We start from the raw sequence: 123,026 nt of genomic DNA on the forward strand, positions 1-123,026 counted from the left end.
CGGAGCGGCAGCGGCACGCTCGAGGTAGAATCGATTAGGTACTCGATGAGTTACAACGTTACCCCCGCGGCACGCCTCGCCGCTCCACCGCCACGCCACCGCCACGCCACCCTATCCCCCACCCGTCCTCGTTTAACAAAGGGAGAGAAATCACCCCATCATCAGGTTTATTTAATACAACGGTGGCTCATGAAGACCGACGGTGAATGCGGAGGTGGGTGGGTGGGTAGGGGGTGGCGGTGGGGCGGGTGGGGCGGGTGTACGGCAAAGCCGGCAACCTGTTGAGTCCGACAATATCGCGTTTTTACTAATGCCCCTCTCACCAGAGGCACGGCTGCGGCTAGGAGGGTGAGAGCCGAAACGGGGGACGGGGTGGCTACATTTTTAGCGGATGGGTTAGCTCTCATCCTCCTCCTCCTCCTACTCCTCCTCCGCGGCCGCGTTACCTTTGAGCGAGCGGTTGACGAGCAGTTTACCGCTTCGGCAACGGGGCCGAGGGACAGTCGGCGAAAGGGAGAGGAGGATGATTATTGGGGCATTTTTTTTTTTTAACCCCATTTCCGTCGACTTTATTCGGCCGCGCAATTACTTCCCGACGTTATCGTCGCGGTTGTTCGCGCCGACCGAAAATCACGTGGATAGAGAAATCAATTTTTAGCGTAGGAAAAAGCGATACCTCCGGCGTTCGATGACCGTCCGGCGAACGTCTTCCGTACACCGAATATGCCGTATTTTTAAGGGTTGAAATCGGAATGACCAACATTCGGGTCAGAGAGCCCTATAAACTAATCGGGTAATCAGTTTTTCGTGACATCAATTCCTGCGGGGCTCAATTAAAATCGCACGACGGCAAATTGTGGCGTTTATGAAAAATTATACGTTTAACCCGCGGGGTGGGTCGCACCACCGCGGGCGCATAGTTTTACCGGGCTTTTTATTATTTCATCTCCTCCTTGATTTTTTTCACTCTCTAAACGATGTCCGCTCCACGGCGTCGGAAGATGGAAATGGGGGTTTGGGGGCACATTCAACGGACGGGTTTTTCATCCCCGCAAACAGTTTAGCGAGGCACGCCGTGGGACAAGCCGGTGAAAGCGGACGAAAGGGGGAGGAAAAAAAAGAGAGAGAACCGTGTATTATTTAATTTCGACGGGCGCTCGGTTGTTATACGCTCGAAATCTCGGCTTATTCGTGTTCCGTCCACCCTTATTCCCCCCCACCCCCGCCCCGCACCCTCCGCACCCTCCGCACCCCCGGCGAAGCGGACACGACGGCTTAACTCTTTATTTCCAGACGAGAAATAATATATACGAATACACGTCCCGACCGCGCGTACCTCTCGCGGAATAGCTGCGCCCCCGACGTAAACCGCGCGCGACTTTTTAAACAACCCTCTCGCATATTTCCTACTTTGCTCGCTTCGCGATGAAATTCCAGAGTCGCCTATCGCCCCCGATGAAAATATTAACGTGGTGCAAGAGGTGATACAGCGATAAAAGCGGACGACACGCGATATCGAAATCTGTGATGCATCGCGCGCGATGTACGAAAAAAGGGAGGTCCATTTGTCGTGCGGAAGATGAAAAGTGGTCGTACGTTTTATTGTTCTGCGAGTCGCATCGGCGGGACTCGGTGGCCCGTGAAGCTGCAGCGGAATCGAAGAGAGAAGATCATCGTCGTAGATCGGCGGGGATGCAGCAGCGCTCCGTTTCCGTAGGACAAACAAACCACCTCGCATCAACGAGGCGCGCATCTGCCGACGCCACCACGGCCGCTACGTCGATGCGGAGTTTGAGCTTCCCAGGCTCAAGATGCACCTGGTCCTCGAGGATGACGACGAGGAGGAGGAGAATAACAGAGGAGAAAAGAGAGAGAGACGCACGGGGCCTGCGCCTCCTCTGCGATGCAGCGGCAAAGCACTACGTCGTGCTGCACCTCAATAGCCTTTTTCAATGCGAGGATGAATGGCGCCCCTGCAGCGTATCGGAGATTTATCTGCCCCGTCCGTGTCAACGCTTCGCCGTGCGGAATCCCCGCCGGATCCGAGAATCACCGAATCACGTGAATCGGCAATCCTGTCGCGCCAATGGAATTCTCGCTCGATCCTCCGTGAGTCTAATGATCTGCGGTACCTGGTGCAAATCGGGATGGACGATACAAATTTGTAAACGAATGTCAATTTGCGAATCGACCTTACACGTTCTTTGGAAAAAATCTCGACCATCGGTCAGAACCGTCGGAAATCGGAAGAATACGGAAAGGATCAAGTGCGATCCGGTGATGACTCGAAGATCGATTCCAATTGCGATGGCTTTTTATTTCCTTCGATTATAATTGGAATCCGGATCGTCGGGGTGGTTGAAAAACCAATGCAATTATCGGCGCCCGGTTATCCGTCGTTCACCTTCTTTTTTTTTTTTTTCCACCTTATTTACGTAAGTAAGACTTACGACATCCTGCAGCCGAGCCATCGCGAGAACCAGCTGTTGCGATTCGAGTCGAAACATCCTCGCGTATCCATACTTCGTGGCTGCACAAGAATAAACGTGTTCGTATATATATACCTGCAAAGGATACCGAATCGAAGGTGACATGTGGCGAGTGGTTGACTCTGATTTTTCATACATTGATCGAAGACAGAAAGTAAAATGTTCGGATAATTTCGGTGAAAAGAAATCGATATAAATCGAAACGGATCTGCTAGAGGACCGTCTACGAGCGAGGGAGGGATTGAATAAGAAAAAAGATCAGAGGATGGGGAAGGAAGGGGAGGGTGAAAAAAAGCGCAACAACTCTTTTTCTCCTCACCTCTCATCTCCCGGGATAATAAACTCGGAGTAACTTCGTGGCGAGGAAATAACTCAAGAAATAACACCAAACTCAATCTCTTCCTCGCCTTACCACCCGCGCACCGCGTCAACTTCTCGAGGACTCGTAACTTTCTATTACGCGACCTGCCTCACTTCTGTCACCGCCATGTGAGTTATGAACTATATCTCGCTGCGAAGCAAAGGAAAAAAAAAACGAAAGTCGACCTCTGGACTAAAATCCGCCGATGTTCCCTCATCCTCGATACGTTGTTCCGACCACCGCGGTCACCTTTAAGATTACCAATTTTTTTTTTTTACCTCCGCCTCCAAATTTCAAGTTCACCGGGTGCGCGGAGAGAGCCACCGTGAAAATCGGCGAAGAGGTAGCTCTCGAGAATTTTCCACCTCGAAGAAAGCGAAGCCGAAGAACACAAGAACACTCACCTATACAGGTATGCGACTCGAGTCACAGGGGATCCGAGACACGGGGAAAAACCTGCAATGTCACGCACTCGCCGCAACGTGCGGAGGATGCAACTCATTACAACAGCTGCGTTATATACCCGTGCAGGCGCACGGGTATGAGAACTAAGAAAACATCAACTACACGCATCAATGGACAGAATCAACGCCTGATTACTAAAAAAAAAACCCGGGCGGGGGGGGGTTCCGATTTTCGTTCTAATTCGTCGATTTTCAGACTCTCGAGACGATCGCCAACAGGTTTTATTTATTCATCTCCCGTATCTATCGGGCCGCTGGAATTCGGAGGAGATAAGATTGAATAATTTTTTTTTTCTCCCTCTATGTCAAACATTCGTATTAAGAAAAGAGAAAAAAAAAAAAAAAGGAACGAAAAAAAAAAGAGAAAAAGACGTACTCGTATATATACGCCGCGCGAGTCATTATCCTTGAAAATTTTTTCACTGCAGCAATTCCGGCTGCACCGGAGCACTCGGAATAATGCGATGGTCGTTCGGTACATACGTTATCCCTCGAGTGTCGGTGGTTATATATACCTACGAAATTGTGTATACCTATAATACACGTGTGTAGAACAAGACGTGTATAGCTTCGGCTTGTTTAATGATATGGCTAACTTATGTAGTTCGGCTCCTCGTATATACGCGTCGTTATACTCGTTGGTGGTGTACGTTTACGTTTCCAACATAAGTGTAACCTTGGTGGTGAAGAGTCGCTCGCTCGCTCGAGAGAGAGAGAGCGAGAGAAGGAGCAGCGGAGCAGAGGGGGCGGGAAAGGGGGAGCAACGACGAAGAAGGGTCCAACATATGGTCCACGCCAGAGAGCGGGTACGAGAACGCAGGGCTTACGGACCTATGGTAGGACCGTTCAGTCAGTTTCCACTGCACACGCGGTACCTAATCTCGCAATTTATCACAGGATATGGTTTGAGGGCACGAAAAAACTACGGGCGAGTAGTTCCAAGGTTGGTACGATTCCCAGCGAATTTCGATCGCCGACCCTTCGCCACTCGCGCAATCAGGTGAGATTCCGACTTCCGAACCGCGACAAACATCACCAAATATTCTGTTAATTGGATGCCTTTTTGTTTTTTTTTTTTCAGTTTCCTAACCAGATTCGAAGGCGGGGGGAGAGAGAGAATCAGACACAATTTCAATATGGATATTCATTATTTATTAATTAGCTATTATTCTGAAAACGTATGAACATTTGTACATGGATTTTGTATCATGAGGTACTTGTGTATGGCATCGTCGAGATATAATTCATAAATTTCATAATACCAATAAATAGTTATTGTTTCATTCTTAGGTATGATTTCTTCTCTTTTTTTTTTTTGTTTTCTTTTCCATTTCAATATATCAACCATTGTGTACGTTACAGTTACATTTGCCGAGTGGTAGGTATAGGTACTTGTCATATCGCTTTGTTTCGATCGTTTGGATCGATGAACCAATACATTTATTTATGATTTTCCGATCATCACTGTGGTTTCTTATTACCTATATATGTATTCAACTTTGTGAAGCTATAAGATCATCGGTTTTGACGTAGGAAAAATATCTCTGATTTACATTTGATTGGAGTTTTCGGTATAGGTAATGATCGAAAATTCACGGGCTGTTTTTTTTTTTTTTTTTTCTCTTAGTTTTCTTCAATTTCCGAAATGGAAGTTTATAATTGACGGAATATCAGCGAATGTTAGATTTCGGATTTCTATTCAAACGGGTTCCTCAAATTTTTCCATTCTCGCATTTCCAAGGTGGGCACGAATAAGGAAACTAACTAAACGTTATCGACAAACGAATGTCATTTTTTGAATTATGAAAATTCTGGCGATGCTTGTTTCGATAACAATAAATTCATTGTTCTCGTCTGGTAGTCTTTTGTATTTTCTACACAGAATCTTATTACGGAAGCTGTTAAATGCGCAGCTCGTTGATTTGCATTTTCCACCTTCATCTCCACATCTTATAATCTTAATATTTATTTATTCATTTATTTTTATTTTTATTTTTTTATACCCAAAACATTCGTTCACAACGAATTAAAAAACATAAAAATTTAGCTAGGAGACGTACAGTATAGAGTAGACTACACCTAACATCATTTTTCGTTTTATTCATAGTTCATAATAGTTCATATTTCATATTTACTTTTAGTTATCATCATAAACAGATCGTTCAATATTGCTTCGTCATCAGGTAAATTTCACTTAAACCCTAATTCATTGAAATGTAGTGAGACATGTCTTTTGTTTTCCCAATTGTATCTCTAACCATAATTTTTCCTTCTCATTACGACGCAACGTATCTGGAATTTCTGCGCGAAAATTCAAGTTCCATTGACTTTTTATTTCAAATATGTTTATCGTTTATATGTATAATATACAGCCATAACAGCCGCACGCGTATAACAAATTTCATTCTACCGTAGACCTGCATTTTTGCTAGCGGTACTTAACAAAAATGCCCGAGAATTATCGACCTTAGTCAACATATATATCGATATCTATTCGTTTAAACCCTTCGAGAATAATAATAGTCATATCGTATATACGTATATAATGTAACCTATGTATAATAATTGTATATAGGTATAAATACTCAAATGTTCAAGATATGATATTTCCGTGCTGATTTTACGTCACGTGGGATAAAGTGTGGAAATAATTTCATCGACGGAACGAAAACCAACAACAACAACAACAACAATAATAATAATCATCATCATCATCGAACTATCGATTGAGAAAACTGTAGCGTGTAGGAATGTGAGTGAAGAATGTGAGAAACGGAATGAAAAATAATCGAACCGAAAGCGTATATAAGGTGTAAGAAATAAAATATATTTATAAAAACATAATTAAACACGTATAAAATAATACAGGTCGTAATATTATATTCTATCTCAATAGTTTTCCAACGGCCGTATACAGGAACAGAAACCACATTATCGTTATCACTATCGTTATTATCAATTATTTAATTATCATTATCAATAATATAACTACCATTATCATTATTACCATTGTTATCATCGTGATCATTGTTATTATTACTATTACTATTACTATTATTACTAATATTATTTTTATTACTATTATTATTATTATTATTATTATTACTATTATTATTTTTATTATTAGTATTATTATTAGTTATAAAAAATTTCAAGTTCTGCTACCGGTGTGTTTTCACGTCAGGTTTTTGCCGTTCATTTCGTCAATATTCATTAATCTTATGGCACCACTGTACAAACGAGAGTAAAGGATAACTGTGTCTTCTAAAATATAGAATTATGACGTGATATTTTCAATTTACTTGATATTTTGCGTTCCCGATTTTTTGTTTCCTTGGAACAAACGAACCCCGCGATATGAATTTACATATTGAAATGTGATCTGGCAGTACATGTATTTTCAGTGGTGATTTTTCAAATAATGTTCTCAGCAAAGAAGTTATATGATTATATCATTTATTTTTTATTTTTAACTTTTCATTTTTCATTTTTGATCCTACATTCTAAAATGCCCGTACGATGAAGTATAAAAAATGGTAAGGATATTGAAGAGAAAAAAAGTTATCAAGATAATGAAAAACAATACTAAAATTATGAAAAGAGAAGAAATAAGGGAACTTGTTTGGCACAACCAATTATTGTTTGGTACTGTATTCTTGCGAATTAAGTATATATTTATTCTCACTTTCATTCATCCATTTTCGTTTGATTTTTATATACAAGTATATATATACATGTAGATGATGTACTTTACATATTAGTGTGTATATATATATATGTATATATATACTTCTATATATCTGTATAATAATAGTAATAATATGCATATATCCTCATAGACGTAAATATTGTTAATGTTAATACGTATATTCCTTAAACGAATGCCCAAGATTTCTCGCTATATAACGTTACGTATATGTATTCGTTCTCTTCATTATTGTGTATGCGTGAACAGTCAAAAGATTGCTTTGCAAAAATGCCCAGATTTTCTTATTAATTGTGATAAACGCTAATGATATGAGTACAATATGCTTCTTTTCCATTTATTCATTTACTTATGATTTCGATTACCATTCCTCTTCTTATTCTCTTCATTTCTCTCATTTATTTCTATCCTCGTTTCTTTTTTCACTTACATTTAAATAAACTGAGTACAGTAATACTGCTTGATATGTCTAACGTACGCTGGCTATTTTTATATACATGTAATATGTATGTATGTATAAGGTATGCGTTCATTCATTTGATTCGTATGTCTATTACGCTAATAGGTTACTGGCGGACGATCGGAGGAACTAATTATTGTAGGATTTCAGTTTACTTTACTCTCGTATAAACAATGTTATTTTATTTCTTTCTTAATTTTCAACTGCACGGCGGTAAACTCAACATCTTTACAATGCAATCGTCATTTTAATGCTATGGCAAGTGCGTTTGGTACAATTATTTCTCCAATATTATATCAAATTGTACAATGGATCGAAGAAAATTGCGTATATTGTATATATATATATGTATATATAAATATCATTCTGTCCGCCTATTGTTAAAATATTTTGTATTTTTATATAATTATTGCATTGGCTTTTTTTTTCTCTTTATTTCATCATTATCATCATATTCTTTTAGTTTACGGTATTTATTCATTTATTTTCTTTATTCTTGTTAAAATTTATTTATTTAATTAATATTAGTAATCTTTTTTTTTTTGTGGTATTCTTTCATTTATTTTTTTCTTTATAATTCCTGAAACTTTGAGGTAGTCTGTTCTGAGATTTCACGTTAATAAATGGCAACTGCTAGTTCGTATCATTTTGTATAGTGTATGTATAATATGTATGTACTTAAAATATATTTACAACAACATCGTAATGGTGTAGACCTCGTCCTCGTGAAATGAATAGCGGTAGTAGTGGTAGTTCGATAGTAGCAGCAGCGGTAATAGTAGTAGTCGTAATATTAGTAGTAGTTAAAATCATCGCAATGATGAGAAACAAATTTTTCTTTCTATAAATCACAATTAGAGTCGCACGCAAAAATTTGGAACAAACGCGGATTGATATACATAGTCTGATAAATAGATAGATAGATGCAAACACAACAACGAAGCAATGAGACACCACTGGCTCTCGTATAACCACAACACGTTTTTTTTTTTTTTATTCTTACTTTTCAACTTATTCAATTATTAATAAAAATGAGTAACTAATATTCAACAAAATAACTATATTTCGTTTTGGCGAGGTCAGCGTTACCTACATTGCGTGTCAGTATTTTTATACGAATTTTCATATATGCGATTTCCATCGTCCCCCGGGTTCTACGGATGTCAAAATTTCCAACAAGTCGTCGTCGTCGTCGAAAAATCAACTGCAATTTATTCAATCTACAGTCCAGAGTCAATGAGACGTAGCACATCTGGGGACGACGGACGCAAACACCCCCGACGAAATAAAAATTATGACGCAAGATTCGTGACAACTTAGGCTATCTTAGGATTAGAAGAGGAGCCAGTGTGAAAACGACCTGCTGTTCTATGATAATAATTAGTCGCTGTAGTTATTCGGGGAGAGGAAATTGGTCGGATCGGCGGTGTAATGGTTTTTGGGTTGAATTGAAATTCTGGAAAATCATTCCTCGTCCGTGCTGAAGTAATTTTATTTTTGCAAAAACGAACGTCGCCGTCGTCAACGGCGTATCGTCGGCCGATTCGTTATCGTCACGTCATTCTCAAACCGTTCGTACCGTATATGAATATAAACGTATACAATAGCATTCGTTTTCACATTGGGAGAAATATATTTATCAACTTTTTTTTCCTTTTTCTTTAGACGAGTTATTTTTTCGCTATAAAATACGAGTATTACGAGTATTAAGGTCTTCTATAATCAATTTCTAATTAGTTTTAACTTTAAATCAATAATTACAATAATATGCCTATACATTTAACGTATTTTGTACAATTGATAAGCTTCAAGGTTTGATATCGTTTCATTCAATGATCAATTATTTATCGTCACTGCGCTCTGTGCAGCTTAATCGAATTTTTCCATTTTACAATTATATCAAGTCGAGACTCTCTCGTTCTCCTGACTAATTTTTCGAGCGATCAGCGAACAATGTAACAGCGTAATTATATTCAATAGTCAACGTGGGTCGCGGTCCGAGAGACCGAGCGAACGTTATCGGTCGGCTTCGCGTACCGCGACTACCCAGTAAAAATTGAAAATCTTCCCGACGATTCAAGTCGAATGATACCAGCGCAAGTTGACGCGAAAAGTTTCTCTTCCCTTGTCGCGTATTTTCACCCCCTTTTTCTTTTTTCTTTTTTTTTTTGCATTATTTTCTTTTCATCGGATCGACATCGTATCTGGTTTCAAAAAATATAAAATAAACGATAAACTTTACCGGTTTCGATACGAAATCATTGAAAATCGACAAATATACAATACACAACACAACACAGATATAGAAATCCGACGAGGAAAAACGGGCAACGATTAACTCATGTCATTCGATTTGAAGCGACCTTAAGAAAAGAAAAATAGAAAAGAAAAAACAAAAAAAAAAAAAAGGAACTTAACGCGGCGATCATTATTTATCTGAAATAATAAATATCTTTGAGCAAAATCAATATCGTCGTGAGAGCCGTTCCCGGCTCGTCCCTGATTCCGTGTTATTCGGACAACGGCCTCCTCTCCTTATGGCGGATTTTTCGATGCGACGTCGCCACTCATATTTCACGTATCGGTGGAGGATTAATAAATACAAGGGGGGTCGGGGGGGTCGGGGGGGGGGGTCCTCGGGTTACGCATTCAAGTGCTGCTGCGAGCTGTGATGGTTGTGCTGCTGCTGCTGACTGTGGTGATTGTTCTTCTTCTTGTGCGTTTCCAAGTGCTTCATCATGTGATCTTTCCTTATGAATCCTTTGCCGCAGGTATCGCAGGCGTAGGGCTTCTCGCCCGTGTGGAGGCACATGTGCCGCCTAAGATCGGTCTTGTGATTGAACTGTTTCGGGCATATCTCGCACTTGTACGGCTTGTCGCCGGCGTGCTTCTGGAGGTGTTCGGCGTGAAGGTACTCGAGGGGAAATCGCTTACCGCACTGATTGCATTTGAACGGTTTGTCGCCGGAATGGAAGCTTTTGTTGTGCTGCGTCAAGTAGCAGGCCTTGTTGAAGACCTTGTCGCACTCTATGCACTTGTGGAACCCGTCCTGCGAGATGTAGTGCGAACCGGTATTCGTGCTGGTCACCTGATGCTCCTTCGTAATCAACGGTGACTTTTTGTTCTCCTTGGCGACGATCTCCTCCTTCGCGACGAGTATGGGACTCGGTTCCCTCTTCACCTGCGGCACGTTGTTGTTCGTCTCCATGGGCTTCTGTTGTTGGTGGTCGTGATTACGCTGCCGCTCCTGCTGCTGAATATCGAAGGTGGTTATGACGAGGGAGTCGGTCGTCTCGGGTACGACTTCCATGGCGGTGAGCGGCTCGTACCTAGGCGGTGAGTTTCTGTTGTAGGGGTCGTAGTTTGATCCTGGGGAGTCGAAGGACCTGTCTTGAGGAAGTGCTTCCTCCGGACTTAGCCCCCCCACGTTAACGGCCTGCGGTTGATTGTGGCCTATAAAAAACCCGGTTATCCCGAACTGCGTGAAGCTCGGGAGGGACCTTTGGTGGTTACTGAAGGTCCCGAAACCGGGCAGCATCTCGTGGCTCTGCTGCTGCTGCGGCAGTTGCAGTTGCAGTTGCAGTTGTTGATGTTGCTGCTGCTGCTGCTGTGCCCTGGGGTCTCCATTACCAATAGTAGTTAGTTGGCTGGTGATAGACTCCAGTAGACCCGGGATGCTGGTAGTAGTTGTAACGTGGGGGGGCAAGGCGTTTGGGTACGGCTGATGAGGCATCGAAGTACCCCCCATCGGCGGCGAACTCATTGGCGCTCCCATTATTGGCGAGGGCGAACTCATGTGATGCGAGGGATGGGAGCTGGTGCCCATTGGCGAAGGTGAACTCAGGTGCGGGTGGACCCCCATGGGTGACATGGGCGAAGTCATGGGGTGATGGGCCACCATTTGCGACGGCGAACCCATTTGGTGGTGGTGCTGATGATGATGCGGATGATGGGGGTGGTGGTGCCCCCCCATTGGCGACGAGGCTATTGGCGAATTGAGGGGGGGTACCATTGTGGATTGCATGTGGATTGTTGAAGGCGGTTGTTGCTGCTGCTGCTGCTGCTGCTGTATGGTGGTTGCTGCCGCTGAAGATTCGCTGCTGTTGGAATTGCTGCTGGTGTAAAGGTGGGTGGGCGTGTGGAGCAGGCCCCTCGCCGCCTCGCCCGAGGGACCTGCCATCAAGTTTGGGGGACTCCCCGATGAAGATAGTTCCGGTGACCTTGGCGGACCTCTGCCGGGCCCCATTACCGGATCTCTGCCAGGGTGGTGGTGGGCGCTTATCGGCATATTCGCGGGGTCAGGCTGCCCGCTCTGCTTCACCGCGTTTTTGTGGAGCGTTGTGTTGTAGTGACGCTTGAGGTGACCCGAGCTCGTGAACCACTTGTTGCACGCCGTGCAATTGTAAGTCTTTGGTCGGCGCGCCTCGTTGCTTTTCCACGACTGATTCGTTACCGGCGGCGGTTTCGGGGGTTGCTGCAATATACCGGGGATTTGATGGGCCGGCATCTGTTGCGTACTCGTTATTATCGGCGAACCGGGATGCCGCGGCGGTTCCACCGCCATGTGCTGCGCTCGCAGAAATTGGCTCTGATCCGGTATAGGCGAGACGTTCTCCATCGGTCCCATCGGCGGCATCGGTGACACGCCGGGATGATAGTCGTGCGGCTGTGCCGAGGGCCATCCTAACATAGAACTCACCGAGTGCGGTCCGCCTCTTCCCGGGTGCTGCTGCATCGCCTGCTGTTGCTGTTGCTGTTGCTGCTGATGCTGTTGCTGTTGTTGCTGCTGCTGGTGCATTTGCATCTGTATCTCCTGCTGCTGTTGTTGGTGCAGCCTCATCAACTCCTCCTCGTACCGATGCGTCTGCACCTTGTGCGAGTCCAGATCGAGAATCTCCGCCTGTTCCTCAGGCTCTTGTTTGATCTCCTGCTTTATCGCTCTCGAATTGTTGTAATCGTTGTAAACGGTAGTTTGCTGCTGCTGCTGCTGCTGCTGCTGTTGTTGCTGTTGCTGCTGCGAGCTGGGCTGCGGCGGCGACGAGTGCATTTGTTGCTGTTGCTGTTGTTGTTGACTCTGTTGCTGCGACGGACTGCTGCCGATCTGCTGGTACTGCGGCTGTCCCGGATAACCACCGGGCGACGTGGGGTGGTTAGCGCGTACGTGCTCCCCCAGTTGACTCGCGTTTTCGTAAACGGCTCCGCACTTGTCGCACTGCAACGGACTTCTGGGACTCGTGGAACTCACGGAGTTCGCCCTTTCCGGTGGATAATGCTGGGGGTGTTGGTAGGGGTGGTATCTGTAACTACCCTGCGTGTCGGGTTCGTGATTGGGCGAGTATTCTTGCGGTAAGATGTACGCCGGGTCATTTTGCATGAAGTAAGTGGTCTCGCTGAACATCGGCGTTTGGTAATGAGGGAAGCCCTGCGGCGTAGGGGGTTGTTGTTGTTGCGGATGCTGCTGCTGCTGCTGTTGCTGCTGTTGTTGTTGTTGCTGCTGCTGCTGCTGCGGGGGCATCGCCGGTTGTTGGGCATTTTGTTGGGCGGGCGAGGGTCCTTCGGACGGTGGTCTCGACGAGGGTTCGCTGGAATCAGCGGGTGCGCTGATGCTCTCGCGTTTGGAGCTCTGCACGTGGCTGTTGTGGTTACCGGCTTTGCTGTTGTTGTTGTTGCTCTCCTCCTGCTGCGCTTGACTCGCCCATTGGCTGAGCAAGTTCTCTTGATGATACCGAAGATGCACCTCGAGGCTCTTACTGCTCTCGAAGTAGAGGCCACAGTCTTTGCAGTGGTGCTCAGCGCTCGCGCTGCTAGCCACGTACTGTTGCTGCTGCTGCTGCTGCTGCTGCTGATCAACACTTGCCATTTCACTCATAATTGTCTCTATTTCGCTCGCTTGGCGACTCTAACGCGATATCAACACGTGTCCGTATTATAATCGCGTAGTGTTTTCACTCAGCCACATAAACATTTGTCATTATATTTCGGGCCGTATAACAGTCTGTTGTGAAAATTTTCAATTTCAACGTTTTACAATTAACAACCAAACGTTTGACGTTTGGCATGATTGTTGCACACACGCGTTTTTCTAGTCGAAAACTTTTGCATACTTAATTTATTTTACCTCTTCGACATTGGTATTATTATTTCACAGGTTTGGATACGTTGATCGTGATCGATAACTTGAAACTTTTATCGGCTCCGTTGAATTTAAAGCGTTTATTCGATATCGATGTATAGTTCGGCGCCGTTCCAAACGTGTAATAGAACTAAATGAAAAAAACTAAAAATCTACAACGGGTTCTACATTTATCATATGATCCACGACATGCCAAACAACTCTGTTACAATTGTCCAAAGTACGATTATTGACGCGCATCTAGTTTTTTGGTCCGACATCGTTACCGTGATGATTTCCTCTTCGTGGCGATTAATTTTTTCTACCCCGCGTCGCCGAAGGGAACCGCGTGTATTTCTCGATCGTTAGATATCGGCGAACGAGTCGTTGAAATAAATAATTTAACAAATCTCAAATAATAAACAAACAAACAAATAAAAAATAAAAACAAACTTTACGCTCGTATAATTTACATGTTAGCCGATTTTCCGTGGCCCGATACCAACGAACTCGATGACCTCTTATTCTTCTCTCCTCCCAACAAACCGGTGTTGTCTTCAGGTCACAAGCTATCACTCGACACTTTGCCGCGCACTGATCGTCGCCGCATCTCAATTAATCGTAAACTTTTATCATTTTTATATTTACGCCGATATTCATCGTTGGATTCTCGTTACAACGTTTCATGTACGATATTATCAGTGTTCGTTGCTCACCTCGTGATCACTTTTATACCCAAACTCAACAACAAACAACAACAACCGGCGTGGGCGCGCGGGTACCTCCGTATACATGTATCTTCACATATGTATGTACATACACTTTTGTATATACGCGTGTAATATCTACAGCAGCACACGGGGTTTTAGATCGGCATCGAGAAGACACACGAAAAACTTGCGACTTTAGCGTCGGGGTTTCGAGGGCGTTCGGGTGGGGGTTCGGCGTGGGCAGGGGTTTCGGGGGTTGGAGGGGAGGGAGAGGTTTCGAGGTAATAGAAAATTCCTTCGTACTTGTTGATGAACGAATCGTTTGTACGTGTCCGTGAATTTATATACATGGAGACGAGCGTACGTGCGTGCGTGAGTGAGTGTGTGTGTGTGTGTGTTTTTTTTTTTGCTGCGAGAACGTGGGCTACGACGCACTGTTTGTGACCCGCGTCGGACGACCGCCGGTACAATTCTGTCGGTTGGAATTCAGGAGATTCGAGTCCTCGGCTCGCGCCAAGCCAAGGCGCCGCACCCCTACTCCACGTCCGAAGCAACCGGCTGCTCGCAGCTCGAGGTAGCCAACCAAATTTGAGATGTTGAGCGTTCCTTGCCCCCACCTCTCGTTCTTTCCCTCCTTCCCACTCGCTCTCTCCTCTCGCTCGCCTATGGTAGTCCTACCTACATCGCCGCGGCGAGTCCTGCAGGACGAGAACGCTATCTGCCTCTCTTCCTTCTCCCCCCCCCCCCCCCACCCGCTTCTAGACGGCGTCTCTCCCTCCCATCGCCCCTCTCGCCCCCCTCGGCCTCGGACCCTCACTCGAGATCGAGACTCCAAACAACGCACCACCTCGCCGTCCTCGCGATGCTGCCGCCTGCCTACCATCACAACCTTACAGCGGAAAACCTAGCTTCACCCTATCTCGCCCAGTGCCCATCGCCAAAGCGCCGGAGGAGTAGTAGTAGTAGTAGTAGTAGTAGGTACGGCGAGAGAGACGAGCGGGAGAAGAGGTGCCGGAACGTGAGAGACGGGAGGTGCGCATGCCGAGAAAAGATGGAACGACGGAGATAGAACTAGAAGGAGAGAGGAGTTGAAAAAGAAAGAGGAGAGGAAGATGAATCCTTGCCCGTTCTAGTGGAATTTGCGATAGGGAGGTTGGTGTTCCGCCAATCTTGTGATTTTTATCGTCGCTCGTCCCCCACCACCCCCAGCCTGCAACTCGTCCTCCAAATCCGACCTGTAATCCGTGCATTATCCTATACCGCACCACCTTATGCAACGAGCGAAATATCCTGTCCGTTCGAGGAACGACAGTTGACGAAAAAGAACCTCCGCCGTTCTGTCGGCAAGTCTGTCCTGAAGAACCGTTACTTCATTCGCCACGATTTCCTCGTTACGTAACGCGGCAATTACGTCGTTGAGGTATTTAAATTAGGCGCAATTTTCTTCCTTTTTTTTTTTTTTTTTTTTTTTTTTTTCAGCTGAGCCAAAGTACGACGGCCCTAATTCGCAGTTTCTTCTCACTTTTAATAGTGACGGACTCTTCAGTCTCGGCTACTTTCTAGGAGCTTACGGTGTAAAAGCGGCGGGGCCCACCCCTGGATTTTTACTCGACTAATCGCAGATTAGCTCGACGACTTTTATGTACGGGTTGGATTTTATTAGTACCTTTCAGCAGGAAAATCGGGGGTTGGAAATTTCCAGATAAAGAGCTCGTTTTTATCTTTTCATTTTCATTTTCAAAGATATTAATTAACATTTACAATCAAAGATGCAAATCGAGTGCGAACGGTGCGAGTTTGAAAATTATAAAACGATGCTTGAAATCAAAAAAAATTAAAAAAAAAAAACAGTAAAAAAGTTACGTGGAGTGAAGCAATAATTTAATCATATTTCGTATATTCGAACCGCGGTGGAGCTGCGGGGAAATAAAATTAAAAAAAAAAAAAATAACCGAAACATGAAGGATGAAAAGAGAAAAGTGAAGAAAAAGGGGGATGAAAAAGGGTAATATACTCCGATGGTTCGACGTCGTACCGAGGATAAACCTGCGAATAAACGAGGTCCTGCATTTTTTTTAGAAATCCTACGCTGATCCGAAATTACCTGATTCCGTTGGCAATAGGCGTAAGTTTGCTCACGCCTGGTCCACTAACTTTTTATTAGCGAGGCACAGGGCGGAGGGCGAAGGCGAAGGGCGTCTCGGGAAAGGTTCGACGCAGATAGCGGCGTTCAAGTATCCGTAGAAAAGGTGTGAAAAAGCAAGGAAATCTGTGAGAAAAACTGAATGTATTATCATAAGCAAAGTCCTTATAAAACCCCGGCCGCGTTAACCCCCGCGCTCAGGTTAAAGGGCGAATAAAAAATGCGGGTAACCTTGCAGTTCCCCTCCCCCTCCCTCCTCCTTCCTCCCTCCACCTCCTCGTTTTTTTATCACCCATACGTGTATGGAACTATAGGTCCCATACCTTTTTCGAGAAGCAGGCGCCACTATGGATATACACCACCTCCTCCTCGTGCTTTTGCGCATTGTTCTTTTTTGCTGTTCGCGTTGTTCTCTTTTTTTTATCCTTTCCTTCTTCCATGCACTTTGCATACAGAGTGCGTCACCCCCATGAATATGTTTATTATATTGCATCGCAGCCGCCTAATAAAATCTCGCCGTATAAGGTGGAGCGACAAAGATATCCTTCGTATATGTATACACACTTGCACCGGCTCATATTACAGCCAATACTCTGTGTACATACGTCACCGCTTCGTAACTCGTTCCAACTATTATTTTCTACTTTTCTCCGAGTTCCGAAGAAGAATGTTCTTATTCTTATATTCGTAGCGAACAATTTTCATTCAAGTAACGCCGGCTCGACCCGAGACGCTCTGGGCGAACAGGGGGGATCCATCCCTATACGAGGAAGGACGGAAGGTTTTCCTGTAGGTTCGGGAAAGTTGCCCTCGAAGAGGAAGAGTTTTGCCACCAATCAACGTCGGTGGCAAAGTTGAACTCACGTTCGCGACGCCGCGGACGTTATGCGTCGAAGCGATGGTGTAGGACTCGCACTTGGTTTTCCGCTTACCTCGTTGGAAATTATCGAGTTCGCGTCGCCTCGGCGTAAAGGAGAGCGGTGGGCGAATATCGCGGTGCGATCGAATAATAAATAAAGTGACAGTAAAGCTTGTAATGTGGCGATTCGTAGGCAAAAAGTGGCCATAACGTTCGCGAGCTCGGGGCATTGCGGGCGATGTGAGGTATAAGCTGTTCGCCTCAGTTTGGCCGAGTTCCGCCGAGTTTACCGTCATGTTTATGGCATTGCGCTTTCCTTTTAGATTCAATAAAAGCATCGATTGAATATTTGATTCAATTTCACCCCGGCGGACCGGCGGTAGGGCCGAGGGCACACGCGTAACGTACAACTACCCGCGGTCGTTGGTTCCCGACTGAAAACGTGAGCCACGCAGAAAATCTCTTGCCCGATATCCCAAATACGTTCGAGCTTATTCTTCTACCTGCCGCGGATCGCCTCGTATCCCCTGTACCGAACATGTGCCGGCGAAGTTCTAAAAGATCTAAAAAAAAAAAAAAATAAAAAAATAAAACGGAAATCGGAAATCGGAAAAATTGTCGCCTAACATCGCGCGGGTATTTCGAAAAGTATGAGGTATTACGGAAATATGAGAGAGGGTAACGGGCTATTCGAATAATATTTTGTTAGCGCGGGCTGCGGGGACCGCTCAAATGAGAGGGACACGGATAACGGTGGATTGAGGACCACCGCCGAAATGGAAACGCAGCAGCACTAAAAGACTATCGAAAACAATATTCACCCTCCTCTGTCCGTATATTAAACGGGTATCCGCGACGCAGTAGAACAAAAAAAAGACGAATCGAAAAATTTGTCCGCGAATCTCGACTCCGCCGTTCCGAAAATGTTCGACGCGTGTTAATCATGTAGAGCGGATTTGTGTGGGGAGACGAATTAGAAGAGATACCTCAGGTGCGCGAGAATCGCCATGCCGTAGGGTAGTACAGGAATCGTTGGAATCTATAGTACAGGCGAAGACGGAATATTTGGCTCGTGCAGTACGTTGCAAAATTATACCTGAACAACCCGAATCTATACCGCACCACCCCTCGCCGCTATTGAGACAATGCAATTCTAGGAGGTTTGCGTAGCTTTGGGAATTCTTTGCGCCGCCTTTATATATATACATACCTGTACAATGATACATGGTGAGTTTTGGATTGTTTCAGACCTCGGAATGACTATACGCGGATTCGATGCACCTGCACCTGCGGTTGCACAACGTTTTGCGATACACACGAGTCGAACGACAAAAGAAATTCCCCGCTGAGGAGAGCCGCCGTAGTCGAAGTCGCTACTCACTACGCAGAGGTCTTATGAATATATCAACGACCGGCGGGGATTCGATTTTTTTTTCAATCGTGTCGCGATGATTAGCTTCTTTGTAAGCCGATTAATAAACGGATATACGTTTCGTATGTTTGTACGTTATTGGCAATTCTTGTATGCTTCTCCTCTCGGTCCCCCCGTCCCTATACCCAACCCCTCGCGGATAATTAATCTCATTATTCTCGATATTACGGCCGAAAATCTATGCTATACGTGTACTTGGAAATGAGGATGTGTTTCAGAGACCAGCGTAGCGAAATTTTTGAGAATAAAAATTAAAATCGATCCGAACAAAGTGTGGAATATGTGCTCCGTCTCTGAATATTGTTTCCATGGATAATAATTACCATATTAATGTTATCCGATGGCCCTTACTCGGCCCTTACCACGTGCCGGACTTGGAATAACGCTAACTTGGCAAAGGGGAATTTCCTCCGCCCCTGCCTTCGCCTGGCCGTCGAACCGACGAATCTAAAGCAACTCGCCCCCAGCGACTCGAGTTTGAGCCGCAGTTTCCGTTGGATCCGCGCGAAGACCGCAATCCCTTATATTCCTCCCAGATGATGGATAAATTGAACGGCGAACGGGAAACTGCAGGGAATCACACGAAACGGGAAAATTAAACGTTCGTGGAAAACACAGCTGACTCCGTCGGCGCTTTGTTCCAGACTTCCACGGTGCACCGGAGTCACGAGAAACTCTCGGAGATCCTGGACCAGAGATCGGAACTATACCAGCTCATTTAAAAAATGGGCGTTTTTATTTTACGGACGCTGTAACGACTACCGTAAACCCGATCGTTTTCCGAACGTCTTTGGTAATAATTTTTCGTTTTAATTACCGTTAACCGCTTCAAAAAGCAGACAAAGTATCCGATATAGCCTTAGACCATCGGTGGTCCGATTTTAAGCACAAAGAAATCTTCATCTACGAACTAGAATAGTAGAAAATTAGTGTAAAAGTATAGGTATTTCGACACGACTGCACGTAACACACAATTATTCGGGCGACTTTAACGTTCGGTTGATACCACGCCGTTCAATTTACGATCCAACATGTCGGAATTCCGAAGTCCACCTCTTGCGGAGATATCGGTAAAATATTCAGTAATAGCCAAAAGTCCGAGAGAGACGGGGTATGGATCAAGCGGCGAACGGGGGGTGGTGCGAGGACGGGTCCAACGGAAATACGTCCTACGGGATGCTGCGAGTGCTGCGAGGGGCTCTCTGTCAGATTGAATCAGCCTAGGCAACCCACCCTGTCCGCGAAGCTCCCTAGCAACCCCTCCAGCGTTGGTACCGGACTGTGGAACGAGATCGAAGCAAAACTGGACACGCGGAGCTGACGAAACGTATACCATCGGTGTATAGGATAGATACTCGCTGGCGAAGCTGCGGCTTTCGCGCCCCAATTTATTAAGAAAATTCCAAAAAATCCGTCACTTTTCAACGGAATAACTCATCTTTTACGTCGGCTGAATTCGAAATAGACGACAACGAGAAAAAAACATCAAAAAATCTTTGCTATTTGCTGCTGTTCAACGTGGCAAAGATTCTGCAGATCGAGCGTTATTCGGACCTGTCGAAAAATTCTCGCGAATAAACTCGAACGATCGACGTGAGATTCCCGTTCTGCATATTTCTGCAGTAATCTTGTCCAGCTTTTGTAAGAACGTTGGGCAGATTTCATACAGAAACATTCGTTTTGCGCGCAGTCAACGTTCTCGGTTACGGCAGGGAGACGTTGAGCCGACTGCGGAGCGTGTCATTAGAGAGAAAATTATAGCAAAGTCCGGTGCCGCTTGATGTCCTGCGAAATGGGGAAATGCGAAACGCTTACCGCCGGTGCCATCGGAGCGGCGAAATGACGTCGGTAGACCGACGGCGCGGCGGTACGAGGCGAGCGCTCAGGTACGAAGCGAGTCAACGGTACCGCGATCCGAGCAGTCCACGCGGGAAATGAATTGAAATTTTAATCATCTTCCATCCCCCTTTCCCCGAAACCTACCGAAGTCCTCCCTCGACTCGCTCCGTCGCCGTCTCGCTCGCCCTACATTCCCGACAGCTTTCTTCTCGAACGTCGCCAACGACCGGAGTCGCCGGGATCCGGACCACTCTGATTCTGGACACCGCAGACTCCGAAATCTTATTTTCTTCCATCTCGTTAGTTTCCGAATGGTTTTTTATCGAATCGGAGACCAGTGCGAATTTGAACGAATTCGGTGCACACGAAAAATGCACAGGTGAAACAAGGTGACGATACGTAACTTTCGCAGAAAGAGCGGCCATTCCGAATTCGTTTCTCTCATCCGATCGGCGAGGCACCCGCGACAGTCGTTTTATTGAGAAATCGCGATAGGTATACACGAGTGAGATAATGAATAGATATACGAGCCTCTGATCTCCCGGTGCCCGTTGTCGGAGTGAACATAAGAAAGACTGGGGAACGGAGAACGGAGGCTTCGAACGACTCGCCGCTTCGCTCTGCCCGATCCTCCTGCCGCACTGTGTGGTGTGTGTATAACGCAACGTGAAGTATACGTTATAACTCAGGAAACACGGTGTATAGTATACACACATATATACATGTTCACATTCAAACGGTGTGGAAGTATGAAGAGGAAGGAGAGCGCAACTAACGGCGGTGCCTTCGAATAGTACAGTACCGAAAGCGGTGGAGTTGCTGCCAGGGCTTATTGTGTGAAATTAGAGCCCTTCTTATGGTAATTGGACCACCGTAAGATTGCCAGCCACACTGCCGGGCTCCGTCACTCCTCCGGCCGTATCCTCCGCGGCGCGGAGAGAAGAGGAGAGAGAGAGGCCTTTTACGTTTCATTTTACTTACTCTCCACTTTTTATCGCGCCATGCAAAGTCTTTGATAATTCCTCTCGGTGGGCGGACCTCGAATTTTCACGTCCCCGCAGCTCCGTCTCGTTTAATCTCGCGTTCGTTTCTTTTTTCCCCCTCTCCGTCGTACTTTGAAATTTCTCGTTCTCTACGATCGCCGATCAATTTCCATTTTTTCGCCCGCGAGATGGATCGATCGACGAGGTGCCGACAGATCGGGCGCGAGAGGGTTTTCGAATTCCGTACAGGATTCGTCGCGACGTCTACAACTCCGGGTGCAAATGGGAGTAATTTCATTGAAACATAAGGGCAGGCCCTCACCTTTCGCCGGGTACAGAGCGGACAGTCGAGGGGGTGGGTAGTTATTTCTTAATTACGAGAAATGTTCAGCCATCGGTCGAGGATGTGCGCGCTCCCGAGGCCCGAGTTTCGAGTATATTACGGCTACGCCGGTACGTCTCTCTCCGTGTCTGCCGGGCAAATCCCCACGTAGCCTCGCGTCGCGTCGTTACACGGGAGGAGGAGGAGCGAACGAGAGAGAGAGAGATGGGAATAACTCAAACCGCAAAAACCTATAATTTTTGGGGTCCGGGTACACGGTCGGGGAAGATGTTATCTCGAAAAACGAGGAAATATCATTGAAACTATATTGGGTAAATACAGAAATACCGTTTCCCCCCGGCATATCGTGATGGCAGGTTGAATCTCCGAGACCAGTTTACCGGTATTCACATTAATTTTCGATACCGGGATCGATGCCAACGTAAATCAGCTTATAGACAACTATTCGTATATAAAGATCGTTAGGTGGAAATAAATAACCTCTCGGTTTCACCCGCGGTACACCGTCCTCTTCTCTCCGATCGTTTTTTCATTCACTCCTCGCTGCTCAATAATTTTTATGCCTTTTATTTCCTTGTGTTTCTTTTTTTTCTTTCTTTTTTTATTTCTTTTTTTTTCATTTTTTTTTTTTTTTTACCGCGTTTTTTCATTCTCATTATTATTTTCCGCTTCTTCTTAATTGCATTATTACCGCTCCCGAACACAGACCCCCTTTGCTCTTTTACAAAAGCCGCGATTTTATTTATTACAACTAGACTGCATTACCACGAATCCGATACAATCGAAATGCCACCTAGCGCGGAAACAATTTTTCGAATAACTATTATACCTCCTCAAATTTCAGGTATACATATAATACGTACAGTCCGCTACATTATACGGCGTAGCTGGATGGTATAGTTTCAAAATTTTACACCAACTGCCCTTTGTAGTGTCCTGTTGTAATACTTACCTATCGCATAATTGAACTTTACTTGGCCAACAATAAATTTTCCCAACTCGTATAGCGATTGACAATAGGAATAGATTTGTGCGGGTTACAAGTACGTCTGTACCAATGTGGGAGTTCATTGTGCGAAATTTCAGGTAGATTTACCTACAGGTTTAGGTGCGTGTCTAACACGAGCAGTATCGTGGATATTAGGTATATACATTTATCGTCAGTTGTGTTACAACGTTATGGCTGGTTTATTGCAACCATTTAGCAATTAATTGTCTGCATCGGTACATTTGCTAGGTATTAATTGCCGTTTTCCCAGAAGAAAGGCGTTCGGGGAAGCGGCGAAATTCGTTAAAATATTACCGAATTTATAAAAGGCAACGCTGTTTCGATTTCCGCTAGTTCGTCAAAATTTATATCCACATTCTTAATTACAACCTTCCCGCTTCTGCAGTTCGATCCGATGAATCGGCGGATGGAACATGGACTCCTTTTTGATCTACGGCCCAATGATAACCGAACCGCCCATTTTCGAGCGCTAGATCTCGGGGGGGGACGGGGGACGAACGGGGCATCGAAGGGGAAGGATCCTAGGAGCGTTGAATTTTCACGCGGCGATTGCTCAACATCGATGATTTGAATGAGCGTAATCTGCAATAATTCTTCGTATAGTTATAATCACTTATTCGTCGCTACGACGCATGTTGGGAATGTCGGGAAGGGCGGGGAGGTCTGGGGTGATTTTCCGGTGGGCTCACGGTATGTTGGGCCGAGTGTGAGAACGTTTTGGAAAAGCTACGCTGTCGCGCTTACAAGCCACGACACCTCTGTACGCTCCGACGTCGTCGTCGTCTCGACGATACATCGATAACTGTCTTCCTCGAATGATTTATTGCAACTAGGGCATTTTCGATTTTTTTTCCATCTCCCCCTGTTATTCTAGCCCCATGTCTAACATCCCCTCGATAGCGAGTCAAACCAGCGCTTTGAATTTCTTCGTTACTTTCTCCACGTACGGAACGGAGCTCCCCATTCGCAGTTGTAAAATGCGCGACTTTATTATACTCCACAGTCGACGAAAAAGCGCTCAGAGGGAAGGGGGGAAAAAATACAAATAATAAACACGTACAGTGTGGGGATTACGGGGAAAATGAAGGGCAGTTTGTCGGTGATTTAGAAAATTGAGTGAGCAATGATAAAACGCGAGGGGAGGGGGCGGGGGAGTTTAATTATTATGACCAATGGGAAATTTGAATAATTTCGGCGCGGTGTACGAGCGGTAAATTTCGGGTAAATTTCGAGTGACTTCCGCGCAAAAGGGCGCGCGGTATTTTAGGTGAGAGCGGGGGGGAGGGAGATCGCACGGTTTCACCCGGGGGTAAAGTACAAAACTCTTTATAAAACATACGTCAATGACCCGGTTTCCACCGTCGAGCGACTGTACACGGTGTACGCCGGGGGTTGAGCGTCGAGCTAGATCTGGAGTGGGAGATGTTCGCGGGGGTGTTTCGGCATTTTTCCGACTTTAGGGTGAGTTTGCCGCGCCGCAAGTAATATTGGTGCAGGTCACGAAGTCGATTTTTTTTTCACTCTCCTCTTCCTCTCCTTCGCCGAATGAAATTTTTCCAAATTCCGAATATCCTTGTCATTGATACCGTTATCGTTTTTGTTATCGTTGCATCGTTGTTCGAGTGAAACTCGTTTTTTTTTTTCCAGGCGAAGGGCAGCCGGGGGTGTGATAATTTGGATGTGCGTGTTTTTTTAAACGGCGTTTCGGTATCGATAAGGTTGAAAATTAGCCTACAGCCATCGGCGTAGCCGATCGTCCGTTTCGCGGTGAACGTAGAACTCGAACTAAGCCCAGGATAGCCAGATTAGTATCGTATCAACCTTGGTTCCGTGAAAATGAAATACGACGCGTCAGGCTGCGGTGCGAAATCCAGCGAGCTCCCGCTCGCTTATCAGTCGGTCGGCCGTGGGGGAGAAACCAGCGCGGCGCGAGGGTGTAAGAGGTGTACGACGTGGCGGAAAAGCCGCGGAGGGAAAAGGGCGTCGAGTCGAGGGAACGGAGATAGCCGGTGTCCATTTGCAATATCTAATCTCACCGACCGGCGCCTAGAAACCTAGCGGAATCTGGAGCGATGATCGGAGCTCGCCGCGAGTAACGCGTCCGACGTGTACCGCCGCACCCTCTCCGCGTTTTTAAAAGTTGCAATTTCTGTGATGTCCATTTTCGCTACGAAATGTTTCCACGTGGATTCGCGAGGCATCTGCATCGCGTTATCCGCGTCGTTATACGTATAAACCGCCCGTAAAGCTGCAGTGCAGGAAAAAGTTTCGAGATTTTGGAAGCGATATCCTCGCGCCGGGATCATTAATATCAATCATTGTTTTCGTCGAGGAAACAGTTTTTCCCACGCTCTCGGTTACTCTTCCCGAGCCATTTTTCAGACAGGTAGAGATAACGCAGAAACTATTTTTAACGAGCACTTAACTCGAACTCGGTCGATAGCCAAAGGTAACCAAACCTCTTACACCCGCGGACGAAAGAAAGAAGCAGAAGAAGGGAAAAGAAGAAAAAGAAGGAGCGAAGGAAGGCGCGCAATGAAAAAGCGAGCTTTATAGTCGACCGCGCCGCCCCATCAACTCGGAAAATACAATTTGACACTTTCGGGAAAAAATACCGCATTGTGCGCGCTTCGAAAAGTTGCTCGTTATTTTCTAATTTTACTCCCTTATTCTCCGCGTCTTTTATTTCACGAGTAAAGGAGATCTCCTAATTTCGAATCGAATTCTAGAGGCGATAAGATTTTCGGGTAAGGCTATACATTCGTCGCACTTCGAATATGGCGTACATATATTTTAACAGCGACTCCGCAGGTTGTGCAGGTTTTGTTCGGGCGAATTGAACGGGGGCTACGTCGCTGCCTTGGAAGCAAAAACACACCGTTGACGTGCTCTCTGTTCAGATAGGTATACATACGTATACATATATATATCCATACCCACCCACCCACCCGCGGACCTACTCCCGCGTCCGACGATTACGCCTTAAGCGTACACCACCGAACTGGACGTATATGTATACCAACTACACACGTGTACACTTGTGCGAATTAGCACTCGCCGACGTGCGCACCGGCCAAACCGAATACCCAAGTTACACGCGTCGTGCCTACATACGTAGAAATATATAAGCGTTACGTATATTACATTATACCTACCCACGCATACGCGTACTACGTAGGTATCTCGCTGCGAGAGAGAGCGCAGTGCTTTTCGACCATATACGTACGTACAATATACGTACGTACGTACGTACAATGTTATTAATCACACGCAAGGGTAGCAGTGGGGGGAGGGGGGTGGAGGGAAATGGTTGGGGGGGTTGCGTGGGCGGTCGAGGGGAAGCGGTAGGGTGGATTTCGGGAGATCGAGGTGAGTAGGAGGGAAGCTGGGAGTCTCGTGAACTTAATTAATTAAATAATATAATGGCCAGAGAAAGCGGGGAAGCAGCTTTCCTATCGGAAGCGTCCATCAGCGGCAGCAGCCCGGAGGCATTGTTTCGCCCAGGTCTTCGCCGTCCGAACATCACCGCGAACACGAAGTAAGATTTCGTCGCCCAAGGGGCCCAGAGGTCGCGTCGCGCCGTCTACTTCGTAGTCGAGCTACTCGCACGCCGAGGCAACGCAACGCAACGCAACGCGAATTTATTCATAAGCCGGGCGATCGTTGATAGACGATGCAGGTACGCACTGCGGCTGATGCGATTCGACGTACCGATCGACGTCGCAGTAACGTCGAGGCTGACAGAAGCGAAGGGTAAATTTTTGGCTACTGTTCTTCATTAGTATGACGTTTCGGATTATTAAATGATTACTCTGTTCATCGTCGAGATCGCATCTCCGCCCAACGTTCGCCCCCGCAGCATCCGGTGTACGTCAAAGACGGGAACATGTCAATTTTCGTGGCCCACATGCCATAGCCACGAGCTTCCGAAACCCTGTTGTGTTACGTGGCCCGAAAGTCCACTTCTCGCCATCGAGAGAGAGAGAGAGGGAGAGGGAGAGAGAGAGGGTGATGGAGATTGGTCGATCGATTGACCGATCGATCGGTAGGCTTATCATGTCTTGACGGATCTTGAGGTTGAATCCTGTTCGGAAAAGTTGATGGCCGATGGATCGAGTTATCGCCAATTTTTCGATCCGAAAAGCGAAAAATCAAGGATATCTCGATGGGAAAAATTCCTAGCTCAATTTAGTCAACGAATTCGTGTTCTTGGGGTCAAAATACGTTAGAAAAGTGCCCTAGAAACGATTTTCGAAATACTTCATTGTCGGCCAAAAAATCGAAAAAATCCAAAGGGGTACCCCTTGAAATTTTGTCGATTTTGGGTCGAAAAAAAATATTTCATTTTATATGCTATTCTTATGTATTTTGATCTCAGGAATCCGAATTCACAAGTTAAATTGATCTATATATAAAATTGAAAAAGTTATCGCTGATTTTTCACTTTTTGGAGCAGAAAAATGAAGAAATCTCGATGGGAAAAAATCGTAGCCCAATTTGACCGACGGATTCGTGTTTCTGAGGTCAAAATACATAAGAAAAGTGCCCTACAATCGATTTTTAAAATACTTCATTTTTGGCCCAAAAATTGAAAAAATCCAAAGGGGTACCCCTTGAAATTTTGTCGATTTTGGGTCGAAAAAAAATATTTCATTTTATATGCTATTCTTATGTATTTTGATCTCAGGAATCCGAATTCACAAGTTAAATTGATCTATCTATAAATTTGGTTGAGTTATCGCCAATTTTTCACTTTCTGGAGCAAAAAAATTGAGACGTCTCGATGAGAAAAATTCTGAAATTGATAAAAAAAAAAAAAAAACTGCGGTGCAATGCAAGTTCAAATAAGAAAATGAAGAAACGATACATCCGTACTTGTGTTCAAACGAAAAAAAACACACAAAAATAAGTCATACGTTTACATGTAGGCGAAAATAATGGCATTGGAAGTCGGAGGCATTGATACAGCATCAAGACCGAAGCGCCGAGAGAACGGTAGGGAAGGAGAGTAGGGAAGTGGGCGATAAGCGCGGAGGGAATCGGGCGAAAATATTCCGCCGCGCTGTCTGTTCCTGACCTAAGATCCCCGCCAACTTTATACACAATGCTCTTCAAAACTTCGTTGACGCACCGACACAGCCGTACCAAATGAAAACTGATGTTCGTGAATCGCGGGGCCGATCAAAACCCCGCAATAGAATATCATAATACCTGCACGGTACTCGCTGCGCCATTACCTGTAATAACTCCCAATAACTGGTACTTTATCGTTATTTGCGTAGCGTATAGTCTCGTGTACTCGAATAATTCGTGCGACGTACCGATACATGGATACGAGTGCCAGAATATGATCGAGTCTTGGGGGGTGGGGTGGGGTGGGGGGGTCGGAGGATTGGCTAGGGAGCGTTTATCCGCGGATCGAGACTCAGGCGAAGCGTGTAGTCGTCGGTGGATACCGGGGCGCGAAGATAAGGAGTAATTTCTAGTCAAGGGGAGGTCCAGAACTGCCCGTAGCTCATCTCTAGGCGTACGGGTCGGTGTGAGAGGTGAGGCTAGTTGCCGGTCGTTCTGGCGATCTTAGCTTAGCGTGGCTTAGCCAAGCCGGCATGCAAATTAGATGCGGGATCTTATAGTTGGAGATATGGGGGCCAGGAGGTTTCCCATAATTAACGTTGTACGTCACCTCCGCGTATATCTCTACGCTTACGCACCGCGCACACATCCAACTCTCCTGAAATTAAACTGGCCCCGAACTGTACGACTATGTACACGTGCAACGTATCGCACGAGGAGGAGGGACGTCGAAGGACTCTCCCTCGTTCCCGGCGTTATTCCCTCCGTTCTAACTTCCCCCCCCTGCCCCCCCTTCCCCTCCGTCCGACGGGCAGTTAAAAGGGCGCTGGAGCAACTTTCCCGTCCCCCAACCCCCAACCCCCGTCCCCCGGACTCCGCTCCCTCTACCGCAGCCCCTTCCGTCTCTAGGCGCGAATCAATTGAGACCTCGCGGTCTCGCACATAGAGCGAAGGTGCGCCTGGTTTTCCAGGCGTTCTTCGAGTAGGGAAACCGGTGGACGTGTCACCGAGGCGTTCGCTGATATTTCCCGGTACAGAGATTAAACCTCGCGCCCCCTCCTCTCCCACTCTTAACGCGATCCCCATCGTCTAGGGCACACACGCTCACGTACGCACGTAGAATGTAATTAGGATAAATTAGCGTAAAGGGGGAATCGAGCTAAAGCCTTAACGGGTGAGGATAGCGGGACCGGGGGGTGAGGGGGTCGAGGGGGGTGAGGGGGGGGATCGAGCGGGTGGTTTGCTCGGGGTTCGGGGAGTCGACGGGGGATGCAAGTAAACTCGGAGCCTAATGATGCATGCCGGACTGGCCGTTTCTCGCTCGTTTCTAACTAACCAAATAATGACCGGAGGGGGTGCGTAGGGGGAAGGGTGGGGGGGGGGGGGGGGGGTCCGGAGAGCCTCGGTGAAGGCCGAAGGGAGGCAGACCCGAAAGGGGGCGTGAATTTTAGACGCGGAGGACTCGGTCTTGCCGGTCGTCGAAAGGATCAATACCGAGTCCGGAGTGAAACTGATCTTAACGTGCTGAGCTTGCGGCAAACGGGCAATGAGCTTTCGTTCCCGACGGTTGGACACCGCGCTCCGACTCGGAGAGATCGAAAAAAAGGAAAACGACCATCCGTCGAAGGCTCCGATCCGAAGCCGCAGAGATACCGCCAATTTTTCTCCGGAGGATCGACGCCCGATCGATGAATTTGACGTCGCGACGATACACGCGGATCGATAAACGCGAGGCTTCCTGGATCCGCGGATCGAAGGGAATTTCGAGTACGAAGAACTGACCGCTGTATTTTTCAATCCAATTTCTTCTCCGTTGCGAGGTGGCGTTCGCTTGCTGTGGGTTTGCTTCGCCGGAAGATTTCGTTGAATTTTCCCGAGACCGGAGCTGACCGTCGAGCGGAGTTGAGCTTCAACCCCTTTGGTTCACAACGTCCGGCCGACTTGGTCGACACCCCAGCAGCCATCTCTGAAGTCCAATGGCGCCGGAGCGAAGACCTCTGCCGAGGTCCTCGAAATTTCACTCCTCCAAATTCTAGAATTTCGAGACCATCGTTTCAAATTTATCCGTATGCCCTTGGTGCTGCATTTCTCAAACTCTGGGCTTCGCTGCAACGTCATCCCTTTTTTGTTTTTTTTTTAATCTCGTATCCTTTTCGCGCATTTCGAAATTTCCTTCGAAGGTGATGACCTTCTGCAATAGTTGACTCAAAACCTACGTCGATCGACTGATTCTATAGATCAGCTCTTCGGGTAGAAATTTTCGGAGGCGATCGAAGACGAGATCGATCGGCGATAAAGGAGAAAATTCGATCGCTGAGAAACACGACTATACCGCCAGCGCGAAGGAGATATCGGGCGGCCCGTGCGGCTCGGTCCTTTAAAGTATCCACTACGCCAATGTCAAGTCCACCAACCACCCTTAGCAAGAAGGGGATTGGCGTGGGCGTAAAAGCAAGGGAGAGGAGATAGCGGGAGAGAGAGGTCGCGGGAGTAGACCGAGGTAGAGAGAGAGAGAGTAGCCTTGTCCAGGCTCTCCCTCGGGAGAGGTGGTCGGGCCAGGCAGGAGGAGGAGGAGGAGTAGGAGTAGGACTCTACGTCCACGACCGTAGTTCGCTTCTATCTCCTGCACTCCTAACTAACATGTATTTTGCATAAAGCTTACATTACTTGAATTACAATGCCTCGCCTCCCCCGGCTGCACCAAATTCCCTCCCTTGACTCTTCCTCTTCGCCGCACCCTCGCCCGCTCTCCGTACATCCCCCACGAGACGTTATAAAGGCGAAATGCCGCCCCGTAAATTGCTACGAAGTCGTACGAGCGCTCCCGCTGCACGGCTGTCAAACAAAATTTAGCCCCATATTTTTGTGCCGTATAGCGCTATCCTTTCACCTCCGTCGCGGTGAGTTTCTCGACCGTTTTTCGATCACGATTCGCCGCGTCGACACGCGCAACCGATCGTGACGTCGGTTGTCCGCGGGAAACTTGGCAGCGAGATCGCTGTTCAACGCTGACTCGTAATGGGAACGCCGAGAAAACCGACGCGCTCTTCGGAGAGTGAAGAACTTCCAAACTCGAGCGAAACACCATTCGACATTTCGCTGTTAAATTCCTTCGCTCTGATATCCGAGTTCGTCAATCGGTGTTCGAAGTTCCGATATCACGGTAAGGAGAGTCAGCTTCGAGTTGAGGCGGTCGCGTTACCGAGAAGTCGCGAGTCGCGTGGGAAGCACAACGCCGGAGGGGCAGGAGTTCGAGTAACATCCGGAGGCCAGTGTTTGACCTTCTTCCTCACCTTATCGCGGGCGGCCAATCTCCACGTTATTATCAATTCCGTGCGTAATAATGTGCCGAGAGATATTCAGACAACTCGTTTCTCCGGGACGCGCCATGAACCCCTACAGCACCCCGTATATCCCGAGGACTATCTAGATCACAAAAACAAAAAAAAAAAAAAACAGAATGCCCCAAGATCGTCGAGTCATACTCCGACGCTTTCGCTCTACAACGTGTATCACGGTTCCATCCCATACTCACCTACCCATCTCTGAAACACAACCGATCGCAAGTTGAACTCATCTAGCGGTAGACAATTTGGCTTTTCTACTTCGTCTCGAGATTCAATTAGATTTCGACTCAGCGCTATTATAATTCCGCAGCCGATGATATTTCGATATCATAGGGACGGTTGTCGTGCGCGGCATCCTGCAATATTCGAATTTGTCTCCGCAGGATTTAAGTTACACGGTGGACGCGTACGACCGCGGTCAGCGCTGTCCGAGGTATAGCGGCGAGTATGGTATGCGTAGTCGGTGGCAGAGGCTACTTTGTATGTACGCACGCTGACATCTTATCCACCCCGGTTCTCCGTCCAACCTGGGGGTGGGCTACGAGATCAATACTAGCGCCCCCTGGACCAGAGCCACCCCCCCGATCCCCCCCCCCCCCTCCGGTCGCTCGCGCCACGCACCATCCGCGTGTGTGAGCGCCGGACCTCTTAGAATCACCAGCCTTCCCTTCGTCCTCGAACTCCGCTATCCCGCCCCCTAGCCGTTTTCACCCTCGACGCTTTAAAGCGATGTGCCCGTATCAGAGGAGCCCGCGCGCCAACTGGAAACGCGGACTCGCTTTTTCCCGAAAAAAATGTTGCGACAGAGGGGATCGCTTTTATTTTTTTAATCCAGAAGCGAACGAGCAATTTTTGACTCCGAAACGCTCACGAGTGTTCCGAGGACGACGACGGACGTCCGAACCGCCGCGTCGGCCGGCACATACGCGCTGTGGCTAATTTCGTGCGACTCGGGTCTCCGGGTCCCGAAGACAGATGCACGTGGATTTGTTAGGCAATAACGTGGGATAACCGCGGCTCGCGAGATGCTGGGATTTAAGATGCAGGTCATCATCTCGTCTGCCCCTGATGAAACTAAACGACCGGAGGATCGCGGGCATTGTCCTTCGGGACGTCGGAACCAGGTGCCCGTACGGGACCTAAGCCATTAACCGTGAGGATTAATTGTCATGCAAAAACACCGATGCCCATAACCGAGTGATGGGTCCAACTTGGTACGTCGGGGGCTCCGCGTAACGGTCCGGCCTCGGGAATACCCTCGATAGCCGTTGGTCCCGCTCCCCGTCCGTCGGTCCTTCGGATCTGCCTTCGACATATTTTCTCGCCGTCGCGAAACCCGAGATCATGAGTAACGTAAACCGAGGCTAAGTAGCCACTTGCGTAGCTGATTTCCTTGTATAATTTTCGGTGGGACGCGAGCGATGAACGAGAGCGATATTTTGTATTCCCTCGTCGGGTTTCGCCTGATTCCGCACAAATAACCGTGCCGATTATCTCGTCGAGTTTAATCCGAGCTTAATCGCAGAAAAGTCATCATTCTAAAGGGAGGAAATCAGTCAGGTGTTTCTCCCCTTCGCCTCGTACCTTCTGACCGGTACAATTACACGCTCGTCAAATTTAACGACGATATAATGATTGTCCGATTACCATAGTTTCACGTGGGGGGGGGGGGGGGCCCCCCCGGTGAAATTACGACACCCGGGGGACGCTCGGTCGATCCTTCACTTCATTCCTCGCCGAGTACATTTCCTTCAGTTATGAACGATCGACGTCGCATGACCACTCGACGCGTCGGACGAGCGGACGACAGCCCCGGGGTCAGATCAACGCTTAATCCTGATTAATCATTGGCCGCAGGTCAGCGGCGTCATTTTTTAAACAGCTACTAGAACAAGGGTTGAACCGGAACCCCGGTCTATGGGCTGCGACTCGAAGCCACTTGAGGTTACGAGCGTTTCTGCGGTTTCCATCTCGAGTGACCCTCTGCCGAGTGGACGAGGCTTCTCTACTTGTACAACTCCTTGAATCTACATGTAATTTTCTACCGTGAAGCGGGACGACGACAACCGACGGAATTATGTGTCACGGAAATTGACGGATCACAGAGAGTCGGGATCGTTTTATTTAATTGCGAATCTCTGATCTCGTTTCGACTATTTTCAATTTCTCCTTTGGGTATCAGCTCTCGAGTGTGACTAACCTGAGAAGGGTCGAAAAAATTGGAAAAAAAAAAAATATATATATCCCCCGGCAAGATTTACGCGTCCGTTTCACAAGGTGGAACGAAAACTGCCCGGTGATTCTCCGGCACGAGATCGTTGAAGATTTGTGAAAAATTTCTTGCCGTCAAAATTCACCTCGATCTTATCGTGAATCGATTAATCGTCGAGAAAACGGAAAAACTGACGAATAAAATTTTTTGGGGCGATAGAAAAATTTGACCTCGAATTCGCGGGTCGAGGTCAATATTGCGGGACTATTTTCAGGGACGACGTTAACCGATCTTGAGGCGACGGATCGATCGGCAGAGCGACACAACATCTTATTCCACCCTGTATAACAGCTAACGACTTTGGGTCGTGACCTTATCCCCATAAACCTTTTCGGTCATTGATACAGTTGGTTGACCGTGTATCTGCGTTATGTCTTCAAAGAATCCCGACCCAACGTATTTCGTACCGCGGTATATAAGCGACGTCTAGTCCTGAACGAGGAAGTGACTGCCGGGTGCTGTGCCCGATGAAAAAGGGCGTAAGGGAGGAGAAAATAACTCGGTGACAAACGGGAATACATACTTTTATCAACGTTTCGGAACAGGGTTGATTTAGGGTTTCTACAAATTCATCGTCACTCATCGAACCACAGATTTCTGCATATTTTTCTCGGTTCACCCGATTCGTCGAGAAAATTGATCGAAAAAAAACAATCCAGAGAAATTATATCAACGATCGAAAATAATTGCAGCCGTAAAGGTGAAGGGGATAAAGACGCTTTCGCTCCCGGCGCACCTGCGGGTCTTGAGATCGACCGCAAGAGTGTCGAGGGCACGTGCCGCGTCTTAGTTTCTTCCTCCTTTTTCTTTCCCTACTTTTTTTTTTTCTTTTTTCTTCATCGCCCGAACTTTTTTCACACTTCCGTCCTTCCTGACAAGTGGTCAACGAGTCGCGGAATCGCGCGCGCGCTACGCGGACTTCGACTCTTTCTCGACGCTCCCGAGTAGCAGAGAGGAGTTAACGGGTGTTTGTCGCTCGGTGTGTGGTTCGCCTCATCTTAATCCAAAGACGAGCGGGCTGGACACGTGCCCGGACCTCGGACGATGCCTTTTTGTTTGTCCGTTGAGTGTGGTCAGTGGTTGTTGGTGGCTCGGGATGGACCCAGAGGTCCATTTAGACGGATGCCCCTGCTCGGAGAGAGAGAGAGAGAGAGAGAGAGAGAGAGAGACGGGGTTACAGATGAGATACAGTTCTTCACGATCTCGGACTTTTTGTTTTTCTCTCATTTGAGGGGGTGCTCGTGTCGAAACTATCGCCTATCTCGACGAACGTCGACGCTTTCCGGTCTTCCATTTTTTTGGGAAAAGAATTTGAATGACGAAAAAAATCGCACGGGACAGCGAACGATCGGTGTTGTTTTTTTTTGTTCGGGCGTACAGAAACGCGTGCATTCCTCGAAAATGTTTGGGATCTGAATCGGGGTGTCGTTGATCCGATTCTCAGGCGAAATCGACCGTTAATTTATTCGAAGCGTTGGCTTCGGTTGATAGGGACGCGTGAAAGGGAAAGAGTTAAGCTCTTTGCTCGCGCAGCTATATGAGTATAGCTGTCGCCGGTATATAGTCGGTAATCCCGTAAGACCGCTCGCGACGCTCGGAGTTCTTCCTGCGTGCACTTTGCCGCAACGGTTTTGCATTGATTCCCCATCGAAGCATAACATTTCCTTAGAATTCCACGGCTATAGCCTATAAATCGACGCGCAAAGGGGGGTCGAGCGGAAGAATTTTAATGTTAAAGGGATGCGACCGCACTCGCTACGCCAGCGGCACCGGCGAACCCCAGGACTTTTCAGAAGCCGAGCGTCGCGACGCCTCTAAAAGGGGAAAAAGGGGATAAAATTAAAATGTAAAAGGGATGAGATGTGCGTGGAAAACGGGACGGAACTCTCCCCCCTACCCCCCTACCCCCTCTGCCCCTCTTTTTCTCTCTCGCTTCACAAAAGGGAGATTTTGGTAGGAAATTAAAATTAAAAGGGGAAGACGCCCAGGGGTTCCTCAGTCCCTCACTCCCTTCGCTTCGCTTCAGACGGCTAACAAAAATCATCTCTATATGCTTTGTTATTCCCTATCTAACACGATCCACCGGTTGGTTCCCTTCGCGCCATATTTTCTACGCACGCGAAAATTCTTTATACTCAACGAACAACAGTCGCATTTCGAAAAAACTTCTCATCCTACCCACCTCCTGATTAGCTCGGATAGATTTTTCCCGATACTTTCCTTTTTTTCTCGTCGTTCTTCCGAAATGTGGATAATTGGCGCTTCCGCGGGGGGTAGAAGGGATGGGACGATGGTAGAAAGCGATGGACCGGCGCACACGGTAGCAGGAAGGAAGTATCGGGAAGGGTGCGGTGGAATAGCAACCGGTGCACTACGTACAGGGATGTTTTAGTGGATACAGGTGATCTCTCGATGCTGTGAAAACGTTCCCACAGCTCTACCCCATCCCTTCGACGCGGCGAACCCTCCGCATCGCTCTGCACCCATTCGCTCATCTCGCGGTCTCCTGCATCCGAGCGTAGAGTTACGTGCTTAGCACAAGAGATCCGAGACACGGCTGTTCACGGGGCTCAAGGTGGTGCATTCGTCCTCTACTACCGAGTTTGTCTGTGAAGAGGGGCTTTTTTCGAGGGAGATGCGATTCACCGATTCACCCTTTGCGATATACCCACCCCTTGATACCCCTTGATACCTCGGGATCGTAGAAGATTATAACCGAAAACGGTTGGGGCATATATTTCTTCCTAGCATCGGAACGAACGCATCTCCCTCTTCAGTTCTCTACAGCGAGCGTCCCGCCGGAGAATACGCCGTTCGGCGGGGGTCCATTGTCCCAGATAGACGAGCCTCATAACAAACCGGCCATCCTCTTCTACTCCTCTACTCTTCTTTACCTGAAGATCGTCAGCCCGCCGCGTATATACCTGGGCCACGATCTTACGAATCAAACGTGAACGCAGGTGCGGATGGGTCAAAAGTCGGGCAAAAATGTCCCAATCCTTTCTTCCTTTTTTCTTTTTTTCTTTTTTTTTTTTTGGCGTACAAGTCGATTCGAACTCCGGCATCGAAACGTTGAACCCTTACGGTATCGTCTCTCGGAGTGCAAGTTCCGAACGCTTTCGTTGTTCGATTTTTCAAAAATTTTGCGAATCAAATTCGACCACAGACGAGAGTGAGAGTCGAGCGAAAAGGCGGAGGGCGCGAAACGTGAGAGAAGAAGGAACGGGGGTGGCGGAGCCCCGCGAACCTCGGGTCAGTCGGTTCGCCACCCCGAGTTCACGAGGTTCGAGGAGTTTAAGCGTGGCGAGGACCCCCAGCAATAACACCCAGCGTTAGTTATAGTTTGGAAGTTCCTGTTTCTTGAATCGTCACTTTTTGAAAACGGATCCCTTCACCGGACGCAGAAATATTACCTACGTTGTACAAAGAGTTCCGAACGAGTGGAGCTCGCTCCGACGTTCATTTGCTCCCCGCACGAAAATCCAAAGGACCTATGCAAATAGTGACGCTTGAAACGCGTGTAATGTATATCTCTGAGAAAATTGAAAACCTTCGCGCATACGTACAGACGTGGGCTTCCGTCTGCCTACTATTTATATTTAAAATATCAATATTATATTTTCACGTACATATGCACACGTATATGTACGTACATGCGTCGAAGGGGGAGGGTGAAAAAACTTCAAGACGATTTCCGTTCGCGCGTAGCTCTATTTACGGGGGAAAATCGCTTCGCGAAGAACGACCGAAGGCGATCGCTCCATCCGATCTCCTCGTTCTTCTTTCGGGTGTCAATGGCGAGTCGGCCATTGAAATGATAATTAAATCACTCGCATGTTACGTATTCGGCGGTACGGTGAATAATCTCACGTAACTGTCTCGGGGCGCGAGTGATAGAGTCGTTGTAGCGAAGGTTTAAATCTCGTCGGCAAACAGGGTCACCCGTGGGAGCCACGGGTCAGCGGATCGAGTCACGCCTACGGGAACTCGTTCGCATGTTCGCGCAGCGTGTGCACGTACGTACGTACGTACTACTCGGGTAAATATCCATACTTCCGAAACATCTCGAAACCGTAGGGGACGGGACGTCAAACGGGATACGGAGGTGAACTTTCGTAGAATCCGGATCTCTCGGAATCCAGTTTGTCGGAAGCGGAGGAACGACCGGGACGGTCGAAATGAAAATCGGAGCACGCGCGCCGCGAGGGTCAAGCGTGCACCTACCTTTGTCACAATTATTTGTACATATATATATACAACTCCTGGTTTTCTTCCGGACTGACCGGTGTACGGTGCGGATCGCACCCCGCCACTCGAAACGTAACGGTCAGTTAGATCGGAGGACAGGTTGAACGGGTCAGGGACGGGGTCAGGCGATCGGCGATCGGCATCGCGTGGACGGGGAGACGCGGGGTCATCAGCGCGGGTAGGATCCGTGAAGGATCGACGGACGAGTGCACGAGCCGGTCGGTGCGCGTATCGAGTAGACGAGACGCGGTGTCGAGGGACGAGTGTATTTAACAACACCCGTCCGTGTTTGTAGCGCGATATCTGGTTATGGGACGGTCACTCGGGTCATATGTCAGAGGATTATAAGGTGAAGAGCGAAGCTAATAGTTTTGTAATAATCCTGACCCGTGAGATATGACCCCGTCGTTACGCAGGAATATACGGTACTCGTGGAGACCGATGGATACACGAGCGGTCAAACTGCCGTACGAAATATGTCGTCTCGCCTACCGGTCGTTCGACAGATTTGTTACTCAAAATAAGACGTTAGAACTCGACTAGGACGACTCGTTTCCTAGCCCGCGGGGGTATCGCGTTACCCCTGCTCGTTATAAAACGGACATTAATCATTACGTCACCAAACCGTTACGGTCGCGAGACTCGAAGGTGCGGATATCGCGTTGACTCGAAGATGTCAAAGTTCGCGTTTGGAAAATAAGTCGGAGATCGATCCGAGTGCGGCGGCATGGATTACGCGATATTCCTCGCCGCTCGTTAGAAGACGTCGAGTCAAACCCCTTTTACCGTGGTATATGGATATATTATACTCGGACTAATCTCGCGATCAATCTCGACTCCCGTCAGAAAACCAGCTGCTTTTAAAAATCTGATGACGTCACCGCCGAAAATCATCCGCTCGCAGAGTCACAGCATCCCGTTTCGCCCCGTCTGATTTTCCCACCCCTCCTTCTCATCCCTTTTCTTCGGCGTCTTTCACTTTTACACGTAGAAGAGGATCCGGTCTCGTAAGCCCAACCCCCGCCAAGGTTTACCTTGTGTGCCATCACGAAACCCATCTGCCCTTCTCTTTTCTCGTTTTCAGATCCGGAGGGATCCTGATTTGAAGTATTTTCACCGACAATCGGAATAAGAAAGATATCACGGGACTGGTACGAATACGCCGCACGCAACGTATACTTAACGAATTCTTCGCTTCGGGGTGCGAAAAATTCGCGCGTTCGAATCCGTAATTAATCAACGCTCATATGCGGCGGGTCGCACGAAATTCGGCTCAACGTTGCCTTTTTTTTTCAAGTGTCCGTTTGAGAGATCGCTTCGCTTAGGAGCGTTGCATTTCTTCGAGATTTTCTCGGTCGTAGAGTACGCCGGCGAGAAATGAACCTGTTGCGGAGGTTTATGAGCGACATTAACATAGTTTCTTGATGCCCGTTCTCCCTCCTTCACCGCGTCGCTCCCCGTCTCCTTTCCTCTCGTTCGAGCCGATCCAACCCTTCCGCTGCTCGCGACGTCTCGCGAGTCTCCGACGACGGCGACGGCGATAATGCGGATCTTGGAAAAATCACTTGTTGCATTCGCGGGGAGCTGCATCTCCGCGTTGTACCAGGAGATAACGGGAGAATCGCGCGACGATATACTTACTCTCAACGGATCGCATAGGCGGTTGGGAAGGATGATGCAAGGCGATCAAAAAATCATCTCCGTTCTCATTGTCGTCGACATCGAAGACGACTACCGTGCGGACGTGTTATCGTATTTCCTAGCGACGCATGCTTCGCAAAAATAACAATGGATCCATTCGTCTCATTGTCTGTCGTTGCTAGAAGACCCAAGCTGTGAAAATAATTACACTTCCTAGCGGAGAAAAAAAAACCGTTCCCAGGACCGGGATACCTCCTCTTCGTATGTCTCTCATAAAAGGAAGATTGTGCTGCGGCGTGCGAAGGGGATGTTTCAGATCTGGGGGAGAGTCGGAGAGACGCTCGCCGGGGATTCGAGAAGGCAACGGGGCGAACCCCGCGCCAGAGGGGGGACGCCGCCGCATCTGCCTCATTGAGGGGGTAATTACGTTTCCAGAGAGCAACGAAAAAAAAAAAAAAAACACTCTTCAACAAAAAAAAAAAATGACGGAAAATAAATCGAACGAACGAAATTATCGAACGTGACGATCGGAAGTTTCTCGCCAAAAAAAAGTCAATTTGAATCAACTCGTGTTTTTGCGGAATGACATGCGTCCGTTCGACCGCCATTTTCTTCGGATATGAAATTTTCTCGGCATTCGAAATTCCTGTTGTTAGAGAGCTACAAAGAACGTATACGTTGGACGTAACAACGCGATAAATCTTCATCAGGGAAGATTTTGGATGTAGAGCCGCGGGAGGAAAATGTCTCTAATCTTTCCCTTGTGACGGCTCGTCAATGTCCAATAAGGATCGGGATGATCTGGACGCGGGCCAATCGGGGCCTGCGCTCGGGGGACGGGACTCGAAGCCGGAGCGAAATTTCGGACCTCTGCTCGGAGGGCAAAAGCGCATTTCGAAGAAATAGAATTTTCAGCCTCTGCGCTCTACCAATAGAATATAGGAGCGGTGCGGGGGAGGGGAGCGGAGGTGAAAAGAGATTCCTCGCAGGGGTTCTCATTCGTAATTTTCTTTTTCAAAAACCTGCCCGCCCCCATCGCCCGAAAAATTCACGCAAACGTTCGTAGCAATAACACGCCGTAACATGGAAGGGGGATATTTTCGGGAACGTAGAAAACTCTGCGTCGCTTTCCGTGAATCTCGACCCTGCGCGCGTTTGCCAACTAGAATGTTTTCCTTGGCAAATTAAGAAACTGATCGCGAGAGTCCTTCGTAATCGCTTACCCAGAGATGGACCGGTACGAACGGTGAACGGAGGAGGCGAGTTATCGAGCAGCTGTAGTCGGAATGAAATTTTTCGAATTCCCTCGCCCCGAGGAAACTTTCAGATCTTAGATTATTGGATAGCTTGTACGGGATCGTAACTATACTTACGCGGCAAATTCCTCGGCGGTCGATGTTACGTTCTATCCGGGAAGTCAGAGGTCAATTATAGTACGAGGCCCAAAAGTTCTACAAACGAAAATTGTGAGTACCGGAGAACCTCTGCTAGTTAAGGGTGGATCCTGGCCAGTTTCGACGAGCACCCTGCAATTATGTAGTGTTCGAGCTCCGCGGTCTGTCCATTTCTGTAAATGCGTGGGGCTACACCCACACCCTCGTAAAATCCCCGTTGCACGAGTCGCCGTACACAACGGCGGTAGAACCTGCACGGGCGTATCTCAACGTTGCTTTACAGGTGATGTGCCTAGGGTTGCACGTTTGGAGATGGTCCCAGGGACCTTCGGATAAATTCTTCGGATCCCGTTTTATCGGGAAAATTGTTAAAACGCGCGTACGGTAAAATAAAGTACGTTCACGCCGTACACCTGGAGCAGAGCGGTACGGTGTGCGATAAACGGAACGTAAAATATATATATATATAAGCCGGATCACATCCCGTGGCGTAGGGTTAATCAAAGAGCTCACGGTTGACGGTGGGACGAGGCGCTGCAGCGTTTCTCGAATCATCCCGCAGCTACCGATCCTTTCATTCCGGTAGCGGGTATATCGTTTCCACATTATCTCCAGCGTGCGCATGAACGAGCGATCCGTGTGTGGGTATACGTATGTGTATACGTCGAGTTGGTTCTTCGGTAGGCCGGGTACATACGAGTGCCATTCAAAGAATTCGTTAGACGTTTTCATTGATCGTAAAATTTAGACAAAAGAATCGACAGTCGCGGGCTTGAAAAAGATCGGCGCGGTTACACGCCCGTCTACGGAATACTCATGGGAATTTTAATGTTCGACGGTTCGTCGCCGGGCAGCTCGATAACGCTAATAAATTGTCGACTGTTTCGGAGACAGATGAGGGGAAAAAAAAAAAAGGTATCTCATTGTCGGTATAGCGGGGGGTATAAGTACGATAATGTTGAGGTAAAAATTTGAAAAATGCGAGACGGGGATATTTGAAATCTTTTTCGTTTTGTTTTTTTTTTTTTATCGAACGGCGAATGGGTGCCAATCTTCTTGGTGCGTGAGGAAAAACTCTTGGTCCCCCTGCGCGGCAGGACCTTCAGACATCCCCGTCACTGAAACTTAGAGCATTAAGAGATGATCATTTTTCATGTAACATGACCACAATGCAAAAACCGAAAAAGCTGAATGGTCATTTCACGGACTGTCTTTGTCAGTCCGCATGACCCGAGGACTTCGATACCCTACATTATTGTGTCTCGTTTCGCTAAAAGGCGATCGTATTTCACGATTTCTTATAAGATCGACAATGCCGAATTTTTTTAAACTTTTACGGCCCCTGAAAAGTTTTTTTTTTTTTTTTTTTTTTTTTTTCTAGAGTTTTTTTCTCCTCCTCTCCCCCCGAGCCCCATTTTTCTCGCGGAATCGTTTTATGGAGAGTAACCTGACTTCTCATTCTCCTCGTACGGGCGACACCATTTAGACGTGGTCATTTGTCCGCAATTTGACCATAAATATAGAGCGATATTTACTTAATGGGGTACTTTTTTCGCTATTTTTTTATTTTTTTTTTTTCTCTTTTTTGCCGACTAAAATATTACTTCTGGGATCAAATAACGCGATCTCTTACGTCGAGGAGCGTGGAAATTTTCAATTCTCTGAGCATTCGTAACGGTATTTTGTACATCCAGAGACGAGCAAAGGCAAAAAAAAAAAACACCAAAAAATGCGAAGCCATATCTCCGTATACATAAATACAATTTATACGGCTCGGACAAAATCACGAAAAGGGAGGCGAATAATCATCGCCAAGATATAATCGAACCACTTCTTTGTAATAAGCTTCGCAACGAAAGTCGTCGATACGTGCGATCGCATCGTCAACGTCGACGAACGGGTGAAAGGTGCATTTGAATCGTCGATAGAGGGGTAATCGGGTCGGTTGACCGGCGATTACGTTGAGTGTGCAGGGCGAGCAGCAGTCGTCATTGTTATTCGCATTCGAGTCCCCGTCTACATAGGTCTGTGCTATTGCGCATCAGGATTTATAACGGCACGATGCGCTCGGCGACGCGCGGGGATAACAAGGAGTTGCAGAAGAGAAAACCTTCACGCACAATAACACAATGAATTTTCAACGCGGCTCAACGGGCAAGAGTTGGTCGGCCGGCGACTCCGGGTATACGTCGCGTCGTAGGAAATGGAAAAAATATCAAAGAATGGGGGACGAACGAACGAACGGGCGAGAGAATCTTCGTCGAGGAGCCGAGGTGCGCGCCTTCCGACCGTCCCGAGCATCAAAGGTGCTTGCTCGGACCTCGGCCGTTGGAGACGGAGACGCTCCTCGTCGCACGTTGCCGGGTACTGGTATAGGGGTGAGCGCGTGGTTTCTGCGGATCTGAATATTAATCTCGGGTTGCCCCTAGGGTCACCGGCTCCAAGAGGAAGCGAAGAAGACGTTTAATTGCGTTAACCACTATCTGGTCTCAAAGCGACTATCCGGTCGTTGTATATACCTACCTACGTGTGTACGTATTATATGCAAACTCGAAATCGCCGGAGGCTTAGAAAATTTTTTGACCCCAGGAAAACTCGGTGGCCAAGATTTCGTCCGCGACGGTGACGGCCATCTCGATACCGCGTACAAGATACGTCGCGACGGTGAAAAATATCGCGATGCGGCAGATGGCCGAGAGATCTGAATAAATATCGGCGAATCGCTGCCGTGCAACGTTCTTCGGGGTAACGACGAAAGGGGCACGTCCCCAGATTCGTTGGGCGACCGAAATTCGGCAATAATTCAATTAGGAGCAAAGATTTAGTACGCCGGACTCTATAACTCACGTGTGATGTATGAAACTCGCATGAGAGCTCGGGGGGGGGGGGGGGGGGGGGGGGGGGGGGGGGGTTTGGAATTGGAAGCACCCCGCGACACTAGGAAAGTACGGGAGCGAAAGAGCGAGTGAGAGAGAAAGAGAGACAAATACCTGAGTATAAATTAGAAGAACAAAGCCCTGCCTCGGCCCACCCCGTGAAGCCTCGACGCCCCGTGATATAATGGCAATCATAATAATAGGGACAATAATAATAATAGTAACAAGGAACACACAGCCATCCTACGTGCATATGTGCGAGCGCTTGTATTCGTACTCGCCAAGGTCCGTTCGTACGTACCTTACGCGTATATCTGTCCGATACCGTGCGCGGCGAGGGTTGGACCTGGAAGTGGACGACGTCGGACGGTTAGAAATTTATGTATCGACCTCCTAAACAATTAGACGTACCCGATGGGGTGCTAGAGTTTTAATTTCATTTTAACCGTTATATCGCAACGTCTTGCCAAATTAGAACGCTTGAACCGTTTCTAACGCACTGTATACCGACCCTCGGACTCCGCACCTTGATCCTTTTCTATCCCCGCAGCCCACCGCAGGGATTCGGGATGCACCCGGATAATTTTACCAGCCTTCCTTGACCGAACGATAAATATAGGTAATTGTTTCGTTTCGGACGGTATTCCTCGTTACGGATGAAAATAGAAAAAGAAAAAAAAGGAAAAATATCGGAAGAGGATATATGGGAATAGGCAAAACCGTATACGGACGAGGCGCGAGATCACCTACATCGCGATAACCAGTCCATCTTCGCTCCACGCGCTCCAAGATGCTACGAAGCGGCGGTCAGTTCGGGGGACCGTCCGTCCGACCCGTGCCTCGAACCCTCGGAATCACGGGGTACGGTAAGGGTGCCGGTAGGGTTACCGGTGAATGGGGTGCAGGTCGATTCCACGGGTCAATTCAGGGGGTCAGCGCATAGGTCAGTCCATCGGGTCAGTGATGTCCGACCGATGACCTACCCCGCCCCCCGTATACAATTATAAATGCATTACCCCCTCCCCTGACATGATAATATTTAAATGAAAGAGGAATTTAAACGATCCTCGTCGCGGTACCCTGCCCGCGGGGCGCACCGCGACCCTTACAGTCCCAGGTACCTCAGCGCCGTGTCCTTGCGACATATTTTATTGCTTGTATTTTCTGTTATAAATTTTTCGGTCCACCCCTTTTCGGCCGTCGTGTCGTGCGTTACGTAAGACGAAGGTCCGACTGACCCCCGTCCCGTCGGGGCCCCGGGGGCCCCGTCCGAGTGTATATAGCGCCATGTGAAATCTCGCTCTATGAAATCAGATACGATTCGTAAGGGCACTTTAGTACGTGTAAACCCCTCGTTTGATCCTCGTATCTCACGAGTAGATACACCGTGTATTTTTCGGTGAATGTACACACTGCAGTCGATATATTAATACCTCTGTCGCACGTTTACGTGCCGACGGGAGCCTGGGATTTCCCGGTGGCGATCGAACAACGCGGGCATCCGAACACCGGAAACATCCGTCGCCCCGTTTACGAGCGACCAACGTTTTGCCCGTTCGCTTTTCCGACCTGATTGTAATAATCGCAGCGCGATGCCGAAAATTTTTTGAAAATCGTCGGGAAAAGAATCGGACGAAGAAACAACGGTCGTACAACCGCGACGTCCGTTCGTCCAGTTAGTTTTCCCGTTACATTGTAGCCATTGTGAAAGGGGGTGCAGGTATATCCAACGGATCTTCGCGAATAAAAGAATAAAGTCGGTACGCGAATCCCGGAGTGGCGGCGTAGCGTATAGTCTTTATTCGTGGCGATGAACTGGATGGCGGGCCAGCGGGTCACAGGGTCAGCGTTCAGGCACACGGTCGGAATTGACGCAGGTACAACGCGATCCGAAGCGACGCGGCGCCCCGAACGAAGGGAAGGAAGGGTTGCCCTAGCCCAGTGTACGGGACGACCGACGGTCAACGCGCGCGTTCTTCTTCCGGGAGCGGAGAAAGAAAGAAAGAAAGAAAAAAAAAACAGAAAAACGAACGGTGTCTTTTTTAATTCGACAAAGAATTGCCGGGGTCCTTGCGCGCTCGCCCTACGATTCAAATTCAAATTTAAATTTTTACTTTTGATTCAAACGACGGAGAATAGAGCCAACGACGATCCGACGACGCACCGAAATTCGTTACAGAGTAATTCATGTTGATTTTGAAGCAATTCAAGACACCGTTGTCCGGGCACTGGGTGTCCGTCCTATCGCGCGCGTTTCCGTCTCTCCCATCTGCGCAAGTGGGAAGCTAGAGGAGGCGAACCCCGCGGTTCCGAGAGAGTATAAAATAAAAATTGTAAGCCGTCGAAGGCCCCGTTTCATCCCAAACTTTGAAAAGGGTCACTTCCTTGCGTATACGTGATACATCCTACCACGCTGACTGCGCGCTGCTACACGCACGTTGCTACACCTTGAATATGGAAGGAGAGGACGTAAGCGCGGGAGAGGGATATACACACCGCGCCTTTGTCCGCAAATTCGTTGGCGCGTACTCGCGTGAAATTATTTAGGCTTCGTTCTTGGACCTCCCAAAAGGCGAGGGAGAAAGGGGGATAGAGAGAGGGAGAGAGAGAGAGAGAGACGGAGACGGAGACAACCGAGAGGAGAAAAGGAGTGTAACTCTCGTTCGGTTTCGTTTGAAATATTGACTCACGAATCTTCGTACGTCCGCACGGCCGGAGCACTAAAAATCGACCGTACCTCTATATTACGCGATAGACGACGGACCTCCCTGCCTCCCGGAGGACCCGTCCACGCTGGATCTTGCCCCCTTTAGTTCCCCAGTCACAAACTTTCACCGAAATTGCTCGAGATCGAACCACCGACGCCGTATTTTCTTGCATATAATGACTCTGGTACGGAATATCTACGCCGCTCCGTTCGTTCCCTCCCTCGGCCGAAACGGTACGTTGGAAAGTAAACGAAAGATGGAATAAACGAGGAGAGCGATAACTGCGGAGATCGGTGATCGCGGAACTTCCGTTCGTCAAACGTGGGGCGTTGAGGGTTCGCATTTAATAAAATACATATAACAACGCAGAGCTACGAATTTAAATGGGTATGTATGTGGATATGCAGGAATTGGCTCCCGCGGTACTAGAGGGGCGTTGCGAAGATGAAGGCGGAGGGACTCGAAGGTCTCGAAGATTCGAGCCGGGGGGAGGAAGCGAGGATCACGTAGCGCGGCGCAGGTACCACCGGAATATCTCGGTCCACGAGTCGCGTCGACGGGCACGTCGTACGGAGTCGTCGTAATAGTTATTGGTCTCGTGTAATTTCCAACTACAATCCGCCCCCTCAAACGTAATCTAGCCTAATAGCGATCTCGCCGCTCCCCCTTCTTCGTACAGCCCCCGAATACTTCGGGGATCTTCGAACGGTTCTCAATTCGGTATAATTCGGAACGAGCAGCAGCCGGATGCGGATAGGAACGATCCGACGAATACGCTGCTTAAATCCGTGATCTCGACGAATGTGAGTCCTCGCGTTTGACCTGACCCAGATAATGGCGAGGGGTAGAGGTATGTAGCTGTCCAAAAGTTTCATCTTTCTGCCGACAAAAAACAATTCCGCTATGAAAGCAAAACTTTCTTAGCTAATTTCTTTGGACCTTCGCGGTGCAACGTCGACTCCGGTTGTCCTGGAAGAGGTAAAAGTAAAAAAAAAAAAAAAGAAATAGTTTCGAGAGTAACTCGATACCGGAATCCGGATGAGAACACGTCCGCGTTGACATCGGGGATATACACGGTGGCTGGCTGGTGTACACGTAGGTGTGAGTATCTTGTATCGTATCAAGGAGCAAAACACGTTCATTAAATGTATAAACTGAGGAGCGCGACCTGCGTTGCACTACACGTTACCTACGAATAGGCGAGTGTGCGTAATAAATATGACTTCGTCCTATACGAATAGATATCCGGACTGAGGTGTGTGTGTGTGCGTTATCGTAGAAACGCGGAGTATACGTTGCGTTTACACGTAGCGATGGGTGGTAGTTATACGAGCTCCCATGCGCGTACGTCCATGCCTTGGAATATACACGGTGGCTTTCGATTGTATCCCTTCGTAAAATCCCGAAACTTTCTTCCCCGAGAATCGTCGATTGTTCGAAGATCGTCGATTCGACCAAGTTGGAGTTTCACTCTCGATACTATTGCCTCGCTTTTCTACGTCATAAGCGGTGTAATTACGGTTCCATGAAATTTGGGTGGCTCGTTCGAAAGTCACCCTGTACATGCGCAGGTGAAGTATAAACAGAGCGAAGTTGTAGAGGTAACAGCGTTGAACGGAACGGGACGTGCAGGTACCTACGTTCGATCGACGAGAAACGATCGTCTGTTATTAGACGCGATCGTCTGGGAAAACTTTCGTTAACCTCCTCATGCCTGATTCATGAGGTGATGGATCGTAAATGTAGCCTCCGGCCTCCGATATATGTATCAGCCGTCATACCGCACCACCGGTATACAGCCGAACGTACAGTACCGATGTCATCGCGTGAGGGAACCAAGTTTCTCCCACGGCTGTGATCTCCAGATACGATTCGCACGGCAGTTAGGAGAAACTTTTGCTTATTAATACAAATTTGCTCAATGGTCGTTATCGCTGCTCGGGGGGTGGTCGGCGATATTTGATTGTTGGAACGTTTTTTTGAATTTTGCGCACCTCCGTTTTCACATCCAGACCCTAAAATCGCATTACCGAGTGCCGTCGGAATAATTCGTCCGACGAGTCATCGTTCACGATTCAACGTAATGTTCGCACCAAATATTTTGAAAATTCGAACGACCGTTGAATGGTTTTTTTGTTCGATCAATGGATGTATTTTAGTTCTCAGATTCGATACTACTAACCAATCTTGAGATGATCGATAGAAATGCAGAGTTCTATCTTAGGGACCACTGAATTTTTACTTGCTACCGTGGGTTGTCAAATGGCACTCGGTGGTAGGTGAGGCCCACTGTGCCATTACAGTTTACCGCATTACCGACGATCTGAAATATTAACGGACCATAATATACCGTCTGCTGCTGCCTCGATACCCAGAAATACTAGACATCTTGCATCAATACTGTAGAATACTGTAAAGGATCTCTTTTGGAATTTTGATATTTGGAAAAAAATTCTATTCCACTTTTTATGAATCGAATATCTCATCTGCTCATCTTTTTTTTCCTCACGATGGATGCCCAGTTGGTGGAAAAATAATGGAAACCCGCTAAATTTTCTCCACATATTCAGGGCCTGCCCGGCTTCCTCGACTCACATCTTCAGGTGCCGATTCCTGGGCTGTGATTTGAGAGCGTTCGGGTTACGAGGATATAGCTTATGGATATCGGCGACTTCACGTGCGATTTCGGTGATTTGATTATTTTTATTTCTTTTATTTCATTTGGAGGTGGTCAAATGATCTCGCCCCTCGATATTCTTTTTCTGATAGTAGTGATTTGAAAGATATGCGTCGACTGTGAGAATATGCAGATAAATAGATCTGTAACAATGATCGACGCCCGAGCATAACTGGCCCCGCGAACATGCGCAAAACTTGAATCATTAATACTCGATAACTACTATTTAAGCTCGTCACAAACATCGCGTCGGCAGTCCCCGGCAAAACTTCGTCCGAGGGTAAACGTACTTCATCGCCGATTCCCCAGTTTTCATATTTCTATTTACTCAAACAATATCCAGCGTCCTCCTCCGACTTCGCTGCAGTCGATTGACTCGACTCTCCGGTGGCACCGGGAATCGACTCGAACGTAACACTTGCACCTCAGAGGTTTGTAGAATGACTGAAGATGAGCTGAAAATACCGTGCTGTCGATGTCAAGTATTAGAGTTGGTCGGAAAAAAAAGATTCTCATTATTTTGAGGTGACTCACTAATTTTGAAAATTAATAACGAATTAAATAATTTTACAATCGATGAGTGCGGTCTAGTAACACGACGATTTTCACGTTTGTGCACCATAAATGGAAAAACCGTTTCGCTACCCGGTTGCGCTCTACAAGAAATAACGACTCAAAAATCGCGAAGATTACGAAAATTACGTATATTTGTACAAAAAAAGTCAAGTTCGATATTTTTTTTTTTTTTATTTTCAAGAAGGCCCCATCGAGTAGCACAAGAAAACCTTTTATCTTTCACGTTGTGAAAAAATCGGAATGATTCAGATGATAAACTTTAAAGAATATGATTCAGTGGGGCCGATAAAGGGCCTTATCGAAACTCCTCCTTTCTTTTCGACCTTCAATTGACTTGTTGTTCACAAGTAGCAAGTCGAACCAGTTGTCGCGATAAACAAATCAATCCAAACAATTAATTCCGAGATGATTTCTCCTGCGAAAACATAGTACGACTATGCAGAATTTATCCACCGTCGGCTTATGTTTCAGAAATTTGAAAAAATGGCTCTCTTAACGGCGTACTGGAGCCTCGATTTCCTCTTGACATTGCTGTTTCTCTTCTTGGCGGCTTATTTTTACATGACCCGGAACTTCAATTACTGGAACAGTAAGGGTGTTAAGGAAATAAAGCCGATTCCATTTTTCGGCAACTTCTTGAGCTGTTTCTTTTGGCGAATATCACCCGGCGAGTGGGTACAGAAACTGCACGAGCAATGCGAAGGGCTACCTTACATGGGATTCTACTTGTTCGACAAACCGGCTCTGTTGATTCGGGACCCCGACTTGGTAAAGAACGTTTTGATAAAAGATTTCCAATACTTTGCCGATAGACACGTAAGGGCAGGGGCTGCCGATACGGTTGGATCTGCAAATATGTTCCTCTTGAGAGGCCCGGTATGGAAGAATCTTCGCCAACAAATAACTCCGGTATTCACATCGGGAAAAATGAAGAAGATGTTTCATCTGATGTTGGAAATTGGCGACGATTTGGAAAACTATTTGGAATCTTGCGTCGCGGGAGGTGAGGAGGTTTTCTTCCAATTCACTTCGCGCCGTGTGCGGTGGTCTTTCAACTTTGCGTTATTTCAGACAGTGGCCAAATAATCGAGGTGAAAGAGATCAATGCGAGATTCGCGACGGATTCGATCGGCTCGTGTATCTTCGGTGTAGAAGTTAACTCCTTGCACGATCAACAGTCGAGTCTCAGACAATGCGGAAAAGATATGTTCGGATTCAGCTACTTGCGCAGCATAGAGTTGATGTTCGCATTTTTCGCCCACGATTTGGCCGAACGCCTGGGCATGAAGTTGAATTTTTTTTCCGATTCCGCGAACAATTTCATGCGCAATCTTTTCACGACGAACATGAACGAGAGACTGAAGCGCGGTTATAACAGGGACGATTTTATCGACTTGCTGATCGATTTGAAAAAAACGACCGCTTTCAACACCAATCCTCATGCTTTCAGTGAGTTATACATTCCATACTTTCGGCATATCGGTCTATGCACTTAATTCATCTACAATCGTTAGCCTTGCTAATAAAATCGAATGCTTTTGCAAAAAGAATTTGACGGCGACAACCTGGTCGGACAAGCGGCTACATTCTTCGCCGCAGGGTTCGAAACTTCTTCGAGTACCATGTCTTTTACTCTGTACGAGTTGGCCCTGAATCCGGATATTCAGACGCGAATTCGAAACGAGCTGAACGCAGCCCTCGAGGAAACTGGAGGAAAATTGACCTATGAACTGGTAACGAAGTGACCTCGATTGAGATTCGGCATTTCACCGTGACTCGACTATAGAGTTTGGTTATCGCAGGTGACGGGCCTGAAATATCTGGATATGGCCGTGGCGGAGACGCTCCGAAAATATCCCCCACTGGCGTTCATGGACAGGATTGCGACCCAAGACTACAAAGTGCCGGGGAGTGACCTAGTCATCGAGAAAGGAACTCCGGTATACATTTCTGCGCTTGGGATCCAAAAAGATGCGGAAAATTATCCTGATCCCGAGAAATATGAACCGGAACGATTCAGTCCTGAAAATAAGCAGACCCGTCAATCTTGTACTTACCTACCTTTCGGGGAGGGTCCCCGAATTTGCATCGGTAGGTCCACAAGGATGTTTCCTGTACCGAATTTTTTTCATAACCCAGAGAGTTCTTCTTTTCAGGAATTCGTTTTGGATTACTCGAGAGCAAGATAGGAATCATCAAGTATTTGCGTAAATTCGAAGTGATTCCATGCGATAAAACTACTGTACCAATGCGCTTCAACTCGAAAGCTGTCGTTCTGACATCACCCGGTGGAATCTATTTGAAGTGCCGCAAGATTAGGACTTGAATATCATCTTGAATTGAGAACGGTTGCCGCCCCACTTGAATTTTCGATATCTTCTTCACAGTGAGATACATAATCGTAAAATTTGGGAATGTAAAGAGAATATTACGAAATAAAACTTGTCACCTTTGCACTCTTTGTGAACTAAAAATATTCACATGTACCTGCCAAGATTTCAGAGATATTAGGACAATTTTTTCGATTAGACCGTATTACGACTGCAGTCATTTCGGAGGCGCTAATTTCACGATATAATGTAAGCTAGAGGAATTACTTCGCGATGGATTGAAAATAATCGGTATCTTGGTCCACCGTAATTGCGCGGCACCAATGAGATCATCATTCGCATCGTGATCGTGAGACGCAAGATAATTTCGTACCGATATTCATGCGATATTTCCTCACAATCAGTGTATAATCGTATGTGGAAATGAATACGTATAAACGTACATATGTATGCAACCATATACGGCGATCATCCAAATCCGGCAATATCGATACCCAATACCCGATACATATATGTTACTGCGAAACAGCAAAATACTCGAGGTCATGGCATGAAATTAGCGAATGAAGGTCCACATTTGCAACATATGTATAATTTGTTGTGCGCCACGCGACTGAAACGAGTTTAAATTGCGAAGCGTCATATATTTCGATTCACACATTAGTAACTACCAATTATAACGTATTCTCGAACAACTTACCATCACATACATACGCTATACCAATAGAGCATCGCCGTTAGGCCCGGCAAAAGAACGTCGAATTATGTACGTGGGAAATTATTTGGCTATAGTTTCAGCTAATTATTAGAAATATTTTAGACTTAGCAGCTTGTGCCGCGGACAACCGGTAATTACTATCCGAAAAAACCAAACATCGGTCCGCAGCACTTGTTTCTGTAATGACGATAATGACTATTGCCTGTTATTACTAACCCCCCCCCCCCCAATCGTTGTTCGGGATCACGAACAAATAACACACGCGATACTTGATCCGGTGGATGACGAGAAAACTTGCATGATTCTTTGCACAGGTAACAGTGATACCATGTAAATGTGCAGCCAGGCGACTTTTTTGGCGATTACTAAATCAAGCAAGTATCAAAACTCATCGAGATGACTGAATTCGGTCAAGTTTTTAAATACATCGATCCAGTTTGCAAAATGAAATTTTTGGCCCACAATGTGTAGATACCCAATCGAACAGAAGGTTGTTCTTGGATGTATGACATTGTTATCCGCACGTGTACTTACTGATTATACAGCGAATGCCGGAGATATATTTTGGTGAAGAATCCGAATCTGTTGACCAAGTTGAACCTTCCTTTGGAATAATCGCTTTATTGTCCATTTTACGACTCTAGACGCGATAACATAGAGATGCTGGTTGAACTTTTATCTTAATTACACCAATAAAAATACATGAGTTAACACTCGCCGAAATGATTTGGGAAATGTTCAGTTTTAATGATCTTCGAATTTTCTCGATTTTTCGGCAATAGATTAAAATCGTTCGCATGACACTTTTATGACAATTTCGCTCATCATGCACGTACAATACCGATATGTACTTGGAAATATATTACAATATTCTGGACGAATGACTGACAATTAAAACGAAGTTGATGCTTTTGAGCTGTTGATTACAAGTTTCGCTAAATTGCGGGTTGCGGATAACATTTATAGAATTATACATTCAATAGCTCAGGTATGCATTTTTTTTTTTTTTTTTTTCTCTCTGCCCACGGTCTTATGTAATAAAAATTGCTCTCGTATATATACCGTGGTTTTCCTAGCAGCATTTTCGCGAATAGAGAGATTCAGCGGGCTCGAACTAATTGCAAGGTCCGATTTCACTCCGTTCGCCAATAAGCGAGACACGACGTGATTACTCACCGTGAACGAGTTACGACTGTTTAACTTTTGCAGAATATTCAGTGGACAAGTTCCTCAGCGGTGAATGGCTAATTTCAACGTCCTGAAAAATAACGTTGAAATATTATAAATACATGTTAAATGTTAGAGCTGTTTACAGGCCAACTGTATAGTATTACATATCAAGTTCGCAAGATTGTTTGGATTGAGTTTAATTTGAGAAATCTCAAGACAACCGGTTGTTACTGTTTATTCCTCACCTGTTATTACCCTTTCGAAAACCTACAATAACAAATTTTCCACATCTTACTGCGCCTCTCGGATCACAACGGGCAAAAAAGGACACGCGATATTTGAGCGAGCTGTATTTGCAAAAAAAAAAACTTGGGCGTATGTTGACTTCGGGCGAATAATGAATGATTTTTATTTTTATTCGTCAAATTCCATGAGAAGGGGAAACATGCGTGCAACAAAGTCATTTATTTGTCAGTTTCGTTGATAAGTAGCTGAAAATCCGCATTTTCACCTCATTTCGCGTCCGAGTTGCCGACGAATTGTCTCTTTAGGGGTGCAAATTTCTCATTCAATAAAAAAAGGTGGAACCCAGTGATGCGCGCATTTGGCTATTTGCGATCGCAATTTATTTTTCATCGATCATCGGGACTCTAAGAATTGCAAGAACCGCGTCGCTTGACCTCCGCAGAAGCAGTCATGGCTCTGGTGACCCCGTATTGGGGCCTCGACGGCATTCTGGTTTTCCTGTCTTTGATTTTCGCGTTTTATCTGTACATGACGCGAAACTTCAAGTACTGGGCGAAGCGAGGAGTAATGGAGATGCCACCTACGCCCTTTTTGGGAAACTTCGTGGACTGCGTCATGTTCCGCACCTCGCCCGGAGAATTCCTCAGAGATCTGTATGAAAAGAGCAAAGGTCTCAAGTACATGGGATTCTACATCTTCGATAAGCCTTTCATCCTCATCCGTGATCCGCTCATCATAAAAAACATCCTCGTCAAAGATTTCAATTGCTTCACGAACCGACACGTCGCTGCGGCCGAACACGACGCTTTGGGCGCTGCGAATCTTTTCATGATCAGAAGCCCTCACTGGAAGACCTTGAGAACCAAACTGACGCCGGTATTCACCTCGGGAAAGATGAAGAAAATGTTCTATTTGATGACCGCCGTCGTCGGCGACCTGGACACTTATCTCGAAAAGCTCGAGCTGGAGGGTCAGTCTTGAACTAAAACTCTACTACGCGTAAAATTCTTTGACACCTTTCGAATACCTTCGTACCACGAGAGATAATTTTTTCAATTTCCTAGGTGACGGCAAATCGATGGAAATAAAGGACACCTGCGCCAAGTTCACGACCGATGTGATCGCCTCCTGCGCTTTCGGTCTGAACGTCAATTCGTTGAATAATCCAGATGCCGAGTTCAGAAAATGCGGTAAAAAGATATTCGACTTCACCTACAGACGAGCCGCGGAGCTTTCGGCTTTCTTTTTCACTCCGGGTATAGTGAAGCCATTGGGTTTCAAGTTCTTCGAAAATAGCTGTTCGGAATTCCTACGAAAGGCCGTAACGGGTACCATCACCGAGCGAACGAAGAGCGGAATTCGAAGGAACGACCTGATCGATACTCTCGTCGAATTGAAAAACGCCCAGGATCAGAGCGATACGAACGATCCGGGTGCCTTCAGTGAGTGTTACCCGGTGGTTTTGCAATCCTCGAAAAATTCAGCTCTCCATCTAACAGAACTTTACTCGAAATTCTCCGCAGAGTTCGAGGGGGATAACCTCGTAGCCCAAGCCGCGGTGTTTTTCACAGCTGGTTTCGAGACATCCTCGACCGCGATGTCCTTCGCCCTTTACGAACTTGCTCTGCAGCCGCAACTCCAAACGAGACTTCGCAACGAGATCACGTCCGCCCTCGAGGAGACCGCGGGGGAGCTGAATTACGACACGGTGCGTATTCGTATCGTCGGTCGGGATCGGAGAACTCGCTAATCAGTCGCTAAAATCTATCAGGTCATGAAGCTCCCCTACTTGGACATGGTGGTTTCCGAAATTCTTCGCAAGTATCCACCGCTCCCGTTCCTGGACAGAGTGGCGTCTTACGATTACAAAGTCGCCGGTACCGATCTGCTGATCGAAAAGGACACACCGGTCTACATTCCCATGTACGGACTGCACTACGACCCCGAGTACTTTCCCGAACCGGACAAATTCGATCCCGAGAGGTTCAGCGAAGAGAACAAGCAAAAACGACCCTCCTACGTCTACATGCCCTTTGGCGAGGGCCCGCACAACTGCATAGGTGAGGCTTCCACTTTTTCCAATTCTTGCAGGTCTGGTCGATAGTTGGGCCAATAACGTGTTTTGCCAATTCGAAGGTATCCGATTCGGTCTGCTGCAAGCGAAACTCGGTATCATGAAAATTATTTCAAAGTTCGAGGTGTCGCCTTGCGATAGGACTCCGATCCCGATGCGCTTTGACCCGAAAGCTCTCCCCATAACTTCCAAGGATGGCATTTTTCTCAACGTACGCAAGCTGACAATAACCGGCGGACACAATTAACGGCTATTCAACTCTCGACGAGCGAAGTATAGATAAAGTTAGTAATGGTGGTCTATAGGTGGTATATAGATATTTAAATCACACATGAACACACTGACGGCGTACCATCGGTGCTATCGACAATCAACGGCTCAGCTATTATTAAATATCATTCGTGCAAATTGTGTACATATACGCGTCTGGAGATAAAACCATTTGTTTACTGCTGATAATAGTTCGAAACTCTAAAAAAAATCCATACTCGTCAGAGAGGTACCTGGTGGCGAACTGCACTCACAAGCGCACTTACAATTACAGCGATAGAGCCATGGGATTTTTTTTGTTTTACGTGTTTTTTTTTTTTTGTACGATAACCGCAGAAGCACGTTATCGACGGCAGACCCTTGACGGTGGATAGATTAGAAAAAAAAGAAAATCATTTTCCGAAGTGGATAGATATACATCTTCAACGTGTTTATTTTTAAATATTTTCAGCACTATCTAAACAGTTGATACACAGCGATTCATTTTTGTCGTATTCTTAAAGTCTAATTTGGATGTTAATTGAAATTTTTTCCTCATTCCATTATCTTACAACCATAACGCAACGCTCCGGATACCGAAGATGTATGATAACGAACCAATATACAGATATGACGGATAATACAGATTGTACAATCATGTAGGAACTACGACATAAGAGCTAAGCGAGATCGATCCACGACACCTCTGAGCATACGTTAGACCTGTCGTGGTATACTTTCGCCGAGTTTATTATATTGGTAGAACGCAGTTTGACGGGGAGGAAGATAATAACAGGTATCAGGTAGGAGTGTACACGTGTATACATATCTAATTATTACATTCCGACGCACATCTTTACATTTTATTGGCTCATTCTCGTTTATAAAAACTGATAAAACATAATAATCAATATACATATACGTTATACAGAGACTGCGGTAGAATTGTTCTTTTATATATCGATATACGGGGTAAATTCAACAAACGACCGCAGGCCCCGCGACACTTTAAAGTACGCAAATTCTTTTGCGTCGCTTCGAGTAGATCGCGTCGGTCATTCTGTACTTTGATCCTTCGATTTTTTCATTTGCGTACCCTACACGGTGTGTTACGTTTGCACGTAGTCCGAAAGCCAAAAAATTAATGGATATTCATCGTTGACAAATAAAACACGTTACACGTATACCTATAATTTATCATCGATATTTTCGGGCTCATTATCAGTATATCGTTCGCGACATCCGAACAGTGTGAGAGGGGCAAAATCTTTTATACCCGTTCGGAAGAATCGAGGATAATCCGTGGCCCCGATCTTCCTTAAAATCGACGAACGATACGGATTAACACAACGAAATTCAACACCTCCGTGTTTCGAGTCGCGAAAATGTATTCATAATCCGGGAGCCCACGATAATTTTGAATCGCACAATTCCTTTTTAATATCATTAGTTTCACCGATTCGTTAAGCTTGATCTGAAAACTTGGAACTTTTGAAAACGCGCCCGTCGACTTCCGCATTAGCCGGGATCAGGGAGAGCCAATGGCTGAGGTTCGGTGATAGTGGGATTGAATCCGAACCAATTGGAAAGGTTCTTTTGGTTCGTGCACCGACAAGTTGTTTTGAAAAATCAAAACTTTTTCATAAGCCTCTTCAGGGGCGATGATTTTTCCAAATAATAATCTGATAAATCCCCTTCATCGTTCGTAATTTTAAAATCCATGTAGTTTTACACCTAATTTATTACCTATTCATAATTAATATCGATCGTTGCTCGCCCGCGAGCATACCGTCTACCACGTACGTACGTACGTACAAGTGGGACGTACGATCCGATTAAAAAAAAAAAAAAATTTATATTTCCAATGTGATATTGGCAATAAAATTGATTGTTGTATTTGTAATCGTCAGTATTACGTATGAGTTGCATAATATATACTATAGATGAAAATTTTGTGTTACATTTATTTTGTGTGTGTCGTATCGAATGAAATGCCTGTATAATATTATTCACAGAGTATTCACGATTGGAATTTCTCGACGCACTTTTACCTGTTGATTTTGGTTATATTCTAATAAATAGTTTCAGGAAGGTATATCTATTATACGTCTGGAGTCCGATGAGAGTAATTGACCGACATAGAATATGTTTATAGTTTTGTCTCAGGAGATGATTAATCTTAGCGTTACTTACAATTAGGATTAATCTATACTATCTGTACACAGATTAACTTGACATACGCACATATGATATCGTTACATTACGTTAGATTGTTTGGCCCACGACACTGGTTTAAGATTAAGGTTTCGATCGTACATTTAGGCCAATCGGTTTACGAGGATAAAAAAAAAGAAAAGTCATCATAACGTAGGCAGTTTTTGAGGAGAAGATAAATAAATAACGACAAAGTTCAGGCACAGATAGTGTTTAATGACAAGCAGTTAATTGCGATACTAATTAATGTTTGAATTGTAAATTTTTTATCTAACCGAATGTGATTCTAAATTATGATTGAACTTGATCTTTGAAGATTCATTCTTCCTTCTGAAAATTCACTGTTACTAGGTAGGTAATTCATCGAATGAAATAATAGTAACGACCGCAATTACGACCGAGAGTGATATTCGTAACGGATGATAGTAGCGATGAAAATACCCGAGTAAAATTCAGTGGCGGGGGGGAAAAAATAACGTAAGACTAGAGTTGAACAATACATGCGTTTTGATCGTCGTACAAGGTACACATCATATCGATATACACGGTATAAAAATATAAATGTGGATAGAAAGAAAAAAAGAGAGAGAGAGAAGGGGAAGAAACGGGGAGAGAAGGCGAGAGAGAGAGAGAGAGAGAGAGAGTGGGAAAGAAAAATTATGGATCTCCGGTGTGCACGTAATATACGTATCAGATTTGAATATATATGTATATAAATTTCAACTCAGCATCTCGAACGGACGCGTCCGTTTTTGATATTTAGGTTCGAAATTGTTGTTGCACAGTGACGTATCGTTACAGATATGCAGGTACCCCGATTGCGGTGTCGGTAGGTCCCTCCCTACGCATAAGTTACATGTATATCGTATTTCAATTCTCGTACAGAGTACAAATTTTTACAATTCCACGATAAAGTATCGAATGGCATGATATGCGTACAGAGATTTTACAATTAGTGTAATTCTTCGTCGGAAATTATTCAATTATCGCCAAGTTTTTGGCGACATGATAATGTGTAGGTATAATATCGCCGATATCGCCACATTATTCAATTTCTTGAGGAATAATATGTATGTATATACAGATATACATAATACAGTGAATTAGCTGTAAAATGTGTGAATGATTCCATGGATATCCTATGTACCCATACATTACATATATTATATTCAATATACATATATAACGAATAACATTAATAATTGTTAATCATTAGGCTAGCTGTTGATGGTTTTTTTTTCTCCTTTCAAACAATAAATAAAATCATCTATATTTCTTAGAATTTTGTCGGCCGACGTACGCGGGTAGCATCGAATACGGGCAAAGACTAATATTTTGGTATAGCCAGAGGTTCGAGGAAAGTATAAGCCCCCGATTTTCTCCTCTCCAACTTTCCCTTCTTCTTCTATTCCTTTTCCTTACTCTTGTGCACTTTATTAAAATTTTCCCCCTTTTCTTCAGGGTGGAACTGCCGCAGACCTGAATATACTGCAGATATAATCTGACACCCAACTGACCCGAGTCGAAAGTCGACCGTTCAACTTTGATACCGAGCACGCGTTTAGTCTTCACCTATTTCTCTGGTAACTGAGAAAAACAAAGAGGTAGTAGATTTTTTCCCTTCGTCCTGATTTCTGGTATCAGAAGTAGTACGAAGAATTTCGTCTTTCTTGAGTTCGTCGCCATCGGCTCGTCTTTTATTTTCATTCATTTTATATACAATCCGAACATCACTTGAACCCATCGTGATTCGGGTACTGCGAACGTTGCGGCGAAAATTGAACTTCGCTCGTTTGCCTCTTCGGTCTGAAGCTTGCAGCCAGAGAAGATATCCAACCTCCTTGAAGTTGCTGCTGTTGTTGTTGTTGTTGTTGTTGCTGTTGCTGCTGTTGCTGCTGTTGTTGCTGCTGTTGCTCGTTCAGCGGTCCGCTGCTGCTTCTCGCGCTGTCGATGCTCATCCCCGATTTAAACCTCGAGAAAATCCCTGCGCTGTATTTCTTCGAAGCTCCGGGTGACGAGAAGACCAGTGACTTTTTGCAGACCTTTTCCGCCTCTTTGTGAAGCATCGAGTCCAGGCTTCCAGTGTGCTGGAGCTCCTCGGTGTCTTTGTCGTTTTGTGAGCCGAGAAAAAGACTCTCGCTTTGATTCGTGATCTTTGTGATGTCCTCCATGCTCGCCGAGCTCCTCCTGATCTCAACTTTGCCGATTTCCTTGTCCAGAGCATTGCTACTGGTACTCGGGTTCAGGACTATCTCGGGTTTCGTCCGCGCTTTTTTGGTTCCCTTGAATTCCGCCGTGCATCCGAGGGACCTCAATTCCTTTTCCGGACTGACGTTCACCGTCGTATCCCGCGTCGTATTTACAGTAGCGAGCTTTCCCTCCGGATTCGAAGAGTTTCGCTTGTGCTTTATCACCGCGACGTCGTCGTCCGTAGCCGGTATAGCTTCGAGAGAAACGGACGGCCGCTTTTCCTTGGCGAACACGGTCTTCCAGCCCCTACTTTTACCATCCTGAGACTTCCTCGTTTTGGGAAGCGTCGTCGCACGCTTCTCCGCCCATGAAATTTGTATATTCGGTGTCGCGATCCTGTCGTTGGTGTTTCCGCAATTTTTCGATTCTCTCGCAGGCTCAGAGACTTCCTCGACGAGGACCTGTTTCGTCTTGGCAAGGTTGCAACTTTTACAGTGGACTGGAACGTGTCGCGCCGAACTCGATCCCGTTATCGAGTTGCTCTTGCTCAGGCATTTACCGGCGGTCTTGGCGGTTTGCGACTTGATCGCGGGCGACTCCCTTGAATCGAAGCTGATGCTCAATCTGTCCGTAAAAGTCCTCAGCCTCGACAACAACGACTTGTGACTATTCGGCGTCGTTTTGTCCCGCTCCTGGTGATCGATGCACGAGCAGCTGCACCTCGTCCTCAGTTCTTCGTCGAGGATCGCGTTGTAGTTGCCGTTACCGTTCTCGGCCCCCTCGACCCTCTGGTGCACCTCGATGACCACTTCGTCTCTTTCCAGTTCCTCGAGGATCCTCGAATCGTCGCCCGACCTCGCGCTCACCGGTGAGCTCATGTCGCTACTGAGATTCTCGCCTCTGCTTCTTCGCCGCTCCCTGTCGGGATCGTGCTCCCGCATGGCCCTCGCCAGGTCGTGGTGGTGGTAATCGAGCGTGCTCTTCTCTCTGCTGCCCTTCCGGCTCCCGGGATAACTTTTCCTCCCCGCGGTGCTACCCTCGGTGGATATCTTGAATTTCAGTGTCTTCTCGCTGACTTCGACCTCCGTCGCGGTCTCCGGGTCCGAACTGTCCACCGTGTCGACCTCCTCAATCGTCAGATTCTCCACCGAATCCTCGATCGATCTCGATCGCGATCTGACGGCGCACCCCCCCGATCTCTTCGAACGCACGCTCTGCGTCGACATCGACTTCACGACGTACGTCGATATCGAGGTAGTGTTCGACTCGCCGAGGTCCACTATACTCTTGCGGTGGAGGCGTTCGTCTTTGGCCGCTTCGTTCAAACGACGGTAGTACTCGAGGGCGTCGCGGACGGGGCGTACGATGAATTCCTGAAATCGGAGGGCGAACGACGATCAGAAAATTATCGATCCACCAATTCCACCCGAGACAACACCCACCTGCAACTCCGGTAAGAGTTCGCCGAGAGCTTCGAACAGAGGGAGCAAAACGAGCCCGATAAAGCTGCACTGCGAAGAGGGTTTCGTGACCTTGTCCCGGTCCATAAAAGGCGTGACGGGAAGGCCCTCGAGCTTTTCCGCGTCGCTCTGCTTGAAGAATTCTTGTAGGAGTCTGTCGAGCCAGGGCTCAGCAACGTCCATTGGCCTCGCTTCGTTACTGATGTCTGCTACCTTGATGAGAACCATGGTCAACTACGGAAAGTAAACGGAGTAACTATGCCGATTGATTCCTAGTCGGTTTATTTCAGCTATGATAGGTATACAGGTATAGCAAAACCCCTGAAAAATGGCAACGAGCTCATCGTACAAAGTTAGTCGCATGCTACCTGGTTTAATTTAATTTTCATTTTCACATGCAATATACTTGTGTTACCACCGGGTGCTCAGTCTTTCGACTCTGATGAAGAGATGCAAAGTTAGCTTTAGCATACCGAAAGTTCGTAATTGAGTAGATAAAATAATTATTATATTGCCAACAATACCGTCCAACTCACCAAATTCGTGTGCGATTTGTTCGAGTAGTCAAATTCTGGCGTGGTCTCCGTGAATTGTCCGAGTATCTCGTTGTGTCTGGCCATGTCGGTGGCGAGTATGCATCTGATTATACCCTCCCTGACGGTCCTGAAGGTCGCGGCGTCGAGGGAGGCGAGGATGTTGCACTCCGGCGACTCGAGTACCCTGAAAGCCACCGAGCAGTGGTGATTCTCCAGGGGTGAGATATCGTTGTAACGCAGCGCCAGCTCGGTGCGAGCGTTTATCTGATAGATGTTGTTGAAACCGGGGTGGTCGAGGTCGTGGCAGATGCAGGACACGAGGAGCACGAAGACTTCGAGGTGACCGATTTTAGAGGGTAGATCAGCCGCCCACACGATCGCGTACATCTGCGGAGATGAGGTGTAAAGAAGTTTCCTCGTTTGATTATTCGATCGGAGATACGCGCGAGCTAACGAAATCTTAGTTAGCGGCGTACCATTTGAGCTACGCAGAAGCAGTGCCTGAAGTTGTGAAAAGGAACCTCGTTGTAGTTGTTGTATACTTCGTAGAGGAAATTCCGTAGCGTTGACAGGGGTATTGAAAATTTCTCCAAGAGGTCTAGCTCCATGAACATCGCTTGCAGCATCAGTAAAAGCTCCTCGTCTTCCCACTGCCGCGCGTCGAAGGCAGGAGAGCGAAGCCACTGACGTACGCTCGACGATACGGAGACGTCGCTGAAATAACAACGTCGCGTCATTTTCCGGTTGAAAAGTTTTTGAAAAGTACGAGAGATTCTCATCCGACTTTACGACGCTTCGTTGGAGTCGAACGCGAATCGAAGGGATCAAGATCGGATTATCGATAGCGGGTAACAAAAAGGTGCAAGCTCGACTCGTTGACTCTGGAAAGTCGTAGGGGTGGTCGGCCGACGGATAATGAAAACGTCCGTCCGAGTATATTTGTCCGTGCGACGATTAATCCTTTCCCATATGAATCGGCAGCGAGTGGGAATTGAATAGAGTGAATTCCGGTGTATATTGACAACCCTTTGTGGCACCTGACGCCGTTTAGATAATTTACCGCACAGTTCAGCAGAAATAGACAAAAGATATTCCGCGGTTCAATTGCATCGATTCGTATATTTAACTCATCCGCGTGGACGTAGTTTTAACGGAAACCAAAACTGTACAGATGTAGTTCCTATAGAAAACGTGTTATCGACGCCCTGGCAATAACAATTCATAGCGATAAATGGGGGGGGGGGCTTTATGTGTAAACCTGCTACGCGGTAGAACGGACGGCTTAACGCACCGTGCGAAAAGTCCGCGCGAACTGGTCCGACTAAAATATCCCCCGCGTACGCGGTGCTGCAGATGCGAAACGTACCGAGAAAATCATATCGAGTCGTTACGAACGAATTGCGAGTGTACGCAACATACCTGGATTTACATAAAAGCTATCCGGTAGCGAGCGTGTCCTTTACGCTTATAATGCGTACGTTACTTTTACACGACGTCGTTACCACGCGCTACCACCGACGCGGTGACATTTTTATTATACCCCATTGTTGCTGAGGGTGTTTTTAACTTTTTACCTTTACGATTCGAGACACGACGTAGGTGTGTAACGGTGTAACGGACAAGAAATGCATTCGGCGGCGTACATTAATATTATCGAGATGCAACGAACTCGCGTCGATTCGCGGACGCCGAAGACAATCGTTGAGTCGTCGGTTCTGAAGTGACAGTTAGGAAATGACTTGGCCGTTGGTTTGGGAAATTTCTCCGATATTCGGAGAACTTGTACAGTCGGTACCTATATAGGACGAGCGACTCGTATTGTTGTTATCATTATCGTCGACGTTCTTACCGAGGAGGGGGTGTGTGAAATTCTGCAGGTGGGTATGCGCGAAGGTGCTGCTGAAAGGGCTGGACACGCCCGTCCGATGATACACGCGGAGAAATAATATACGAGTGAAAGTATTTGAAGAATGGGGAATATAAATCGAACGGAATAAAATGGAATTTCTATCTGTACACGTCGGTATAATGCTCGAGATGTACGTATACGTGTAACGTAAAAGTTGTAAATATTCGGTGACGCGCATCCCGACTCGACGTGATGTTGTACGAGGGTTTGTTCAGCTTGACGCGTCCCTCGGATTCGAAGGCGCGGAGAGCGATCAAACGGAACGACGGATAAATTGATATAAGACAAACAAATTAGGGGGACGCCACGCTCGACGTTCTATTTGCACGGAAATTGGCGGCGACCGTTATCCCGTCCGATATAATTTCATTCTAGGGGGCCGAAGCCATCTCCTTCTCCGCTATATCCGGAATCCTTACGAGTAACGTCTTTTTCTTCTCATAATCAACGTTAGGATACAACGAAAGCGTTTGTGGGAGGTGAGTTTTAATTTCAATTTTCTCAACAGTGTAATAAGCGCGCGACTTTGCGAGCAGAACACGATTCTTCTCGGGAAGTATTCGGATTTGAAAAGGCTGGAGTGAAAGTAAGGAGAACGAAGCTGGATGGGAACCGAGTCGAGTCGATTAATGAATAATATCGAAGGCTACGGTATCGATATTGCTTGGCTAGTTTATTGAATTTACCGTCACCGCGTTTATCCAATAATCCATGACTGAACTTTATCCGATACGAAATTGGGCGAAATTGAAAATTCAACGCAGAGTGAAAAAGCGAAGGAAAACATCGACCTGCGACATCCGGCAATATTTTACCTCGCGCTTTTTTTGCGAAATTCTATTTGAGAACATAGTTACCGACTTCCTTCGCGCTAAAATGATTTATTACATCGACGCGCAGCTCGTAGTTTTAATTATCCTCATCGAGAAAAACGTCTAATCCCGTAGACCGTTCGATCGGGACCCAATGAAATATCCTCGAATATCTTTATTCACTTTATGAAACATTTTCATTCCATCGATTTCCCCTTCGGGGTGCTAGGCGCTCTGGGGGTGATTTAATCCTGACCAATGTCAATGTTGTTTACAAAAATAGCCCGATCGTATAATTCGTGCGGATTCCGAACTTACTCCCGTCTCTCAGCTTAGTTTGGCTTAGCTGAGCTTAGGTAAGATTAGCTTACGATTACTCGAGTTAGGCTTGCGACCCGAATAAAATTTATCTCTCAAACTTTCCGAAAGCTACACATCTGAAGGGCAATTAGAGAGCACGTTAACGAGGAACGCTCGGTTCATAATTAATTTCAAGAGGGTCGGCGAAATCCTATGGAGTTTGCTTCGCCGATGTCGAAGAATTTAAACTCTGTCAATATAATCGTCGACGATTCGACGACGGTGGAAATCCCTTTCGGGTATCGGTAACAATGAAGATTCCTTATTTATAATCCAAAGAATTTCATCCCTCCGACTCCCGAGCTTTCACCGATCGGTGTATAGCTGTCGTCCGGTTAGGTCGGAGCGAGCGAGAAATGAGGTACGGTATAAAGAATTTAATTTCGCGGTTTGCTGGAATTGCGAAATTTTAATCAACGATACTTACCAAATGTTGAGGAATTTTTCGCGGACCATTCGCTTGACCGAGTCACTTTTCCTGCGGTACTGCAGTCTCCGGCAGGCCTCGGTCGAAATCGGTTCCGGAAGCTGCTTGTAGAACCCTGCGCGTACGGAAAATGAGAATTGAACATCAGGTAAACGGCATTGCGGGACCCTAACGGTACGGCCGGTAGGATGATTATCGAGGGATTTCCGCCATGGCGAATATTTTTATTCGTCGCAGCAATGACGTCGTGCGACATATCCTGCAGCGAACGTCCTCTCTGTTTATGCACCCGTATATCTGTCAGGCGGCGTCAGATCCCAACGGTAACCGTCAACGCTCTCGGCGCGGCGTTTATTCATACGATCCATTTTTAATTTCATCAGTTTCCGTATTAAAGCAGGTTCGCGAGAGAAATGGAACGAGAAAAAAAACACGCGATATGAATAAAAAAAAAAATAGAGAATAATGAAAAAGTCAAGCGCGAAGAGAGAATAAAAACACGGGGAAAATTGTCCCACGTAAAATATTCGGATTCTTGCAGATGGGCGTTGTTACAAAACTGGATTTGACGAGGATCCCGAGGTGCATATAACCGTCGTGAAAAATGGCTGTTGTTTCACGACCTGAAAATTATACGAGGATTTACTACCTCTGGAGGGGATAGGAAATAAGCTTCTTTACCAGACGTATTTTGTTTTTTTTATTTTTTTCTTCGGTACACCAGAAAATTCGAATGCGATAGTTCGTCTCGGGGTTCGAACGAAATTTTCTTCTCACCGAGAACGAGCGAAGCCCTCGGGGAATTTTTGCGGCGTGGAATTTTCTACGCGAACGTCTACAGATATCCGATGGACAGGGGTTGGGCGGAGCAGCTTTTAGACCCGCATAATGTATACGCGGAACAAAAAAATATTACACACCACCGGCAACATGGGCTAAAAATATTCCTACGCCGCCATCTTTGAGCCGAGATGATTACATAGCGATATGTATAGCCACTGCATCGGGAAGAACATTACGCACGGTACATATTTACGCGTAAAAATATCAATAGCGAGCTTCCGTAACCGCGTACGACAATATTTGCCCTATCTCGTTATTTACTTTCCGGTTTATCTCGTTCTCCCTTTTTTTTTTTTTTCTTTTTTTTTTCTCTCAACATTTTTACCGCGTACGGCACGAACCGCCCGAGTGCCATCGTCCCGCTTAACTCGATTATGATTTATTGCTATCTGAATAACGTAAGAAAAAGGTCGGGAAAACCCCGCGAGTGCTTGCTCAGCGAAGCGCAACAACGGCGCGGAATCTTGACGAGAATACGGCTAAATTGATGCTGGAAGAAAAGCTCGCGAGCGTTTATTTCGGATCCGCGAATACGGGGAAAAAAGAGCGCGCGAGTATAGACGTCAATCTTGTCGAAAGTTTGCGTATATACTTCCAATAAGCCGCTTGAGTTACTCTCCTCGATTTCGCGGACGCAAAAAAGTGTACGAGCTCCCCTCTCGTATAATATCTGACGTAGATACACATATTTACGATACACGGTGTACTTGTACACGAATTTCGGATGAATACCGGCGGAATGTGTTATACCCAATTCTTGCCCGGAGTTTCTTCAAGTTGCAGAGATTGCCCGCGTTGTTGCGTTAAACCGCAATCGTAGGTGTAACGTAATGTACGTACTGTTGGCGACTACATCCAACCAACACCAGACGGGACGGTTATTGTTAGACCTACGTAGTAAACTTGTATCCAAATACACATCGCGTGTTTGTTAAACGTATTTAAAGGAATTCAGCGAATATTTCAGTTGATTTACGGTACCGCCATGTTAAGGGACGGAGCTTTCCAAAGTTATCTCGTTACACCGGCGGAAGATAATGGGTCGGAAGGGTGTACCGGTGGGTGTCTATCTATTCAGGGGATCCATTATGCGTGTACGCTTTGTATACTGCACACGGAACACCGTGTACCTGCATTACGATCGCGGTGCGCAAAGTCCGACACGAGCTTTTCGGAATCGTTTCTGAATCACGTCGATCGATCCGATCAACCTACTCGACATCGATACGGTACGGTAGTATTACCTCAACGCGATTCCGCGGCTGGTTCCGTCGCCCGACGAGTCGTCGGTCGAAAAAACCCCGCGGTCTTTTCCCCGCAGTTTGGACGGAATAACATAAATCGTAAAAAGCTCACCCAGCCAGCTGAGGTGCTCCGTGGTCTCGAGCTTTTTCCTGAAAGCGTCAACCTGTCGTTTGAGCTCCCTGAGGGGCAGAAAGGGCGTCGCAACGGTGACTTCTTGGTGTTCCCGTAGTTCCCGTTCCAACGCTGAAACTCGGCGCTCCAGGGCGCGAAGCAGGTCCGCCTCGAGCATCCCCGTGCTGCCCGGATGAGCCCCGACCACCTTGTAATTCGAACACAAGGGTGAAATAGGAGTGGGATTATAGGGGGGCCGACCTTCGCGGGCACTCTAAGACTAATCAATAATCCTTATGTCGATGGTGATGATGGCGGTGACGGTGATGAGGATGGTAGTGATGACGATGACGGTAGCGATGACGATGATGAGTGGAGGTTAATTACCTGCAACGAGTACGGTGTCTCGGGGGTGTTCGAGGGCAGATGGGGCGATATGTTCAACAGTTTATCACCCTGCCGGAGCTTCACGATGTCGAGAGGGCCGGCTTCCGCCGCGCTTCGAAAGAGCTCTGCGAACATTCGGGGAAAAGCTGGATTTTTTGTTATCGTGTAGAAATTTCTTTGCATCGGCCGCCGATAATAAGCGGAAATGGAAGGCTGATTCGGGTGGCGAATTTCTCAGATTTCCGGTCAGAGGATAATCGTGATTTCCATCCAACGGACGGATACGGATGATTGGGAATATCGTGGATCGTTTTGGTACGAGACGCGGAGTCATTGTTCTCTTCGGATCGCGAAAGTTTTCAATGGAAATTCGACGCTGAATTATTTGAATAATTATTTCCGTCGCAAATGACGCAAAGAGGCAGAGAACCAATCGCGAGTTGATATCGATGACTGCAGCTCGTCGAGCATCCCGCACCGTACTTGGATACAAAGACGATCACGCGCTACGATATCGGAGAGTAAGTTGCGAAGAGTCGTGTGAGCAGACCCTTGCCGGAAAACGTGAAAAAAAGAGCACGTCCTCTCCTCGTGTCTCTCACCTCGGTAGACTGATAAACTAGATCAACCAAATGGATCGTGATTAAAACAGCCCGATTCAATTATCGCCAACGTCCCACAGCCGTATAGGGACTAATTGAATTCTCGCGTCGTTGTTCCGCGCCGCATTGTCCATATCGGAGCGTCTGCCGTAGGTGTACATCGGTTATTGACGTAATTATCCTGTCTTGTCTTCCTCGCGACAGCGTAACGCCGACTATTCGCTAATTACTTCTTCAGTTTTCTCCAATCGATCCGACGAACGCCGTGCGAGTGATCAACGACGTTCCCCGAAACGGGTGGACGAGAAAATCTGCGACTTGCAAAATTATCGTTCGTTCGTTCGTTCGAACAATGAGCGTGAAAAATTGCCACGCTTCGGTTTTTTTCCCGGACTGTGGTATACCGTCGGAAAAAAAATGGCGTACGGAACGTACGAACGCACGTGCAGGGAGATGCAACGGCAATAAGCAAGGGCGAGATCGCGGCGAGATATACCGGCCAGGAGGGAGGTTCGGTGACCGTTAAATTCTAGGGCAACATAGCGAAGTATCCGTGAAACCATATTATCCCCAGGCGACGCCACCTTGACGTCGCCGTCGCGACGCCGCAATGGCGCGTCAAGTGTCTCGCAACTCATCTCTCGTACATACCCGGTATCCGTTTTCCTGTTCGCCACTTATTTTAACAGATCGATATCTTGCCTTATGAGCTTCGTGTGTAACGTACGATAAGGCAACACGCGGCCGCCACACCTGGCGCCGCGCTGCTCAAACCGCCGCAGGTAGAAACGAGAGTTTGCACGGCCTTCGCTTTTCATCCCAAGAACGGAAGAGATACGCTTTTATTTGGCCGCACGTTGGATCTCCATTTCGCGGTAGAATTACATCAGCGATTAGAATCTGTTTTTTTTTTTTTTTCTTTTTTGCTTATTTTGAATTCAATGCGACAGCGTCCCAATTTCATATGCGATTAGAACGCCGAAGAAAATGTACCGCCTACGTACACGTGCATACGTGACGAACATATCTTATACATATGTGAAGCTATGTGTGTATATGTATGTGCAGTTCATCCCGGGGACAATTTCCGCGCTTTGCCCCAATTATTGACACCGACGGCGGCAATATGTTCGTACAAATCGAGTTTCTGCAGCTTACCCTTCGCACTTTCTGGACTCGTCACGCCGTCAGACAATTTAAATTGAAATTTGAACTAAGTTCGAATCGAGTCCAATAGTCGGATAATCGATCTTCCCCCATCTCCCGCAGTATACCCGCGGTACTACAAGACTCGCGCCTAATCTAGTTCTGAAACTGTTTTAATCCCCGTTTCGCGAGCAACCATCTCTCGATGTTTAAAACGGTCGTCAGTCAATTCGTGAAAAAAGCGAACGAAATGGACTTTAAAGGTTTTTTTTCGAGAAATCTGTTTTCGATCGACGTATCGCAAAGTAACCGAAACGTTACGCTCGTGGTGTAATAACGACGTCTATATAGCTGCTTGCGCCATATTCATTTCGCTTCGAAAGGAAGGTGATCGGTACGGATAGAGGTGTATATGTAACGACGATACACGCGCTTATACGTATATGTATATTCACGAGATGGAAGCGGCGGAAATTACAATCTTGATACACTCTGAGAACCGTATAAATATAAGTCGATGACAAACAGAAACAGACTTAGCAGACCGCCACATAGCGAAGCAAAGAAGAGACTTTACGCCTGCGGTCCCCGTACATATATGAACATACCACGGAACCTAGATGTGATTACGTGATGTACCTACCAACGATAGGCGAAAGATGATTAAGGCAATGGGATCAAGTTCGTTTCAACGTACGTCGAGTACTCGTGTGTATACGCGTGTACAAGGAATCGAGCTCGCCCCCCCGTCTAGCGTCTAGTCATAGGTAGGTAGGTACCTCGCGGAAGTAATTCGTTCCTCGTAAAAGCCAAAGCAGTGCCGAGGAGACTGCAGTCTCCCGAACCGGAGTTCTGCGTCGGGTGGAGGGAGGTGTACGTCGCGAAAGTACTTCCAGCAAAACTCATCGCATTCCGTAGCACATCTCAATTTTTCATCTTGATTCCGGGCGGCGAGACACCCCGGAGAGACGATTTTCCTTTTTCCTTGGTAATAACCTGAGCGCGTCCGCAAATTTGACACGTATATAATCTATGTATATACAAACTGTGTCGTTCGATCGATTCTCGCCGAACGATCACGTTGTTCTTCGATTTTTTTTAAATTCGTGATCCAACTGCCAGCCGCAAATTGGACGCGTGACCCGCGACAGCCCCTCGAATTTTGGGGAACTTCTGAAATTGGTTTACGATCCCCTCAAATTCGAATAGGCAATCATGTAACAAAGGCGTGATAACGATTGCTTCCATAGCGGTAATTCGTTTGCGGGGAAGACGTTTTTTTTGTCAAATGGCATAGAAACAACACCGAAACCGGAGATAAAAACCAAAAAAAATAAATAAATAAACCGCAGAAGAGGGAGATCGAGAAAAAGGCACACACGACCGACGATCGCCATTACAGAGATTTGAGAGCGAGCATTAACTTGTTCCGATGTGAAAATCAAAAGACCCGACCGATCATTGGTTTCAATAGGATAATAAGCTCTGCATCGCGACGTTTGTTATCTGAACTCATCGCGGACGGCCTTTGCTCGCAAGCTCGCTGGTATACGGGAGTAGTCAGAATTCCCGGAAGCTCCGTAACAATAATAATCCGATCGTAATTCGTCGATCGAAAATTCATCGGAAGTGTCGAATACCCCTAGTTTTCCTTCCATCGGCAATTACACTTCGCAAAGAGTATCCGATGGAAAATTGGGCCGCATTCGTTACCTGCAGCGTCAAAAACACCTCGAAACGATATCGCAGCCCCTCGAAGAGACCGCGAGTGATTCACTCGAAATTTTCTCGAGATATTCGATCGGTTCGTTGTTTTTATTCCGACAGCTTTGAGGTTCCTTTTTTCTATTCAATTTCTGGTTTCCCGTTCGGTTTTGTTCGTTTTGAATCACTTTTACCGCCAGGGCAACGATTCAATTGCACAAGCTTCGACCGTATACCGTTTCTGTTTGAGCAATTAGTTTTTAATCACAGCTCTCGAAACGGCAGGGCTTTACAATTGAAGGTAGACGGGAAATGTGTACGGAAATAGAATAAACGACGAAAAAATGAAATCCAAAAATGAAACGGCTGAACGGCGTGTCTCGTCTGCGCAATTCGACGCGTGTAGTTCGTTAAGTTGTACACACGTACGTACATACGACGCGTACGCTTGGCATGTGTACGCGTACAGTCCGCGAGGAATCGTCGTGCGCTCATAGATATTCCGCTCGTAACCGCGTACGACCGGTGAGCATAGAAAATTTTGCACGCAAGCGTCGACGTCGACGTCATGCGCGACCTCGAGAGCACAGACCGTACCTAGCAGTCGTAGGTGCTAAATTTTCAAACAAAAACTACCGGTTGTAAAGCTTTCTGCTCGAGTTGGAAGCGGGGGGGGGGAACGGAGACGACGCGCGGCGCAACGGCTACGCCGTGGGGTAGGAGAGGATGCAAAGCCGCCGCTGCCATTACGGGTGGAACGTTTCGCCGTCTTTGTACTTGTTATATCCACCTGCACCGCTACCGCTACGGCGATAAGTGCTCCTCTCAACGGAGTCGCCGAGCAGCGGAGCGGCATTCTTCCGTTTTCAGCTTTCTTGCGCCGCCCCCGGAGTCCTCGCGGACATAAGGTCACGCTTTCAGCGGTTCCCGGCGCAGTTCCGGCGAAATTGGAACACGTGCGTCAACGGAACGATTCGCCGTTCGAATCTGTATGAATATCTAGACCGGTATCAGGGGGTAAGCCGTTCGCGGAAAACGTGAGATCGCCGATTGCTCACCGAGATCGGAAAAATTCTATCGGGGGTGGTTCGAACTCCGCGAACGTTTTGAACGCGTGGAAGTTTTAAAGTTACATTGGATTTCAACGAATCACCTCGCTCGTCCAATTTCATGGGGAACGTTCGGGACGATTTGGAGTCGTGTAACGATTAAAAAACCGTGCACGAACACAAAGAGCTCTCGGTAACCTGTTTCCGCTAGATTGGTTGGTTCGCGTTGCTACCGACGATAAAATTACCGGGCAAACGAATTGGGAACTCTAACGCAAACGCATCACCCGACCGTCTGGGGATCGTCTGGCTCATCAATTAGTCCTGTTACTTAATGAGCGGATGAACGGAGAAACTGCAGGTAATCCGACCCCCGCTCGCTCTGCTCCCCCTCCTCCCCGCGCGATTCGGTCTGGCACAAGTAATGTTTATGCCATTGCGCGCGCGGTACCCTCGTTCATCGACCCTGTAATATTTTATCCGATGCGCTGACGGGAATCGACGAGCGTCCGAGATGAAACATTGCATTCCTCCGCCACCACTTTTATATCGCACGCGGCTTAAAGCCATCTCTATTCCGGCCGTCTGGTCGCGCGGTCGTCAATACGCGGTGGTAAGATCCGCGCGGAAAAACGGACGACGAACGCAACGAAACTAAGAACCTCGTCCAGGGTTGTTAAATATATCGCGATAAAATAACGACCTCATATGAGCCATCGGGTAGATTATCAGCGCTCTTACGCTCTTCATTAAGATTCATATTGCGGGAGTCTCGAGTCCCCTCGAAACCCAAGAGAGGCTGTATCGTATACACGCGATCCGTTTGATATCGATGAAAAAAGTAGCGAGTGAAACGACGGGAGAGTTCATATATATTTTAATCGTCGACGAACGTTAGGGAAAAAAATTCCGAGCGTGACAACAACACCACTCACCTTTGATCTCCTTGTGCGTGACTTGGTCAGCTCTGAAGCAGGTGGCTTCCCGGCGTTCCCCGACGTTGAAGTAAACGAAAGTAACGGCAGGCGTATCGGCCTCGGTGTCACCGACGTTCCCGTTGCGCACCTCGTGTTCCATGGCCCGCGAAAACGGAGACCCCGCAGAGGGTGTCGGTTCCTCGTTGGTTCTCTGACAGGTTTCAGCCGCTGATCGCGATCGGGTCGCGGCGACGTTCGGGGGTGTCGGGTGACGACCTGCCCGCAGGTCGTCGGGCTCATCGCATCGCCACCCGGGCACCCCGGACGCCTCGAAATTCTCCGAAGCTCCCGGCGAATCTCCCGGCCAGAGTTGACGACGCTGCACGGATGCTCGACGGATGCGACGAGAGTGAAATAGACGCGCTCGAAACGGGGATGGAGAAATTGCGACGGTGCGGGGACCTCATGCCGTTTTCAAACGATCTGAAACACCAGCAAAAAAAACTCTGCGTACAATTCGATTACCCAACGCTACTCCTCCTGCACGGTTTCCTATGGTTCGACTCTCTTCGCGCGTCTTTTTCGGTCGCCTGATACGCGCGAACAGATACACATTGTCATGGAACGCGAGTTCCACCTATCGCGTACGCGCTTCCGCATATTGCATGTACGCGGTGTTACCTGCTCGGTTTTACCCGTGTGCGTACACTCGTACATATAATATTGATGATAATATATGCGGCTAAACTGGCTCGCGTACGTCAGCGATATGATTATTATTTTTCATGACGTCAAACGGAGTTGTCTCTCCCCGAGACTGGGTAATTCAATTTAGCGCCGCAGAGCTCAATTGATGTGCGAGAAATACTGGGGGTGAAATTTTCGCATGTCGAAGTACGCTTGGACGAACTAGAGATGATCTTCTATCCGATGAATTCTTTTCCTACTTCGTCCATCCTTGCGCACCCTGACTCTCCGCTCCGCAAATATATCTGAAAACGATACCGAAAAAGAGAAGGAGAACGAAGAGAGAAATAAAAGTATACGTTCACATACGACAACGGCTAACGAGCGGAAATACAGACCCACATTTTTTTTCTTTTACGAAAAGGAAAGTAAGAAACCGGTTGATAGAGAAAATCATAGTAGATGTAAGAACGAACGTGATCGACAATTTTGCTAATTTCTGTCGAATTTATGGTTGCAAGCTTATTTTACGCGAAAGCTACGAGGAGTTTTTAATTTTTAACCCGGTTTACTCGCGACTACCCGACAAAACTTTTGTAATCAATGATGGCGTGGACTAGCTACCAGGCAGGGGGGGATAATGAGAGTGATCAAGTTACCCGCAGAGTTTGATGAGTATAAAAATTAGAGCAACCGTGGCGAGGGAGGCAGTGGGAATCACTTCTGAGTAGATCAGTCATTTTTCAATTCCTGTAGGAGGAGAGAGAGAGAGCAAGGCGGAGATAGCGATCCATTTTATGATGCATAATGTGCGTGTAATATTCATAAGAGAAAACTTGATGATTGACGACTTTAGTCTCTTAAATTCCCTCGCTACAGGTACGACGTAATATTCGGAAGGATGGTACCGTTGAAACTGGCACGAGTTCTATCCAACTTCGATCGCTGATCGCCGAGCGCGATACTGAAATCGAAGAGATCTTCGACTCTCCGCGTATCTTTGGCCACCCTTTTATTCGAACGGTATATGAAAAAACAATTTCAAGGTATAAATCGATTTGTGAGAGTCGCGTACTCAGGGGCACGTGCCGTATACTCGACGAACAGGTCCTGCTATCGATCCGACACCCTGCATACGTACGCGAGAAGTTAGCCCCCCAAGTTTTGAAATTTTGGATTTTCGTTTTTTGCACCATGCACCAAAATTTCCGTTTGCACGAGCAATCACCGGTATCGATCCGTCCTACCTGGAAACATGCAGTCCGTAAATATGTACCACGTTGAACCGCACCAGGGATCGAAATGCTATGGGGTTGATATATTAAATAATTACTTGATCAACACCGGCGATTGTGTGCTTCTTTTTTTTTGTTGTGCAAACGATGTGCGAGCGATTGCAACAAAAAAAAAAAGTTCCAAATTTCGAAACTCGGGGGCTAACTTCGTACAGGTCGAATCTCGCAATCTACGTTCGGGCCAACGAATATCAAGTAGCACGCGTCGACTTCCAATTACAAGATCACCCTCGTGAACTTTTTGCGAGATTAAATGGGGAAAGCACTCGACAGGTAGAGCAAACGACGATTTTACCTCCGTTGTTGACCGTAATAGATCGGCGCTTCGTCCAATTAATTAACAATTTATCGCCAATCAACGATTGGAAGCTTTGAAATATATATACGCTTTTGAATCGTACGCTACGTGGACGCTTTTCAAAAAAATTTCAGTTACATTTATGCACGGTGCAGTATGCATACAGCGTACACCTGATACACCGACGGCAAGACAGAAGCGATGAAAATGTGAATAAATAAACAAATGAATAATTCATGAATGGAAACCATTTTGTACGGCATACGGAAAAACGAACCACCCCGATAATGAAAAATTGAATACTCGACGTTACATCGCCCTCGCAGTCCAGATGAACACGCGGAAAAACCCGAGGAACGCGCATCGACTGCGTAGGGGATCGATTCCCTAAGTGGCGAAGGTGAGTGCTACCTGCCCGCCCCGAATCGTGGCCACAAATGAGTGGTCGTAAGGCTGCCGAATATACATATACGGAGGGAACGGAGGGTTTTTAGGGTGGCCGGCGTAACGACAAATACCCAGGCAGTATTTAATCGATAAGATGAGGAGTACAGGGTGTAGGAAGTTCGCGAAGGAGAGAGATGAGACAGCGAGGGTGGTAGAAACGGTGGTAAGTGTAACGTCACGCATCCCGACGCCGACGCTTCTACCAAAAGAGGATAAGCTGGTGGTTCGTTGGTATCGGGAACGATTGTCGATCGTACCTCCCGATGTTTTAATGAAATAATACGTCTGACGAATCTGGGGATTTTTAATCCGTTATCACCGACACCGGACGAGTTTCGGATCGAACCTCTGGGGGGCAATTATCCGGACGCGTACAGATACGACGGACGGTATAGCCGCGGGTACACAGAGCCAAAGCCGATCAGACGTCGAACGACGAGTGCGTATTGGCAGCCTCAATTGGTTTACAGCGTTTTTCACTCTTTCCAATTATACTATACGTCGGGCGCGTACAACTTCCGCCCACCCGTCGTCGCTTCCTACCTCCGCCCAGAAAATTTATCTATCTATACGGATGACGGGAGCCCGATAACCGGATTCCAGACGTCGTTATAATCGCATAAAACTTCCCTCGACTATAATTCGCGACGAATCGACTTATCTACATTCCAAGCGGTTCGGGACGTCATCGGGTGTCGGTCCGCCCGTGTTGACGAGAGACGGAAAAGTTTAACGAATCCGACGGAACGTCTCTCTTTGATCCAACTGTTGCGCTAACTCGGCGTAGACGTGTACGTCGAGTGCTAAAGGTCACGGGGTTACCGCGGCGGCGGGGGGAGTGGGGGCGACATAACATCCCGCTGCACACCTTATTAAAATTCGCAACCGCACACGGTCAGCGGACGTCAGCGCGTAGCCGTCTACCCGCATACCGCACCGAATCGATCGAATCGTTTTACGGCGCGCGAAAAATTACTCGTCGCCCCCGAACCACCGAGATATTTTATTACAAATCGGATCGCTTTGGATCCCAATGTTTTCCACGACTGCAGGGGTTGAAGAACAATTGAAGCGCAGTTTCTGTCACGTACGATTATAACAGCGACGGTGTGGATCGATAATAATTACCCCGTCTACCTCCACGATTCTATAGAGGCACGGGGTGTGACGTGATTTACTTTTGATGATGCAATTTTCTCTAATTATAGAAACGATTAATCGATTTACATCAATTGTCGAACAATTATGTCCTTGTAACCGTGCATCAATCACCGGATACACACACATGTATACATATACATACATATATATTCACATGTACAGCCATCATCCCCCGATTGGTGTATTTTCACCGAATACGTTTATGGGAATTTACGTACACGGGGATAGACGGCGTCGTTCAAGTGTCACGTACCGTTATAAAAGCCAACCCCCTCCGACGCAACCGGCGGCTCCACCACAACACCGTCCTGATTGTGACATCGCGCCCCGATCGCGTGCACGTACGACACATATCCGTCGCGTGTGTGTGTGTAGCTGCACCGTGTCCATCTGATTCCCCCCTTCGGAAACGTGCGCGATGATTTAACAAATCGGCATTTTTTTTTTTTTTTTATTCAACTCTAATCGCCTCCTTCGCATCGAATCGCCTCACGGTTCTTCGGTCGATCGGAGAATATGAAAAAACTGTGGAGAAAATTGCGAGACTGCGGGGAAAATGAACGGCGATATCAAAATTAGAGAGCTCTCTACTTCGTCCTGCTGTGATCATCGAGTCGTGGACCTCGACGCGTTGGCGAGGGAGGATCTGAATCGAAGGTGCTACCGATGTAACATCGCCGTGTGATTTACGATGAGCGGCGATTGCGACGAGTGGCGGTGTCTCGAGACGAGGGACGAAGAAACGTCGAGAGTGCGCCACGGTATAAGCGCGCGCGCGTGTGTATACTGCAGCGAGTCCGTGTCAACGTTAATTGCGACATCCTCTCGCGGCGTTTGAGCGCTAGAAACTTCCGGCGCGTTGCAGCTGTGAACCTCGACGTGTTCACGAACGCTACGTCATCGGAGGAAGCTGCCAAGACATCACTCGCCCACGCTAATCTCCGGAGTCCAAGTTCAGATCCTAGGGGTCCCTGCTCCGCGGACGTCGTCGTTGCTCTCGAAGGATTCAAAGCCCTGCGCTTTTTTCGCGACTAGAAAGGAGCGAAAAAATTCGAACGACTCTTACGAGTACGCGTTTACCTCCCGCGCGGAACACCGGGGTTGCGGTTCGGAGGTCGATCCGCGTTTGCGAAATCAGAGCGTAACGATTGGCAATATTACAGGCGAATAAACGAGGCGTTTTAAATGAAATGAGAAAACGCTGCGCAACGGATAATTGAAATTTCTATATATTCGAGAATCTCCGTACTGTTGTGCGCCGCAGCGCGTTGTTCTCCTATCTACGTAAGCATAGATTCGGCGAACGGTGTACATTATGCATAAATGTATACGTGTGAAACGGCGAAAGGCCTCTATTTTCATAATTAATTGGTTATTGTGTTAAGCCCGGCGTCCAATTTATTATTCATATCTCGTACTCCCGTGCGGCGGGTAACACCGCAACCATAACGTATACCCGATACCCTATCGGTTCCGAACAGAGTTTAACGTACGTACGTCGATCGAGGTACGAATATGCACAGCATGCGGGTGACGGGAGAGTAAACCAACTTTCTGTCTTCGAGCAGAATTTTTCCCATTTTTTCGCGTTTCCAGCCTAATTTCGCACCGAGTGCAACGCGGGGTGTCGACAACGAATTCCCGGTACGAATCGTCGACGCGCGCGACTACCGACGTGTACGAGAGCTATCCGCAGTCCTCGGTATCAACGAATTATGAAATCGACGTATCGACGCATTCCGAAACCCACCCCAAAATCCGACCCTCCGTTCCCGCGTGTAATCCCGCTCCGGCCGTTTTTCCCTCTCCCATTACTCCCGGCTCTCCGCGATACGAACGGGACTTGGCACGTGAAAAAAAAAAAAAAGACAAAAAACAAAAAAAAAGTTTCGACGAGGCCGGCGAATGATTTCAATCGAGTCCCCACGCCTCTGTTCATCCGTCGCCAATTTTCCGCAGGCTCGGCGCGGTTATATTCGTTTTTGTATCCCGCACGGTGAGGAGTGGCGCAACAGCTGAAATAAACGAATCAAAAACTAGCCGAAAATGGCAAAAAAAAAACAACAAAAAAAACAACAACAAAAAAAAAATAATCTTGCGGGCGTAGCGCTCGCTCCGCGTCAATCTCGACGATGGAAAAGGGTGAGATATATCGCAACGTTCGCGTCGGTGAGGCGCGGCCCGAAATACGCCGCGATTTATGTTTTTCCGCGGGCTCAATTTTTCCCTCGTTTTCGTCATTCGAATTTTCAGCAATCCAGATAATCGACGAGTTCTACGTTGCAGCGGGGAATATCGGCAGCTGCGATCGGTTGATCGTACGATGTACATCGCGGTACACGAGGTGCTCGCGATACACACTCACAATCAGTCGAGTACAGGGGAACGCCCTGACCGAATCGAAATTGCCGTCGAGCATTACACCGTATACCCGAGGCGATAATTTGTATGTACAAATCACACGACGCGAAGTACAACGTCCCATGCCCGCGACATACAACGTTAACCTTCCGTATAATATTCTCGCTTACGTTACGCCGATCCCTCGCTCATTTTCGAAATTACAAAGTTGACGAAATTCGCACAATTAGTTCTGACGTTTTACAGCGAAAAATAGGGCGACGTTTCGTTCCGCGGGGGGGGGGGAGGTTGCAAAGTCCGATCCAGGCTGATTCCAGCCTTTTTCCATCCTCCCGTTGTTATCGCTGTGATATTTTTTCGCTTTCATGTTACATTCGAAATTCGCCGTGCGACGACGTAATCACCGGCGCTCCTCGTTACACGAAGAAACGGGAATTTGCGTACAGGTAACGCAGTTACCGGAGGTGTCACTCGGTGAGGGTAATTTAATTTGCGATTACTTGTGAGGATGGGATACCCGCGGTGTACACGCATGTCGCGGATACGTTGCTACTGTATTCAATTTCTGGATTAACATATTATATTACTTGGCCCCGGTAATACTCATTATGCTACCGTCGCTCGGCCTGGAAAATGGGTATTGGTAATCGTTATCACTGCTCGACAGTTGTACCATATCGTAATAGCGACGGAATTTCACGTGGTATGGAACGGCGTACGGCAGAAATTAAAAAAAAATCAACTCTCATGAATATTGGCGAATTCAGGGGCTTAAACTCCATTGAATATATACCTGAACTGCGAACGCGAACCCGCCCTATGTGAAATCGGGCGTAAGCGCAACGGAAATTATGCAGGTATTTGCAAGTTCTCAGAACTGAAAGGGGGAAAATAGCGGCGAGGGATGCGGCTAAAGCCCCCGGAAATATGGGGCTTCAATTTCATTTTGTCATTCGGTTTATGAACGCATTTAAATATCTCTACGTTGCTCCTCTATATTCCATGGCTTTCCGCATTGTTGGGCGGCGCGGAAGGCGAATAAAGAGAGCCGGGAAATTATGGAAAACCGAAGACTGCGGCGGAGCCGCGCTTCGGAAGATGAGTAAAGAAGCACACGGACGAAAAAATGAGAACGAGAAGGGAGTAGAGAAAAAAGAAAAAAAAAAACGAAATGACAGAGACAGGGAGAACTGCTTCTTCATCCGGGAAAAGAAATGAGAAGGGAACGAGGGTGGCCCGCTATGTATTAAGCTCAATAAAGAATTTCACGCAATTATTACCGAGCCAAGAAAACGGAGCCGCGAGTTTTTTCGCTGCTTTAGCCGCTCTCCTCGTTCTCTACTTAGGCTTTTTTTTCTCGTTTCAGCGAGGAGAACGACTCCCGCGCCAAGCATAAGGTGCGATATATATATACGTTAAAATCACCCGCGAGATCCTCCACGGATGTGAAGCAGTATCCTCTCATTTCTTCTAATTTGGAGTGCCGCGAGGTCAGATTTGTACGACGACGATGAAAAAGAACAAAAACGGTTGTAAAATCTTCGATGTACGTACAGGGGTTGCGTTTTCTATTCGATATTCGCCAAAGATTCGATCGGCGGAATTCTAAACGAGTTAAAAACTGCGATCGAACGAACTATCGTACATTCGCAGTTCGCCCGTTCTCGGAGCGAGAATTCGGCGAAAATTTCGTATTTTGCAAAAGCCAATATTAACCTTGGCTCGGAAAATGTTTGAAAATTTTAAGGGGCTCAGACTTCTCATTTCCCCCCTTCGCCCCATCTCTCTTTTTGCCATTTCGCCAGAGTTGCGAGAGCCAGGGGCGCTCGCGCGAGGCAACCGAGAGTTATTCCCCACTAGCCTCGAACTTGCGAGAATATCCGAACGAGACTCCCTCCGCCCGTCGGTTTACCTGATGTTTTATTCAGCGCGCTTAACAGGCCGCACCATCTCACGAGATGGATGTCGAATAAAGAGATGCGTGCGGGACCGAGGGATGAGATGCCGCGCGCGTTGGATCTAAAAGTCGTGATGTAGGGCGAACAAACACGCATGCGGGTACATTTCTCACTTTTTCACTCTGACGGCGTTACGTCTACTCGGCATTTCGTTCGTCTTCCACCGAACGCGAGCGTTTTCCGGTCGCGATGCATCCTCAACGGTGTATCCTCAACGTTAATCTATACGTTGTTAACGGCGCACGGAAATAGCTGTACGAAACAAGCGGAGGGGAAAATGAAAAGAATTTCAAAGGACTTGGTCATTTAGCGTCGCCTTCCAGTGTCTCGATTCAGCTGCAGCGCAGTTTCAAAGAGCGTCGTCGTAGTCGTCGTCGTCGTAGTCGTCGTCGTCGTCGAACCGAACGAATTCGAGAGAGTGCAGATCCGGATTTAATCGTGCGCGAAATTTTTCCCTCCTCCGTAGCCCCCCGCGTGTATATACGGGTTCGAAAAACTCCGAGGCGGTGTCGTAACATTGTGTCGCGGCAGCTGCATCGCGACGAACGTAATTTGCGGTAAATTTCATCCCGTCGCGTAGCGAAAGGGTAGGGGAAAAATAATAATTATAATATTAAATCGGGTAGCAATTTTAGTTTGCATGGTAACTACCATTGTTAGGGAGAACACGTTGCGCCTGAGCGGCGGTGATGCTTTAGATTGATACACTGTTAAAAATTTCAGGTCAATTTCGCTCCCTTCATTTTCGTTTTCTTTCCATTAATTTTTTTTTTTTAATCAACTTAGTTCGCACGACAGGTTGTAACGTCGCAGTTGACCGGGGAAGAGGCAGTGAACCTCCGAGGGTACATCGAGTGGGGTCCGACGAATAAATTAGATTTCGCTAATTAGCCCGAATTGTAAAGAGCGAATATTTGAGTCGGCAGGAGCGTGCAGATTTATGCGATGAAACGCGGGAGCTTTTTTCCGCGGCGGCGGTCTCTTCTTCGCTACTTTTCATATTTTTCTCACCTCGGAGAATAATTTATGGAGAGCGTGTGGGCAGCAATCGCGGATACCGGAGCGGGTGTAGTAGCTGCACGAACAAACGCAACCATAGGGGTTGAATACGGCGGCACGGTTATCCGACTGAAAATAGCGAGTTTCGACGAAGGGAGAGATTAGGTTGCGTTTTCGCCACTTTTCGCCCAACTGTATATCCGCCGTGAAAGTAGCAGCGGCGGAGGGGGTAGACGAGCTTCAGGGATCCACGGTACATATAGCACCGACTACACACCTAATCTTTTCAAAGTGTAATATTCAGCGGCGCCGTACCGCCGCATTGCTCCGGGGGGGTGGATATACGTCAAGATACGAGACGGCAACGCTCCGTCAAAAGCCGCGTAGACGAACCCTTTCACCCGTCTAATAAAGGTTGACTGAACCCCTAATCTCGAAAACTCCCGAATCCGCGACACACCCGTTACCGCCGTACACCCGCTTTATACCGGGTACGTACCTCGCCGACAAGTTTTGACAGCCGCGTTGCGCTCGAGTGAATATTATAAATTCGATACTGGTGAATCATTTCATCAAGTATATGAATGTTCGAGCGAGCCCCCCGGCTATTTTATTACGCAAGTCGAGCGAAAACACCTCATTATGAAAATTAAGTTTCGTCGGGGTGCGCGCGCGGAGAGGGGGACGAAAAAAACGAAAAAGAAACCGTGCAGCGGAAATCACGAGCGAATTATGCACCGTATAAAAGCGAGAAAATCTCTCGGAGGATTTTTTGCCGTATGGGTCGGTGAAATGAAGTTCTTCCAGTAAAATACCCGGCTATGCAAACACGGCGGTGCACCTTACGTAAATACGTGCGGACTTTATCTAGGTGTAGATAAATCTCCGGTTAACGCTCTACGCGAGCGGAGATATCGAATGTCGAGTTCGCCGCGAGGAAGAGTGAGAGAGAAAAGATGCTCGGAACAAACTCGTCGTTGGTCAAGAATTAATTAACTAATACCGGAACACCGACGTGTGCATACCTTCTGACCTGTATAACGCGGATCGCTAAAACACGTCCGCCTCTCGCCATTCGGCATTCGCGGGGAGCGGAAGGTGAAATACCCGCCGAAGTCGGATTGACGTGAAATAGCGAGGGGTGCGGCGAAGGACGAAACTGACGAAGAGCGGCGACGGGGATTCCCGGAACAAGCGGATACCAGACGGCTGGTGGGAAGGTCGGCAATTGAAATCACAACCGGCTAAGATCGGGAGATCCGAGTCCGGAAATTCCGCCAAACTCTCCAAGATCTCACGCAATCTGTTCCGCCTGATCCTTCCGCCTTTTGTACAGAAATTTATACCCGATCTCCGGAGGTGGAGAAACAGAGTCAAGATTAGCGGGTCGAGGGAGCGAAGGGCCGCGATTCCCACGAATCGAGTGGAGAGAGAAAAATAACGACGTACGGAAGAGCCGAACCGTGCGGACAATCGTCGCTTTCTCCTCGTCCTTCGGTTTCACCCTCGTCACAGCGCTTCCTTTCCCTTATCACATCCGGTCTGGTTCCCATTCGCGAGTTACTCCGAAGAATCCGGGTGTTCCTCCTCCCCCTCGCGATTCTCCTCTTTAGCGTGTGTTCCGCCCTCTATGTATAACTCTTTACGTGAAATTAAGTTCGACCGGAGGAGTCAGCGAGGCGGGAAATGGTCGCGGTTCGTTTTAAGGGAGAAATGTGACTCAACTACCCGTGACACGATATTCGATCGGAGTCCTTGTGCCCTCGTCAAAAAGGCGAAACGTTTCCGGTACCGTTTTTTTGCGGACTGGACGTATACCGCCGACGCGGACGATCGGAACGGGATCGCGATCCACGGACTGTGGAAACACGTCCGACGGGGGCATCGATCGTACTCGAATACCTTTGTCCGTCCGACCGTTTCTCCCCGTGGCGATTCGGGGTCCTTTAACACGGAAAATATGTACGCGGTGGAAGCGCGGCGAGTACACAAATCGATTTTACGTGCCCTGCCTACCGAGAATGCGAAAGCGAAACGACGAGCGGCTCGCAGCTTGCTTGAGAATTACGCCGAGCGAAAAAGTCTGCGACGGAAGCGCGCACAATCGAGTGATTCTTTTCTTTCGCGAAATCGATTCGGCATCCGTCGCCCGACGATACATATCGTATCATTTATTTTTTATCGCCATCGGTCCGCTCTCTCGGCTGTCTCGGCGTTGAGCGGTATGGCGAAATTGAGTTACCGGCTCGACTATATCGGACGAAAATTTTTTTTCTCATCGAGCGAGATCGCCGGTTAATTGACGCGTACCGGTACCGGTACAACCGCGACGGGGGACTCCGACGTGTGACGAACGGCGACAAACTCGACGTTTGTTTGATATTTTGGAAACAAGTTCGCCCCGGGGGCTGACGGAGTCGCGGAGGTCACGCGAGTTCACCCGTACCTGTGTCTTCGATTTCTTTCCTTATGTAAAAAGATATACAGCTCTGCACACACGTGTACGATGAGAGGAAACGACCGGAGAAAAGGGCGAGAACGACACGCGTACGTTTCGCACATTTCGAATATTTTCCGTCTTTCCAGGTTTTTTTTTCTACCTACGTTCGTCTTGAGAATGGAAACGGGCGCGACGATGACGGACAGCCGGTAAAAAATGAAAATATGGACTACTCGGCATCGAGTCCGCATTCGCGAGTAAATATTATCGCGCGTTTCGATAGAACCCGACGATAGCGTCATTATTTGACCCTTCGCCGAGCGATGAAGCTACAGAGACGGGGACACCGAGTTACACGGAGCGGGGAAAAAAGAGGATCGATACGTTATCGGTGTGGCGTGGTGTCTTTCATCGCGAAGGGAAGAAGATGAGCCATCGCGGAGAATTGGACGGCGGGGTACGGCGGCGGGCGAAGAGCGAACAAGGCGAGAGCGATGAGAGCCTGCAACGGAGGCAGCACAAGCGTAGCGATCAGCGCGTGGGAGAAGCCCCGGGCGATTCTCCCTCTTTGCAGTGGACATGTACCGTGTAGCGGTACACTCTCGTCTAGCTATATCTGTTATATTGGATCAAAAAGAAGACAATAGGATTACTGACAAGGCGCTTCCTACTCAGAGGGACCCAATCATTATAGACTTAAGGTCCACGCTCGTGGAAGCTGGAAGCTCAAGACTGAAAGCGGAGGCTGAACGCTAAATGTTGAAAAAAGATTACAGACCCTGATCGCCACCGACTCCGAGGAAACATTTTTCGAGCCGGGTCGAACGCCGCGGAAAAAATCGCCCTTTCCCAGAACGAAGGTTTCTCGAGCTGAAATTTTTATTTGCTCGAAGGTAGGAAAAATTGTAGAATATAAAATCGGTAGAATAGCGAGGCGAAGTGAATCGGAGAAAGGTATTCGAGGTTTATGAATACCATCCCGCGTGGAGGTAAATGCGGAAGCGTTTCGAAAAATTTCGTTTCACTTTTGTATCCCTTTGAGCATCATTACTCCGACTGTTACCGACAAAAGCGAGCCAGGCGCGACATCGAGCTACGATATGGGCGTCGGCGCACCGACGTGAATAGATATCGGCTCCGGTCAGTCGAAGCAACATTCGTGCCCGTCTGCCCACCTGCCTCCGAAATGATCGGAGGACCGCGAGGACCCGTTACGCGGCTATAATATCGCATTGTACTTTCGATTCGAGTGATTTTACTCGCGTAGCACTACCCAATTACGTATATTGGATCCCCGGTGGTCCGCGTCGCCGACCGTTACACGAAAAGCAGTATGTCGATTGAAACCCTCGCCATTTTCATCAACGGTAAATCATCGTCGATGGAAATGTAGCGGTAACTATTTCTCCCGTTTCTGATTCGCGATATCCGACGTCTCCATATGGGCGTGCGGATCGAAAATTTCGACTTTTCTCGGTCGAAAATACATAAACCGAAACACTCGGACTGTCAAATGCAATTATATTTAGCAGTCGTCTCTGATCCACAATTAGCGTAATGCTCGCGCTCGTCCCCTAGCTTCGCTCCGGTCGGAGTTGCCTGAGCTTTAATATGATGAAACTTGAGTCGTAGGAATATTTCTCTCCTCTCTTCTCTCTCTCTCTCTCTTTCTCCTCGAGATTTTCCGAGCTCGTATAATGGAATGGTAATAAGAAGGAAGGTAGCGGAAGAGAAAAAAATCATCCAACGTACGTTTATACCGTACATGCAAAACTCGCAATAAGGGAAGGAACCGTTGAGACGGTCTTATACCATCCGCAGCGGCGAAGCTGGCTCGCTTACGTCCCGCCGACGGAAACGTTGATTCGTTTGCTCACGCCCTCGGTGCAGGGGAAGTGTGCGAGAGACGGAAAATTATAGTGAAATAGAGCGAGCGAGCGAGCAAGGAGGGAAGTCGCGAGTCGGAAGTTGGAGTTAAAGCGGGACCTTCGGCATTTAAACGCAAGTGTTTCTTCTCTCCCGTCCAATTAGCGCTGTCTCCAGTCGACGGGATAAGAGAAAGGAACTTTGCCGTCGCTCGGCACACACCGAAACTCGAAACTTCCATTAACTTTGTGCGCGCGACGGAGTCGGGTGTCTTGAGTGTGCGTTCTCGCCTATGCAGATGCCTTATTATACACCTGATGTACACGAGTACGGACGACGAACGCGGACGCGACGTCCGATAATAACTATACAAACCCCACGATTTCAGGGTAGCTGATTACACCCCCCCCCCACCCCCCTCGACACTCCGAGTACGAATATTCGATTTTCACCGGTCAAATGCGACATCGCTGTGTGCATAACCCGCAGCATCCTACCTCCCCGTGTTTGCACAAGTGCACATCACCGGGGATACGGAGATGTGCTTGCGCATACCTGACCGCCCGTATTCCTCCAGATTCCTCGAGTGTCGATCTCCGACTCCGGAGTCCCGATAGCCCGCGATTACGGGGCTGCAAACACACGAATTGGATTCGTGATTTTCGTCTAGAAAGCTGAAACGCGCTAGATGCGATCTCGGAGGAGGGAAATTAATGAAGGCGAGAAGTTTTTCCCTTAGCGGACGACGACGTGGTCTATCTAGAGGTGAGTTTTAATATTCATTCTATCGGTCACGCTTCTTTAGCTTCGCTTGCAGCGCCACTTTGTCACCGCGTATTGAATTTATGAAAGCATTAGCAGCTAGTTGCTAGCAGCTCGTCACGCTACGCGATAACGCCAAGGTTTATAGATATATATATGTATAATACATCCTCGAACGCGAAATCCAATTCCCCGAGCTAACGAAGTTGTAAAAATTTCCCCCCCCCCCCCCCCGTCAGCTACACAACGCCGAGACGAGGGCGATGAAGACGGTGCTGGAAAAAGTGACCATAATAATAAAATTACAGGATACACGAGGTTAATAAACCCACCGCCGGTACCAATCTTGTCCGCCTTTCTTCGTCCCTTGCGATCACACGTGAAAACCGTCCAACTTATCGCACTCGTTTTATTTCATTAACTCGTGCAATTTCTTCGGCGTCGAAATCCAGGAGGAACATTTGCCGATATTTACTGCTAGAAACGTGAACAACGCCGTTCCATAAACTGAATAGATCCCTCGCGTACCGCGAGTTATTTTACCTCGGGAAAGCGGCGGGGGGGGTGAGTTTTCGCCATAGATTACATCCCGACGGGCGGAGGTCGGGCGAAATATGTACACTTCGGTAATGGGATCGCGAATCGTCCGGTAAACAAAATAAACTGGTGAAAATGTGGCGAACGTGTTCGAAGACTCGGAGAAGTGAAGATAAGCGAGGGGCGGCACCGGCGGGTGAAAGCGATGTCAACGTAGCGGAGTTCAAGTGGCGAGGAGCGAACGCGGAACCCCGCGGATCGGGTCGCCCTTACCCGAGGCCTCTCGACGCCTCCCCCTCCCTCCCTCCCTCCCTTTCTCGAGACCTACCTTCGCCCGGCTACAACTTACAATGAGCGAAGGAAATCGTACTTTTCCACGGCGACGAATCGATAAGACAGCCGTGGCGGGACGAGTATCGAAAGATTTTTCGGTCAGAGAAGAAAAACTGAAGGATGAACATCCAGAGGGTAGAAATATCGAAGTTGTACGCGAGGAGGCGATCGGCGAGAAAAACAAGTTGAAATTTCGTCGACGTGTTTTCACGCGGATTCTCGCGAGGGTCGATATAGTTTTTTTTTTTATTTTTTTTCTTTCCACCAAAGCCGATTTCACCCGGAGCGAATCTTTGATAATTCAGGTGTTTATTCACCTACCTAGTAGTCGTTAACTGGTTTATAAAGCCATCCGCTGGCTCACCCATTTCTAAGCTGCGAAAGGGGCTTAGGCGAGGCGAAACCGCTGTACCAGCAGCTACAACTTCGGGAAGCGAGAGGGTTGAGTGGGAAGGAGGACGGGAGCGGGAAGAGGGTAAACCGATTGTGAGTTCGGAAGGCGGTAGATCGGCAAAAACGAGGTGGTCGCGTATTAAATTCTTTGGTACTGAGAGCTGTCGCTGCTGCTCCCCGCCGGCAAGGCTACCCTCGCGAATGTTTAATTTTCAACAGCCGATATTATACAACATTAGCGAAACTCCGCGAAACGTGACGAGGGTCGAATGCCCCCGACAGTCGATCTCGAGCCCCATCCGAACCGTCCCGAGTCTGCAACGTTACCAAGAAAAGATCATACCTCGTAAATACCATGGATTGTAATTCGCTAATCAGTTGGATATCTCGACCGATTCAATTTTCCAACTGATAATCTCATGGCTATGAAAATCAAATTGCTCAATTCGCAGAGGCAGGGTGAATTCTAAGCGGTAGGGTAAGATATACACCGAGCACGCGATGAACTTCCCATAAAAAAAAAAAAAATTTATGTAACTTATACCTTATGAATTTTCGATCGTTAGGATGTGACCGGAATCCGGAAAGAATCGACTTTCTATCCGCCAGATGGTCCTGCTCGACGATCTTTCATTTTTTGCAGACAATGGCATTCTAAATCTAAGCCAGCTCTGATGTTATCTATACGTATAGGTGTAGTTACGTAGGTGTGATCGCGATGCCACGGCCCCGGGAGAAAAGGGTGGATCGATACCAAGGTGTCGTCGCCGTATATACGTACATAGAATAATACAAAACGCCAAATTGCTGGCAAACTAGAAGTAGATATAGACGTACACCCGTACAACTGTAAGAACGGAGGCTCGGGCCGGACAAACTTGGAAAATTCCATTGGGAGCAGCGGGAGAAAGATGATATCGGATACGGTTTGGGTAGCGGCGTGTCGCCAATCAGCGAGGAAATTGTTAGCGCAAAAGCGTTGCGGAGACTCGAGATATAATGCCGCAAGTATAACAAGCGATCCGTTCAAACCGAATTAATGGAATCCCGTCTAATATTCCTGGGTAACCGGTCCCTCTGCATTCATCTGCATTCGTGTACGATATTATTTACATACCGAAATGAAAATAGAATCGGAAGGAAGAAGAGCGAACCGAAGTGCATAACGGATCTCTTCCACTCCACGCAGACTCGCGAATGACGATGTTTTCGCTTCAGTGGCCAAAAGAAAAAAAACCATCGCTCGAATTTCATGGACCAAAATACGCGAATATGATCGCGTAAAACACTCGGGTATTCGCTCGATTCATCGCCGTTATCTTAGGAAACGTCGGGGGTAAAAGCAGGGTACGAATTCACCCACCTGGGTACCGCAACCGAACAGAAATGAGATTACGAATCGACCGAGGTACGGCTACTTTTTAAGTGGATACGCGACTCCGATATATTCCAGTGACAATTAACTCGCGGACTCGTGCTGCGCAGTGCAAGCACGGAACTTCTCGGGACTTTTTGTGGCATGTCCGAGGGCACGGAAAAGCACCGTTCATATACCTATATAAAGCTGTACCGGAACAACGGACACAAATCCTCTGTTTTTCGCTTGGTGTTTTTTTTTTATTTTTTTATTTTTTATTTTTCATACCACGCTCGTCGAAACTATCTCGGCAAAAACTATCCCAGGTACAATTTGTACTTTACCGCAGCGGTGTGGTTCACCGCGCTCTAACGGCGGGGTCAAAAATCGATCTAAGTCTTCGGGCCGGAGGCGCTGCCGGGACGCGTCGCTAGATCAAACATGTGTTGGCGAACGCCTGAATTCTAACAAATTTTTGACCGTTTCGCGTGTCCAATCACCGCAAACTCTCTCAATGGCTGCGGGGGCGACGTGGTAAAGCTGTACTTTCTTTTTTTCTTTTTCCTGTTTTTTTACCAGGAGCTATTTTTTACCGCCGAATGAACGTGAAAAGATAACAACATTTCGCGCACTGCCTTGCGCACGAACGCACGTCAATTTCATCCGAAACTCAAAAAGTGCGATCGTAGCTTTAATCACCGCGTAACGACAAAACTGTCATACCTTTATTTGGTGCGACCGAACCGTACACGTACGTAGTTTTTATCGAGGTAACCTACGCAGCGCGAACTTGAGGCCGAATATTTTATTGGCGAGCGTAACGCGGACTCCATCCTCGGTCACTCACAATTAGTGATCTATGGCTGTAGCGAAAGACGGTAAATCAACGCGCACGCCAGGTACGCGATATCCGAGCCGCGTGCACCGCTAGGAATCGGGCTGCGTAGACCCTCGCCTCTTAATTGAATTCGCAACACGAACGCCGAAACTCCGTTAATTTAGTCCGGGTAAAGGGACGAGGATACGCGACAAGCTCACGATTCTTTGACGCCTCCGGTAAAGGTTGCTCGCGGCGCTAATCGTCGGTAATGTTATAGTCAACTGCTATATGTATATTCGCAGGTGTAAACACGAGCGCAAATATAAGCGTGATACATGAAATCTACACCCCGACAGAAGCGACGACGAAGTCTGCCAAATGTGCGTTTCATCCGATTTTCATTCTGTGGTCCCATTTTTTTTTTTTTTTTTTTATTTTTTTTTCTTTGATTCCGTAGATTTGTTGCTTGTGAAAAATATGTAAAGCACACAACGATATTATTCAGACTGTCGGAAGAAGAATCGTTTTTCCACCACCCCCCCGGGGCAATAATCATTTTTCATACTTTCATATCTCCGCTGAATATTGGGAACTTAAAACAGCTTACTTTTTTCATCGGGATTCACTCCATACTGAACAAACAAATTCGCGAATTTATTTCAGGGTAGACCGGGGTATCTTCAGAAATTGCTTTTAGGAGGAATTGAACTCCACCGTTCTCATTACGATATATTATTCATAATGTACATATTGCAATCCGTCCGATGGCCTGGTCGATGTTCGGAAATTGGGGATTTTTGTGACATTTTTCGAAGTATTTATAGATTTTTGAAACGCTTTTGGGGGGCTGGTGGCCATGTTTCTTAAGATACTCGAATATTCCCCCCACACAGGTATACGTGTAACGTGTGACGGTGTTACAATAGGTAGAACGTGTGCACGTGTAGTAGCGAGGAGAGAATAATTGTCCGGATCTTTATTGTTCCGCACCCGTGCGAGGCGAATTTGCGGGTGCTTCTGTTACGTACGTACGTCGTGCCGCGGGTGCGTTAGACAACAGAATTTCACTCACGCGTTGAGTCCGCTTTTGAGGCACTTGGCTAAAAACTGTAAAACCTCGGGCACCCACTTTTCCATTGTCTACGACGTCGAGGCGTCACGCTCAACAGCCGATGGGATTAAAATTCGCAAGGTATTTCGAACGAGGGAGGAATTATGTTTTTGAAAAAATTTTCACCGTCGTAAATTAAGGGACAAAAAAAAAAAAAACACTCACCATTTCGAGCCCGTCGACATCACACGGCGAACGAGGAGCTCCGTCTGAGAACAGAAAATTCGGCACATGAGAGAATCGGAAACTTTGTATACCTGCGCCGAGAAATCTTCGTCGATGTTGCGAAACGTGATATCGAATCAATTTTGAAAGGTACGGAAAAAATTTCGATGAAAAATTACGTACGTCAGCGTCGTAGGAGAATTTTTTACACAAAAGGTGTAATAAGTGGGCGCACCGGCGGACCGGTAATAAGAGGTACGATGTCAAAGGTCGCCTTTCTTCGACGCGTTGCCGGTGTTACAATCTCTTCTGCGCCACAATCGTTCGGGAAAAGGTCGAGCGAAATCGCCTTTGAATTCAAAACAGGGTCGGTCGGGGTACGGGCGTCCGTGAAATTTGCATGCGTTGGGGCTATACCGGCCGACTTTCGGTGGTCGAAAAAAGCGACAGAAAGAGAGGTGGAAAAAAAAGTTATCGTGTTTTTCGTTAAAATTTGCGAAACAGAGAAAAACGAGGGGTTGAATAAAGGCGGAGAAAACTGATTTGTCGGCGGACGGAGGGACGGGGGCGAAAGGGTTTGTGTCCATGTACGCGTATAGAAGTTGCGGCTTCTTCCTCGATCCTCTCCCTCCTCCTCCCCCAGGACAAGCACCATTTAATTACGGAGCCCGGTATAGCTGGAGTTTCGCTCACCACCGTCCATTACAACACCGCGATCACGTGCTTTCCACTCTCCTAATTTCGTGGAGGCGGTGTAGAATTTTCAAAGTTTGCCTACGCCGATCCGCGTTATCCATATTCGGAACCCTCGAAACTCGCCGGATTTGATCAACGTATCGTTAAATCTGGATTCGAACGCTACAGCCTTCGCGGACCAACACACCTCTGTACACTTAATCGTCGAAGGTGTATATATTTTTATGAAGATATATTTTCGGTAATCGGGGGAGAATAATTTTTCGACTTTTTCTCCCCCCTGTGCGTAGACGAAGTGATTTTTCTCCTCGCGAACCTCGCACGATCGGAGGATACGGGATATACCTAACATGTGGATGGTGTAGGTATACATATATCATCCGCGACGCACAACAAAAGGTACCGGGCGGTATAATATTCACACGTGTAGACGGAGAACGTGACGTAGATGAATAATATGGAGTAGAGCCGGAGAGGAAAACGTACTACAATCGAGTGCTGCCCGACTAGGCAATTTGTTACTTCCTTATCACTCGTTCGCGCAGCTTCACTCGCTCAAGCACCATACGTCAGCGCTGTTGGTGCCGTTGCCGTTCGAGCCGCTGCTCAAATGAGCCTCTGGAGATGGAGAAAGACATGGATCATTTTTTCTCAACCCTGTTTCCAACGGCTGACAAACCTTATAGATTCGCGATCAGTTTACCACAGCCCAATTGCCGAGTTCAGATTATCGCACCATCGCATTATCTGTGTCCTCCTATCGAAGGATTGCGGCGTATCAGAAGTTCGTCACATCAGAAAAATGAGGTGCGTTGACGGTCGACCGATACCAGGAAAAAAGCTGTGAAAATTGTGGAAACGTGAGACGCGAATTATTCGAAAAAAGAGGAGGATCATCTGCAATTATCGACCCGTCGTAAAAAAGCCGCAGTCTTTTAGGCCCTCCGTAGCAACATTTTTTTCGGATATCTTCCGGCAGCTGTGAATCGATAGGCGTTATCTCGAAGGCAGAGATTTACGAGTCTTTTTACGCTCACCCTTGTTCTCATCGTCGGTCAAAGAAACCCGTAGGGCTATCGGAATCACCCGGGTTGACTCGGGCTAGCCCTGGCTACATCACAGGGCACATGGACGGACGGTCATATAGGTTGACTGCCTCGGACAACATAGTGACGTTATACCTGACCGAGGTAGGCAAGGCCCAGGATACGTCCTTAATCCTTACAAGAGACAAATTCGGTTGAATTTAGCTTCTGCGCGCTTTTTTCTTCGCTGAACGTTTCAGGGTTTTGTGTACACTTCGGATTCCAAGAATCTCTCGCGAATGGGAATTCATCTTTGCGAATCTCATATTTAATCCAAAACCCCTTGAAGTCGTCCAGGATTTGACTGGGATATCAATCGAGGGATAGAAATTACCCATGATGTGGATATCTCCTTTCTTCGACCAGTAATTTCCGTAAGCCCGTCTCCCGTTTCTTTAGTCGAGGCAAGAAATCTAACTTTTTCTTAGGACGACGTAAAAAATAGGCTTGTGTCTCAAGTCGTATGGCCTTAACAAATTGCCCGATAAGAGTTTACTAATGAAGGTGCTCGTCCACGGTCTTGGAATTTCAAGCTGCGACAAACCGGAGTCAGGGTACGAGATCGATCGTGATCCGTAGCCTTGAGTCCGACAAAACTGTGATAAAAGGAGGCGAAACACCCGCTGATGTTTTACGTTTTCATTCGACTCTCATTTATTTTTCACGTTTTAGATGGATAACTTAGCGATGACTCGTTTGATTTTGTAGATGGATCAATTTGACTCGCAGATTCGGATTCCTGAGATCAACATACATAGGAGAACCATAAAAATCCTACTAAAAGAAAAGAGCTGATTTGTGGCCCCAAAATTGAAAAAAAATCCCCCTTGGATTTATTCAAATTTGAGCCAAAAATTTTTATTCATTAAAATTGATCGTATGGCACTTTTTCAACGTATTTTGACCTCAGGAATCCAAATCTGGAAGAAAAATTGGTCTATCTCTAAAATTGACCGAGTTATCGCCAATTTTCAGCTTTTTGGGGTCAAAAATAAAAAATTGATTTTTTAATCTATCTTGATGTAATTTGAGCTCAGGAATCTGAATCCAAGAGAAAAATTGATTTATCTTCAAAAATAACCGAGTTATCTCCATTTTTTCGCATTTTTTACCATATAAATGGAGATATCTCGAAGGGAAAAAATCGTAGCTCAATTTGGACAACGGATTCGTGTTCCTGAGGTCAAAATACATTAGAAAAGTGCCATACGATCAATTTTTTAAAATAAAAATTTTTGGCCAAAATTTGAGATTTTTCCAAGGGGTACCCCTTACGATTTTTTCAAATTTTGGCCAAAAATTTTTATTTTTGAAAATTGATCGTATGGCACATTTCTTATGTATTTTGACCCCAGGAACACGAATCCGTTGTCCAAATTGAGCTACGATTTTTTCCCTTCGAGATATCTCCATTTTTATGGTAAAAAATGCGAAAAAATGGAGATAACTCGGTTATTTTTGAAGATAAATCAATTTTTCTCTTGGATTCGGATTCCTGAGCTCAAATTACATCAAGATAGATTAAAAAATCAATTTTTTATTTTTGACCCCAAAAAGCTGAAAATTGGCGATAACTCGGTCAATTTTAGAGATAGACCAATTTTTCTTCCAGATTTGGATTCCTGAGGTCAAAATACGTTGAAAAAGTGCCATATGATCAATTTTAATGAATAAAAATTTTTGGCTCAAATTTGAATAAATCCAAAGGGGTCTCAGGAACACGAATCCGTTGGCCAAACCGAGCTAGGAATTTTTCCCATCGAGATATCTTCGATTTTTCACGTTTTAGATCGATATATTCACAATAACTCGTTTAATTCTGTAGATAGATCAATTTGACTAGCGAATCCGGATTACTGAGATTCAAATACGTAAGAATAACATGTGAGAAAAAAGATTAATTCTTAGGTCAAAAATTAAGTATTCTCGAAATCGATTGAAGGTGATTTTTCCAATGTATTTTGAAAAAAATGTCTAGTTTGAGACAAACTTGCCAGAGAAGAAATTATTACATTTTAAGCATCAACGAATTCGACGTTGTATCGATAAATAATAAAAAGAATAAATTTTCGAAAGAACTGCAATTTGATTCGGACTATTATTGTCTCTAAAAAATGTGCTGGAATAGACGAAATTTTCAAGACCAGAATCAAAGTCGGCGCTCAATTCTACGAGCTCTCATCCACGAAATTGTAACAGTTAATTACATTTTTTCACTTTAGATAGAATTTGTATGTGGGACTTTCCACGTTAGATGCATTCCAACAAAAACTCGCCATGAAAATGTCAATTTCATTGTTAAATTCCGATCATTCGTTCCGAGCTCGAGCGCTCTCCATCTCGTTCGTATTTCTACCGCTCCGCGGCGTACCGCTTCGCGGCGTACCGCTGCGTTTCGTCTCTTTGCGCCGTGCTCACGCCCCGTTAAGGTTTCTCGCAACGGAATCCTTTTCTAAAAAGAATCACCCAAATGCAGTCGGCAGACCAGTCGGTAGCGAGCTCCCGCTCGGTCGTCTCAAGGCGAGTCCACGTCGCTTTTCGCGACACCCAATTTTTACACGTGCGTCGGGCTTTCCGACAGCCGGCACGTGCCGCAATTCAAACATAATTTATTGCTTTTTTAGTAGACTAAGAGGTGTGAAATTCCTTTCCTGATTTTTTTTCTTGCCCCTATTGTTAGCAGGTGTCAGACGAGCTGTCATCGCCTGATAAAGATCTTGTTCACACCTCGTAATTTTGAATTACCCCTTTGATCCACCTGATCGGCGGCATCCTTTTGCGGTATGTCTGCGAATTCTATATAACCGCAGACCGTTTAAGGAAATAAATATGTGCGAAATCAGTACATATTTAAATGGTTCAGGGTACACCCAAGGAGATCAGTTCTGTCCCATTCTGCCATGCTAAAGCATAGGCCTTTAGTTCAGAATCAGAGGCACCGGGTGTACAAAAAAAAAAAAAAAAAATAGAAATAATTTTTTTTTCCCTACATCGTGTTATTATACATTATGAAAGGGAGACCGACAATTTATTCGTTACTTTCCAAGCTTAACGTAACCAATACAATTTCTTTGAAATCTAAAAAAATTGAACGAACTCCAAAGGGTACTCCTTTGGATTTTTTTGAATCTTGGACCGGCATGAAGTATTGTTAAAATCAATCTTAGGACACTTTTCGAACGTATTTTGACTCCAGGATCACAAATCTATCGACTAAATCGTGCTACGAATTCTTCCCATTGAGTGATCCTTGATTTTTTATTTTTTGTAGCAATAAATTGACGATAACTCGATCAATTTTATAGTCACTAATTAAAATAAGAGTTTTGATTGGTCATCAAATTTTTAGAACAGCTGCATTACCACCGGACATCTCGCACTTCGCGCGAGGACGGACCGCGAACTTGCGTTCGTCATTGCTCATTTTTCGAAGGGAGCAGACGATTGCGCGGTATCTCGATGCGGCAAAATAATAGATATCTACTCTGAAATAAATTCTGTGAGCCTTTTTCCTCTCCGAAACTCCGTTGTTCAGGTATAAAGAACGGTAGAAGAGGTAAAGGTGAAAGTGGGCGTCCGTTCGCGATTCCCCAGAAAACGAGCGAGCGAAGCTGCAGCTGGGGACCGACAATAGAATAGAATTCGTATCCGGAATAAGCCGCTTTGAACTTTGACCGGCGATCCCAGTCGCTGGGGGACAAATTCACTCGGAAAATTGTTATCCATATCATCCCATATTTTTTAAGAGTATACGAGCGGTCGTAAACGGTAACTCTGAGGTGTAAAAAAAAATTAATCAAAGACCTCTCCTTCGATTATAGGTACTGGATGAGAAAATTTCCAAGCCGTACCGAGGATTACGCGGTGCGGCGATAGTTACGGCCGACGGAATAATAAGGTGCACGCCGTTACGTTCACTATTACTCCTGAACTGGATCAACGATGTACGGGGTATGTTACGGGAGCGAGGAGGACGGAGGCGAGGATCCATGCGCGCTGGTGGTGACAGGGTGCGGGCGAGATCCACAACCCACAGGAGCACCTCGACGACTGAATACAAATGATACATTTAACATCGTATCAACGACGGACCAATTGCGGAGCGGTCGAACTTGTTCTTTTTTTTTTTTTTTTTCTATCCCACGACCCGCACCCTCCTCCCGTCACGTACTTCTTTCCAGCCCTTACGTTTTTACTCGTCGCTGTTCTTTTTTAGAAAAAAAAAAGCTCCCCTTTTTATTTTTTATTTTACCATAGCAGATAATGCCGACATTTTGTTAAAGCTTAGGCAAGTTCGCCTCGAGCAATCAACGAATGGAGTTTTCACCTCCCGCTTCGAGATTCAATCGGACATCGACTTTGTGGGAAAGGATTTTCAGCTGCCAATTTCTTTTTCACAATAATACGAAAATTTGATGAAGACTGGCGTAACGTCGTACGTGCCGAATCTATACACGGACCATCTGTTGCTCGGATAGACGTCCCGAAATTCGCAAGCACCGCAGCCTCTATACGCGTATAAGCGAAAGAGGGGAAAATTTACATTTCGGTTCAGTCAAATTGAAGCAAACTTCGTGCAGGGAAATGGTATTTTAGTGCCGCTCGAATAAATTTGTAATTCCAAACTAGAGAACATCGTTTCTGATTTACAACTTCCTTCTCTCTCTCTCTTTCTTCGTCTCCCTTCCCTTCCCCTCACCTCTCTCGATTTAACTCGTTTTCGCAGCAGAATCGCATAGTTTTAACCAACCGATGCGACCCGGCCTTATATATCTTCTCAATCGCATGGCCTCGCGGTTGGCCTAACGTCTCGACTCGTTTCATATCGTCTCGTCGTAATTATCAACCGTGAAACGTCAATTTAATGGCTCAGCAAATGCTACAACTTTGCAAAGATATCCACGCAAAGGAGACCGCGGGCGCGACGAAAGCCTCGAAAAGAGAGACCCTCTTGATTGTGAGAGCTTTTGCCAGCCGCAAAAATTCTCATGTTGTTCTTAAACTGCGCGTGAAATCGAAACGCAGAGACGCCGTGGTAGAGGAATCTTCGTTAAAGTGACACTTGAATCGCGGAGTTAGAATGAGGCAAATTTTCACCTGTGTACTCATTTTCAGTTCACTCTCTAAAATCTTCCGTAGGCACATCTCGAAAGATCCGCGATATTCGATGCGACGACGGCCTGTGCGATATCCGAAGTCCGTAGAGTTTCGCAGCGTCGTTGACTCCGGCCACCGCCATTTCGTCGTCGTTATATCGGATGCTGCCGCGACTGACGTCTCCGAGTTAACGTCTGGAGCCCGCATTATTCATGCCCATATCTGCTGATCTATGATATCCACTTTTCCAGTCCAACGCCACTCTCACGCATTTGCAACTTACTGACAGGAGTATAAGGAGTAAACAATTATGATAGTGAGTGAGCGCGGTTTATTATCCGGAATATCAGCAGCAACGCGGTGACTTCTGACGTGAAATCGTATTCCTTACATTACAGAATTTCATTCGCTTCCTTTGAATCCGTAGGGTCCATTCAAAGAAGCTTTCTGCACCGGCAGCAGAAGCGAAATCTCCTCGATCTTTGATTCTCTGGAAATTTTCCAGGTGGGATGTAACGTAACGAGAGTGTTAATGCGAGGGACCACAACTATGATACAAGCTGCGAGTTGTCTCGAGCGATGAGAGGGAGGCGAGGGGGTAGGATAAAAAGACGGTGTACAATAGGCACCCGATCGAGAAGTAAATTATTGAGGCGAGCGGGAGAATCTAACGAGGATGTGGGTGGAAAAAGCTCACGACGAAAGACAGGAAGAATCGCAAGTTTCCGTACCGTCGTCGACTGACGTACAGCTATGCGTAATTCTGATCGTTAAGAACAACAAATTTGAAAAATGATCAAAAATAAGGACAGCGTTGTAAAGATCTCGTTGAGTGTGCCTGTTTAACGGGGCGGCGCGCCCTCTGCGACTACGGGGGAGGACTTCAATGAAGTCGTCGCGAAGCAAAAAGCAGCTCAATGGATCATTTGCAACTTCATCTCGACATCAAACGAAACTAAAATTGCTGGGAAAGAAACTCATCGCTTTGATTCTCAAGATTCTAAAACTATATAATCGATCTCTGGCCACTTGCGCAACGGTATAATATTACATAAAAAAAAAATAAAGAAGAAAAAGAAAAAAAAACGTAAATTTGAAGAGTAATCTTCGCAGCGAGCTTTTGCACGGGTCGCGTTATAGCTCGGTATAAAATGGCTCGGTACGTTGAGGTCGTATCATTATATGACCCAGGTGAGTCAGCTAGGACGAGAAGTAAAACGACGGCATCAGGTGCGGGGCAGACGCCGACATATAGCGGTCGACGTTAGCAATTGAACTCCTGTAATTTTTTTCTATCGCGACTAATGACGATCAATTATCAGGCTAAGGTGCGTGCGCTTTCATAATCCATTAGTTTAATCCGGACGGTCTCGAGGGCTCCGGGCATCGGGGCACTTTCAGATCCTCGGAATAGCCCGGGGTCATTTGAAGATCGTCCCCCTTCAATTGCTTTTATACTTGAATAAAAACGCGAGGCTCACGCAGTCCTCGCGATCGGCGGTAACTCGATATTTGTCGAAGGCGTAGACTCGATTTTTTTCTACCCTCATAACTCGCGTTGTTTCACACCTAACCCTCTCGCGCGTTCGCCAACTCGATTTTATCATATCGATTCCCCCCGGCTCCGTCATATTTTCTATACCTTTATTTAGGATCTGACGAAGCATATTTCCCCCTTAAAAAGATTCGGCGATTAGATCACTCCCAAGTTTACCTTTTCCCAGTTTTCACTGGTTTCGGCTCTTTTCACAGAGAAACGACGAAACGGCGGCGGTTATAAAAATAACTATCGGCGAGCCATCGTACGCTACGAAGGAGGAGACGAATCCGCGCTTCTCCTGAAATTTCATCAACATTCGTTCCGCCACCGTTTGCCTGGAAAGACGCTCCTCTTCGCCCGCCCCCCCTCCACTCGGCCGCAGCTTTTCAACGGTTACGACGCCTTCGCCGATTCACCTGTTCGCAGACCCGATCTAGCAGCGACTCCTCCTCGCTGGGGGCCAACTACTCCGTCGAGGAATGTGTATACCTCGTCGAGGAATAAATCAATATTTCGAGCGAAGAGCGTCGAGGAGCGAGGAGCGAGAAACGGCCGCAGGCTTCGCTTCTCTCGCAAGCATTCGGACCGACTCATTAGGAACATATCGCGCACGACGTGCAGCCGGGGGCGATCGGGCCCGAGGAGAGTTACGCGGAACGGGGAGGCGGACACCTCGTCGACTGCAAATCGCGCATTATCAGTTGATGGCTCATTGTTCGGCGATAGAGGCGATAGATTTGTCGCTAAGAAAAATGGCTCGCACGCTCTCACACGCGATCATCACGGACTCGAGCCGTATAGCTATAACGGGCCTCTCTGGTTATAGGTGCTGCGGAAGCGGGCCGTTTATTTTCAACTTCCTGCTCGACGATCGACCGTCAAAACTCATTCGGCGAGACCTCGGGGCCGTGGCGTTCGGGGCTCGGAATAAAAAGAAGATTATACCAAAAGCGGGAACCGCCGCCGTCTTTCGCTTCGGTGCGGGACGGACGACGCGGCTAATTTCATACGTTATGTATACGCGCGCGCGCGCCCGCGCTTATAACGTATACTCAATCAGCGAATCAGATCACGCGTGTAATTCTAATTACACGTGCGTACATAACAGTTACCGAGGGTAAGTGTCACGGTGAGATTCATCGCGAAGTCAAACAGTGGTTAATTAATTTGAACCAATTATACGCCACTCCGCCTCGCTGCCTCGCTGCAGCGTTGTCAAAAGCACTATACGTAGTAGTATACGTACGTAGTATACACGCGTATCGAACTCTATATCTCCGGAGTAGCTCGGCGACACGCGAATATTACGTACGGGGCTTACGCGGAAAGTTGGTCATTTTTCGCGATACCTATGTACTCTGGATGGATATTATCGATAAAGCCTCGAGCGTGTCCGCGCGAGATTCGCGTTAAGAGCGCGTAAAGAGCGAGGGATTTTTCTTTTTTTGGCAATATTTTAAGCGGCGGACAAACATTTACAGCGAGGTTTCGTATTTCCAGCGTTTTTTTCTTTCCACGACCGTTTTCTATTTCTGTACACGCACTTATTTTTCCCCCCTCATTTTTCTTGTATTTGTTTTCGTAAGATTCCCAAGTTCGAACGACCCTTGTACCTACCACGCGCGTACGTCTCACGCCATTATATATTGTCTGGAAATACGTATTCTTATTATCTGTAGTCCTTTTCCACGCGCCGACGAAGAACCGTCGAACGAGAGGAGACGGTCCAAAACCGCCGGAGTATGAAAAAGAATAGAAAATCTGACCGGAAGATACGCTAACGATCGATAAATTTGGTATCGCATATACGTTTTATCGCGGTGTCAAAAGTTATAATACGCACTTGAGGATGTACTCGATACGACGACTATATACAATAAGACTTATTACCCACCTGTCGATTATTATGATGATAAATTTTCCAGTAAGAGCCACGTGCGACCGACTCGAACGGCGGTGACTTGGGTGGTCCGATTGAATCCATATTCGTGGGTAGGATTTTAGAAACCGTGCAATTAAAATTTATTATGTCAATTGAATGCGAGCGAGCGAGCGAAACACCATTAGTTGCGGGCCACAAATGATTATTCACGGTGCCAGCTCCCGGCGTACCTATACGTATATAGTATATTATATACACCCTGAATAACTTCGATGCGGAAATAGTTATTACATCGGAGTCGATGTATAAGGCGGCTGATGAATTTGTCGTGGAATCGATCGGTGCGAAACGATGATTAATCGGAGGAACTTTATGTACCGATTTATATTCCTGCTGACGATGACTCAGAATCACCGGTGGGCAATACCGGTCGCAAAAAGGATATGCCGATAGTCACCGTATACCCCCCGCGAATTTAGGCGCAGAGTAAGTCGAAGATGAAAATGAGGGAACTCGAGAGAAACTAGACGAGCAACGTAGCGGGTGAAAATCAATTTGAGAACTCCGCAGACCGCGCGAGATGAGAGACCGCGAGGCTAATGGTGCTAATAAGTATAATTTTCGAGGGTGTATCAAATGAGGTACGGTACGAGTCGAAGCCAGACGTTCTACCTACTGAATAACGTATAATAAAGTAAGAGCACCCCAGGGCCGAGAGCCGGCGATGTATAAGATCGTACCGAGAAAATAGGTAACGGAAAAAATCAAATGGGGCGATTTTCGTTCGCCTGCAAAAATTATAATTAAACGCCGGCGCATCGTTCCGAATAGATGAGAAAGAGAGAGGACGATCAATTAGGAGAGACGGCGCTCGCGGATAATGAATCCTTCTCATCAAAGTTTACCAGCCGGATGAGTTTCTGAAAGTGTCTCCAGATGTGACGAAATATATAGTCGTAAATCGGGCTAATTAGCCCTTTCGCGAACAAGCTTTCTCTGGATTTCCTCTTCATTTTTGCGAACCTCCACGTGTCCTACATCGTCCACGAGACACGTACGAGTGTACGTCCGCCCGGTATTCCAGCTTTTTCGTCGTACAGACGAAAGGTAGGTAGGTGAAGTTTGAATCGCAGAGAACGAGCGTCGCGCAAATTGTGTTCGTTTCGTTCGTAACAAAACACGTTTGAATTTCGCGACGTGAACGGAGCAAAATTAAGAAATTGACCGCGACGATGTCCGAATATGGTGGCGGTGGCGGTGGACGAACTGCGGGGGTCCGTAATGCGAAACAAAGCGGTTGAGAGGAGGAACAAAGCTCGCGCTACGTGACCAGAATTTGTAAGTTAGCTACTAGCGGGCTTCTGCCGCCCTCTCGCTAGTCGTGGACGTTCACCCTCGTCCCGAAATTACCTATAGCTTACCCTCGGTCATGCGATCGAGGAATCACCGCAACGCCAGACGGGAAACACTCCCTTTTTTACCACTTCGGGGGTCTACCTGACATCGACTACAGGCGTCGGACGATCTTCCGGATTCTGCACGCTTCGGGAATAACGGTGTCCGGTTCACAACTCAATTACATACATGAGAAGAAGACCGAGAAATTACTAATTTCAAATCGAATCGATTCCCCAACTTCCCTTGAAAGGGGGGAAAAATTCTCGCAGATGGAATTTTTTCGATTCCGTCCAATTCGAGGTCCAATTATTCCAAGACAATTTCTTACTCGAAGTACACTTAAATTTCCCAATAATTTCTGTGGTCGTTCTTTCGCAATTCGTTCCAGTTTTAATTTCCTTTGATTTCTTTTCCTCCACTCAAGGCAATTGAAACACTTGATATTGAAAAATTATTCCTTCGGGCGTTGGGATATTTGGTATTAATTGAAAATTAATAATCGTGTACCAAAAATAAGACTACGCGAGGGACCGAGAGAGCTCAACATACTCGGAGCGAGATGGTTCTGCTTTTTGCTCAATTCCGCCAGGATTCCAACACCTGAAAAATGGAGGCCAGGAAAAAACGCGACGCGCGGAAACCCCGTGGAAAAAAGAAAGGCTCTTCTTCTATATCTTCCGGGTTTCGTACGGTACAGTCCACGTCATCCCGTCCCACAGCCCGAAAAGGTAATCAATTCTCGTTGAAGATTATTCCGCGAGAGCCCGAGATCGAAAAAGAATCCGCAGTTTTTCCTTTCTAATTATATTCCAACGTGTTTTACGTGAAGCAATAATTGGAAGCGAAGCGACGCATCTCCTGTAAATTTCCCTCGTTCCTTTACGCCGGCAGTTCCACTCGCAACGCCTCATCCTCGCCTCGCTTCTAGCCTCTAGGTCTTCGTCTGACGTCACTAGACTCACCCCGGTCGCTCCAGCTACCCGGGACCACGACCACCGCCATCCTTGTCCCTTGAGCTCCACTTCGCTCCTCTTTCTCCCCTCGTACCGCCGACTACTACCGCCGTGTCGCACCTCCGCGTAACCGTCACGCTACTCCGACACGAGATCTAGATCTACAATGCAAGTCCTCTTCGGAAATTTATGAGAGTTTTACGAGAGTGCTTCTGGCCTGCCGCTATGGGCATTGCGAAACTAGAGTGTGCGGATGACGACTGTAACGCCGTTCGCAGCCTCCGCAGCGATCTTCGGAAACGAATATGCCGGGGTACCTCCACCTACGTATCGAGCACCGTACGACGACATTTACATACGATTCGCTATTTTTCGTCGTTACGCCTCTAAATTCCTCGAGGGGTGTGGCGCGATCCGCGCTTCAATTGAGATCGGAAAGACGCGGCGTCCCGCGTGTCTCGCGTTGAACTTAAAAACGCTACCGAGTTAGAAGAACGCCTCGGTGTTTGTTCGCACAGAGTGTAGCGTATACCGAGTCTGGTTTCATCGCATCTGCCACGGTACGTAGCGTATCGCGGATGCTATAAAGGAGGTATCGGGTCTGAGGCACGGAAATTGCCGCATGATGGGTGTCGTACGACGAGACAAAACGACGCTACTTCTAAAAGCATCTCCTTTGTTCGCGGACCGTAATAGACGACGCGGCTGTAAACTTCTGAAATTTGTCGAAAAAACATCGCCTCGATCCGACGGACGCGCGGAATCAGAAAAAAAAAACGAGAGGAACAAAAAACTAGAATTGCGCGGGGACTGATAAAGTGGAAGAGTGTGTATAGTACACGGGAGTTTGTCAGGTGAAACCCCGTTGGCGCGTAGGTGGTATAGCGGTTTGCAGGAATTGCGGTAGGGAGTCGGTTCGTTTTTGCACTCAGATTTTTCCGAGCAATTCCGATGGGCGAAGCGGCGAACGGTAGCGGCTCAACGGAAAGCACGTAAGCCAACTAGAGTGATGAATGGAAACCAATAGATGTCACGGGCGGGGACGGAGGGCGAAGTGTGCGGACGCAGGGGTGCGGATTGATCTGACGCCTGCTACGATCGCGACTGTAACCGCTGCAGGTGGTCACCCTCGACCACCCCGCTAACCGAATTACCAACCGGACGAACGATCGCGCGCGCGCCTGCGTCTCGCTAAATTTTCACTCGTTACCAGACTGCGTTGAATCTGAATTGCATTCAAAAGTGAAAGAGAGTCGAGACGCGCGAGGAAATGAGAACTGCTGGGTAAACATTTTTCACGAACTCTGTACGGCTGTTTTATTAGTGCGGTGATACGATATCGCGGCGAACGCGGCTGCCCGCGCCTGCCCCAGTGCAGACTAGACGGGTGATATTGGGCAGGCAGATGGGTGGTGCAGGTCGCTGACGTACAATCGATCCGTTTCTGGTGGAATTCCAGCCGAACACCGCAACGAATTGGATAATTTGCCGCTTGGAAAGAGTCGCGTAATTTTTAATTTCCGGATAGCGAAATCGTCCGTCGACGGTCGCACCGATGACTGATTTTCATCGATGTACACGCTCGACTACGGTTACGGCGAAGGCGATTTCGTACAGGTGTGCGTGTACAAATTCAATTCCGCACATTTCCCTTTCATATGGTATAACAGCGAATGCAGAACCAAATCAAGTTCTGGTATGAAGAGAGGCGCGCGTATACATGTACAAGGCACGTCTCGATTTGATCGATCGCACGGTTGTGCGAGGTAAGATATATCGAGACAAACCTAATTCACGGACGGGGTATCCACGCTTTGAAATTTCAGATTTTCCGCACGCGTCAGATTCCCCTCCCCCTCCACCGTACGAGTTTTATTCCCGGGCATTTTTCATCCGGGATTCCCTCATTTTTAAGCATCGTACCCCGAATGTTTCAACCCGCCTGTAATATTGATAGAAATTTAAAAGCCTTTATCCAAAGAATAATCCCTCAGGAGAAAAAAAAAAAAAAAACATTCGAATAAATTAAAACGAGCGCATATAATAAATGTACAATGACAAGGACAAGGCGAGTATAAAAGCAACTACGTTATAATCGTAAACAGCTTTTCCGCCGCACACTGTGAATTTTCCGGCGATATGTCCGCGACGAGAAAAAGAAAACTTTTTTCCTTTTGTTCTCTTCCGATACTTTCTTTTTTTTTTCATTTTTTTTTATTTCTTTTTATTTTTTTGTTTTTCAATTTCCTTGCAAAATGGCTCCAACCCCCACCCCCCTCCCCCGATCCCTTTGTTCCTTCGCCGAGGGACTGCAGAGCGGATTTATGGACGTGAGCCCGTCTTCGGCGGTGAGAGAATGCGAATCTAAGCCCGCGGCACTCACAATTACCTATGCGCTGGTAAGAATAGCTGCCGAGGGGTGGCTCGGACGGGTGAGTTTAAAGAAGAATGGACTCGGGGAGGTGAACTTGAAGAGCTCGGGCGGGGAGCCGGCTGACTAAATTACAAGCGTTTCGTCCGCTTCTTTTATACGATGTAAGAAAACTCCTCGGGCGAAACAATGAGCGGCAAATACTTTAATCGGACTAATTTCGAAATCGACCGATGTTTCGATGATTCGACCGCCGCGATATATTCCTTCCTTGACCGTCGAGGTTTTCGCGGTGATTCGGGGGACTCCGACGCACGAAGGGTCAGGAAATTTTTTACCTCTGGATCGAAAAATTCATTTTTATTCATTTTTACCAGGGGAATAAGGGATCATTTGCGACGCACAGAGAAATCTTCGCATTTTCTTTTCGCGTGCTCATCTATTGATCCTGGCGAGCCGAAAAAACCAGAATACTGGATTCATGAGAGAAGCGAGGACGCTGATGAAAAAAAAAAAAAGGGAACGGTAGAGATTATATGCGGACTGAAATGATATTATACCTACGTCAAAAGAAAATCTCGAGACCGGTCTTCGAAACGAGTTAATATGGCGAGCGATGATTATTACTTCTATAACTCTCACGGGGCGACCGGTGTTGGTGAATAGATCTTTTCAAAAACACAAGACGCTTATCTCTGGAGATACTAAAACTTGGGAATCGACTTCGTCGCGCTTTGAAAACGTAGAAAAACAGTAGCAGTCATTAATGTAGATCAGATGTGATTTCAAAGATATCGAATTCACTGGCACGGTGGGTTAGATAAGAGAAGATTCCGCATAGCGAGCTACTCGTGAACTGCGAAATACAATAATACAACGTATATTCTGACAAAGCGTCCGACAAAAATACGGAGAATCAAATTTGACACTCGTTTGATTCCTAATGCTAGAAATACGTGCTAATTGCAATAAAATTAACGAAGTACTGGAAGTCGAAGCTGAGGAGAAAAAATGAATTTCGTTTACTCAGAGAACAAACTGTTTGATACGTAACCTCATTTCGTTTAGTTTTCCAGATTATCATCGCGCAGTTACATCACATAATAGTTGTGTGCGATGGTAGATAAGATGTGGAACAGGTGAATTCAGGAGCCACTATTGTGACAGACACTCGTCGGCGTTAATATCTGATCTTTTCGGTGAACCGATTAACATAAGTGGATGGTTGGGATAACTTAATCATTTTTATCGGACGCGAGTTGATCGTTGTCGATCGGACAACGCTTGTGGAAAATAATTTACGAACTGGTCTCAAATTAAGAACTAAAAAGAACGAAACTGATAGCGAACTCTAAATCTGCCTCTGGAAGCGAAACACCTAGCTGCGCATCGCCTCTTGCTATCTAACGTCTGATCAAATATTTGTCCTTATTGGATATTTCTGTTTTTTTCTTTTTTCGTTCCATATCCGATCTTGCAACACACCGTGATGTCCGATTGCGCGGCACGGATTACGCGAAAACTTAAAACTTAGCAGGTGCAAGCTTCGCCTAGGATCTCCTCCTCGCGCCCAGCTGCCCCAGCCGGACCTCGGATTTGACTCGATTCATTTCCATCGTCTGTATTCGCCACTTCGACTCCTTGGGACCTGTAGAGAGACGAGGGACCTGCGTAACCTCGTGCACGCCTAGGCAGTCTAATGGTCGAACTGCTCTCTGTTCGGAACGCACATGCCTATCGTATTAATACAGTTGTATCAAAGCGTCGATATCGCGGTTCAGTGGCGGGCGAGCGATACGCGTTATCCAAGTCATGTTATAGGTATACGTATTACGTATTATATGAAATTTATGTGTACGGACTGTACGTACGTACCGCGACGCTGCTAACATTCGGTATTTTCTGAAACGGGTGCAAAGCCCGCATACCACGTACGGCCGTATATATTTTACGGATACGTGAACAAAGGCGAAATCTGCCATTATTACACTTACGATACGTTTTCACATCGAAGTACGAGACGGAAAGAGAGAAGGGAGCCGAACCGATCGATTCTGAAATCGTCAAGCAACGACCGGCGGTCTGCGAAACTTTCGGCGAAAACCTCGATCGAGGAGATTAACATTTGTGATTTATTTTTACTGCGATCACTTGTTTGTCAACTTTACTCTTATCATTTTCATATCTAACTTGTTCGAGTTTGGTTTTCGAAGATCTTACATAAGCCCGCGCTCCGTAAGCGACGAACATCTCCATATCGACGTATACATCGCTCGACGTACCCCCCGATTGCGGAGAATTTCTTACTCGTAGAAAGAAACGAGATGGAAAAGTCGAAGTTTTTCGGCGGCTCTTGGACCACGTAAGAGTATATCGCTGGGTCCGTCGCCACCTCGCCGGGGAATTTTAATTCAGCTGTACCGACGGACGTCCCAGCGAGTTCACCGATATACTGCGGGGAGAGAGAACACAGCGAATCGAACAACTAGCTGATACATTAATTACGTAATCAACAAACTCACGAATATCCACTCCCAACAGCGTCCCGCACCGAAACGCTTTGAACGCCACGAGCTAGCCGTACTGTATAACTTCAATGTAATTGCATCGAGTGCGCCTCTCGAAGTGCACGCGGGAAATATCCAGCGACCGCTCGATTGTTTCCACTGGCGTTGTACCACCACCGACCGGCACCCTCTTCGTACTCGGCCATCTTCAATTTGCCCTACCTACCATCCGCGGCTGCCCGCGAAAGCCACATTCGAAGGAAAGCCCATATCTGCGGTGCTTTGCATGGACCGCCCGTTCTTCGGCGGAGTCTCCGGTTTCGTATGCAAAGCGCGCGCGTTCGATGCTCATGTTTTACTCTTCGCCAGCAGTCGGCGGGATTGCGCTTAAAACAGATGTATCCGTTACACCGAGGTACACCGACGTGCACCGCAGTGCTTTTCTCCTTCCATCGGCGGTTGCGACGAATCCTGCGTGCGTGAAAAAAAATGATCCGAGGATACAGCGCGCGTATTCGATTATTCTTCTTAAGCGATGGAGGCGACGATGCTCGTGCGCGTAAATAATAATTAGCAGAAATCGGTGTGGATTAGCATTGAGCGATGGGCAGTCCGTTCTCGGAGGTGTCGGCCGAGCTGGACGCCGACTCCTCTCTCCGACATTAACGAAAACCTTGAACGAGACGATCGCGACGAGGCGCGCAATGAAAGTCCGTATACAAATGCGGAATACGACCGTGACGAACTGCAGCCGCGAGTTATCCTAGGCATATGAAGTTTATCCTTATCTAATTATGCGTCATACGTTAATCGCGTGATGCGACGTGCACAGAAATAACGAACCGATCAATCCGTTCGACGATCGTCGCGTCGAATTCGCTCGAACTCTTGCCCCTCCCCCGCGGGTGAACGAAAATGTTTGACCAAATTCGGCGGGACGCGAGGCGAACGGAAGGGCGGCGAGACGGCGAATGAAAGTCGAATCCCGTTTCCCAGGGGAGAAAAACGGAGGAACGAAGACCGGGAAAAGGAGAGACGAGGGAAATGAAAGGGATCCGGGGCTGCGGGGCGGTTCCTTCGTCCGTTCAACACTCCGAATCTCTGCGCTTTTGTTAGTCTCTTTCTTTTCACTTGTAATAAGTGCCGGCCGTCTTCTCGTAATTACAATCGCTCGGTACTTTTCCTCGTAGCTGCACGATACGGCGAAAACTTTGATACTCTTTCGCTTTGAAAATAAACAGAGTCAAGTACAGAAAAAAAAAAACTAATTTTCAGTCGCCCTTGTCGTCCCCGCTACCCGCGAGCGCCGGGCCAACTTTTAAACGAAATTTTTTTCTCGCGCTTGAACACCTTCGCAAATACGTGTGTTACCGTCTCCCCGTACAACAAACAGCTTTTTCCCATATCTCCATCCGTCTCTCCCGTGTACGTTTGTAATTTATTCAAAAACATCACCGCGAAATAGGTATACAAGTATAGTGGTTGGTATTTGCGAATTACGTATTACGTGGAATCGTTGAAAAATTAGTTTGACGCTGATAACAATTTTAATTAATCGCGAGGCTATATGGATGCAATTAAAATATCTTTAAAACAAATATAATTAATACAATTATCTTTGTAAAACGGACAGAGTATTTAATTAGGTCAAAATACCATACACGTGTATACGTACATTGGCCGTATTCGAGCGAGTGTACAGTTTCAACTGCAGATTTAATTTGAAATTTAGTAGGGTTCGTACGCAAATAAATTATTAGCTTCGACGGGATCTGAATTTCATTTGTCGCCAGTCGGACTATACGTACGTCGTACACCTGGAGCTATAACACTCGTCGATTATTAGAAAGGTCAAGTGAAGCAGCTTCCCGAGTCGTGACCCACGCCAATTACCGATCGAGAGCCTTACGGATGCTAATTAAGCGATGCCAAATGGAAAAGCCTATTCAAATAATCATATTTAAATAACAATCTGACCACATAACTATAACAGCGAACGTTTAACGTTCGGAAAATATTCTTATCGCTTCATTTTATTTCATAAGCCACGCGATCGCGGCGATGAGCATATAACACACACGATATACGTGTACTCGCCGGCAAGTATACTACACTTTACAATCACATCGGTATGCATGCCTAATTCGACATGTACGCGAATAAACCTAGGCTATCATCGCACGTCGTATGTGCGCTGCACATAAAAAACGTAGCTGCAGATTTTGGGAAAGGGAAATTTCTATTACCGCCGCATTTATCAGACGCTCGCGAGACCACATGAATAGCCGCAACCATTCGCTCGGTTGGATGTACTTTGATATGCATATTGGATTCGACGTCATTTTTTTTTTTTTGACACCTGCTCACGTGCTCGAATCGTCGACATGTCAAAAATATGTAAAAATAATTCATGCGACCTTAACAGATCATGAGGTTCGAAGGCTTACTTATTTTTGCTTCTACATTCGAAGGTGCAGAACGATCCGTCGACACCCAATAAATCTTGTTCACACCTCCTTATCTCTTGAATTGAACTATTTTGCAGATGTGCGAAAAACATCGTAAATAACCCTTTAAACCGCTTAGCGACCTACCTCAACGTGATGATTTTTTTCTCGGAATTTTCACGTAACCGCAAAAAGTTCATACGTAGGAATTCAGCTCATACGTATCGCAGTGTACACTCGACGATTCGCGTTCTGGCTCACTCGTCGCACAGGAACGATACAGGGGGGAGGACTTGGCCCAGAATCAACTTCGCCGAGTGTAGAAAAAAAAAATGATATCGATAACGTATGAATAATTACATCGGCGAATTGTAAACAAAATTGACTCGGGAAATACTTGAAAAAAAAAAGAAAAAAACCAAAACTGAAAAGTATACAATTTTGTTTGCATAATTATCTCGGCGCTTGAATATGCCCCGTAGGTTTCTTCCGTAGGAACATCGCGATGCTAAAAAGTGCGCATAAATGAATACCTGCGGATAGGAGTAGTCCGCACACTCTCTCTCATTTTACCAGAAAAGCAAAATACTCGGCATTTTACGTGACTATCTCGGGGAAATTAGCAAAGCAAAATTATCGCGACAGCGCTGATATACCGCCTCGTGCGAATACGGTATGTAACCTGCGTAACCGTACTTACAATTAGATATCTACGCTCAGTTTGCAAATTCAATCGTGTCGTACGTGTTGCGCACACTTGCGGATACCACCTAGGAATATCTCTATCTATAGCTCTTCTAGGACTCCGCTCGCTTACAGGGCCTCCTAGGATCTCGCTAATTTTCATGGGAACTGTTACCGTGGCAACCGTAACATCGGAACCGTTTCCACGGCCGTCGTCTCGGTGGAAATGTTCAATTGGAATTAAAAGATGAAGAGACAAAAGCTCACCACGAATATCACGACGCGTCGAGTTAGAATGAAATCGTATCCGGGCGACCAAATGAATTGCAAATTTTTGAACCACCTCAACCTGCGGTCCCGGAACGGTGTCAAAGTAGAATAAGGATAAGAGAGAATGAAAAACCGACCAAAGAACGTCAGGAACATGGGAATCACGTGATCCTTCACCGAGTGAAATAGATCCTCATCTTGTAAAGGCATATTCGTTATTGTCGCTAAACGATATCATTGTGCCACTCTTCTCAGCGTGCGCAGTATACACATTGTTATTTTCGTCGCGTTTTTCGCCGAGCCATCAGTCGCGACGGGAGTGCTAGGATCCGTATCCAGTCCGGGGAGGGTTAATTTGGCGGGTGTCGCGAGCAGAGATTTCGGGGTTCTCGGGGATAGAACGAGGTTCGGTTCGATCGGTTTCGCGCGTTGTATCGCGACGACGTCGACCTTCCTCGACTGGAAGAGTCCAGTCTTGCGCCCGTATAAGACCGAGGATGTAAAAGAGCCCTGCGAGGCACGTCCGGCTATCGATTACTCGGACCGAACCCTCTTGAACCGTAGCTATAACCCACCTACTTTATACGCCAGCCATCCACCTCGCGCACCCTACGGCCTATACACACCTGTGCAAGTACATAGATGCAAATATAACCGCGCGACGATACCCCGCAGCTATACCTTCCCGGAGGGGAAATAATTCGAAGACTGTTGAATAAATTCTATACCAACGACAAGCTGCGAGCACTCCTGTGCGGGCGTAGGGTATACACACGTACAACCCGAGACAGATCCGAGTGCTCGAGCTATACTATTATTCCAAATGAGTCCCATATTTTTGAGATTGCTTCTTTTTTTTATTTTTTGTTTTCTTTTTTTTTTGTTTACTGCCCGCGGATTTGTCGGCTGAAAAATGTATACCGGTGTAGGTAACGTACGTAGGTACATACGTGAGTACACGAGTTGGATCCATCAAGTTATATCTTTGCCGAGTTTCCTGCGAGTCTTCTCCGTATATATACATATATACCCTTCCCCCGTTTCCAGTTTGCCAGCAACTGAAATGTTGGTACACTTCCCTGCACACGATAATTAGATCTCCTGTATAATTACGTTACAAGTCTGTCTCGAACGTGCTTTGAAGGAAAAAAAAAAAAAAATTCTTAAAAAAAAAATAAATATCATCCAACCCCCGTTATTAGACGGTATATATAATTTTTCTTTTACACCAATCCGACGTACCTACCTATACATCTGCCGTGTTTAAAATGTTAGAAATAAAAAAGTTTACCTGGTCATACGTTCAATGCTACCTGAGAACTTGCATACATACCTCTATATATACACCGATAATATAAAACACGGCAGATTACCTGTACAACGTATCGCGTAAGCGTACGTTAGTCGCGCATTAATTACACGGAGTAGCAGCTGAAAAAAGAATTATTCATTCATTCGTTTTGTTTTTTCGCAAACAGGAAACGGATACGTATAACTGACGCGCTTTGCCAAAATATTTTCGCGCTAGCGCCACGGGGGTTCCGACGCGGGGAGGACCCGGTCAGCTTTTTCGTTACCCCGATTCGTTACGCCGTCTAATGTCCTTATCGTTATCCCCGCTCGCGTTTCCACTATCGGGTAACGCTCGGGTGAAACGCAAATTATATGCGAATTAGGAACCAACGGAAGCGGCGTCGCACGTCTACGCGACCTACATCCCAACCGATGCTCTGCAGATTGTAGGTACGAGTATAATGTACGAAATACTTACAAGTGTACGTAGTATACGTGCCTTTCACAGGCACGTAGATGGTTATACGTGTGTCACGAGCAACCGCGCTAATTACTTACGAGTAGGTTCGGTATACCTGTACCCGTGTGTACCTATAAGGGTGCGGAGGAACCGTTTGTGACCGCACGCTGTCATTCGCGCGGATGTACAATAGCGAATGTGGCCATAAATATAGGCGCGTGACGTCATTGCCACGTTTTATGGGGGGGTAATCGTAATCGTGAGTAAAGTCGTCATATTTCACATCCACCCCATTACGAGTATTTACACGGTCCGCGGGCTTGATGCACGGTTATGTGCGCGGTAATGAAAATCTAGCTAACTAATAATAATTTTGCGATTCTAACGCCATCGCGGATTCGGTTTACGCGTACGCGTCCTGCGTCCGCAATGGATTATTACGAGCGCAAGAATTACGAATTTCACCTTGGTCCGATCGTCGGACAAAAGGCGAGAATATCGCACGCGCGGCCAGAGGCGAGGTACTTTAGCCCCGAGAGGGGGGGCCAGGGAGTGCGACGAGATAGCTGGTAAGAAAATGGAGGAGAAAAGCGAAGTAATATATAAAAGGAAAAACAGCGGGGCGACGAGGGTAGCGACAATGGGGAGGGGATATTTTTATTTTTTTTTTATTTCGTAAAACCCAGGCACAATGGACGTGAGCGAAGAAAAGACTCCGGAGGTTCCCCTTCTGATTCGATCTGTTCGCGCTCGTCCGCGAGCTGGGGTCGTTCGGTAATGACGGTACACTCCGTATAGAGTCGTCGACGAGTCGACGACGACGAGTCGTTCGTCAGCAATAAAGTCGAACGAACCGCTCGAAAGTGGGCTCTTTGATAAGTAGAAGCAATTTGAACAATCGCTAATCGGAAGATTTGTCTCAATACCAGCCGCTGTTGGTGACGCTGATGCCGCTGCACGGCCCCCCGGAGGAATGCGACCCGAGGTTCCGTCTAAAAATCTACCACCTCCGCATCCCCCTCGACGCACACGTCGCGCTGCGCGGCGTAATAAAAACTATCCACCCCACCAACGGATGAATTTTTTAGCTCCCAGCGTCGGGAATTGTACAATTCTAGACGTACGTGTTCCATTGATTCCCCAATTCGAATATATATATATACGAATTTCTAGTTCGTAATTTCAGCACTTTGCGCGGCTGAAATTTCAAACTATTTTTAACGTTACGCACGCGGTGCGCGCCGCCCCCGTGCACAACGGGGTGGACGGAGGAAACGAAATATCAAATTACCAAAGCGGTCCCGTGCCGATCGATCCACCGAGCAGTTCGCTACCGCAGTTCTCTTCGGGCACCTCGATCACACTGCACCGCACGCCGCAACAGAAGCTCGACTATACGGTAGATTACACCGGCGGCTCATCATTTCCTACGCGCGATGTGCTGAAAATACGACGACGACCGGGAAATTTATTAGGCTAAACGCGCCAATTAAAAGCCATTGGAAAATCTTCCGCATTGCACGAGCCGCGTGATATGCCTATACGCCGGCGTTGTGTAGATATATAGCTATGTATACAATTACGTGCCGAGCAAGTGCGGCGCGATAGTAAATAGGCTGCTCCGCTCCGCAACGATTCTGGAAAAGTTCGCATCGCGTTGCACATTTCTGCGTTAGGAAAAACGATATCACGGCTCACGACTATCGTACATCTATTGCAAGTAGGGAAGCGCCTGTGCATTTTATCTCACGAACTGCTGGCTGGATATTTTTCAGAAAATTATTGTTAAAAATTACTCGTCATCGCCAAATATGACTTTACCTGCTCGATAAAGTTCGAACGTATAATCGAATCACCAAAAGCGCAATCTTTCTCTTTCTCGTTTCATTTTTTTCGCGGTACAGCTCCCGCATCGACGCGCTAAAAAATTTATCGAGTCTCGTCCAAACGAGCATAACGATTATACAGGTAGACGAACGACCTGTACGTACGTATACATCATTTGAGTAATGGACCAATAACTGCGGCGGGTTTTTATTTTATTTCATTCTCTTCCATATCGCTACGTAAAACAACGGGTGAAGATACTACGTGACGATCGGTTCGCGTGTGTGTGAATTAGAGCGTGTCGGGCTGATATACATACGTAATATACGTTGAATGATTTTTTCGAGCCAACACATACGATGGAATATTCGGTCCTCGAACCGTTGTAAACCGCTCATTATATCCTATCACTTTCAAGTTCAGTGACTAAAGCCCGGATCGTTGGGATTCAGTTTTTTCAGTTCGTCGGGCAACAATCCTCCGTTTGCATACGACGATCGCAGACTACGAAACCGCATCGCCTTATACGTTCGTACTTACTCGCTGTTGGGCTAAATCGCAATGTAATGAACGATGAAATTCGAAGGTGCAACACGGCATAAAACGATGATGGAGGATGATGGCGTGACTCACAAGCCAACTCACAGCTGATGATTTGAATTTAGATGGAATATTTGCAGCGAACAGACGTCAAAGCAGATGAAACGACCGAGGAATTAAGGGACGCAACGAGGGATGGTGGAAGGCGAGGTAAGAAGAAAAAAGGCCAGTCATGTTACTTGCACAGGTAATATCACGTTGTAGGCGCGTCGCGGCTTAATGCCAACTGCAGAAAATCGCGCAAGTCATACAGCATCTCGCCACGTGTTGTAAAATGGTATCCAAGTACAACGTAAAACAAGCAACAACTAATAACGGTATAGAGATCCGTAACTAGACGCGTGAAAAGCCGCGTTTCAAATAAAACGCTGTCGTTTCTTTGCATAGGGTTTGTTACCTTCGACTATTTTGCGCCACTGTTTGTCATGATAAAAACGGTCGCGTCGTCTGTACATGTTCCAATTATTTCCGAAGCCGAGGATAGCTAGCTACTCAGAGGCTCTGCTCCTCGTCGACCGCCCAACGGTTCTTCGAGCACGGGGTACATGCACGCGTTCGTCGCCGAGATCTTCGGTCGTGACTTGTGATTATTATTCATGGCGATGCGAGCGATTCAACATTGATATTGAATAGAATCTCGTGTAAATATCATAAATTGTTATGCATTATGTGCAAGCGGGGATCTCGCCGACAATTAAATATCGCGGCACTCTCATCGCCGCACCGAATCGTGGAATTCACAGAGACAGGCGTACCCCGGGTGTATGAGAGGTAAGAAACCGCTGCACATACAAGCTCCGCGAATTGTACGCACGATATCGTGTAAACTGTGTATCGTGTAAATTATGCACGAGTTGGTATACACGTGTCCAAGTCTGCAGCCAAGATCGAAATGATAGAGAGAAGTGAGGAGCGCCAAGTGTCAAGTCAGAAGCAACGTACTACGTATACATACGTGCATCCGTAATGTAAGTATATTGCCGCCGGTGCGACGGCGACCGACCTTGATTGGCGTGCGAGTTTCATCCCGCGGTACCGCAAAACTAGATGCAAGGAAATTGCGTCTTGATAAACGAAAATAAAAGACGAGGAGTGCGCCAGATAAGACGAAAAAAACGAGAGAAGGAAGGAAAAGGAAAAGGTGGCGCGTCGAGGGAAGGGGCAAACGTGCATGCGTTACATATTACAAGTATCTAGCGATGTGAAATATGTATTTGCGAATGTGATGGACATGTTTGTATTAGATATCTGTAAAATCTCACCAATCGGCTATAACAGGCGATGTGCAGAATAGAACAAAGAGCCTCGAAGACGTTGTGCACCAGATTACCCGGTGATAGATATTTGTGTACGCATAGGCATATGCGGATATCTTCTACGTCATTTACAGATACAATATTATTCGTATCGTTACACTTTAGTCCTCCACCACGTCTGAGACACAAACTTATATCGTCAGTTGGGCTGTATATCGTACCGCTCTCTTCGAATCCGTGAATAAACGTCCTCCGTTATTCATTTCCCCGCATGATCTGGGTACACGAAGATGATGAAAAGGAGATGTATTAAGAATGAGATCGGTCAGAACAATCTTCAAACGATAAATAATCAATGCGCCAGTCAATAATTCACGTAGACGACGGCTAGCCGATATCGAATACTACCTACTTCCAGAGATTAAAGAACTGCGGTCTACACGCGATTTTCGATCATTAAATTTTCTTACATCTAAAAATTTCGAATGTCCATTTCTTTCGTTGATACAACTCGGTTCCACTAGCTTTCGTTCATTCGTTTTTTTTCTCTCCGAAAGGGTAATCTACATTCGTTATACCTCCGATTTTTTGGGGACTTTATTTTTTGATTTGCTTCTCCTTACTCCGCTTTAACTTTATTCGCAATCTTTGAAACGATGATCGATACTGCACCTCGGTAGGCTCCGGCGGCAAGTGATATACGCGGCATGCGTGCGATCGAATCAATCAGTTGGGTCGGACTTGATATCGGTATCGGAATCAGAATCAGCGTCGGAACCAGATAGGTCGTTCAAAATACATAATAGGGTTTGCTTTTTGTTCAAACACATTGTTCTTGCGGCTGCCTCTCGACTTCGAATCTGGATTATAATTTTTAACACGGTATATCGTATAACCGTCGTCGACTATTCTTTCCACCGACCGCCAGCCTGACTGACTGCCCAAATGACTGACTGATGATTGATCGATGAATGATACACTGATTGATGACTGATAACTGATTGACTGACTGATTGACTTACTGAATGACTGATTGGCTGACTGACTGATTGACTGATTGACTGATTGACTGACTGACTGACTTACTGACTGACTGACTGACGATTGACTGACTGATTGACTGAGTGACTGACTGAGTGACTGATTGAGTGATTGACTGACTGACCACTGTGCAACGAAACAAGCGAGCAAGTATCGTAGTAGACCTCGTAGTAGACCGACGAAGTAGCCGAACCCGCCGCGCTGCCTATCAAATAATGATATTCAGAGGCATTCGAGCAAACACAAACGTGATAGCACGCCGCATGCTTGTTTGGAATATACTGAATATATTTTGACCCGAAGCACTGCCGGTGGTTGACATCGGATGAACTCGGCAACATTCGGGATCTGCCCCAGGGTCGGCGCAACGCGCTCGACTCGGCAGAGCGAGGAGGGGAAAATCGGGGGCGGTGAGATACAATTCCGCCGCGACGCCGAGAGAGATGGGGGAGAGAGAGGTAGAGAGGCGTCGAGTGCCAAAATTCACTTTCTGCTTTTCATTTTTACAATTGCTCTCTTTTTCACGCTTCGCGATCGCATGGTTCGATTCGCAGCATCTTCCTCGCTGGCATCCCACTACCACCGGGAATACCGAGAATCGAAGATGAATCTGATAACGCTGTAACTTTCGACTGTCATTACAAATTGGTACCGATAACTATTGCTTTGGCAATTCGGATGAGAACTTCCGACTCGATTTCGGACATTGGGACGCGTGTTGCGTTCAGAGTCCAAAGACGGACTATCGGGGCACATCGGGAGAAGCGGTAAAGAAAGTAGGGAAAATAGTAAAAGTTGGAACTTTGTTTACCCCCTGTAGCAGACCTATAGAGAATCGGGATCTGAAAGAGCAACTCCGAGCTGGTCGGCTACGGACCAGGTATCATATACGTGTCCGCCGTACCACGGGCGACCGCCGATCGTGCGGTTGCGGTGAAAACTCACCGGACAACTATAAGGCTGCGGATATACCGCGGCGACCGGCGGTCACCCGAAGACCGATGGAAGCGTGCTTCCGAATACAATCTGATCCATAGTTAGGAAGGCGAGAATTAGGGAACACGAAAAAAAAACCTCAGACTCCGCGGATAAGCGAGAAATACCTGCACGGTTGACCAATGTTCCTACCGACGGACCACCGGGCTACGTTGAATCTACCGTGCGCGAAACCTGGAAGCCGCAACCCTCGGTTGACATTGTCAGAGGCATACGTGCACACGAGGCGCCGACATTACGCCGGCGTAGCGCATCCGTGCCGTTGGTCCGGTGCAATATGCTGTTGCACTTCTGTCAAATGGACCGCTGCGCGCGACTGACGACTTCTTTCCCATTAAAGAACATCCCGTCCGCGATACTGTCCGTTCCGAAAACATTTAGATAATAATATTCTCTATGTACGCCAACATTCTACAGGTATGCAAACTTTGACGTGCGCGCATCCCTCGCAACCGTGTTTGATCTTGACATTTTTACGGCAGTCGAAACGGGACGATGGCGGAGGAACGGAGAAATCAAGTGGAACCGAGCACACTCTTGACCTCTTGTTAGGCGGGAACAGCCTTGAGCTCTATGCCACATTGGGATCTGTGCAATTTCGCTGAACCGCGGGCTTTTAAGCTCATACGTAAACGATGATATCATATTGCAGAATAATTTCCTATGTCAAAGACGCTCGAAAACTGTACAGCGATGATTTCAGCGGTTGTTCTCCGTTCGTTTGACTCGCGCACCATTATAATCCCCGCGTTACGTAAAGATTCGTTAATCGCGCCTTTGCACCCCGACGTGAAAGGCGAAACGATTTCCTCGCAAGAGGATGATCAGTCGCAGCAATCAACCAACAGGTGTACCGTCTGTATACCCCGCGCGATACCCATAAACAGATTTTAACATCAAGGCGTGGGATTTTCTCCAGCAATAACAGCTTGTGTACCCTGCAATCTATACATAAGCGCGAGCATGTACCGGAGCTTCGTGTACATTGCGCTTGATGTATTACGCATTATGCAAATTGACATTATCGATTTGTGTAAGTACACCGGTTAAACCAATGCATGGAATATTATTTATTTGTTTTGGCATTCCCGTACTCCTGGCCGAAGACTGCACACTGATCGAATGTTACGGTATAGAACTGTCGACTCCGCCATGCTGCTGTTCTCGATGACATCGCGCCGATTCGATTCGATGAGAAATTAAAGAAATCCC

At 46.9% G+C, this 123,026-nt stretch overlaps 3 protein-coding genes across 9 annotated transcripts; 1 reads left to right on the forward strand and 2 right to left on the reverse strand.

The window, feature by feature from the left end:
* Positions 1–4,443: 4,443 nt before the first annotated feature.
* LOC105683821 (probable serine/threonine-protein kinase yakA) lies at positions 4,444–15,019 on the reverse strand. Its single transcript, XM_012396733.3, has one exon. It carries the CDS (start codon positions 13,347–13,349, stop codon positions 10,122–10,124), a length of 3,228 nt encoding a protein of 1,075 aa, XP_012252156.2. The 5' UTR covers positions 13,350–15,019; the 3' UTR covers positions 4,444–10,121.
* A 34,365-nt stretch (positions 15,020–49,384) lies between these two features.
* On the forward strand, positions 49,385–58,459 carry LOC105683807. The gene is made up of 12 exons (XM_048660362.1): positions 49,385–49,577; positions 50,194–50,725; positions 50,794–51,171; positions 51,271–51,455; positions 51,525–51,813; positions 51,879–52,047; positions 53,754–53,758; positions 54,596–55,156; positions 55,251–55,628; positions 55,710–55,894; positions 55,958–56,246; positions 56,323–58,459. Exons 2-12 carry the CDS (start codon positions 50,206–50,208, stop codon positions 56,505–56,507), a joined length of 3,144 nt encoding a protein of 1,047 aa, XP_048516319.1. The 5' UTR covers positions 49,385–49,577; positions 50,194–50,205; the 3' UTR covers positions 56,508–58,459.
* A 774-nt stretch (positions 58,460–59,233) lies between these two features.
* On the reverse strand, positions 59,234–121,101 carry LOC105683733. Of its 7 annotated transcripts, none has more exons than XM_048651739.1 (11): positions 120,864–121,101; positions 119,784–120,053; positions 93,412–93,455; positions 74,440–74,904; positions 69,004–69,128; positions 68,617–68,824; positions 66,418–66,532; positions 63,386–63,623; positions 62,910–63,296; positions 62,356–62,607; positions 59,234–62,286 (listed from the first exon to the last, which is right to left on the reverse strand). In XM_048651739.1, the coding sequence occupies exons 4-11, from the start codon at positions 74,579–74,581 to the stop codon at positions 60,454–60,456; spliced, it is 3,300 nt and encodes a 1,099-aa protein (XP_048507696.1). In that variant the 5' UTR covers positions 74,582–74,904; positions 93,412–93,455; positions 119,784–120,053; positions 120,864–121,101; the 3' UTR covers positions 59,234–60,453. The 7 variants fall into 7 exon arrangements, with proteins under 7 accessions (XP_048507696.1, XP_048507702.1, XP_012251959.2 ...); XM_048651745.1 differs by having other exon boundaries at positions 120,860–121,101; XM_012396536.3 differs by having other exon boundaries at positions 120,943–121,098.
* Between the last annotated feature and the right edge of the window lie 1,925 nt (positions 121,102–123,026).

The sequence above is a fragment of the Athalia rosae genome, chromosome 1 (assembly GCF_917208135.1).
Source record: "Athalia rosae chromosome 1, iyAthRosa1.1, whole genome shotgun sequence".
NCBI classification, from domain to species: domain Eukaryota; kingdom Metazoa; phylum Arthropoda; class Insecta; order Hymenoptera; family Athaliidae; genus Athalia; species Athalia rosae.

Coding starts and splice junctions, on each gene's coding strand:
- LOC105683807 (XM_048660362.1), top strand. CDS start 50,206: ATGGCTCTCTTAACGGCGTACTGGAGCCTCGATTTCCTCTTGACATTG. Junction 51,814..51,878: donor GGGTCCCCGAATTTGCATCG/GTAGGTCCACAA, acceptor TCTTCTTTTCAG/GAATTCGTTTTGGATTACTC. Junction 55,895..55,957: donor GGGAGCTGAATTACGACACG/GTGCGTATTCGT, acceptor AAAATCTATCAG/GTCATGAAGCTCCCCTACTT.
- LOC105683821 (XM_012396733.3), bottom strand. CDS start 13,349: ATGAGTGAAATGGCAAGTGTTGATCAGCAGCAGCAGCAGCAGCAGCAG.
- LOC105683733 (XM_048651739.1), bottom strand. CDS start 74,581: ATGGAACACGAGGTGCGCAACGGGAACGTCGGTGACACCGAGGCCGAT. Junction 68,825..69,003: donor AGACACCGTACTCGTTGCAG/GTAATTAACCTC, acceptor TCGAATTACAAG/GTGGTCGGGGCTCATCCGGG. Junction 66,533..68,616: donor GGAGCACCTCAGCTGGCTGG/GTGAGCTTTTTA, acceptor CCGTACGCGCAG/GGTTCTACAAGCAGCTTCCG.